The sequence below is a fragment of the Somniosus microcephalus genome, chromosome 3, assembly GCF_052327205.1.
Source record: "Somniosus microcephalus isolate GS21.2 chromosome 3, FLI_Smic_1.0, whole genome shotgun sequence".
Lineage (NCBI taxonomy): Eukaryota > Metazoa > Chordata > Chondrichthyes > Squaliformes > Somniosidae > Somniosus > Somniosus microcephalus.
Genome location: NC_140989.1, coordinates 225,533,195 through 225,673,325, shown reverse-complemented (window position 1 = coordinate 225,673,325; position 140,131 = coordinate 225,533,195). Strand labels below are relative to the sequence as shown.

General features: G+C 50.3%; 1 protein-coding gene across 1 annotated transcript; it reads right to left on the bottom strand.

The window, feature by feature from the left end:
• Positions 1-20,897: 20,897 nt before the first annotated feature.
• LOC147121739 (von Willebrand factor A domain-containing protein 5A-like) lies at positions 20,898-115,274 on the bottom strand. Its single transcript, XM_085977994.1, is given in 19 exon segments — positions 20,898-21,237; positions 24,860-24,986; positions 40,359-40,483; positions 41,540-41,671; positions 42,454-42,570; positions 44,298-44,509; positions 72,374-72,477; positions 73,412-73,570; positions 80,156-80,270; positions 86,936-87,015; positions 87,504-87,577; positions 87,580-87,647; positions 88,225-88,313; positions 89,382-89,551; positions 99,322-99,436; positions 106,851-107,017; positions 110,410-110,668; positions 110,915-111,117; positions 115,232-115,274. Coding segments are annotated over 19 exon segments (2,439 nt in total). The 3' UTR covers positions 20,898-21,157.
• Positions 115,275-140,131: the final 24,857 nt, after the last annotated feature.

The following is a 140,131-nucleotide window of genomic DNA, read 5'->3' as shown; positions in this document are numbered from 1 at the left end:
GGCCCTAAGCTCTGGAATTCCCTCCCTAAACCTCTCCACCTCTCTCTCCCCCTTTAAGACGCTTCTTAAAACCTACCTCACCTGTCCTAAACCACCACTAAACATCCGTAAGACAAAGGTCCTCTACCAACCTGCCCCTGCCACATAGTACTGCCCCCGATTATCAAAATCCATGAAAAGGCCTTGCACAACGTGGACCACTTTCCATACCTCGGGGGCCTACTGTCAACAAGGGCAGACATCGATGACGAAGTCCAACACCGTATTCAGTGTGCCAGTGCAGCCTTCGGTCGCCTGAGGAAGAGAGGAACCCGGCACTAAGCTCATGGTCTACAGAGCAGCAGTGATACCCGCCCTGCTGTATGCCTCAGAGACATGGACCTCAGAGACATGGCACCTCAAAGCACTGGAGAGGTACCACCAACGCTGCCTCCGCAAGATCCTGCAAATCCATTGGCAGGCTAGGCGCACCAACGTCAGTGTTCTTGCTCAGGCCAACATCCCCAGCATCGAAGCTTTGCCCACGCTCGATCAGCTCCGATGGACGGGTCACATTGTCCGCATGCCCGATACGAGACTCCCAAAACAAGCGCTCTACTCGGAGCTCCGACACGGCAAGAGAGCCTCTGGTGGGCAGAGGAAACGCTTCAAGGACACCCTCAAAGCCACCTTGAAAAAGTGTAACATCCCCCACCGACACCTGGGAATCCCTGGCCCAAGACCACACAAAGTGGAGGAGAAGCATCCGGGAAGGCGCCGAACACCTCGAGTCTCTTCGCCGGGAGAAAGAGGAAGCCAAGTGCAAGGAGTGCACGTCAACCCAAGCACCCCACCCTCCCGCCCCTTCAACCACCGTCTTCCCCACCTGTGACAGAGACTGTAGGTGCCGCATTGGCCTCATCAGTCACCTGAGAACTCATTGTTAATGTGGAAGCAAGTCATCCTCGGTTCCCAGGGACTGCCTAAGAAGAAGAGAAGAACGTCTCCTTAGGTGGCTGGGTGGTAATCTTTGTTACACTCCTGTGAAGCGCCTTGGGATGTTTTACTATGGTAAAGGCACTATATATATGTAGCCTGTTGTTGTTTCTCTTGTATTTGGCACTATCGGAGGTTAATTGGGGACTGGCCATTCATCCAGCACTGTGGCTGGAGCTGATCTCCCGCCCTCTTTGGTGGTATTGTGAATCTCACATCCTTGCATGTCCAATGCTGCCTTTGTACAGAATGATCAACACGCTCCCTGGCTCGCCCCCCGAATCAAAGGGGCACCAAGCACTCTATCCCAGGCCAGGAATTCCTGCTTGTAAAACAGGGGGGCCAAGCGAGGGGGGCTTCCGAGCTCATCCAAAATCACAGGGCTGCTCCCTCCTAAACTGCAGACAAACTTTAAAAGCAGAGTTGGGTGGAATCCAGAATCACAACAGGCCCAGTCCCTTCCCACTGTAACAGCACTGTGGGAGTACCTTCATCACACGGACTGCAGCGGTTCAAGAAGGTGGCTCACCACCACCTTCTCAAGGGGCAATTAAGGATGGGCAATAAATGCTGGCCTTGCCAGCGACGCTCTGATCCCATAAACGAATGAAAAAAAACTGCAGCCAAACCCATGGTTGTATAGAAAGTTAAGGGGTGGTCTAAGCGAGGTGTTTTAAGATGATTAAAGAAGTCAATAGGGTAGACAGAGAGAAATTATTTCCTCTGGTGTGGGAGTCCAGAGCAAGGGTTAATGATCTTAATATCAGAGCCAGGCCGTTCAGGGGTGATGTCGGGAAGCACTTCTTCACACAAAGGGTAGTGGAAATCTGGAAAACTCTTCCCCAAGAAAGTTGTTGAGGCTGGGGGAGGTCGATTGAAAATTTCGATTGATAGATTTTTGTTAGGCAGGGTTACGGATCCAAGGCTGGTAGATGCAGTTCAGATACAATGATCTAAATGAATGGCGGAACAGGCTCGAGGGGCTGAATGGCCTCCTCCTGTTCCTATGTAACAGGCCCGAGGGGCTGAATGGCCTCCTCCTGTTCCTATGTGACAGGTTCGAGGGGCTGAATGGCCTCCTCCTGTTCCTATGTAACAGGTTTGAGGGGCTGGCCTCCTCCTGTTAGTTGAGGGATAAATATTAGCCCAGGACACAGGGGAAAACTCCCCCGCTCTACTTCCAATAGTAGCCATGGGAGAGCAGAAGGGGGCATAGATTTAACGTGGCATCCGAATCACGGAACCTCCAACAGTACAGTGCACAGGAGGGCATCCAGAGTCCGTGGAACACATACCATAGAAACATAGAAACATAGAAACATAGAAAAATAGAAAAATAGGAGCAGGAGTAGGCCATTCAGCCCCTCGAGCCTGCTCCGCCATTCAATATGATCATGGCTGATCATCTATCTCAATACCATATTCCCGCTCTCTCCCCATACCCCTTGATGCCTTTTGTGTCTAGAAATCTATCTATCTCCTTCTTAAATATATTCAGTGACTTGACCTCCACAGCCTTCTGTGGTAGAGAATTCCACAGGTTCACCACCCTCTGAGTGAAGACATTTCTCCTCATCTCAGTCCTAAATGTCCTACCCTGTATCCTGAGACTGTGACCCCTCGTTCTAGACACCCCCAGCCAGGGGAAACATCCTCCCAGCATCCAGTCTGTCTAGCCCTGTCAGAATTTTATACGTTTCAATGAGGTCCCCTCTCATTCTTTTAAACTCTAGTGAATACAGGCCTAGTCGACCCAATCTCTTCTCATACGACAGTCCTGCCATCCCAGGAATCAGTCTGGTGAACCTTTGCTGCACTCCCTCCATGGCAAGTATATCCTTTCTTAGGTAAGGAGACCAAAACTGCACACAGTACTCCAGGTGTGGTCTCACCAAGGCCCTGTACAACTGTAGTAAGACATCCTTGCTCCTGTACTCAAATCCTCTTGCAATGAAGGCCAACATACCATTTGCCTTCCTAACTGTTTGCTGCACCTGCATGTTTGCTTTCAGTGACTGATGTACAAGGACACCCAGGTCCCTCTGTACATCAGCATTTCCCAATCTAGCCCCATTTAAATAATACTCTACCTTTCTGTTTTTCCTATTGAAGTGGATAACTTCAGATTTATCCACATTATACTGCATCTGCCATGTATTTGCCCACTCACTCAACTTGTCTAAATCGCCTTGAAGCCACTTTGCATCCTCCTCACAACTCACAATCCCACCTAACATAAGAACATAAGAACATAAGAAACAGGAGCAGGAGTAGGCCAATCGGCCCCTCGAGCCTGCTCCTCCATTCAATAAGATCATGGCTGATCTGATCCTAACCGCCAATCTACTATCACAGAACCATCTCCTGAATCTAACAGAATTAGACACACGAAATAGGAGCAGGATCAGGCTGCACGGCCCCTGGGCCCGCTCCGCTACCCACAGGGCCATGTCCGATCCGAACCTAGACTCATGTCCAAATTCCTGCCCGCTCCCCGTAACCCTTAATTCCTTTTACTTCTAGGAAACTGTCTATTTCTGTTTTAAATTTATGTAATGATGTAGCTTCTACAGCTTTTTGGGGCAGCATATTCCATGGACCTACCACCCTCTGAGTGAAGTAGTTCCTCCTCATCTCAGTTTTGAAAGAGCAGCCCCTTATTCTAAGGCTATGCCCCCTAGTTCCAGTTTCACCCATCATCGGGAACATCCTCCCCGCATCCACCCGATCCAACCCCTTCACAACCTTATGGCCTAGAAATTCATTGACGCCACTTTTGGGGCGCTAAAGTGGGGCGTCCGCTAAAGTTTGCGGCCGCCGCCAAATCTAGGCCACTTCTCCGATATTCATTAGCTTCGCCCTACTAGTTCGGGCGAGCGCTAAAACTGCTGTTGGACGCCTCTCTTTGGGCGCTAAGCCGGAGGTGGTGATCGATAGCGCCAAGGCCGGGCGCAGCGCAGGTGCGGCCATCTCGTGACTGACAGCAGACACCCTGGCGCCGGCCAGCTCTTAAGGGGGAAGGGTCGACTGTGTCTGCTGCCACGCCCTGGATAGTGGAGCCCTCCAGCTAGGCCTGAACACTGCTGCTGGACCCAAATAGCGCCTGACGACATGGAGAAGGCCCGTGAACGTGCGCAGCGCTTCTCAGAGCGTGATCTGAGTGTGCTGCTTGCTGCTGTGGAGAAGAGGCGCCATGTTTTGTACCCGGACAATGGCAAGAAGGCGACGGTCCGCGTCTACAGGAGAGCCTGGAGGCATGTCGCCAGCAAGCTGTCAGCCAACAGCGACGGCCCCAGGACCAGTGCCCAATGCCGCAAAAAGTTAAATTACCTCACACGCATTGTCAGGGTGAGTACCCTTTCCAATGACCTCCTCATCCTTGCATGTGCACCTCACATTATGGGCAAAGGGACCTGAAAGCTCTAATGGCCAGCCTTCATCCAGCAGCTATGGCACAGGCATGAGCATCAATTGCACATTCTGCACTGAACACACTGGCCAAGCTATTCCACCATGGGAGGCAGTGCACACCAGATCATGGCGACACACTGGCCAGGCTATTCCATCATGGGAGGCAGTGCACACAAGATCATGGCGACACACTGGCCAGGCTATTCCACCATGGGAGGCAGTGCACACCAGATCATGGCGACACACTGGCCAGGCTATTCCACCATGGGAGGCAGTGCACACCAGATCATGGCGACACACTGGCCAGGCTATTCCACCATGGGAGGCAGTGCACACCAGATCATGGCGACACACTGGCCAGGCTATTCCACCATGGGAGGCAGTGCACACAAGATCACGGTGACACACTGTACTTAGAGGCCGTCCTTTCTCTTGCAGGCCAAGCTGGCAAATAATCGCAAGAGCCGGACTGCGACCGGGAGAGGACGACCCCATATCCAGCCACTCACCGACCTGCAACATCGCGTGGAGCGCCTCATGGGTCGCCGGGTGATTGGGCCCGTTGCATGTGGAGATGCCGACCCTGTTCTGGGAAGCAATGGTAAGGACATCACCTTTTGCACCTCTCTCGTCCCACTTGCGCATCAGATCTACATCCTTTGCCACTGTCCGACCAATGCGCTGAATGCCACCATTCATGCATCCCGCACTGACGCCCTCTCCTCACTCTAAAGCTACTCTTGTGCCTTCCTGCTTTCAGATGGTCAAGAGGAGGTCCCTCAACTTGCCAGTGACAGACCCTCCGAGGAGGAGCAGGAGGAGGAGCAAGAGGAAGGCGGCCCATCAGGGGAACCCTCAGCCGCGGCCACCCAGGCCAATGTAGGGGACACGTCTTCCCTGGAGGGCAGCGTGGCGGAAGTGTCGAAGGGGACGGGAGTTCCTGGGACCTGCGTGCTGCAGAAAGGCGGGAGGGGGGTGGAAGCTCGGCGGCCTTCTCCCCAGAGGGGGGATGCGTCGGAGGGGAGTCCAATTGCTGGGCCCAGCGGCCTCCAGCAACGCAGGAAGGGTCGGCCAGCTCGGCGGCCTTCTCCCCAGAGGGAGAGTCCGGCCTCCAGTCAGGAGATGCTCTTCGCCGAGGAGATGGAACGCCTCGAAGACTTGTCTGCGGACTCGGAGCGCCGGCACACGGAGCTCATGGCGGCAGTGGCACGGTTGCCTGAGTCCATCGATTCCCTCTCTCGGAGTGTGGCCGAGTTCGGGCCCTTAGAGGCCACCAGTTGGGCGGAATACCGGGCAGATCTTTCAGCGACTGGCCAGGTGATTAGTGGTGCCGTCCAGTCACTGGCTGCTCTGCTGCGGTCAGTGAACAGGTCAACACGGGCACTCACTGCTGCCACACTCGCTGTGTCAGCCAGGCATCGCCAGGGCACCCGGCGCGCTGCAGCAGCACATCGGTCTGTCCCTCGGCAGATTGGTGCGCATGCTGCAGTGCTGGCCCAGGCGAGTGCCAGTGTCTCAGGCGACCAGCGAGCGCCTGCCATCCGCCAGCTTGCCGCCATTCCTCCAGCCGCCACTGCCACTCCCCCAGTGGAGCTGCCAGGAGCTGCTGCAGCGACTGATGCTGGCCAGCCACAGCTGCAGCAATCAACAGCCGGCCGCTCGACGCCCAGACCTCGACTAGGCCGACCCCCAAGGGCATCTGCCGTCACGACATGTGCCCCTCAGGAGCCTGCCCCCAGCCTTGCAGCAGCCAATGGCCTTACTTTGAGGCGGAGCAGCAGGGCGGGCAGGGGCCACCCAAAGATGGCCAAGGCATCGCCCTAGCGGGCCAAATAGTCGAATGTGTGGCCATTTGTGTTTGTTTCTTGAGGCCGAGAATTGGATGTTTGTTTTTTGAAGGCCGATGATGTGATGTTTGTTTTGGACGAAGGCCGAGAATGACGGCCATTTTAGTTGCCCTATTTTGTTAATCCTCCCCAGGTTGTGGGAGCGAGTAATGTGTTTGAGTGTTTTTTGGGGGTTTCCTCTGTTTTTGGTTTTCATGTGGGAAGGGCCCAGAGTTTGTACAATAAAGCATTTTATTTATTCACATTGTCCATGTTTGATCTTTGAAGTGTTTGTTGCCTTAACCGGCTGAGGGCTTGCGGAGCAGCTGCAATCATGTTCTATCATTGGCACAAGCCATTCCCTGACAGGGGGCCTAGAAGTGACGTTCAATAAGCCGACGACGGGCGGCCCTTGGACCTTGTGCGTCCCTCCTGGGCTGGTACTCCTCGTCCTCGTCATCCTCATGCTCCTCCTGAGGTGGTGGTCCAACGTGAGGTGGCAGTGCCTGAGTCCTGCGGATAGCCAGGTTGTGCAGCATGCAGCAAACGACGACGAATTGGGAGACTCGATCCTGCGAATACTGGAGGGCTCCCCCAGAGCGGTCGAGACAGTGGAACCGTTGCTTGAGCACGTCGATTGTTTGTTCTATGAGGTTCCTCGTCGCTTGATGGCTCTCGTTGTATGCCTCTTCAGCAGGGGTCGTGGGCGCGCGGAGCGGGGTCATGAGCCAGGTACACAAAGAATAGCCTTTGTCCCCGATAAGCCATCCTCTTGGGGGAGGCTGTGCCTGGAACATGTCAGCCACAGTTGTCTGTCGCAGGATAAAGGCATCGTGGCTGCTGCCTGGAAAGCGGGCATTGACAGCTAGGATGCGCTGCCTGTGGTCACACACCAGCTGTACATTGAGGGAATGGTAGCCCTTCCGGTTGCGGTAATCCTCGGCATGCTCAAGAGGTGCCCGCAAAGCCACATGCGTGCAGTCAATGGCGCCCTGCACCATGGGGAAGCCCGCTATTCTTGCAAACCCCACTGCACGCTGCTGCTGCTTGTCCAGGGTCATGGGGAAGGAGATGAATTGATGTCTCCTTCTGAAAAGGGCTTCGGTCACCTGGCGGATGCAGCAATGCACGGCGAACTGGGAGATGTTAGCGATGTCCCCAGTAGCGGATTGGAAGGAGCCGGAGGCATAGAAGTTGAGAGCCACCGTCACCTTCACTGCCACCGACAGAGACGTCCTGCGCATCAGCTGTGGCTGCAGATCTCTCTGAAGCAGCCGGCAGATGTCTGTAACCACCTCCCTTCGGAATCGCAGCCTCCTAACACACATCGCGGCAGACATGGTCAGATAGGAGGTCTGCTGGCGGTATATCCTGCGTGGGTAAGGCCTCAGTTGGCGACGCCTGTTGGCCCCTCTGCGTCTAGCCAGGGCTGCCACTCTCTCACGGCGTCTGTAAGCCCTGCTGGCATAAGGCTGAAATTCAGCGTTGCCACCCAATGCAGCCCCCATTATATGCTGGCAAACACTGAGCTCTGAATGAAGGCTAAGATAATTGGTAAGCTCTGGCCTGAGCCAAAAATACCTGTCCAAGTGTTGTTCCAAACCAGTAAACTCTCCTCCTTGGTCTCTGTCCAAAAAACCGTTGCACAAGAGTGAATGCTGCAAAATGGCTGGCCTTTATACTGCTGGGTAAGTGCCCTTTAATTAGCGCTCCCCCCGGCCCGGCTGGCCTGTGTACCGTTCCACTTCACAGTCGCTCGGGACACCCGGCGCACAATGGGCCGGCGCGAGTGAAGTTCCGGTTTGGGACGCACAAAGGGCGTTGCACTATTAAATGACGTCATGATCTGCGCGCGCAGCAGGGCGCGCGCTAAGACTTTGCGCCGGCGCTAAATGTGTCCTGAAGTTGGGGAGAGGCGCAGATCGCGCTGCGCCCGGGCGATAAGCGCCTAGCGCTCGAGATCTACTCCCCCTAAGGCGCTAACGGCTGGCGCGCCCAACTGAATTTCTAGGCCTATATGTTTCAATAAGATCGCCTCTCATTCTTCTGAACTCCAATGAGTAGAGTCCCAATCTACTCAACCTCTCCTCATATGTCCATCCCCTCATCCCCGGGATTAACCGAGTGAACCTTCTTTGTACCGACTCGAGAGCAAGTATGTCTTTTCTTAAGTATGGACACCAAAACTGTATGCAGTATTCCAGGTGCGGTCTCACCAATACCTTGTACAACTGAAGCAATACCTCCCTATTTTTATATTCTATCCCCCTAGCAATGAAAGCCAACATTCCATTGGCCTTCTTAATCACTTGCTGCACCTGCATACTAACCTTTTGAGTTTCGTGCACCAGGACCCCCCAGATCCCTTTATATTTCAGTACTTTCCAGTTTCTTGCCATTAAGATAATAACTTGCTCTACGATTTTTCCTGCCAAAGTGCATAACCTCACACTTTCCAGTATTGTATTCCATCTGCCAAATCTCTGCCCACTTACTTAGCCTGTCTATGTCCCCTTGCAGGTTTTTTATGTCCTCCTCACTCACTACTTTCCCTCCCATCTTAGTATCATCTGCAAACTTTGATATGTTACACTCGGTCCCCTCCTCCAAATCGTTAATATAGATTGTAAAGAGTTGGGGACCCAGCACTGACCCCTGCGGAACACCACTAGTTACTGATTGCCAGTCTGAGAATGAACCATTTATCCCAACTCTCTGCCTTCTGTTAGATAGCCAATCCTCTATCCATGCCAGAATATTACCCCCAATCCCGTGATTTTTTATCTTAAGCAATAATCTTTTGTGTGGCACCTTGTCAAATGCCTTTTGGAAGTCTAAATACACTACGTCCACTGGTTCCCCTTTATCCACCCTATATGTTACTTCCTCAAAGAACTCCAGCAAATTTGTCAAACATGACTTCCCCTTCATAAAACCATGCTGACTTTGTCCTATTAAATTATGATTATCCAAATGTCCTGTTACTGTCTCCTTAATAATGGACTCCAAAATTTTACCTACCACAGATGTTAGGCTATAGTTTCCAGCCTTCTGTCTACTGCCCTTTTTAAATAAGGTTTCGTGTTGTCAGCAAAATTGGAAATATTACATTTGGTTCCCTCATCCAAACCATTGATATATATTGTGAATAGCTGGGGCCCAAGCACTGATCCCTGCGGTACCCCACTAGTCACCGCCTGCCACCCTGAAAAGACCCATTTATTCCTACTCTCTGTTTCCTGTCTGTTAATCAATTTTCAATCCATGCCAGTATATTACCCCCAATCCCATGTGCTTTAATTTTGCACACTAACCTCTTATGTGGGACTTTATCAAAGGCCTTCTGAAAATCCAAATACACCACATCCACTGGTTCTCCCTTATCTATTGTATCAGTTACATCCTCAAAAATTTCCAGTAGGTTTGTCAAACACGATTTCCCTTTCATAAATCCATGTTGACTTTGTCTAATCCCGTTGATATTTTCTAAATGCCCTGTTATCACATCCTTTATAATAGACTCTAGCATTTTCCCTACTACTGATGTTAGGCTAACTGGCCTGTAGTTCCCTGTTTTCTCTCTCCTTCCTTTTTAAATAGTGGGGTTACATTTGCCACCCTCCAATCTGCAGGAACTGTTCCATAATCTATAGAATTTTGGAAGATGACAACCAATGCATCCACTATTTCCATGGCTACCTCTTTTAGTACTCTGGGATACAGATTATCAGGCCCTGGGGATTTATCAGCTTTCAGTCGCATTAATTTTTCCAGCACTATTTTTTTACTAATACTAATTTCCTTTAATTTCTCCTTCTCACGAGACCCTTGGTTCCCTAGCATTTCTGGGAAGTTATTTGTGTCCTTTTCCGTGAAGACAGAACCAAAGTATTTGTTTAATTGTTTTCCATTTCCTTGTTCCCCATTATAAATTCTCCTGTAAGGGACCTACATTTGTCTTCACTAATCTTTTTCTTTTTACATACTTGTAGAAGCTTTTACAATCCGCTTTTATGTTCCTTGCAAGTTTACGCTCATACTCTATTTTCCCCCTCCTAATCAATCACTTGGTCCTTTTTTGCTGAACTTTAAACTGCTCCCAAGCCTCAAGCTTGCTACTTTTTCTGGCAACTTTATATGACTCCTCTTTGGATCTAATACTATCCTTAATTTCTTTTGTTAGCCATTGTTGGGCTGCTTTTCCTTTTGTGTTTTTGCGCCAGAAAGGAATATATAACTGTTGCAATTCATGCATTCGTTCCTTAAATGTTAGCCATTGCCTATCCACCGTCATGCCTTTTAATGAAGCTCCCCAATCTATCATAGCCAACTCACTCCTCATACCATCGTAGTTTCTTTGTTTAGATTTAGGACTCTAGTTTCGGATTGGACTTCTTCACTTTCCATTTTAATGAAGAATTCTATCATGTTATGGTCACTCTTTCCTAAAGGACCCCGCACAACAAGATTATTAATTAACCCCTTCTCATTGCACAATACCCAATCTAGGATAGCCTGTTCCCTAGTTGGCTCCTCAATGTACTGGTACCCAAGTGAGGAGTCATCTTCCACAGGGAGGTTTAAAACATTTTTTTTTTGTAATTTATGTTAAACCTTTTGGGAAAAGGGCAATTCTCATCTGTTCATTTTACCAGGAGAGTGCCTGTCTGTGGGATAGGGGGAGTGTGGGGGCGGGGGTGGGGGGGGGAGCGGTGGGAGGGGAGTGAGGGGTGAGGAGCCTGTAAACAACGGTCTGTGGGATTACTATTCATCTCTCGATCTATCTGTATCTACCCATCTCTCTATGTCTCCATCTCTATCTCTCAGTCTCTATCTCTCCATCTCTTTCTATCTCTCCGTCTCTATCTCCCAGTCTCTCTCTATCTCTCTGTCTCTCTCTATCACTCCGTCTCTCCATATCTCTCTGCCTGTCTATAGTTCTCCATCTCTCTATATCTCTCCATCTCTCTAGGCCGTTTCTCTATACCTCTCCATATCTCTATATCTTCGTTTCTCTATATTTCTCTGTTTCTCTCCATATCTTTCCATCTCTCTCTATATAGCTCTCCATCTCTCTCTCGCTATATCTCCCCATCTCTCTCTCTATATCTCTGTCTCTCTCTCTCTCTCTCTCTCTCTCTATCTACCGTCGTTCTGTATCTATCCATCTTTCTCTCTCTCACAAATGGAACTGTTAATATTGATGGAGCAGCACCATCTACTGATGCCAACACAGGACAACAGGAAGTGAAATGATCCCTGTCCTACCTGCACATTCCGGCCCTGACTGCCTGGTGAGCAGGTCACGTGAGCAGCTCACGTACGGTCATTCCGTGCACTTTAACTAAACAACAAAACAGTGCCTTAAAAATGGCCGAAGAAGAAATTCCTCACAGATTCAGGGGACTGGGTAGGGGGCAGTGGGTCAGACACTGACCTTTCACCCTCTGGGATCTGGGGTCAAATCCAGCCCCAGACAGAGGGGTGTGAAGGTCTCCTCTCTCACAGATGGAGGACTGGGTAGGGGGCAGTGGGTCAGACACTGACCTTTCACCCTCTGGGATCTGGGGTCAAATCCAGCCCCAGACAGAGGGGTGTGAAGGTCACCTCTCTCACAGATGGAGGACTGGGTAGGGGGCAGTGGGTCAGACACTGACCTTTCACCCTCTGGGATCTGGGGTCAAATCCAGCCCCAGACAGAGGGGTGTGAAGGTCACCTCTCTCACAGATGGAGGACTGGGTAGGGGGCAGTGGGTCAGACACTGACCTTTCACCCTCTGGGATCTGGGGTCAAATCCAGCCCCAGACAGAGGGGTGTGAAGGTCACCTCTCTCACAGATGGAGGACTGGGTAGGGGGCAGTGGGTCAGACACTCACCTTTCACCCTCTGCTGGTAGTGAGCTGAGGTTCCAAATTCTAAGGGACAGAGTCCCACAGAAGGAGGCTGCCCCTAAAATGAGTGAAGGCTGAACAGGAGGGGCTGGAGCCTCTCCTGAGGTACAGGCCGAGGCCTGTGTTTGGGGGCAGTGCAGCTTGCGACCATCTTGGGTCCTTTAAGAGAGCGCGATAAGCAGATGCTGCTTCCTACGATGTGTTAATGGACCTCCTGCTTGGTTCGTCTTACCTTGCCTGACCTGACCAGGTCACTAAGCTTCTTCCTCACACTGGCAGTGAGGGATGTCCAACCTTCTCACCTACCTCTCCATGAGCTGCTTGCCATCGGTGAGTGGGGGGGGGGGGTTGGGGGCGGGTGGGTGCTTGTGTCTCTGATACGCTTATCAATTACTTCATAAAAGGTGATGAGTCGAAGAAGAGATGATGAGTCGAAAGAAGAGATGAATAAGGCTTTTATTAGCTAAGAAGAGACCATGCTTCTTCGTGAGTGACTGAACAAGTCTGAACGAAACCCACACAGTGGTGGGTGGAGTCAGCTGAGGCATGCCTCCATACACAGCGCCACCCAGAGGTGGCAATATACAATACAGTGGTTTACCACATTCACCCCTTGTTTAATGTGAAGTCCGGCAGGGTGAAGGGTACTACAAGTTAAGTCTATCAGGAGGCCTTGTCTGACGTCCTGATCGTCGTGGTGGCAGCGGTGGTGTTGCAGCATCCGACGTCGGGTCTGGTGTCTGGGTGGTTGGCGAAGATTCCTGGGGCTTTGGCATGCCGTCTGCAGGGGTTGGGTTGGGAGGGGTGGTGGGGGATAACAGTGGTAAGGGGGATAACGGTGGTAAGGGGGATAACGGTGGTAATTCAGGGGTACCCGAGGGTGCGAGATCTCGTATGGAGACTGTGTCCTCCCGCCCGTCTGGGTATGTCACCCAGGCATACTGGGGGTTGGCGTGTAGGAGGTGCACCCGCTCGACCAGGGGGTCCGTTTTATGCGTCCTCACGTGCCTCCGCAGTAGGACGGGCCCAGGAGAAGTCAACCATGCCGGTAGCGAGGTTCCCGATGTAGACTTCCGGGGGAAAACGAACATTTTCTCATGAGGGGTCGCATTAGTGGCAGTACAAAGCAGTGACCGAATGGAGTGGAGTGCTGCAGGGAGGACCTCCTGCCAGCGGGAGGTCGGAAGGCCCTTAGATTTTAGTGCTAAGAGGACTGCCTTCCAAACCGTCGCGTTCTCCCTTTCCACCTGGCCGTTCCCCCGGGGGTTGTAACTGGTGGTCCTGCTCGTGGCGATACCTCTTGTTAGCAGGTACTGCCGAAGTTCGTCGCTCATGAACGATGAGCCCCTGTCGCTATGTATATAGCTGGGGAACCCGAACAGAGCGAAGATGTCATTCAGACACTTGATGACCGTGGTACTGGTCATGTCTGGGCAAGGGATGGCAAAGGGGAAACGGGAGTACTCATCAACTATGTTGAGGAAGTACACATTGCGGTCAGCGGAGGGGAGGGGCCCTTTAAAATCGACGCTCAGGCGTTCGAAGGGGCGGGTGGCCTTGATCAGGCTTGCTCTGTCCGGCCTATAGAAGTGCGGTTTGCACTCGGCGCAGATTTGGCAGCTCTTGGTCATGGTCCTGACCTCCTCGATGGAGTAGGGCAGGTTATGGGATTTGATAAAATGGAAAAACCTGGTGACCCCCGGGTGGCAGAGGTCATTGTGGAGGGACTGCAGCCTATCACTCTGCGCGTTGGCGCATGTACCACGTGATAGGGCATCTGGGGGCTCATTGAGTTTCCCTGGCCGATACAAGATATCATAATTGTAGGTGGAGAGTTCGATTCTCCACCTCAAGATCTTGTCGTTCTTGATTTTACCCCTCTGCTTATTATTAAACATAAAAGCTACTGAACGCTGGTCAGTGAGCAGGGTAAATCGTTTCCCGGCCAGGTAATGCCTCCAGTGACGCACCGCTTCTACAATAGCCTGGGCCTCCTTTTCGACGGAGGAGTGTCTCGTCTCGGGGCCCTGGAGGGTCCTTGAGAAAAAGGCCACGGGTCTGCCCGCCTGGTTAAGGGTCGCGGCTAGGGCGAAGTCGGAGGCATCGCTCTCCACTTGGAAGGGGATGGACTCATCCACCGCGTGCATTGCGGCCTTCGCGATATCGTTCTTGATAAGAGTGAAGGCTGCACACGCCTCTGGTGTCAGGGGGAAGGAGGTGGCTTTGATGAGGGGCCTGGCTTTGTCTGCATAGAGGGGCACCCACTGGGCGTAGTAGGAGAAAAACCCCAGGCATCTCTTCAGTGCTTTTTGGCAGTGGGGAAGGGGTAGCTCCATTAGGGGGCGCATTCTGTCGGGGTCGGGCCCGATGACTCCGTTCTCCACCACGCAGCCGAGGATGGCCAGGCGCTTGGTGTGAAACATACATTTTTCCTTATTGTACGTTAGGTTCAGCCGTTGGGCCGTACGGAGGAAATTTGCTAGATTAACGTCGTGGTCCTGCTGGTCGTGGCCGCAGATGGTGACGTTATCCAAATAGGGGAAGGTTGCCCGCAGCGCGTTCTGGTCAACCATTCGGTCCATCTCCCTTTGGAAGACCGAAACCCCGTTGGTGACGCCGAAGGGGACCCTAAGGAAGTGGTAGAGGCGGCCGTTTGCCTCGAAGGCAGTATACTGGCGGTCCTCATGGCGGATGGGCAGCTGGTGGTACGCTGACTTAAGGTCGATGGTGGAGAATACTTTGTATTGCGCAATCTGATTGACCATATCAGATATGCGAGGGAGGGGGTACGCGTCCAGCTGGGTGTACCGGTTTATGGTTTGGCTGTAGTCGATTACCATGCGGCGTTTTGCAGTGGTTTTAACGACTACAACCTGGGCTCGCCAGGGGCTAGTGCTACCTTCGATAATGCCCTCCTTCAAGAGCCGCTCCACCTCAGAGCTGATAAAAGCTCTGTCCCCGGCACTGTACCGCCTGCTTTTGGTAGCGATGGGTTTACAGTCGCGGGTGAGGTTAGCGAACAGGGGAGGGGGGGGGACTTTTAATGTGGAAAGGCTGCAGGTGGTTTGCAGCGGGCGATTTAAAAGTTGTTGGTTGCAGACTGTGAGTGGGGGGAGGGGTCCACCGTATGCTAGTGTGACACTCTTAAGGTGGCACTGAAAATCCAACCCTAGCAGGACGGCAGCGCAAAGACGGGGCAGGACTAGCAGTTTAAATTTTTTATATTCAGTGCCCCCTACTGACAGGGTCACCACACAGTAGCCGCTGATGTCCATTGACTGGGACTTGGACGCCATAGAAATGCGATGGTGCGTTGGCAGAATCGTGAGGGAGTGGCTACGTACCGTGTCGGGGTGGACGAAACTCTCTGTGCTCCCGCTGTCGATCAGGCAACTGGTGGCGCGGCCGTTTACCGCGATATCCATCATGGAGCTGGATAGATGGTGAGGGAGGGCTTGATCCAGCGTCACGGAGGCCAGTATGTGGCTTAGTGAGTCACTATAGTCATCCGCCGAGACGGTGGTCGGTTCCGGTGACGAAATGGCGGTTGAGTGCGTTGGATACGATGGCGGCGGATGCCATGCGGCCGGGGGTACACAAAATGGCGGATAAGATGGCTGCTCCCACGGCCCGCACGCTGCGCTGCTGGCTGGCTTCCCCTTGCAGGCGTTAGCGTAATGGCCTTTCTTCCCGCAGCCCGAGCAGGTAGCTGTCTTAGCTGGGCAGTGCGCTCTGGGATGTTTTAACTGGCCACAGAAATAGCATTTTTGGGCCTGGTTACTGGGCATCGCAGCAGTTCTTACCGGAGGCTGCTGTCTCGGTTGGGTCGCTGCAGCGGTTGGTGCCGGGGGCGGCGGTCCCGTGTCCCACGGTTTCGATTGCCATGTCTCGGCGCCGTTACGGGGGTATGCCTCGAGGTTTCGGTGGGCCTCCTCTAACGAGAGCGCAAGGGCAATGGCCGTCTTCAGGTCGGGTTCCTTGCTTTCTAGCAGTCTCTGCCGGGTGTGGTCTGACTGGAGGCCCCTGACGAAGGCATCACAGGCGAGTCCCTGCGCGTGCTCCACAGCCGTTACCGCTTTACAATCGCAGTCTCTGCAGAGTGCCAGTAGCGCCCGTGCAAATGCCCCTACCGATTCTCCCGGTTGCTGCCTGCGGGATCCCAAGAGGTGTCGGGCGTAAATTGTGTTCACTGGGCGCGTATATTGCCCTTTTAGTAGCTCGAGGGCCGCCACGTACGTATTAGAGTCCCGGATTAGCATATATACTTGATGGCTCACCTGGGCGGTCAAAATTTTCAGTTTGTGATCCTCCTCTGTAACCTGTGAGATTGCGAGGAAGGATTCAAAGCAGCTCAGCCAATGTTCAAACTTGGCTGATGCACCCACATCTTGAGGGTCGAGGTCCAGGCGTGGTGGTCTGAGGGCTCTCAGCAATGTCTGCTGTATCCGTTGCTGTTGTTGCTCCTCAGGTGTCGCCATTTAACTTTTAGCTAATAAAATTGATACGCTTATCAATTACTTCATAAAAGGTGATGAGTCGAAGAAGAGATGATGAGTCGAAAGAAGAGATGAATAAGGCTTTTATTAGCTAAGAAGAGACCATGCTTCTTCGTGAGTGACTGAACAAGTCTGAACGAAACCCACACAGTGGTGGGTGGAGTCAGCTGAGGCATGCCTCCATACACAGCGCCACCCAGAGGTGGCAATATACAATACAGTGGTTTACCACAGTCTCTCTCGCTAAAGAGACCCTCCCCCTTTCCCTCCCTTCTAACTGCACATTACACGGCAACACCGAGTCCTCCAAGGCCTGCTCTACCCTCCCCTCCCCTCCCCCACTCCAGGTGGTGTGGGGGGCGGGGGATGGGAGTGGGGGGGAGGGGGGTGGAAGTGCCGCGGGAGCCTGTAAAGGACCCTGAGGCTGGAAATGGGTTGGATGGTGGGGGGAGGGGCTTCTGTGTGACGGGGTTGCCCAATCCCGAACGCGGACTCCGCCAGGTGGGGTAACCTGGCCGATTTCCCCACGGGGTCGTGGGCCGGGAAATCACAGGCCCCGATTCGTTGTAACTGGGGAGGGGAGGCGGAAAGATTCGCCAAGCCACGCCCCCAAACCCTGCCAATCCTGGCCGAGAGACCCAGGGCCCCCAAGTCTGATTTCTGTTGTGAATATACAACAGTGAGGGGGAACTGAGTACAAAGAAGTAAAGGAGAACTTCTACAAGACTCAGCATCCAAGCCGGGGGCGGGCGGCGGTTGCGGGGGGGAGGCTGCAATTGGTACTGAGCCCCACACAGCACAGGAAGGGCCTAGATTCCACCCCCTACCCCGTCTGTGCTCTGTGATTGATCCCAGCCGGAGGGGGCAGGCGGTAGCGGGTGTGCAGTTTGAGATTGATCTAGCAAAGAGCCAGCACTGCAGTAACTCTCCAAGGCTTCTTCGGCAGCACCTCCCAAACCTGCGACCTCTTCCACCTAGAAGGACAAGGGCAGCAGGCGCATGGGAACACCACCACCTCAAAGTTCCCCTCTATGTCACACACCATCTGGACTTGGAAATATATCACCAATCCTTCATCGTCGCTAGGTCAAAATCCTGGAACTCCCTCCCTAACAGCACTGTGGGAGTACCTTCACCACACGGACTGCAGCGGTTCAAGAAGGCGGCTCACCACCACCTTCTCAAGGGCAATCAGGGATGGGCAGTAAATGCTGGCCTTGCCAGCGACGCCCACATCCCATAAACGAATTTAAAAAAAAAGACACAATGGGCCAAATGGCCGCCTTCGGCATTGCCGGAATCCTCTGTGGCTCAAACCCAGATCTTGAGGTGACGGAAAGTGGTGCAATAAGTTTGAAGTGGGTCAGTTCTGGTTTGGTTGCAGCAGAGAGTGTGGGTTTCAGTGTGACAGTCACACAGGCAGGACAGCGAAAGGCCCCTTTGATTTCCACTCCCACCAGTCGATGCGACCTGTGTTCTCTCACTCAGCGATCTCATCGAGAAACTGCAGTTGACCACCTGCCCTCCCCGCCCCACCCCCCCCCCACCCCCGAAAAATAGTTTCACCCACTCCCACGGTTTATATTCCACACATCTTCCCGCGTCGGACGAACGTAAGCGAGAAAACTGAGGTCGCGTCTACTAATGTGAATGAAAATCAAAGGGCCGTTCACTGTGTGTGTGTGAGAAACAGACTGACAAGGGAGCGTCAGTTTCCACATGTACGCTGACGACACCCAGCTCTACCTCACCACCACCTCTCGCGACCCCTCCACTCTCTAAATTGTCAGACTGCTTGTCCGACATCCGGTACTGGATGAGCAGAAATTTCCTCCAACTAAATATTGGGAGGACTGAAGCCAGCGTTTTCGGTCCCTGCCACAAACTCCGTTCCCTAGCCACCGACTCCATCCCTCTCCCTGGCAACTGAGGCTGAACCAGATTGTTCGCAACCTTGGTGTCATATTTGACCCTGAAATGAGCTTCCGCCCACATATCCACGCCACAACTAAGACCGCCTATTTCCACCTCCATAACATCGCCCGTCTCCGCCCTTGCCTCAGCTCATCCACTGCTGAAACCCTCATCCATGTCTTTGTTCCCTCCAGACTTGACAATTCCAACGCACTCCTGGCTAGCTTCCCTCATTCTACCCTATGTAAACTCGAGGTCATCCAAAACTCGGCTGCCCGTGTCCTAACTCGCACCAAGTCCCGTTCACCCATCACCCCTGTGCTCGCTGACCTACATTGGCTCCCGTTTAAGCAACGCCTCGATTTCAAAATTCTCATCCTTGTTTTCAAACCCCTGTAATCTCTGAAATCTCCTCCCGCCCTACAAACCCCCCCCAAGATATCTGCGTTCCTTTAATTCTGGCCTATTGAGCATCCCTGATTATAATCACTCAACGATTGGTGGCCGTGCCTTCTGTTGCCTAGGCCCCAAGCTCTGGAATTCCCTGCCTAAACCTCTCCACCTCGCTACCTCTCTTTCCTCCTTTAAGATGCTCTTTAAAATCTACCTCTTTGACCAAGCTTTTGGTCACCTGTCCTAATTTCTCCTTATGTGACTCGGTGTCAAATTATGGCACTCCTGCGAAGTGCCTTGGGACGTTTTACTATGTTAAAGACGCTATATAAATACAGGTTGTTGTTGTTGGAGAATTATCTTAAAATCAGAGCCAGGCCGTTCAGGGGGGATGTCAGGAAGCACTTCTTCACACAAAGGACAGTGGAAATCTGGAACACTCTGCCCCAAAAAGCTGTTGAGGCTGAAGTTCAATTGAAAATTTTCAAACTGAGATTGATAGGTTTTGGTTAGGCCAGGGTATTAAAGGTTACGGAACCGAGGAGGGTAGATGGAGTTAAGATACAGATCAACCATTGAATGGCCGAACAGACTCGAGGGGCTGAATGGCCTCCGCCTGATCCTACATTCTCCAGACCAGCAAAAGGGTCGGTCTTTATCCCACTTACTTCCCATCGCAGGCCTGGAGTCACTGACCAGATTCTCCAGACAGGGAATGCCCGAGATGCCACGGAACAAATGGGAAGAGGAATGTCAGAAGCGCTTCTAGTCTGCGCGATCGTTCAGAGGGGCAGTCACATGACCCAGCCACCATCTTTCTCTTCCCCAATAGAAAGGACTTTGGTGGGTGACTTGGAGGGGAAAGAAAGTCTTGCATTTATAGAGCGCTTTTCTCTATCTCAGGGCATCCCTAAGTGTTTTACAGGCAGTGAAGTACTTTTTGGAAGTGTAGTCACTGTTGTAATGTAGGAAATCCGGCAATCAATTAGCACACAGCAAGATCCCACAAAAAGCAAAGTGATAAATGACCAGATCATCTGTTTTCAGGTGTTGTAGAGGGGTAAATATTCGTCCCAAGGGAGAACTACCCCACTCTTCTTAAAAATAGTGGCAGTGGTATCTTTGATGTCCACCTAAGCGGGCAGAGGGTGGACATCAAAGTCTGTTTTAAAGTCACATCTGAAAGACGGCACCTCCGACAGTGCAGCGGCCGTACTGGCACCGGGAGTGTCGGCCCCGGACTATGGGACTCGAGTCTCTGGACCTTCTGACTCAGAGGCGAGAGTGAGACTGACTGAGCCATGGCTGATACCTAAATGTAGTGCAGGGAATTCCTCCAGGATAGGTAGACCAACAAAACTTTTCCCATCAATCCCGGTCAGCAGAAAAACACTGGGATAAAATATACCGACCCGGCTCAGGACGGGAGAGTATATCAGGAAATTCCCTCTGTCTGCCCCCGCCTTCGAACTTCCACCAACTTCCTTTACTGTCACAAAATTATGGGATGGGGGTGGGGGAGTGGTGGGGGGGGTAATGAATTTCCTGATTTGTCCTTGGGGCTCAAGGCAAGAGCAGGGAAATGGAAGATCCCAGTCCAAGTCTCCAACAAGCCGACACCCGGGATCTAGGTGTATGGAGCTATTAACCATTCCCAACACTTGAGTAGATAGCGAGCGGACCTTTGGCTTGTCTTGTGCACAGTTTATTTACGACATCTGACTGCGTTAGCAATGATATCTTGCCCATGGGAAGCCTCAGTATTCAACCGTTAACGTTCATGAATTTCATCTACTTTCTTCAGCCTGCAAGCCTGAGTACGTCGACACTTCAAAGACAAGAGCCCTCAGCGAGATGCCGCCCCCCATAATTAACCAACTTAACAACTTTTATTACGCGAGAGCACACCTGCCGCCCACTGCAGCCTGGTCGACTCTGAATGCTGACAACTACCACAGTCAGACCCGAAAACATTCAGGTTAAAAATCGAGCAGTCAAATTTATTTGAAAGTGAGATGATTACACAAAGCGACGAAATAGCAATGCATTTCTTCAATTTACAAAACATATCAAATGTTCCAAGAAACAAATTCTTTAGCAGCACTCGTGTATATTTAGACCAAGATCCCTGGAGAGAGAAAGCGAGAGACAGTGAGCACGAATCCATGCTTATACACCAACGACAACCTACAGTTACCAAATCAACACAAGTATTAATTTGGTCCTCCTTCTTGTTCGTACAAAGATCTTTCACAGTCCGAACACATGTGGATCGACCGAGGTTTTCAGCAGGTCATTTCCAGCTTTCACGCATCCCCCAAGGTCAGGACCTGGAGTAGGACACAAGATTTAAAATGACTGTTAATCTAGGCTAGAGAGACACCAGTCAGTGTACAGATATCTCCCTGAGGGAGAGGGACTGAGAGACACCAGTCAGTGTACAGATATCTCCCTGATGGAAAGGGACTGAGTGACACCAGTCAGTGTACAGATATCTCCCTGAGGGAGAGGGACTGAGAGATACCAGTCAGTGTACAGATATCTCCCTGAGGGAGAGGGACTGAGAGACACCAGTCAGTGTACAGATATCTCCCTGAGGGAGAGGGGACTGAGAGACACCAGTCAGTGTACAGATATCTCCCTGAGGGAGAGGGACTGAGAGACACCAGTCAGTGTACAGATATCTCCCTGATGGAAAGGGACTGAGTGACACCAGTCAGTGTACAGATATCTCCCTGAGGGAGAGGGACTGAGAGATACCAGTCAGTGTACAGATATCTCCCTGAGGGAGAGGGACTGAGAGACACCAGTCAGTGTACAGATATCTCCCTGATGGAAAGGGACTGAGAGACACCAGTCAGTGTACAGATATCTCCATGAGGGAGAGGGACTGAGAGATACCAGTCAGTGTACAGATATCTCCCTGAGGGAGAGGGACTGAGAGATACCAGTCAGTGTACAGATATCTCCCTGAGGGAGAGGGACTGAGAGACACCAGTCAGTGTACAGATATCTCCATGAGGGAGAGGGACTGAGAGATACCAGTCAGTGTACAGATATCTCCCTGAGGGAGAGGGACTGAGAGACACCAGTCAGTGTACAGGTATCTCCCTGAGAGAGAGGGACTGAGAGATACCAGTCAGTGTACAGATATCTCCCCAAGGGAGAGGGACTGAGAGACACCAGTCAGTGTACAGATATCTCCATGAGGGAGAGGGACTGAGAGATACCAGTCAGTGTACAGATATCACCCTGAGGGAGAGGGGACTGAGAGACACCAGTCAGTGTACAGATATCTCCCTGAGAGAGAGGGACTGAGAGATACCAGTCAGTGTACAGATATCTCCCTGAGGGAGAGGGACTGAGAGACACCAGTCAGTGTACAGATATCTCCCTGATGGAAAGGGACTGAGAGACATCAGTCAGTGTACAGATATCTCCCTGATGGAAAGGGACTGAGAGACACCAGTCAGTGTACAGATATCTCCATGAGGGAGAGGGACTGAGAGATACCAGTCAGTGTACAGATATCTCCCTGAGGGAGAGGAACTGAGAGACACCAGTCAGTGTACAGATATCTCCCTGATGGAAAGGGACTGAGAGACACCAGTCAGTGTACAGATATCTCCCTGAGGGAGAGGGACTGAGAGATACCAGTCAGTGTACAGATATCTCCATGAGGGAGAGGAACTGAGAGACATCAGTCAGTGTACAGATATCTCCCTGATGGAAAGGGACTGAGAGACACCAGTCAGTGTACAGATATCTCCATGAGGGAGAGGGACTGAGAGATACCAGTCAGTGTACAGATATCTCCCTGAGGGAGAGGAACTGAGAGACACCAGTCAGTGTACAGATATCTCCCTGATGGAAAGGGACTGAGAGACACCAGTCAGTGTACAGATATCTCCCTGAGGGAGAGGGACTGAGAGACACCAGTCAGTGTACAGATATCTCCCTGATGGAAAGGGACTGAGAGACATCAGTCAGTGTACAGATATCTCCCTGATGGAAAGGGACTGAGAGACACCAGTCAGTGTACAGATATCTCCATGAGGGAGAGGGACTGAGAGATACCAGTCAGTGTACAGATATCTCCCTGAGGGAGAGGAACTGAGAGACACCAGTCAGTGTACAGATATCTCCCTGATGGAAAGGGACTGAGAGACACCAGTCAGTGTACAGATATCTCCCTGAGGGAGAGGGACTGAGAGATACCAGTCAGTGTACAGATATCTCCCTGAGGGAGAGAGGACTGAGAGATACCAGTCAGTGTACAGGTATCTCCCCAAGGGAGAGGGACTGAGAGACACCAGTCAGTGTACAGATATCTCCATGAGGGAGAGGAACTGAGAGACACCAGTCAGTGTACAGATATCTCCCTGAGGGAGAGGGACTGAGAGATACCAGTCAGTGTACAGATATCTCCCTGAGGGAAAGGGACTGAGAGACACCAGTCAGTGTACAGATATCTCCCTGATGGAAAGGGACTGAGAGACACCAGTCAGTGTACAGATATCTCCATGAGGGAGAGGGACTGAGAGATACCAGTCAGTGTACAGATATCTCCCTGAGGGAGAGGGACTGAGAGACACCAGTCAGTGTACAGATATCTCCCTGAGGGAGAGGAACTGAGAGACACCAGTCAGTGTACAGATATCTCCCTGAGGGAGAGGGACTGAGAGATACCAGTCAGTGTACAGATATCTCCCTGAGGGAGAGAGGACTGAGAGATACCAGTCAGTGTACAGGTATCTCCCCAAGGGAGAGGGACTGAGAGACACCAGTCAGTGTACAGATATCTCCATGAGGGAGAGGAACTGAGAGACACCAGTCAGTGTACAGATATCTCCCTGAGGGAGAGGGACTGAGAGATACCAGTCAGTGTACAGATATCTCCCTGAGGGAAAGGGACTGAGAGACACCAGTCAGTGTACAGATATCTCCCTGATGGAAAGGGACTGAGAGACACCAGTCAGTGTACAGATATCTCCATGAGGGAGAGGAACTGAGAGACACCAGTCAGTGTACAGATATCTCCCTGAGGGAGAGGGACTGAGAGATACCAGTCAGTGTACAGATATCTCCCTGAGGGAAAGGGACTGAGAGACACCAGTCAGTGTACAGATATCTCCCTGATGGAAAGGGACTGAGAGACACCAGTCAGTGTACAGATATCTCCATGAGGGAGAGGGACTGAGAGATACCAGTCAGTGTACAGATATCTCCCTGAGGGAGAGGGACTGAGAGACACCAGTCAGTGTATGGATACCTCCCTGAGGGAGAGGGACTGAGAGATACCAGTCAGTGTACAGGTATCTCCCCAAGGGAGAGGGACTGAGAGACACCAGTCAGTGTACAGATATCTCCATGAGGGAGAGAGACTGAGAGACACCAATCAGTGTACAGATATCTCCCTGATGGAAAGGGACTGAGAGACACCAGTCAGTGTACAGATATCTCCCCAAGGGAGAGAGACTGAGAGACACCAGTCAGTGTACAGATATCTCCCTGAGGGAGAGGGACTGAGAGATACCAGTCAGTGTACAGATATCTCCCTGAGGGAGAGGGACTGAGAGATACCAGTCAGTGTACAGGTATCTCCCCAAGGGAGAGGGACTGAGAGACACCAGTCAGTGTACAGATATCTCCCTGAGGGAGAGGGACTGAGAGATACCAGTCAGTGTACAGATATCTCCATGAGGGAGAGGGACTGAGAGATACCAGTCAGTGTACAGATATCTCCCTGAGGGAGAGGGACTGAGAGATACCAGTCAGTGTACAGGTATCTCCCTGAGGGAGAGAGACTGAGAGACACCAATCAGTGTACAGATATCTCCCTGAGGGAGAGGAACAGAGAAGACTTTGCGCTGAGTGTTGACTGAGATCAATACAATGGCCTCCTTGAGTTGGCCTCGGCCTCCTGACCTCCGATCTGACCTTCGCCCTCACCTGCGTTGGCCTTGATCCAGGACACCGACTTGTCCACCAGAATCTCCCACTCATCTTTTGTGTCGGCACCAAATGTGTGCAGCCAAATCACCGCCAGGACCGTGACCCACAGAGTCTGGTCAATATCCTGAAAGGGACAGAGAGAAGCATCAGTGAGAGGGACAAAGCAACTGTGTACTTAGAGCAGAGTCAGGTGTTGTACGATTAAGATGGGCACGGCAGGGGATGGTAAAACACTCCCAAGGCAGGTACAGCACAGGTTAGATACAGAGTAAAACTCGGTCTACACTGTCCCATCAAACACTCCCAGGGCAGGTACAGCACGGGTTAGATACAGAGTAAAGCTCCCTCTACACTGTCCCATCAAACACTCCCAGGGCAGGTACAGCACGGGTTAGATACAGAGTAAAGCTCCCTCTACACTATCCCATCAAACACTCTCAGGGCAGGTACAGCACGGGTTAGATACAGAGTAAAACTCCGTCTACACTGTCCCATCAAACACTCCCAGGGCAGGTACAGCACGGGTTAGATACAGAGTAAAACTCCGTCTACACTGTCCCATCAAACACTGCCAGGGCAGGTACAGCACGGGTTAGATATAGATTAAAGCTCCCTCTACACTGTCCCATCAAACACTCCCAGGGCCAGTACAGCACGGGTTAGATATAGATTAAAGCTCCCTCTACACTGTCCCGTCAAACACCGAGGGCAGGTACAGCACAGCTTAGATACAGAGTAAAGCTCCCTCTACACTGTCCCATCAAACACTCCGAGGGCAGGTACAGCACGGGTCAAATACAGAGTAAAGCTCCCTCTACACTGTCCCATCAAACACTCCCAGGGCAGGTACAGCATGGGTTAGATACAGAGTAAAGCTCCCTCTACACTGTCCCATCAAACACTCCCAGGGCAGGAACAGCACGGGTTAGATACAGAGTAAAGCTCCCTCTACACTGTCCCATCAAACACTCCCAGGGCAGGTACAGCACGTTGTAAGCTTCGCAATTTTCAGCAAAAATCACGCAAGAAAACTGGATAAAATAAGACTGTTTATTGACCAAAGTAAGCTTGCACAGAAAAACCTTTGATAAAAGGGCATACAAAATGGCCGCCAGGCCCCGTGATCAGTTTCTGAACCATTTTATTTCTGTTACTGCAAGCCAGACAGGCTTGTGGATTGAAGACAGTGAGCCCGCGAAAGCCAGTATCTGGGAACCGAAACTCAGAGGAACAGCATACATATTCAATGGATTACAAGTACAGGATGGGGCCCATCAAGATATGGGCGGACAATGCAAAATCACTCATACCCATTTATTGTACAAAGGAAAAACCGTTTAGCAGCCATCAAGGAAAATCTCCGGACCGATCAATATGCGAACCGAGCCGCGGTGACAATGCAAAAGACATTAAAAGACATTATCGGCCAGGAAGGCCAGTTTAAGTTATCACCGGCTCCGTTACAAGACAAAGCGCCCCTGCAGAGATTTCTGCCCGCCAAAATTAATACAAAGACAGGACTATGATTTGGCGGGAGATAAGACTGTTCCAAAAGAGTATAACTATGGATTGAAAGTCCATATACGTTACTTCGACTTCTTCGAACTACTTCGGCTTCGACTGGAACAACTTCAAACTTGACTTCACGGCTGCTTCTTCTTGGACGACTTCAGACTTCTACTTCAAGGACTTCTTCTACAAGGAACGAACGAAGGACGGACGGTGCCAGGATCGGCACCTCTTCCACTTCGGCAGATGCAGAATCGATGAAAACGCTTTCGTCTTTTTAAAGACGGACGGTTTCGGTAAAAAGACAACGTGGTCGGTGTTCAGCCAAACAAGGCTCGGCCACGACGAGAAGACGACGAGGGTGGCCCGGGTACTGGGGTCGGGAGATCATCGACGACCCAGGCCGACGGAGAAGAAACCCTCTGGAGAACCGACCAGGCCGGAGACAAAAAGACAGTCCGGGCCTGACACTCCCGTGTCTCAACATCCCATCTGGTTGTTGGTCTGCTCCATGAACCAAAATCGACAACAGCTTGTAGCTGATCTTCAACCTTGACGAGCGCTCATCGAGGCTGTGTCTACCCCATCGCCTCGAGAGAGAGAGAGAGAGAGAGAGAGAATATCGACTGCGCCAGAAGTTTCCAAATCCACGCGACGACGGAAAGCGGTGCCAAAAAGGCTGCGAACCCCCTTTTCTCGCGATTTCGAGAGTGGTGAGCATGATCCCAGGTTCCCCAGGTCGAAACTTAGTTTAGGTATAGGGGAGGGAGTTAAGGGAAATCGTAATGTGTTTCCCCTTTTACGATGTGCCGTGTGTTCCCCATTTTCCATTGAGTCAAGTTCATAAATTTGTGCATGATTGTAGTTACTTTAATCTGTGCCTATGACATGTATTTTGTAATGCTTCAAACTGTTTAAAAATAAAAGCATCCATTTCGTGCTATTCAGCCTGGTCTATTGAGTCCTTTCTCTGCACTACTGTTCTCTGCATCTAAGTCCAAGGTCTAGAACCGTAGGGGGAGTGGGTCGAACCACTCAAGAGTAATTCTTGCACGAAGCCTGGCAGGAGGCCAGAACGGGCAAGAGAGCAGGAAAAAAAACCCTACAGAAATGGCGACCACGGCAGGACCTTGGCAGCAGGAAAGTAGTGTGTTAGATCAAGATCTGAATAAACGAAATGTGATGGATGAAAGAATAGCAGATTATGTTTTCGGAAAAGTCAACCTCACAAAACAATGGATATCCGATCTATTAAGGGATAGGCGCCCGCTAGACGCAGCCATCAAGTGGACAGCGGGTAGAGAGCATAAGAAATCTGTAGAAAAGGCGATCTGGCTGATGTGCTACAAGAAGCAAGTCCAGCTTTTGGACCAGGTAGTTGCAGCACAGACAGTCCAGATCAACGGCTTGCTTAAAGACGTAGAGGAAAAGGTTGCGGGTGGTCAAAAGCTGATTGAATCACTTGACGCGCTGAATCAGGAACGCCGCTCCGTAATTCGCTGCCACGAAATCCGAGTAGAATATTTAAAATGTCAGGTCATTGAAGCCAAGGCCAGTGAAGGTAGAATGAGAGAGAGGTGTTTCCGTCTAGCCAAACAAGTAGATGCCCAAGAGGAAAAGCTCCTGGGAGCCAGGGCAGCATATAAGATGGCCATGGAGGATAGATCTGAGAACACCGACCACAGCGCTTGCCGCCGGGAGCTAGAGGACCTGAGAAAGGCCCTAGCGAAGGCAAACGGGTTGGTGTGTCTCATAAATCCACCAGCGAGTCAGCTGTTGCTAGCCAAGGAATCCAAAAGACCGATTCCACAAGAGGCAGTTGGGGTACCAACCCCCGAACCCTCTGCGCCTCCTGCTTATGAGGAGTCTTGGAAGAGAGCCCTGAGGTAGAGCAACCCCAGATAGTAGAGTCGGGGCCAGCGCCGTTGTGTCCAACGAGGCACCGGAAGCTCGGTCCAAATGAAGAAAATGGCAATGACGGACCCCTTGAGAGTCAGATCATAATGCCTCATAGCGCACGACAGCTAAGAGAGATGATAAGTCACATCCCAAAACTCTCCGAGTCAGGAGATCCCTCCGTGCATTTCAGGGACGTGGAGCAGACCGCAGCAGTCAATGACTGCAACGGGGTTGAACAGTCTAAAATGCTGCTGTTCTCCCTGGACAGTTCGCTCCTCCAGTGTCTCCCTGACGAGAGCAAGAGAGGGCACAGGGACTGAGTTGCTACGGGATGAGATTCTGGAGATCATGGGAGAGGGGGACGGAACTCCGTTCCTCCGTTTAGAAAAGACAGTGCAGCTAGAGGGAGAACCCCCACGGGTTTTTGCCGACAGGTTGTGGCCAGTGTATCGGCGCAGCTGCCCGGGCAGGCCGGCCCGGGCCGGGCTGGATGGCGAACAAAGGGCTCACTGGCTTCGGTGCCTGGTAGCAGGTTGCCTGCCAGTAGTGAAGGAACAGGCCAAAGCATGGTTTGACCCCACCAACGCCCGCTCCACGGAGGATCTAGTGCTAGATCAGCTCACGATCAGTTATAGGAATAACAAGGGCAAGAAAACGCCTGTTGTAAAAGGAAAGGTGCATGAGGTGAGGCCCGCAGCCTCTGCTAAAAGGGAATGGCGTCAGGAGGGAAATCGCCCTCCTCAAGCCAATAGCAGTTGTTACGGGTGTGGGAAGGAGGGTCATTGGCGCAAGGACTGTAGGAATCCTTGGAAGGATAAGAGGGAGAGAGCGTTCGCCGCAGCCCAAGATCAAGCCCAAGCCCGAGTCGCCAACGGCCCGAGAGTTTACCCAACACCAGCACAACCACAAGTGCAGGCCGCTGCCCCAACACCAGTCCAGAACCCAACCGTAGCCTCTGCCCCGACTAAAGGGGGTGGTGCGGTTGTGGACCCCGCTGCGATCGAGTCAGTCTTGGAGACTATGCGGTCTCTGATGACCTGGCAGGGGAAGGTAGCGGTTGCTAACAGCCCTATCGCCCCCGAGACCCCAGCCGAAACACCTAAATGACTGACGCCCGCGCAGCCCGTCTACTTGTGTCCGCTCCGCTATGACGCTTGGAGAAGACCTGTGGTGGAGATGGAGGTGGAGAAACAAAGGGGTAGTTACCTGTTGGATACGGGAGCTTCGTGTACCGTGATTCACACGGATAAACCTTTTGCCTCACCTCTGTCCGCCCAGGCTCCATATTTAGTAGCGGGTTTCACAGGTAGAGAACAGGCTGGCGCGTACTCCCTCCTGCTCTCCATTCAGTTGGGAGCACTCCACACCACATGGACGTGCATCCTATTGAAGTGGAATGAGGGGGGGGGTAAAGGCATCCTCGGGGCTGATTTCTTGGTGGAACACGGGATCCTCGTGGACCTGAGAAATCACTGTCTCTGGGGAGCCGAGGGCGGTTTAGGTAAGGTAGTCGTAATCCCGGGAAAGGAAGAAAAGGGGACCCTGTGCACTATGAAGCCGTCAGGAGGTTACGATCTCGAGCTCATGGTAACAAATGTCCCAACGGACTTGCAGGTGTGTGTGTCAGAAAATCTGACCGCGTTCGCCACCCACAAGCACGACTGCGGGAGAGTCACTGGGTTCGAAGTCAGCGTAGACGGGGACCCCATGATCCGACCCCAAAAGCAGTATAATTTCCCCAAGGAGGCAGAACCCGACATGGAGACAGCAATATCTTCATTGGTACAGCAGGGCGTGTTGAGGACAATAGCCACCCACGTAAACTCCCCATTATGGCCGGTAAAGAAACCGGACAATTCGTGGAGAGCCACGGTGGACTACAGAGTCCTCAATAGTAATATCCCGGCCTGCGCGCCCACGGTAGCAGCAGTTGCAGACTTAATAGGGAGTATTCCAGCATCGGCGACCACATTCACGGTGCTGGACATCTCGAACGGTTTTTGGTCCATTCCGTTGCGGCGGGAGGACCAGTACAAGTTTGCCTTTACATTCAAAGGGCAACAGTACACTTGGAACTGCTTACCACAGGGTTTTCACAACAGCCCCAGCATTTTCCATCAGTGCATGGCGGGGAGTTTGAAAGAGTTCAGCCAGCCCAACCAGATAGTGCAGTATGTGGACGACTTACTCCTGTTCACAGATACAAGGGAGCAGCACGGCCCACTGTTAGCTGAATTGTTGGAACTGTTAGAAAGGAAGAGTTTCAAAGTAAACCCAAAGAAAGCCCAGATCGGCCAGCAGGAAGTCAAATTCCTGGGTCTGGCCATCCGCGAGGGAGAAAGAGCCATAGATAAGGCCAGGCGGGAATCTATACAAGATCTGCCGATTCCCAACACAGTAACGGGTGTAAGGTCCTTTTTGGGAGTGACCGGGTACTGCAGAGATTTCATCGAGGACTATGCTGCCACAGCGGCCCCGCTACTTCGACTCTTACACAAGGGAGTCGAGTGGTCTTGGGACGAGGGGTGCCAGGCAGCGTCCGAGAAGTTGAAAAGAGATCTGCAGACCGCGCCAGCCCTAGGGGCCATAGATGGGGGAGAGGAGTTCTTTCTGGAGGTAGCCGCTAGTGGGGACAGCCTGAGCGCAGTGCTGCTCCAAGAGCGGCACGGCAAGCTAAGACCAGTAGTTTATTCCTCCAGGGTGCTCACGGATGTGGAGAGGAGTTTCTCCAATTGCGAACGGCATCTCCTGGCCACGCATTGGGCTGTGAACAGATCAGTGATCTTCACAGGGACCTCTCCCATTACGTTCCTCACCCATCACACCCCCACGAAGATGCTTCTGGATGGGAGGATTAAGGATGGGACCGTAAGCAGCGCTCGGATTGCGCGCTGGACCCTCCTCCTTTCCCAGATGGATCTCAAAGTTAAAGGCCTCTGCGCGCCAAGGCTCGCAGCCAATATGGCATATCCCGGGACAGCCCATCAATGTTCCGTAGAAGGGGTATGGGAAGTGAACATAGGTTTACGGGCCGGGATACATCCCACAGGCCGCGAGATCTACGTAGACGGTTCTAGCACTGTATCTGACGGCAAGCGACTCACAGGGTGTGGAGTTTATGACCCTGCGGCAAACATTGCCCTGGCAATTAAGCTCCCCAGCACTATGAGCGCGCAGCAGGCTGAACTGTCCGCGGTGGCGTACGTGGTTACCCACCCCGAGATTTTCCCAACCCCATACACGATTTGCTCAGACAGCATGTTCACGTGCAATTCGTGTACAGAGTACCTCGCCATCTGGTCCCGACGCGGGTACACCTCCGCGGACGGGCGGCCTTTAACAGTTAAGCCCTTGCTGGAAAAGATCCTAGCAGCTGTGGGGGAGAAAGGAGAGGTGTTCATCCATAAGGTGAAGGCTCACTCCACCACAGAACCCCGCAGTCAGGGCAACCAGCAGGCGGATGCGCTAGCCAGGGAGGGTGCCCGCAACGGCATTCTCTGGGACCCATACGAACCCGGACCCGTGGCGGCGATCCAAGGCAGGGAGGGAATTCCCGGGAACACAGGGGTGACACCGCCCCCAGACCTAAAGACTGTCCAAACCCTGGATCCCGCCCTAAAAGCCATCACAGAAGGCAAACAGGTAGAAGGTCCGTACAGTACGGCAGCCCTCACAGTCAAAGAAGGTATGCTGTTCCGAGAGGAGCAGTGGGTTGTGCCGCAGCAGCACCGGAGGGAATTCCTGCAATTGGCCCACGAGGGTCCAGGAGCGGGACACCCCGGACCGGAGGTCACCTGGCAACGGGTAGAGCAGGCGGGATGGTGGCCGGGACTTCGGGACGATGTCCGCGAGTTCTGCGCAAGCTGTCTTGTGTGTGCTGCTAACAACCCAGACCCCCACAAAAGGAAGGTGCCCATGGGGCACATCAGGAGGGTAGAGGGACCATGGCAGTCGATTCAGGTCGACTACATAGGGCCCCTGCCCGCCGCCCAGGGAGGCTATAAGTACTGCCTTGTCCTGGTAGATGTGTTCACCAAATGGGTAGAAGCCTTCCCGTGCAGAACAGCTACGGCACTGGGTACTGCTAAGATCTTGATTCGGGAAGTGTTCTCACGGTGGGGACTCCCCCGTTTTGTAGAGTCCGACCAAGGGAGTCAGTTCACCGGTCAAGTAATGCAGAACGCCCTCATGTTCTTGGGCATTGAGGGAAAGTGGCACGTAGCATACAATCCCCAGTCATCCGGGATTGTTGAGCGTATGAATCGGACCCTCAAGGAAAAGCTGAGGAAAGAGACAATGGGCTCGCCCCAGAAATGGGCAGAGGTCCTGCCTTTAGTCCTCATGGGGATCCGAGCCAGCCAGTCCAAAAGCACGGGGTATTCCCCGCACGAGTTAATGACTGGAAAGATCATGCGAACACCCACCCATGTGCTAGCCCCGGTGCTCACTGAGGGCCAGCTCTGAGAGGTGAAACGGGACAAATTCGCCCAAACCCTCTTGGAGCGCCTGAGACAGATTTATGGGCAGGCGGCTGGGAACATGGGAAGACAGCACCAGGGAAATAAACTGTTGTTGGAACCTCGGAAACAACAAGAGTGGATAGTCGGAGACCAGGTCATGGTCCGAAACTACGCCAGGGTAGGGAGTTTTGAACCACTGTACATGGGGCCCTACAGCATTGTGGACAAGGCCAGCCCCATGGTTTATGCAGTGAAAACGCCCCGACGTACCAAATGGTTTCACATCAACCAGTGTAAACTATTTAAATCGGGTGCACAAGGGCCATCAAAGGGGACCAGGTCGGAGAACAAAGATCCTCAGCCTGTAACAGAGTCACAGACCACACAGGCTGGAACCGTAGCCTGCGTAACGGGAGAGGCCATCCCATTGGAGTGGGAGGTCTCATCTTTTGAATGGGATTTAGGCAGGAGAGAGCACGAACCGCTCGACCCCGCCTTAGACCCAGTCATGGAGGAGGAAGAGTCAGAGGGCGACGATCCCGCCCTCGACTCAAGCTTGGGGGAGGTAGGGAATGGGGGCGGAGACCCACTACCTGTAGGGACAGGTGAGGTGGAGTCAGAAGCCACAGATCCCGACCCCGGGGGGGCGGAGCCTGAGGAAGGGGAGCTGGAGCCAGCAGCTGTGGAGAAACCACAGGCTGTGACGGTAACAGTCCCAACCCCCGGTCCATCGGCCCCGGGAGCCCGACCCAAAGCAGCCCCTCGTAGGTCGGCTCGAGCGCCACAGCCCAGAAAATTTTGGCCAGAGTCTCCCCATCCTTCCCAACCACGGTTTAGAGCAGCCCCAAGAAGGCATGATCCCCGTTCAGCAGCGACAGGCTGCGGGGGATCAAAGCCAAAGATCAATGCAGCCCCACCGCAGGGTGTGGCACACGACAGGCCTCACAGGGATTCGGAAAGCCGCCCCACGGAGGGCGGCGCTGTACATAAGTTAAGTTAGGTAATTATGGTCATAGTTTTAAGGAATGTAAAGTATATGGTGTTAAGAGTACAATTTTGAGGTCTGCCCGGTATGTGTGTTTGTTAGGGAGCGGGGTCCAGGAACCCGCGCGTCCAATTAATTTAGGCCAGCACCTATCGGGAGCCCGGCTACATCATTTTGTTGGTTACAGAAACCTGGGATATGATGGAAAGGATTTTCATCGTATTCATGGCGATCGGGTGCGGGTGGGCCTACCGAGGCCGCACGAAGGACGTCATCATTTTCGGATGCTCTGGGGACACGGCCCCCATCGCAACGGATGGGACAGGGAAGCGAGAGGTTGAGGAAACCGCCACCTACTTCCACCAAGGGAGATGGCCAGGTTGGTTGGGAACAAATTCCACAGAATATTCCAGCAATTTCGGTTTTGCCTACCAAGAGACTTCGTTAACGTGCCCTCGAGTGAGGATCCTTGCGCCCAGAGTCAGCGTCACCGTGGGAAAGAGGGTTTGTCTGGTGTGCAATGGGAACGTACCACTAAGGCGATGGTGGTGGCTACGAAAGCTGGGAAAGGACATGAGAAACTCTACGGTCGAGTGGGAGCGACTGGGTAATAATACCCATCGGACTATTACGGGAACTCACGGACAATTACGTGTGTGTTGGGACAAATGGTGGGAACCAGATGAGGGAATATATGTCTGTATGTGGGGTTCGAGACACGTCTGCCCCAAGGGCGTATCCATCTTCTTCCAGAGGCAGTGGCAGGATGAAGGGAAGGGGATGAGATGGGATGTTAGCACTCGAGCGTGCAGAGCCCCATACTCCCCTATTCCGGTGAACGCCACTGAACTCATCACCCGCCCACGCAAGCCCCTGCCCACGCTTCCGGTAGCACTAGCCCAGAAAGGAGGGTGCCCAACCACCACCAAGGGACCCGGGAACGGTTTAGTATTGGTACCCACCGGTCAGGTGCTGTACCAAGGGGTACACTACGCGGTGGCCTCAGTGATTTTAAATCTCACTGAGGTAAGATTGCCGGAGTGGTGTCCCAAAGAAACGGAACAATTATACCAGGTCCTGTTAACCCGTATGTTTAGACAATTTTACGAATTTGACTTTGCCGACATCGACAGAAACAAATTATACACCACACCGCCAGAAGTTTTGGATCGAGTCGGGAGGCAAAGAAGGGGTACTGTAAATGACATATTCACTGCTTTTAATACCGGGACATCTGTTGTCAACGCTCTAGATAACGTGGAGCTGCAGAGACAGATCAACGGTTTAAAAGCCCAGTTAAGGAACATATTGACAGACGAAAACAAGGTAGTGGGTTCTGAGTTGCATGAGGACCAGGCCATGACACTGCACTTTAAGGACATAATTGCTGAGCTGGAGAAACACGCGAGAACGGTAAATGCACTCATTAAGGAGGATCGGAATGCGTCCGATCAAGCTGCGCAAAACGAGGCCTGTGTGCTGTACGGGGCGTGGTTACTGGGCGAGGGTCGCAGTAATCTTGAGGATTTAAAACAGGGTTTGGTCCCGTCCTGGATCAGCAACAAGCACTTGCAAGCGCTCCACCCTTTTGAGAATGCATTAAGCCCATGCCAGCTCAGACTAGCCGCAGAAGCATACCCAGTCCCAGTGGACTGCGGACATTCAAATCACACTATTATGGGAATAGTAGTAAGAATGCCGGTGTTGGGTCCCGCAGCAAAGCCCGCCCCGGTGTACAGAGTAGAGAACATTGGAGTCATTCGGGGGGGCGCACACATTCGTTACGCAGCGGTCCCGCCTTACGTCATCAGATGGGAGCGTACGATGACAGGCACCGACCTCTCGGGATGTCGGAGCCGGGGAGCACACATCATCCTGTGTCCCCAGCACTTGAACGCCTTTCTGAAACCACAGTGCGGGTTCAGGACTGCTAGCGCAAAGCCGGTGAATTGCACCATGGAGGCAATCGCAGAGGACCATGTGCCCCCACAGGTAGCATATATCGGGGGTGGGACATACTGTGTCACCACTGCAGTGCCTCAGTACCGATATGGACAACACGAGTGGTGTTCGGTCGGTGATAGCAGTTTTTGTTTCAAACCCAGGGCCGAGGTTCAAGTGGCACAACAACGAATTGTCCCCATTCCTGCGCCCTCCACCGTTCACATCACTATCAAAGAGAATTTCACAGACTTACAACGATTTGTCGCGCATTTTGGTTATGTCATTCCCCCTCTTCCCAAACACCTCACCAAGATCTTAAAAGCCGTTATAGTTTCACAGAAACATTTCTACACACTGGAGCAGAAGACTTTAGAGATAGGAAAAGACATATTGGACATAACCATCCCACCATGGTGGGACTTGTTCACCAACATAGAGGTCCCTGCCTGGATTAGAATAGCATCCCATGTCCTAGTAGTATGTCAGGTTTTGATTGTGATATTTTTGCTCTTCGTGCATTGCAAAAGAGGCAAACGCCTCCAGAGGCACGAGAACACAGGAGAATGGAGAGAACGCTATGTGCGAATGGGGGAAGCAGATACCCCACTCTAAGCTGCTAGTATAAGATTAAGCGTCCCTCCATTTTAAATTGTTTTTGTGATTGTTTTGGGTTATAAGGAAATAAGTATTGTTATGTTATTAGTCGTTCTTAAGTTTTTTTTGGATTAATAAAAGATGCATGCAGATGGTGCCAGGGGGTATCAACCCCCGCACATCTGACAAGTGAATGTGTTATAGTTTAAAATACGCTGTCTATGATTGTCCCAATGTACAAAAGGTAATTTTCGTTTTCTGCGGAAATGGGAACTGCATGTGTCGTGAGGGTCATAGATAGCTAAGTGCCAGGAATGTTTGGATGTGGGGAATCAGGGAAAATTTGCTCATCAAGGATTATTGATACTTTAAGCAAGCTATCAGTATCACAGGGGGGCCTGTAAGATTCGCAATTTTCAGCAAAAATCACGCAAGAAAATTGGATAAAATAAGACTGTTTATTGACCAAAGTAAGCTTGCACAGAAAAACCTTTGATAAAAGGGCATACAAAATGGCCGCCAGGCCCCGTGATCAGTTTCTGAACCATTTTATTTCTGTTACTGCAAGCCAGACAGGCTTGTGGATTGAAGACAGTGAGCCCGCGAAAGCCAGTATCTGGGAACCGAAACTCAGAGGAACAGCATACATATTCAATGGATTACAAGTACAGGATGGGGCCCATCAAGATATGGGCGGACAATGCAAAATCACTCATACCCATTTATTGTACAAAGGAAAAACCGTTTAGCAGCCATCAAGGAAAATCTCCGGACCGATCAATATGCGAACCGAACCGCGGTGACAATGCAAAAGACATTAAAAGACATTATCGGCCAGGAAGGCCAGTTTAAGTTATCACCGGCTCCGTTACAAGACAAAGCGCCCCTGCAGAGACTTCTGCCCGCCAAAATTAATACAAAGACAGGACTATGATTTGGCGGGAGATAAGACTGTTCCAAAAGAGTATAACTATGGATTGAAAGTCCATATACGTTACTTCGACTTCTTCGAACTACTTCGGCTTCGACTGGAACAACTTCAAACTTGACTTCACGGCTGCTTCTTCTTGGACGACTTCAGACTTCTACTTCTTCAAGGACTTCTTCTACAAGGAACGAACGAAGGACGGACGGTGCCAGGATCGGCACCTCTTCCACTTCGGCAGATGCAGAATCGATGAAAACGCTTTCGTCTTTTTAAAGACGGGCGGTTTCGGTAAAAAGACAACGTGGTCGGTGTTCAGCCAAACAAGGCTCGGCCACGACGAGAAGACGACGAGGGTGGCCCGGGTACTGGGGTCGGGAGATCATCGACGACCCAGGCCGACGGAGAAGAAACCCTCTGGAGAACCGACCAGGCCGGAGACAAAAAGACAGTCCGGGCCTGACACTCCCGTGTCTCAACATCCCATCTGGTTGTTGGTCTGCTCCATGAACCAAAATCGACAACAGCTTGTAGCTGATCTTCAACCTTGACGAGCGCTCATCGAGGCTGTGTCTACCCCATCGCCTCGAGAGAGAGAGAGAGAGAGAGAGAGAAAATATCGACTGCGCCAGAAGTTTCCAAATCCACGTGACGACGGAAAGCGGTGCCAAAAAGGCTGCGAACCCCCTTTTCTCGCGATTTCGAGAGTGGTGAGCATGATCCCAGGTTCCCCAGGTCGAAACTTAGTTTAGGTATAGGGGAGGGAGTTAAGGGAAATCGTAATGTGTTTCCCCTTTTACGATGTGCCGTGTGTTCCCCATTTTCCATAGAGTCAAGTTCATAAATTTGTGCATGATTGTAGTTACTTTAATCTGTGCCTATGACATGTATTTTGTAATGCTTCAAACTGTTTAAAAATAAAAGCATCCATTTCGTGCTATTCAGCCTGGTCTATTGAGTCCTTTCTCTGCACTACTGTTCTCTGCATCTAAGTCCAAGGTCTAGAACCGTAGGGGGAGTGGGTCGAACCACTCAAGAGTAATTCTTGCACGAAGCCTGGCAGGAGGCCAGAACGGGCAAGAGAGCAGGAAAAAAAACCCTACAACGTGTTAGATACAGAGTAAAGCTCCCTCTACACTGTCCCATCAAACACTCCCAGGGCAGGTACAGCACGGGTTAGATACAGAGTAAAGCTCCCTCTACACTATCCCATCAAACACCCACAGGGCAGGTACAGCACGGGTTAGATACAGAGTAAAGCTCCCTCTACACTATCCCATCAAACACTCCCAGGGCAGGTACAGCACGGGTTAGATACAGAGTAAAGCTCCCTCTACACTATCCCATCAAACACTCCCAGGGCAGGTACAGCACGGGTTAGATACAGAGTAAAGCTCCCTCTACACTATCCCATCAAACACTCCCAGGGCAGGTACAGCACGGGTTAGATACAGAGTAAAGCTCCCTCTACACTATCCCATCAAACACCCACAGGGCAGGTACAGCACGGGTTAGATACAGAGTAAAGCTCCCTCTACAATGTTCCATCGATTCGTTTTGTGGCACGGGTAGAAACATAGCATAGAAGATAGGAGCAGGATTCGGCCATTCGGCCCTTCGAGCCTGCTCCGCCATTCAATGAGATCATGGCTGATCATCCAAATTCAGTACCCTGTCCCTGCCTTCTCCTCATATACCTTGATCCCTTTAGCCTTAAGAAATATATCCAACTCTTTCTTGAATATATTTAATGAACTGGCCTCCACCGCCCTCTGTGGCAGAGAATTCCACAGGTTCACCACTCTCTGGGTGAAGAAATTCCTCCTCATTTCAGTCCTAAATGTCCTACCCCTTATCCTTAGACTATGACCCCTGGTTCTGGACTCTCCAACCATCGGGAACATCCTTCCAGCATCTAGTCTGTCTAGGCCTGACAGAATTTTATAGGTTTCGATGAGATCCCCTCTCAATCTTCTAAACTCCAGTGAGTATAAGCCCAATCGACACAATCTCTCCTCATACGTCATTCCTGCCATCCCAGGTATCAGCCTGGTGAATCTTCGCTGCACTCCTTCCATGGCAAGAACATCCTTCCTCAGATAAGGCGACCAATACTGCACACAATACTCAAGGTGCGGTCTCACCAAGGCCCTGTACAACTGTAGCAAGACATCCTTGTTCCTGTACTCGATCCCTCTTGCTACGAAGGCCAACATACCATAGTGACTGCCGGGTGGGGATGACCGGGTGTTCTTGGTCGTACCAGGGAGGGGATGATGCGGAGGGGGAAGGGTTGCTGTTGGGACTAACTGACAGTTCACCGAGCTGACCTCTGACCTGCTGCTACAGGTTGGGAAAACTTAGAAACTGAGGGACAGATGAGAAATGTCCCTTGCAGTGTTGCCGTGGCTCAGTGGGTCTCATGGAAGGTCGTGGATTCCAGCCCCCACTCCAGAGACTCAAGCCCGATAATCCAGAGCCGACACTCCTGGTGCCAGGACCGAGGGAGTGCTGCAGTGTTGGACGTGTCGTCTTTGTGATACGACGCTAGAACCAGGGCCCCGTCTGCCCTCTCAGGTGGATTTAAAGATCCCATGGCCACTATTGGAAGAAGAGCAGGGGAGTTCTACTCGGTGTCCCGGGGCCAATATTTACCCCTCAACCAATACCTAAAAACAGATGATCTGGTCATTTATCTCACTGCTGTGCGCAAATCGACTGCCCTGTTTCCTACATTAGAACAATGACTAGACTTCAAAAAAGCAACTCTTTGGCTGTAAAGCACTTTGGGACGTCCTGCGGTGATGAAAGGTGCTCTAAAAAAGCAAGATCTTTCTTTTACAACCTCAGCACAGCCAAATCAACAAAGTACTTTTGAAGTGTAGTCAGTGTTGTAGCAAACAGAGCGGCCAATTTGCGCACAGCAAGATCCCACAAATAGCTATTCGATAAATAAACAGATCCTCAGTTTGTTAGTGATGTTGATTGAGGGATAAATATTGGGCCAGGACACAGGGGAGAACTCCCCCTGCTCTTCTTTCAATAGTAGCTGTGGGATCTTTTGCGTCCACCTGAGAGCGCAGACGGGCCCTCGGTTCTAACGTCTGTGAATGCTTTGGTTCTTTTCCATCCCCTTCCCTTGAAATGAAACGATAAGCACGGTTCTCGCTGAGGCCTTACCTGGCGGGGGATCGTCTGTCCGATCTCTTTAGGCTTCAGGCCCAGCAGCGTCTCCAGAACGCCGTCTAGACGCCAAGATCCGTCCGCGCTCTGCAGCGAAATCAGCTTCATCACCGGAGACTCTGCTGGGAGGGGAGTGAAGAAAAAGGGAGACGGGAAGAGGCCATCATGAGTCGGAGCGACAGAACTGGCCTCTGTCCAGCCCCTTGAATGCACCGTTCACAGCGCTAGCAGGAAAGGCCTCTTTACTAAAGACTCCACTTCGTGGGTAAACAAATCTCGTAACCTCTCCCGAGCCAGCGACTCCATCTCTCTCCCTTGGCCACTGTTTGAGGCTGAACCCGACCGTTCTCAATCTCAGCATCCCATTTGACTCCAAGCTTAACTTCCGACCCCTTATCCTCTCCATCACCAAGACAGCCTACTTCCACCTCCTTAAACATTCAATCCCTCCACCACCGGCGCGCCATGACTGCAGCGTGTACCATCTACAGGACGCACCACAGCAACTCGCCAAGGCTCCTTCAACATCACCTCCCAAACCCGCGACCTCTTCCACCTAAAAGAAGAAGGGTAGCAGGCGCATGGGAACACCACCACCTCCAAGTTCCCCCTCTATGTCACACACCATCCCAACTTGGACATATATCGGCCATTCCTTCATCGTCGCTGCGTCCAAATTCTGGAACTCCTTACGTAACAGCACCGTGGGAGCACCTTCACCTCATGGACTGCAGCGGTTCAAGAAGGCCCACCAACACCTTCTCAAGGGGCAACTAGGGGATGGGTAATAAATGCCCGGGGCCTTGCCAGCGACGCCCACAACCCGAGAATACACCTCAATAAGACAGTCAAATCTGTAAGACTTGCACCACCGAGGGTCCCGGCTGCCCTCTCAGGAGGGCGTAATAACTCCCACGGCCACTATTGGAAGAAGAGCAGGGGATTTCTCCCGCTGTCCTGGGCTGATATTTATGCCTTAACTAACATCACTCCAAACAGATGATCTGGTCATTCATCCCTCCTGCAGTGCAGTTTGTGGGATCTTGCTGTGCACAAATTGGTTGCCCGTGTTTCCCACATTACAACAGTGACTGCAATTCCACAAAGTACTTCATTGGCCGTGGAGTGCTTTGGGACGTCCCGAGGAGATGAAAGGTGCTGTGTAAATCTTTCTTTACCTGCCTGCAGGGCCGCCCCGTACACTTCGCCGTATGCCATCGAGTTGGGAGATGCTAAGGTGAGCTTGGGTGTCGAGCGTTTCCCCCTCTTCTTCGCTGTTGCGCCAATTCTCAGTGAAATATCATTCCTGACTGCCGAGAGACGATCGGGACAGCGTTAGGCAAGTCTTTCCCCCGCTCCCCCTCCCCTTCCTTCTGTCTCCGCGGCGACGCCACCCACCCACTTGAAGACTCGGAATGCTGTGCCTTCAGGCCGAGGCCTACCGAGCGGCCTAGTGGACGGCAGAGCCTGTCGTCGTCGTCGCCACGGAGACGGAAAGGGGAAGCAGGAAGGATCCCCGGCTGAGTGCGGCCAGAGGATAGGAAAGCCGAAACCGCTCGCTCACGCTGTCAGCCGTGGCCCAGTCGGTCTCGCTGTCACACAGAGGGTCGCGGGTTCAAGCTCCCTCCCTACTCCAGAGACTCGAGCCTCATAATTCAGGGCCGACACTCCCGGTGCCAGTGCTGAGGGAATGCTGCACTGTCGGAGGGGCGTCTTTCGCAAGAGGCATTAAAGCAAGGGCCCTGTCTGCCCTCCCAGTTGGATGTAAAAGATCCCAGGACCACGATTTCAAAGAAAAGTGGGGGAGTTTTCCCCGGTGTCCTGAGCCCCATATTAATCCCTCAACCAGCATCACTCAAAACAGATCATCTGGTCATTACCGCATGACGGTGTGGGATCTTATCGTGTGCAAATTGGCTGCCACGTTTCCTTCATTTCAACAGTGACTACACTTCTACAATTCTTCATTGGCTGTAACGCGCTTTGGGATGTCCTGAGGTGGTGAAAGGCGCGGTAGAAATGAGAATTCTTTCTTTCTTTTTCCAGAGAGAATGGGGGTGGGGCTGGGCAACATGTCATGGGCAAACGTTACCTTTCTGCAGAAGGGACTTAGAACCCATAAAGTCATCCTGAGATGGAGCTCCTTTCAAGTAGGATAAGCAACATTCCATGGCTGGAGCGATTGAGTTGCACATCATGGACTGATACGCTATAAGAGAATGGAAACAGCCATTAGGAAAATCACCGTTACCCGCGCCCCTTCCCAGGAACAGGAGGAGGCCCTTCCGCCCCTCGAGCCTGTTCCGCCATTCAACTTAGATCGGTACCTCAACTCCATTTACCCGCTTTTGCTCCATATCCCTCCACACCCTTAACCAACAACCATAAAAATCTTTCTCATCCCAGTCTATCAAAGGCGAGATGTCGGGCATTTCCCAGAGAGATCACCCCTCAGCCTTCTCTTTTCTGGAGAAAAGAGCCCCAGCCTGTTCAGTCTTTCCCGACACATCTAACCTTTCCATTCAGGGGTCATCCTTGTGAATCTTGTTTTGCACCTTCCCCATTGTGCGGGGGTGGGGTGGTTGGAGGCAGGCAGTCATGTGATGGAACCTCCAGGAACACGTACAGAGTTGGCGAGCCTAGGACCACAGCCGGGACCCCTCCACTGGATGTACGGCCCAGTATCTGCAGGACCCATTGTGCGGGCGGTGCTGTCTAAAGCCGTGCGGTGACCAGGGCCCAGCCATCGTATTGGAGCCAAGGTGTCGCGACCCTTGAACCAGGCTTCTTCAGCCAACCTTCATTAGCCCAGCTCCTCAGATCCCTCCACCACCAGAACAGCACGTCTCCCCGCCCCGCCCCCACCCGGGCCTTTACCTGTCCCACTTCCTTAGCTTTGATACTCGAAGGGGCTCTTCTGGGAGGTCAGGTGACCCTTCCAGTGAAGGATTTTTCTCCGAGTCCCGCCCCACCCCCCGTCTCACTAGGCCTCGTGCCATCTGCACACCGAGGTATTAATTGGATCCGAGGCCCCAGATCCAGGAGTGAAGCAGGATTGGATTCAGCTGGGACCAGGGGTGAAGGTGCCTCTTGACTGAGAGACTGGAGTATTTGTGAAGGGCGTCAGTTTCGTCCTAGAGAGAGACATAAACCAGACCAGAATAACAACAGAAAATGCTGGAAAAACTCAGCAGGCCAGCAACATCCGTGGAGAGAAAATAGAGTCAACGTTTCAGGTCAAAACCCTTTGTCAAGACTAAAGAAGCACAGGAAATGAAATAGATTAAAAGGCCAGTATGGGGGCTGGGAGAGAACAAAAGAGAAGTGAAGAGACATTAAGAGGTATTCAAAACGAGACGAGATGGTGATAGGACTGGTGGAGGCAAAAGACGGCTCTAGATTAGGTGTGAAATGCGCTGGCAGAATGGGAGACAGCTGCCATGTGGGAAAGAAAAAAAAGGGGGGGGGAAAGGCCAAAACAAAGGTGTGGATAAAAAATATAAGTAAAAATGTAATAGGGGCCGAGGTTATGATCTGAAATTGTTGAACTCGATATTGAGTCCAGAGGGCTGTAAAGTGCCTAATCGGAAGCTGAGGTGCTGTTCCTCGAGCTTACGCTGAGCTACCATGGAACAATGCAAGAGCCCAAGTACAGTGAGGTCTGAGTGGGAATGGGGCGGTGAATTAAAATGACAGGCGACCGGAAGCTCGGGGTCCCCCGTACGGACTGAACGGAGGTGTTCCGCAAAGCGGTCACCCAAACCCAGGCCTGGTCTGGTCTGAACCACGCCCAGCCCCCTCATCAGAGAGAGGAGACCATCATCCCCATCTGTCCGGGGCTGGATTGGACCCCAGGCCCCAGAGGGTGAAAGGTCAGGCATTCATTCGACTTAAAGGATTAGATCCTTAATCCCAGTAAAATGCAGGACCACGGACCTACAAAATGCAGGATGTTACGCCTGGTCATGGGCCCTTGCAGGGGTTGGTTGAGGTCTTTGTTGATGGCAATGAAGGCTGTGTGGGAGGAGATGACATTGGCCTGGGTGCTGATCCCAATGATGCGATTTTTCACATCCTCCGTTTGTGGATTGGTGCCCGACTCCAGGACCCCAATCATCGTCTTTGCTGCCAGGTGGTGGATGGTGGACCTGAAAAAACAACAGAAAAAAGGTTTGGAAAAGAGCGCGGTGTCATCAAGATCCTCAGAATTGGGGTATCACACCGACAGGATAGCCAGTACTGGGGTATCACACCGACAGGGCCCCCAGTATTGGGGAATGACACCGACAGGACCCCCAGTATTGCGGTATCACACCGACAGGGCCCCCAGTATTGGGGAATCACACCGACAGGAACCCCAGTATTCAGTATTGGGGTATCACAGCGACAGGACAGCCAGTACTAGGGTATCACACTGACAGGACCCTCAGTATTGGGGTATCAGAGCGACAGGACAGCCAGTATTGGGGAATGACACCGACAGGGCCTCCAGTATTGGGGTATCACACCGACAGGACCCTCAGTATAGGGGAATCTCACCAACAGGGCCCCCAGTATTGGGGTATCACACCGACAGGACCCCCAGTATTGGGGAATCACACCGACGGGGCCCCCAGTATTGGGGTATCACACCGACAGGACCCCCAGTATTCGGGAATCACACCGACAGGACCCCCAGTATTGGGGAATCACACCGACAGGGCCCCCAGTATTGGGGTATCACACCGACAGGACCCCCAGTATAGGGGAATCTCACCGACAGGGCCCCCAGTATTGGGGAATCACACCGACAGGACCCCCAGTATTGGGGAATCACACCGACAGGGCCCCCAGTACTGGGGTATCACACCGACAGGACCCCCAATATTGGGGAATCACACCGACAGGACCCACAGTATTGGGGAATCACACCGAAAGGAACCCCAGTATTGGGGTATCACACCGACAGGACCCCCAGTATTGGGGTATCACGCCGACAGGAACCCCAGTATTGGGGTATCACACCGACAGGACAGCCAGTATTGGGGTGTCACACCATCAGGACAGCCAGTGTTGGGGTATCACTCCGACAGGACAGCCAGTATTGGGGTATCACACTGACAGGACAGCCTGTATTGGGGTATCACAACGACAGGACCCTCAGTATTGGGGTATCACACCGACAGGACAGCCTGTATTGGGGTAGCACACCGACAGGACCCCCAGTATTGGGGTATCGCACCGACAGGACCCCCAGTATTGGGGTATCACACCGACAGGACCCTCAGTATTGGGGAATCACACCGACAGGGCCCCCAGTATTGGGGTATCACACCGACAGGACCCCCAGTATTGGGGTATCACACCGACAGGACCCCCAGTATAGGGGAATCTCACCGACAGGGCCCCCAGTATTGGGGAATCACACCGACAGGACCCCCAGTATTGGGGAATCACACAGACAGGGCCCCCAGTACTGGGGTATCACACCGACAGGACCCCAGTATTGGGGAATCACACCGACAGCACCCCCAGTATTGGGGTATCACACCGACAGGACCCCCAGTATTGGGGTATCACACCGACAGGACCCCCAGTATTGGGGTATCACAGCGACAGGACCCCCAGTATTGGGGTATCACACCGACAGGACCCCCAGTATTGGGGTATCACACCGACAGGACCCCCAGTATTGGGGTATCACACTGACAGGACCCCCAGTATTGGGGTATCACACTGACAGGATCCCCAGTATTGGGGTATCACACCGACAGGACCCCCAGTATTGGGGTATCGCACCGACAGGACCCCCAGTATTGGGGTATCACACCGACAGGACCACCAGTATTGGGGTATCACACCGACAAGACTCCCAGTATTAGGGTATCACACCGACAGGGCCCACAGTATTGGGGTATCACACCGACAGGAGCCCCAGTATTGGGGTATCACACCGACAGGACCCCCAGTATTGGGGTATCACATCGACAGGGCCCCAGTATTGGGGTACCACACCGACAGGACCCCCAGTATTGGGGTATCACAGCGACAGGACCCCCAGTATAGGGGAATCACACCGACAGGGCCCCAGTATTGGGGTATCACACCGACAGGACCCCCAGTATTGGGGTATCACACCGACAGGACCCCCAGTATTGGGGAATCACACCGACAGGGCCCCCAGTATTGGGGTATCACACCGACAGGAGCCCCAGTATTGGGGAATCACACCGACAGGACCCCCAGTATTAGGGAATCACACCGACAGGGCCCCCAGTACTGGGGTATCACACCGACAGGGCCCCCAGTATTGGGGTATGACACCGACAGGACCCCCAGTATTGGGGAATCACACCGACAGGACCCCACAGTATTGGGGAATCACACCGACAGGATCCTCAGTATTGGGGAATCACACCGACAGGACCTCCAGCATTGGGGAATCACACCGACAGGGCCCCCAGTATTGGGGAATCACAGCGACAGGACCCCCAGTATTGGGGTATCACACCGACAGGAGCCCCAGTATTGGGGTATCACACCGACAGGACCCTCAGTATTTGGGTATCACCCCGACAGGACCCCCAGTATTTGGGTATCGCACCGACAGGAACCCCAGTATTGGGGTATCAGACCGACAGGACCCCCAGTATTGGGGTATCACATCGACAGGACCCCCAGTATTGGGGTATCACACCGACAGGACCCCCAGTACTGGGGTATCACACCGACAGGAACCCCAGTATTGAGGTATCACACCGACAGGACAGCCAGTATTGGGGTGTCACACCATCAGGACAGCCAGTGTTGGGGTATCACACCGACAGGACAGCCAGTATTGGGGTATCACACCGACAGGACAGCCTGTATTGGAGTATCACACCGACAGGACCCTCAGTATTGGGGTATCACGCCGACAGGACAGCCTTTATTGGGGTATCACAGCGACAGGACAGCCAGTATTGGGGTATCACACCGACAGGACCCCCAGTATTGGGGTATCACACCGACAGGACCCCCAGTATTGCGGTATCACAGCGACAGGACAGCCAGTATTGGGGTATCACACCGACAGGACCCCCAGTATTGGGGTATCACACCGACAGGACCCCCAGTATTGGGGTATCACACCGACAGGATCCTCAGTATTGGGGAATCACACCGACAGGACCTCCAGCATTGGGGAATCACACCGACAGGGCCCCCAGTATTGGGGTATCACACCGACAGGATAGCCAGTATTGGGGTACCGCACCGACAGGATCTCCAGTATTGGGGTATCACACCGACAGGACCCCCAGTATTGGGGAATCACACAGACAGGGCCCCCAGTATTGGGGTATCACAATGACATGACCCCCAGTATTGGGGTATCACACCGACAGGACCCCCAGTATTGGGGTATCACACCGACAGGACCCCCAGTATTGGGGTATCACACCGACAGGACCCCCAGTATTGGGGACTCACACCGACAGGACTCCCAGTATTGGGGTATCACACCGACACGACCCCCTGTATTGGGGAATCACACAGACAGGGCCCTCAGTATCGAGGTATCACACCGACCGGACCCGCAGTATTGGGGTATCACACCGACAGGACCCCCAGTATTGGGGTATCACAGCGACAGGACCCCCAGTATTGGGGTATCACACCGACAGGACCCCCAGTATTGGGGTATCACACCGACAGGACCCCCAGTATTGGGGTATCACACTGACAGGACCCCCAGTATTGGGGTATCACACTGACAGGATCCCCAGTATTGGGGTATCACACCGACAGGACCCCCAGTATTGGGGTATCGCACCGACAGGGCCCACAGTATTGGGGTATCACACCGACAGGAGCCCCAGTATTGGGGTATCACACCGACAGGACCCCCAGTATTGGGGTATCACATCGACAGGGCCCCAGTATTGGGGTACCACACCAACAGGACCCCAAGTATTGGGGTATCACAGCGACAGGACCCCCAGTATAGGGGAATCACACCGACAGGGCCCCAGTATTGGGGTATCACACCGACAGGACCTCCAGCATTGGGGAATCACACCGACAGGGCCCCCAGTATTGGGGTATCACACCGACAGGATAGCCAGTATTGGGGTACCGCACCGACAGGATCTCCAGTATTGGGGTATCACACCGACAGGACCCCCAGTATTGGGGAATCACACAGACAGGGCCCCCAGTATTGGGGTATCACAATGACATGACCCCCAGTATTGGGGTATCACACCGACAGGACCCCCAGTATTGGGGTATCACACCGACAGGACCCCCAGTATTGGGGTATCACACCGACAGGACCCCCAGTATTGGGGACTCACACCGACAGGACTCCCAGTATTGGGGTATCACACCGACACGACCCCCTGTATTGGGGAATCACACAGACAGGGCCCTCAGTATTGAGGTATCACACCGACCGGACCCGCAGTATTGGGGTATCACACCGACAGGACCCCCAGTATTGGGGTATCACAGCGACAGGACCCCCAGTATTGGGGTATCACACCGAAAGGACCCCCAGTATTGGGGTATCACACCGACAGGACCCCCAGTATTGGGGTATCACACTGACAGGACCCCCAGTATTGGGGTATCACACTGACAGGATCCCCAGTATTGGGGTATCACACCGACAGGACCCCCAGTATTGGGGTATCGCACCGACACGACCCCCAGTATTGGGGTATCACACCGACAGGACCACCAGTATTGGGGTATCACACCGACAAGACTCCCAGTATTAGGGTATCACACTGACAGGGCCCACAGTATTGGGGTATCACACCGACAGGAGCCCCAGTATTGGGGTACCACACCGACAGGACCCCAAGTATTGGGGTATCACAGCGACAGGACCCCCAGTATAGGGGAATCACACCGACAGGGCCCCAGTATTGGGGTATCACACCGACAGGACCCCCAGTATTGGGGTATCACACCGACAGGACCCCCAGTATTGGGGAATCACACCGACAGGGCCCCCAGTATTGGGGTATCACACCGACAGGACCCCCAGTATTGGGGAATCACACAATCAGGACAGCCAGTGTTGGGGTATCACACCGACAGGACAGCCAGTATTGGGGTATCACACCGACAGGACAGCCTGTATTGGAGTATCACACAGACAGGGCCCCCAGTATTGAGGTATCACACCGACCGGACCTGCAGTATTGGGGTATCACACCGACAGGACCCCAGGTATTGGGGTATCACAGCGACAGGACCCCCAGTATTGGGGTATCACACCGACAGGACCCCCAGTATTGGGGTATCACACCGACAGGACCCCCAGTATTGGGGTATCACACCGACAGGACCCCCAGTATTGGGGTATCACACTGACAGGATCCCCAGTATTGGGGTATCACACCGACAGGACCCCCAGTATTGGGGTATCGCACCGACAGGACCCCCAGTATTGGGGTATCACACCGACAGGACCACCAGTATTGGGGTATCACACCGACAAGACTCCCAGTATTAGGGTATCACACTGACAGGGCCCACATTATTGGGGTATCACACCGACAGGAGCCCCAGTATTGGGGTATCAGACCGACAGAACCCCCGGTATTGGGGTATCACAGCGACAGGACCCCCAGTATAGGGGAATCACACCGACAGGGCCCCAGTATTGGGGTATCACACCGACAGGACCCCCAGTATTGGGGTATCACACCGACAGGACCCCCAGTATTGGGGAATCACACCGACAGGACCCCCAGTATTAGGGAATCACACCGACAGGGCCCCCAGTATTGGGGTATCACACCGACAGGGCCCCCAGTATTGGGGTATCACACCGACAGGACCCCCAGTATTGGGGAATCACACCGACAGGGCCCCCAGTATTGGGGTATCACACCGACAGGACCCCCAGTATAGGGGAATCTCACCGACAGGGCCCCCAGTATTGGGGTATCACACCGACAGGACCCCCAGTATTGGGGTATCACACTGACAGGACCCCCCAGTATTGGGGTATGACACCGACAGGACCCCCAGTATTGGGGAATCACACCGACAGGACCCCACAGTATTGGGGAATCACACCGACAGGTTCCTCAGTATTGGGGAATCACAGCGACAGGACCCCCAGTATTGGGGTATCACACCGACAGGACCCCACAGCATTGGGGAATCACACCGACAGGGCCCCCAGTATTGGGGAATCACAGCGACAGGACCCCCAGTATTGGGGTATCACATCGACAGGACCCCCAGTACTGGGGTATCACACCGACAGGAACCCCAGTATTGAGGTATCACTCCGACAGGACAGCCAGTATTGGGGTATCACACCATCAGGACAGCCAGTGTTGGGGTATCACACCGACAGGACAGCCAGTATTGGGGTATCACACCGACAGGGCAGCCTGTATTGGAGTATCACACCGACAGGACCCTCAGTATTGGGGTATCACACCGACAGGACCCCCTGTATTGGGGAATCACACCGACAGGGCCCCCAGTATTGGGGTATCACACCGACAGGACCCCCAGTATTGGGGAATCACACCGACAGGGCCCCCAGTATTGGGGTATCACACCGACTGGACCCCCACTATAGGGGAATCTCACCGACAGGGCCCCCAGTATTGGGGTATCACACCGACAGGACCCCCAGTATTGGGGTATCACACCGACAGGACCCCCAGTATTGGGGTATGACACCGACAGGACCCCCAGTATTGGGGAATCACACCGACAGGACCCCACAGTATTGGGGAATCACACCGACAGGATCCTCAGTATTGGGGAATCACACCGACAGGACCTCCAGCATTGGGGAATCACACCGACAGGGCCCCCAGTATTGGGGAATCACAGCGACAGGACCCCCAGTATTGGGGTATCACACCGACAGGAGCCCCAGTATTGGGGTATCACACCGACAGGACCCTCAGTATTTGGGTATCACCCCGACAGGACCCCCAGTATTTGGGTATCGCACCGACAGGAACCCCAGTATTGGGGTATCAGACCGACAGGACCCCCAGTATTGGGGTATCACATCGACAGGACCCCCAGTATTGGGGTATCACACCGACAGGACCCCCAGTACTGGGGTATCACACCGACAGGACCCCCAGTATTGGGGTATCACACCGACAGGACAGCCTGTATTGGAGTATCACACCGACAGGACCCTCAGTATTGGGGTATCACGCCGACAGGACAGCCTTTATTGGGGTATCACAGCGACAGGACAGCCAGTATTGGGGTATCACACCGACAGGACCCCCAGTATTGGGGTATCACACCGACAGGACCCCCAGTATTGCGGTATCACAGCGACAGGACAGCCAGTATTGGGGTATCACACCGACAGGACCCCCAGTATTGGGGTATCACACCGACAGGACCCCCAGTATTGGGGTATCACACCGACAGGATCCTCAGTATTGGGGAATCACACCGACAGGACCTCCAGCATTGGGGAATCACACCGACAGGGCCCCCAGTATTGGGGTATCACACCGACAGGATAGCCAGTATTGGGGTACCGCACCGACAGGATCTCCAGTATTGGGGTATCACACCGACAGGACCCCCAGTATTGGGGAATCACACAGACAGGGCCCCCAGTATTGGGGTATCACAATGACATGACCCCCAGTATTGGGGTATCACACCGACAGGACCCCCAGTATTGGGGTATCACACCGACAGGACCCCCAGTATTGGGGTATCACACCGACAGGACCCCCAGTATTGGGGACTCACACCGACAGGACTCCCAGTATTGGGGTATCACACCGACACGACCCCCTGTATTGGGGAATCACACAGACAGGGCCCTCAGTATCGAGGTATCACACCGACCGGACCCGCAGTATTGGGGTATCACACCGACAGGACCCCCAGTATTGGGGTATCACAGCGACAGGACCCCCAGTATTGGGGTATCACACCGACAGGACCCCCAGTATTGGGGTATCACACCGACAGGACCCCCAGTATTGGGGTATCACACTGACAGGACCCCCAGTATTGGGGTATCACACTGACAGGATCCCCAGTATTGGGGTATCACACCGACAGGACCCCCAGTATTGGGGTATCGCACCGACAGGGCCCACAGTATTGGGGTATCACACCGACAGGAGCCCCAGTATTGGGGTATCACACCGACAGGACCCCCAGTATTGGGGTATCACATCGACAGGGCCCCAGTATTGGGGTACCACACCAACAGGACCCCAAGTATTGGGGTATCACAGCGACAGGACCCCCAGTATAGGGGAATCACACCGACAGGGCCCCAGTATTGGGGTATCACACCGACAGGACCTCCAGCATTGGGGAATCACACCGACAGGGCCCCCAGTATTGGGGTATCACACCGACAGGATAGCCAGTATTGGGGTACCGCACCGACAGGATCTCCAGTATTGGGGTATCACACCGACAGGACCCCCAGTATTGGGGAATCACACAGACAGGGCCCCCAGTATTGGGGTATCACAATGACATGACCCCCAGTATTGGGGTATCACACCGACAGGACCCCCAGTATTGGGGTATCACACCGACAGGACCCCCAGTATTGGGGTATCACACCGACAGGACCCCCAGTATTGGGGACTCACACCGACAGGACTCCCAGTATTGGGGTATCACACCGACACGACCCCCTGTATTGGGGAATCACACAGACAGGGCCCTCAGTATTGAGGTATCACACCGACCGGACCCGCAGTATTGGGGTATCACACCGACAGGACCCCCAGTATTGGGGTATCACAGCGACAGGACCCCCAGTATTGGGGTATCACACCGAAAGGACCCCCAGTATTGGGGTATCACACCGACAGGACCCCCAGTATTGGGGTATCACACTGACAGGACCCCCAGTATTGGGGTATCACACTGACAGGATCCCCAGTATTGGGGTATCACACCGACAGGACCCCCAGTATTGGGGTATCGCACCGACACGACCCCCAGTATTGGGGTATCACACCGACAGGACCACCAGTATTGGGGTATCACACCGACAAGACTCCCAGTATTAGGGTATCACATTGACAGGGCCCACAGTATTGGGGTATCACACCGACAGGAGCCCCAGTATTGGGGTACCACACCGACAGGACCCCAAGTATTGGGGTATCACAGCGACAGGACCCCCAGTATAGGGGAATCACACCGACAGGGCCCCAGTATTGGGGTATCACACCGACAGGACCCCCAGTATTGGGGTATCACACCGACAGGACCCCCAGTATTGGGGAATCACACCGACAGGGCCCCCAGTATTGGGGTATCACACCGACAGGACCCCCAGTATTGGGGAATCACACAATCAGGACAGCCAGTGTTGGGGTATCACACCGACAGGACAGCCAGTATTGGGGTATCACACCGACAGGACAGCCTGTATTGGAGTATCACACAGACAGGGCCCCCAGTATTGAGGTATCACACCGACCGGACCTGCAGTATTGGGGTATCACACCGACAGGACCCCAGGTATTGGGGTATCACAGCGACAGGACCCCCAGTATTGGGGTATCACACCGACAGGACCCCCAGTATTGGGGTATCACACCGACAGGACCCCCAGTATTGGGGTACCACACCGACAGGACCCCCAGTATTGGGGTATCACACTGACAGGATCCCCAGTATTGGGGTATCACACCGACAGGACCCCCAGTATTGGGGTATCGCACCGACAGGACCCCCAGTATTGGGGTATCACACCGACAGGACCACCAGTATTGGGGTATCACACCGACAAGACTCCCAGTATTAGGGTATCACACTGACAGGGCCCACATTATTGGGGTATCACACCGACAGGAGCCCCAGTATTGGGGTATCAGACCGACAGAACCCCCGGTATTGGGGTATCACAGCGACAGGACCCCCAGTATAGGGGAATCACACCGACAGGGCCCCAGTATTGGGGTATCACACCGACAGGACCCCCAGTATTGGGGTATCACACCGACAGGACCCCCAGTATTGGGGAATCACACCGACAGGACCCCCAGTATTAGGGAATCACACCGACAGGGCCCCCAGTATTGGGGTATCACACCGACAGGGCCCCCAGTATTGGGGTATCACACCGACAGGACCCCCAGTATTGGGGAATCACACCGACAGGGCCCCCAGTATTGGGGTATCACACCGACAGGACCCCCAGTATAGGGGAATCTCACCGACAGGGCCCCCAGTATTGGGGTATCACACCGACAGGACCCCCAGTATTGGGGTATCACACTGACAGGACCCCCCAGTATTGGGGTATGACACCGACAGGACCCCCAGTATTGGGGAATCACACCGACAGGTTCCTCAGTATTGGGGAATCACACTGACAGGACCTCCAGCATTGGGGAATCACACCGACAGGGCCCCCAGTATTGGGGAATCACAGCGACAGGACCCCCAGTATTGGGGTATCACAATGACAGGACCCCCAGTATTGGGGTATCATACCGACAGGAACCCCAGTATTGGGGTATCACATCGACAGGACCCCCAGTACTGGGGTATCACACCGACAGGAACCCCAGTATTGAGGTATCACTCCGACAGGACAGCCAGTATTGGGGTATCACACCATCAGGACAGCCAGTGTTGGGGTATCACACCGACAGGACAGCCAGTATTAGGGTATCACACCGACAGGACAGCCTGTATTGGAGTATCACACCGACAGGACCCTCAGTATTGAGGTATCACACCGACAGGACCCCCTGTATTGGGGAATCACACCGACAGGACCCCCATTATTGGGGTATCACACCGACAGGACCCTCAGTATTGGTGTATCACACCGACAGGGCCGCCAGTATTGGGGTATCACACCGACAGGACCCCCATTATTGGGGTATCACACCGACAGGACCACCAGTATTGGGGTATCACACCGACAGGACCACCAGTATTGGGGTATCACACCGACAAGACTCCCAGTATTGGGGTATCACACCGACAGGAGCCCCAGTATTGGGGTATCACACCGACAGGACCCCCAGTATTGGGGTATCACAGCGACAGGACCCCCAGTATACGGGAATCACACCGACAGGGCCCCAGTATTGGGGTACCACACCGACAGGACACCCAGTATTGGGGTATCACACTGACAGGACCCCCAGTATTGGGGTATCATACCGACAGGAACCCCAGTATTGGGGTATCACATCGACAGGACCCCCAGTATTGGAGTATCACACCGACAGGACCCCCAGTACTGGGGTATCACACCGAAAGGAACCCCAGTATTGGGGTATCACACCGACAGGAACGCCAGTATTGGGGTATCACACCGACAGGAACGCCAGTATTGGGGTATCACACCGACAGGACCCCCAGTATTGGGGTATCACACCGACAGGACAGCCAGTATTGGGGTATCACACCATCAGGACAGCCAGTGTTGGGGTATCACACCGACAGAACAGCCAGTATTGGGGTATCACACCGACAGGACAGCCTGTATTGGAGTTTCACACCGACAGGACCCCCAGTATTGGGGTATCACACCAACAGGACCCCCAGTATTGGGGTATCACACTGACAGGACCCCCTGTATTGGGGTATCACACCAACAGGACCCCCAGTATTGGGGTATCACACCGACAGGACCCCCAGTATTGGGGTATCACACCGACAGGACCCCCAGTATTGGGGTATCACATCGACAGGGCCCCAGTATTGGGGTACCACACCGACAGAACCCCCAGTATTGGGGTATCACAGCGACAGGACCCCCAGTATAGGGGAATCACACCGACAGGGCCCCAGTATTGGGGTACCACACCGACAGGACCCCCAGTATTTGGGTATCACACTGACAGGACCCCCAGTATTGGGGTATCACACCGACAGGACCCCCAGTATTGGGGAATCACACCGACAGGACCCCCAGTATAGGGGAATCTCACCGACAGGGCCCCCAGTATTGGGGTATGACACCGACAGGACCCCCAGTATTGGGGAATCACACCGACAGGACCCCCAGTATTGGGGAATCACACCGACAGGGACCCCAGTATTGGGGTATCACACCGACAGGACCCCCAGTATAGGGGAATCTCACCGACAGGGCCCCCAGTATTGGGGTATCACACCGACAGGACCCCCAGTATTGGGGTATCACACCGACAGGACCCCCAGTATTGGGGTTTCACACCGACAGGACCCCCAGTATTGGGGTATCACACCGACAGGACCCCCAGTATTGGGGTATCACACCGACAGGACCCCCAGTATTGCGGTATCACAGCGACAGGACAGCCAGTATTGGGGTATCACACCGACAGGACAGCCAGTATTGGGGTATCAGACCGACAGGACCCCCAGTATTGGGGTATCACACCGACAGGACCCCCAGTATTGGGGTATCACACCGACAGGACCTCCAGCATTGGGGTATCACACCGACAGGATAGCCAGTATTGGGGTATCACACCGACAGGATAGCCAGTATTGGGGTACCACACCGACAGGATCTCCAGTATTGGGGTATCACACCGACAGGACCCCCAGTATTGTGGAATCACAGCGACAGGACCCCCAGTATTGGGGAATCACACCGACAGGACCCCCAGTATCGGGGTATCACAGCGCCAGGACCCCCAGTATCGGGGTATCACACCGACAGGACCTCCAGTATTAGTGTATCACACCGAAAGGACCCCCAGTATTGGAGTATCACACCGACAGAACCGCCAGCATTGGGGTATCACACCGACAGGACCGCCAGTATTGGGGTATCACACCGACAGGGCAGCCAGTATTGGGGTATCAGACCGACAGGACCCCCAGTATTGGGGTATCACACCGACAGGGCAGCCAGTATTGGTGTATCACACCGACAGGGCCCCCAGTATCGGGGTATCACACCAAGAAGACCCCAGTATCGGGGTATCGCACCGACAGGGCCCCCAGTATCGGGGTATCAGAGCGACAGAACCCCCAGTATCGGGGTATCACACCGACAGGACCCCCAGTATTGGGGTATCACAACGACAGGACCGCCAGTATTGGGGTATCACACCGACAGGACCTCCAGTATTGGGGTATCACACCGACAGGACCCCCAGTATCGGGGTATCACACCGAGAAGACCCCCAGTATCGGGGTATCACACCGACAGGGCCCCCAGTATCGGGGTATCACAGCGACAGAACCCCCAGTATCGGGTTATCACACCGACAGGACCTCCAGTATTGGGGAATCACACCGGCAGGACCCCCAGTATTGGGGTATCACACCGACAGGACCCCCAGTATTGGGGACTCACACCGACAGGACTCCCAGTATTGGGGTATCACACCGACACGACCCGCAGTATTGGGGTATCACACCGACAGGACCCCCAGTATTGGGGTTTCACACCGACAGGACCCCCAGTATTGGGGTGTCACAGCGACAGGACCCCCAATATTGGAGTATCACACCGACAGGACCCCCAGTATCGGGGTATCACACTGACAGGACACCCAGTATCGGGGTATCACACCGACAAGACCCCCGGTATCGGGGTATCACAGCGACAGAACCCCCAGTATCGGGGTATGACACCGACAGGACCTCCAGTATTGGGGTATCACACTGACAGGGCCCCCAGTATTGGGGAATCACACCGACAGGACCCCCAGTATCGGGGTATCACACCGACAGGACCCCCATTATTGGGGAATCACACCGACAGGGCCCCCAGTATTGGAGAATCACACCGACAGGACCCCCAGTATTGGGGAATCAGACCGACAGGACCCCCAGTATTGGGGAATCACACCGACAGGCCCCCAGTATTGTGGTGTCACACCGACAGGACCCCCAGTATTGGGGTATCACACCGACAGGACCCCCAGTATTGGGGAGTCACACCGACAAGTCCCCCAGCATTGGGGTATCACACCGACAGGGCCCACAGTATTGGGGTATCACACCGACAGGGCCCCCAGTATTGGGAAGTGACACCAACAGGACCCCCGGTATTGGGGTATCACACCGACAGGACATGGGCAATGTGCCATGGGTATCCCCAGGGTAGTGTAGGCCCTGAATTGGGGTCTGCTACCCGCGTAGTGTGGGCCTGAATTGGGGTCTGGTACCCGGGTAGAGTGGGCCTGAATTGGGGTCTGGTACCTGTAATGTATATACCTTTAAGAGGGGAACTATCTTTTACAGCTCATGTATACTGCAGTACTGGCAGTGCCCACACCTGTATATAGCACTGAGTAGTAATCTGTACAGATCAGTTCCACCGTGAGCCACGTTGAGTAAACACCTGTTGTACCGTTTCTCCTGCAGGCTGTGTCTTATTATACCCGGACACAACATTGGCGACAAGGCAAGTTCGAACCTACCTGCAACTCTGCATCACCTCCCGGGGATTCGTTCCTGGAGATCAGTGGATTGGAGGTCAAGGCCAGAGACTCGGGCGTCGACCACGGGCAACCGCCCAGTCATCCAGCAGAGACTCGAGAATTGCGGGGAGGCTGTCGAGAGCCAGGCTTGGCTTTCCAGTCGAGGCGGTCCAGCGAAACGGGCTGGCAACAGGTAGTGCGCGGACCCTTCCCGGACAGCAGCGGGCTAGAGCCCGACCGAGCGGCACAGCAAAGGGCCGAGCAGCGTCGACGGGGGAGAGAGAGAGAGAGGGCAGAGCGCACAGGGCACAGCCGGTGTTCAGGGGCCGAGCAGCGTCGAAGAGAGGGAGAGAGAGAGAGAGAGGGCAGAGTGCACAGGGCGCAGCCGGTGTTCAGGGGCCGAGCAGCATCGGAGAGAGGGAGAGAGAGACGCACAGAAACCCGCGAGGCGCCGCCATTGCCACGAGGACCACCGAGAGCGGCGTTGGCAGCAGCGCAGGAGAAGCGCGCGAAACCTACAGGGCGCCGCCATTGCCACGAGAACCGCCGGGAGCGGCGTTGGCAGCAGCGGGGGAGGAAGGAAAGCTCGGGAGACGCCATTTTAAGTCATTGGGAGACGCCATTTTAAACCACACCCAAAATGCCGAAGAGTGGCAGTATCACCGCATTTGACAATGAAGTCGAAGATTGGACTACATATGTCGAACGAATAGAGGTGTACTGCAAGGCAAATGAGGTGTCAGATGACAAGAAAGCGTCGGTATTGTTAAATTTAATGGGTGCAAAGACGTATGGTTTATTACGAAATCTAGTAACCCAAACGAAGCCAATGGAAAAGAGTTTTGAAGACATAGTAACGATACTACAGGAACATTTAAACCCCGCACCGCTGCCGATAGCAGAAAGATTCAAGTTTCACAAACGGAACCAGCATAAGGATGAAAGCAATGCTGATTATTTAACAGAACTGCGCAAACTATGGAAACACTGCCAGTTTGGAGCGGGACTGGCAGATACCTTAAGGGACAAGTTTGTGTGTGGGCTTCAAAGTGAAGGAACCCAGAAACGGCTTTTATCTGAAAAGGACCTTACGCTGGAAAAGGCTTTCAGCATTGCGCTATCATATGAAGCAGCAGCACGGGGCGCTGCAGAGATACAACAGAGACCGCAAGAATATGGCACAAACGAAATGTCATATGGAACAGAGAAGTGCTATCGCTGCGGCAGAACAACACACGACCAGAATGATTGCTGGTTCAAAGACAAAGTGTGCAGACAGTGTGGAAAAGTAGGACACATAGCACGAGTCTACAGGTCGGGAAAGAAAACCAGCAATAAGAAACCTACCAAAGGAAAGTACAAGAAGGTACATAAGATGACGGAGAATAGTTCAGATGAACAAAAGAGTGATAACGACTCCGAAAGCAGGGAACTGAGATGTCTGAAACTACATAATGTGATCACAACAGGGGATCACTGAACCATTTGGGTCACTCTCAAGATAGCAGGAGTCCAGGTAAAGATGGAATTGGACACAGGATCAGCCCTAACAGTCATAAACCGACGGGACTACGAGCAGCTATTCTCACACATACCCTTGAGAGACACAAAAATTATTTTGAAGACGTACACAGGGCAAAAAGTCTACCCCAAAGGAAAAAGAAGGGTGACCGTTATATATAACGGTAAGGAAACACCAAAACTAGACCTGTATGTATTGCAAGATGGAGGACCACCATTACTGGGACGTGAATGGATTCGGAAAATACAACTGGATTGGCATTCCATACAGGCACTGACTGTGGCTGACAAAAAGGATGACGACGTCACACCTGGGCGACTGTCAAAGATCCTAACTGACGCGAAAGCAGTGTTCCAGCAAGGACTCGGAACACGAAAAGGCACGACAGTGACGATTAAAATTGAAGAAAACGCAAGCCCAAAATTTTTTACGGCCAGACCGGTACCTTATGCGATCTGCCCAGCCGTCGAAGCAGAGCTGGAGAGTCTGGAACGTTCAGGTATACTGTCCAAGGTAGACTGGAATGAGTGGGCTACACCCATCGTCCCTGTGATGAAAAAGTCGTTGAGCAGCACGCCTGGGGAACCAAGGAAGGTTCGCATCTGTGGGGACTTTAAGGTAACAGTGAACCCGGTCCTTCACACCATACAACATCCACTTCCGCAGATTGAAGATATTTTTGCCTCGCTATCTGGAGGGAAACGCTTCACTAAGATTGATCTGGCCCAGGCGTATCTGCAAATGGAGGTAGAAGAAGCATCAAAAAAATACCTCACAATCAACACCCATAAAGGTCTCTACCAATACAACCGGCTGGTATTCGGGGTAGCATCAGCTCCGGCTATTTGGCAGAGGGCAATGGAACAAGTCCTGCAAGGGATCCCAGGGACCCAGTGTTATTTGGACGACATCCTGGTCACGGGCGAAAATGACAGTGATCACCTTGCCAACCTGGAGCAGGTGCTCACGAGATTGCAGGAATATGGGCTCCGAGCTAACCGCCCCAAATGCGAGTTTTTTAGAAAACAGATCTCGTATTGTGGCCACGTTATCGATAAAGAGGGGTTACATAAGTCCCCAGAGAAGATTGAGGCAGTAGTCAAGGCTCCAGCACCGGAAAATGTGTCACAACTGAGGTCGTTCTTCGGGCTGGTAAACTACTACCATAAGTTCTTGCCAAATTTGTCTACAATACTACACCCACTGAACACCCTACTGCAAACTGGGGTGCCATGGAAGTGGTGTGACGAATGTAGACGAGCTTTCCAGAAGAACAAAACACTAATCACATCGAAAGAGGTATTGGCCCATTACAACCCGGCATTACCAATTCGGTTGGCATGTGACGCGTCACCCTACGGCATTGGAGCGGTGCTGTCGCACAAATTCTCGGACGGCTCAGAGGCCAATAGCCTTTGCAGCACGATCACTAACCTCAGCCGAGCATAACTACGCCCAGATTGACAGGGAGGCCCTCAGCCTAGTGTGGGGAGTGAAAAAGTTCAATCACTATCTGCACGGGCAGAAATTCACCTTGCTGACTGATCACCAGCCTCTTGTCTCCATTTTTAATCCGAAGAAGGGCATTCCGGTGATGACTGAGCAACGACTACAAAGATGGTCACTTTTTCTAGGGGCGCACCACTACGAGATTGAATATAAGGGCATGAAACAGCATGGAAATGCTGATGGGCTATCATGCCTGCCACTGCCTACTGCGGAGGAAGCACCAGCAGTGGATCATGTCGAAATATTCCATTCGACTATAGTTGAATACCTACCGGTAACTAACGCTTGTATCGAAAAGGAAACCCGAAATGACCCGACACTGTCTCGGGTATATGATTTGACGGTGAAGGATGGCCAGCACATGGCGACTCACTGTTGCCAGCATTCTCGACAAGGAGAGAACAGCTGTCAGTGTGCCGGGGGACCTTGATGTGTGGATCCCGAGTGGTAATTCCACCCAAGTTAAGGGATAGAGTGCTCAATGAGCTTCATGAGGGTCATCTGGGAGGGGTAAAAATGAAAAGCCTTGCCAGGGCTTATGTGTGGTGGCCGGGAATCGATAAACAAATCGAGGACCTGACCAAGAGCTGCTCAGGATGCCAGAAAGTCCAAAATGCACCACCACAGGCCCCTCTACACCCATGGGAGTGGCCCTCATCTCCATGGCAACGGGTGCATATTGATTTTGCTGGTCCATTCATGGACTCAATGTTTTTAATAGCCGTGGATGCGCACTCGAAATGGCCTGAGGTCATCAAAATGTCCTCCACCACCACGGAGAAAACTATTGCAGTCCTATGGACCATTTTTGCCAGGAATGGCTTGCCAGAACAGATTTGCTCCGACAACGGACCACAGTTTGTGTCCGAAGAGTTCCGGAGGTTTATGAAAAAGAATGGGGTAAGGCATTACACATCCGCCCCGTATCATCCAGCCACAAATGGATTGGCTGAGAGGTTCGCACAAACCTTTAAGAAGGCAATAAAGGCTATGTACAATGACAACATTCCGCTGCAGCACAAGGTGGACAATTTCCTGTCCGTCTACCGGAATGCGACACATGCAGTCACCAACCAGGCCCCGGCCATGATGTTCTTTAACCGAAGGTTAAGATCTCGCCTGGATTTGCTCAGACCAAACATACGAAGAGATGTTGAGTGTAAGCAATTCCAGCACATCCATGAGAAGCCAACAAGGAGCTTCAATGTAGGGCAACCAGTCTTGGCCCGCGACTACCGAACAGATAAATGGCAGCCAGGAATGATATGCACACGGCAGGGCCCACCAATGTACACAGTGGACGTTGGGAGAGCATCGTGAGACGCCATGCTGACCAGATCCTAGAGTCACAGGAACAAGTCAACCCCATGCCTCGCCCATACATACCTGGTGATGAACCCGACATACAGGTCGCATCTACCCCAGAAACAGTAGCATCGGAAGCTGATGAACCAATCGTCGACAGGGGGCCAGAATCGCCTCCGCACCAAGAGCAAGACACTCGGGAAAGGCGCTATCCAGAAAGGATCAGGAAGCCTCCCCAAAGACTGAATATATATATATATAGACTATTTTCAGCTGATGTTGCATGTTAAAAGTGTTAATTGTAATTAGTTTGATATTTAATTGTTAAATGAGTGTTATGGTACTGTTAATCTAAAAGGGGAGGAATTGTAATGGATATACCTTGAAGAGGGGAACTGTGGCGGTACCACCGGTTTAACTTACCTGTTGGGGCCGTTGCCCCTTTAACTTACCTGTTGGGGCCGTTGCCCCTTTAAGATGCACCCTAACGTGTTGACGTCACATCACGTACGACGTGACGTGCGTGCGGTGGCCGCCAGCCCGACTCAGCCTTCCATGACGGCCGCCAGCACAGCCCGGCCTACCGCGACTTCGGCCTCAACGGCCAGCCTCTATGCCAGGGAGATGCACTGACGTCACGACACGATCACGTGACGCCCAAAGCGCGGGAACACACAGCAGAGCGTGATGACATCATCACGCTCCCCACAGGACTGCGAACTCAGTCCTCGTGGAGTCCCTGCTGGGACAAGACCTATACCACGGTGCTCCTAGTCAGCCATCTTACCTGCCATCTTACCTGATGTAATTAGTCTGTTCCTGTAATTAAACAACTTGTTAATAGTTCGTCGAAGTCAAACTCTCTTATTTAGTGGCGATCTACACGAACCGCTACAGAACTATCTTTTACAGCTCATGTATACCGGCAGTGACCACACCTGTATATAGCACTGAGTAGTAATCTGTACAGATCAGTTCCACTGTGAGCCACGTTGAGTAAACACCTGTTGTACCGTTTCTCCTGCAGTCTGTGTCTTATTATACCCGGACACAACAGTACCTGGGTGGAGTGGGCCCTGAATTGGGTCTGGTACCTGGGTAGAGTGGGCCCTGAATTGGGGCCTGGTACCTGTAATGTATGTACCTTTAAGGGGAGAACTACTTTTTACAGCTCCTGTATACTGTAGTACCGGCAGTGACCACACCTGTATATAAACCCTGAGTAGGGATCTGTACAGTTAGTTTCTAGAGTAACCCTCATTCAGTAAACACCTGTTGAATAGTTCCCTGCAGTCTCGTGTCTAGTTATTGAAGGACACACCACATCAAGATACACGGATCTAACATTGGCGACGAGAAGATTCAAACCTACCTGCAACTCTGCATCACCTCCCAGGGATTCGCTCCTGGAGAACAGTGAAAGAAGAAGGCCGAGTCCAGAAGCATGGGCGTCGACCATGGGAAACCCCCCAGTCATCCAGCGGAGATTTGAGCATCGCAGGGGAGGCTGTTGAGAGCCAGGCTTGGTTCTCCGGTCACGGTGGTCCAGCGAAACGGGCTGGCAACAGGTACTGCGCAGACCCTTCCCGGACAGCGGCGGCTAGAGCCGACCGATGGCACAGGAAAAGGCCGAGCAGCGTCGACGGGGGAAAGAGAGAGGGTAGAGCGCACAGGGCGCAGCCGGCGTTCAGGACCGAGCGGCGTCAACGAGAGGGAGCAGAGCGCAGCCGGTGTTCAAGGGCTGAGCAGCGTCAACGGGAGAGAGAGGCGCGCAGGAAAATGCGCAGAGCGCAGCCGGTGTTCAAGGGCCGAGCAGCGTCAACGGGAGAGAGAGGCGTGCAGGAAAATGCGCAGAGAGCAGCCGGTGTTCAAGGGCCGAGCAGCGTCAGCGGGGAAGAAAGGAAAGCGCGGGAGATGCCATTTTAAGCCGCAGCGGGGAAGAAGGGAGAGCGCGGGAGATGCCATTTTGAGCCAGTCTAACCACACCCAGGGATGCCGAAGAGTGGCAGTGTCACAGCGTTCAACAATGAAGTTGAAGATTGGACGACATATGTCGAACGCATAGAAGTGTACTGCAAGGCGAATGAAGTGCCAGATGACAGGAAAGCGCTGGTATTGTTGAATTCAATGGGTGCAAAAATGTATGGCTTACTGCGAAACCTAGTAACCCCAGAGAAGCCAGTGGAAAAGGATTTTGAAAACATAGTGTCAATCCTACAGGACCACTTAAACCCCACACCGCTGCTGATAGCAGAAAGATTTAAGTTTCACAAAAGGAACCAGCATAAAGATGAAAGTAATGCTGAGTATTTAACGGAACTGCGCAAGCTATCGAAACACTGCCAGTTTGGAACGGGACTAGCAGATACTTTAAGGGACAAGTTTGTGTGTGGGCTTCAAAGTGAAGGAACCCAGAAACGGCTTCTATCAGAAAAGGATCTTACGCTGGACAAGGCTTTCAGCATGGCAGTATCACACGAAGCAGCAGCACGGGGCGCGGCAGAGATACAACGGAGACCGCAAGAATATGGCACAAATGAAATGTCATACGGAACAGTGAAGTGCTTTCACTGCGGCAGAACAACACACGACCATAAGGATTGCTGGTTCAAGGACAAAGTGTGCAGACAGTGTGGAAAAGTAGGACACATAGCAAGAGTCTGCAGGTCGGGAAAGAAAACCAGCAGCAAGAAATCTCCACAGGAGAAGTACAAGAAGGTACATAAGGTGACGGAGAGTAGCTCAGATGAACAGAAAAGTGATACAGACTCTGGAAGCAAGGAGCTGGGTTGTCTGAAACTACATAATGTGATCAAAACGGAGAATCACCAAACTATCTGGGTCATGCTCAAGATAGCAGGAGTCCAAGTGAAAATGGAATTGGACACAGGATCAGCCCTAACAGTCATAAACCGAAGGGACTACAAGCGGCTATTCTCACATATACCCGAGAGATACAGAGATTGTCTTGAAGACGTACATGGGGCAAAAAGTCTACCCCAAAGGAAAAATAAGGGTGAACGTTATATATAACGGCAAGGAAACACCAAAAATGGACCTATATGTATTGCCAGATGGAGGACCACCACTACTAAGACGTGAATGGATCCGGAAGATACAGCTAGATTTGCATTCCATACAAGCACTGACTGTAGATGCCAAAAAGGATGACGACGTCACACCTGACGACTGTCAAAAATGCTAACTGGCGCACAAGAAGTGTTCCAGGAGGGACTCGGAACACTGAAAGGCATAACAGCGATGATCAAAATAGAGGAAAATGCAAGCTCAAAGTTTTTTTTAAGGCCAGACCTTATGCGATCTGCCCAGCCGTCGAAGCAGAGCTGGAAAGTTTGGAACGTTCAGGAGTACTGTCCAAAGTGGACTGGAGCGAGTGGGCTACACCCATCGTTCTTGTAATGAAGAGGTCGTTGAGTAATATGCCTGGGGAACCAAAGAAGGTTCGCATCTGTGGGGACTTTAAGGTGACAGTGAACCCGGTCCTTCACACTGTACAATATCCGCTTCGGCGGATTGAAGATATTTTTGCCTCGCTATCTGGAGGGAAACGCTTCACTAAGATTGATCTGGCCCAGGCGTACCTGCAAATTGAGGTAGAAGAAGCCTCGAAACAGTACCTCACGATCAACACTCATAAAGGTCTCTACCAATACAACCGGCTGGTGTTCGGGGTAGCATCAGCTCCGGCTATTTGGCAAAGGGCAATGGATCAAGTCCTGCAAGGGATTCCAGGGACCCAGTGTTATTTGGACGACATCCTGGTCACGGGCGAAAATGACAGTGATCACCTCGCCAACCTGGAGCAGGTGCTCACTAGATTGAAGGAATATGGGCTCCGAGCTAATCGCCACAAATGCGAGTTTTTCCAGAAGCAGATCTCGTATTGTGGCCACGTTATTGATAAAGAGGGGTTACATAAGTCACCTGAAAAGATTGAGGCAGTAGTCAAGGCTCCAGCACCGGAAAATGTGTCACAACTGAGGTCGTTCCTCGGGCTGGTGAACTACTACCATAAGTTCTTGCCAAATTTGTCTACAGTACTACACCCACTGAACACCCTACTGCAAACGGGGGTACCATGAAAGTGGAATGACGAATCTAAACGAGCTTTCCAGAAGTGCAAAGAATTGATCACATCAAAAGAGGTGTTGGCTCATTTCAACCCAGCACCACCAATTCGGTTGGCGTGTGATGCATCACCCTATGGCATTGGAGCGGTGCTGTCGCACAAATTCCCGGACAGCTCGGAGAGGCCAGTACCCTTTGCGTCTCGGTCACTAACCTCAGCCGAGCGTAACTACGCCCAGAGTGAAAAAGTTCAACCATTATCTGCACGGGCAGAAGTTCACCTTGCTGACTGACCACCAACCACTTGTCTCCATCTTTAATCCAAAGAAGGGCGTTCCAGTGATGACTGCGCAACGGCTACAAAGATGGTCCCTTTTTCTAGGGGCGCACCAATATGAAATCGAGTATAAGGGCACGAAACAGCATGGAAACGCTGATGGGCTATCACGCCTGCCATTGCCTACTGCGGAGGAAGCACCAGCAGTGGACCCTGTCGAAATATTTCATTCGACTATAATTGAACGCTTGCCAGTAACTAACGCTGGTATAGAGAAGGAGACCCGAAATGACCCGACACTGTCTCGGGTATATGACTTGACGGTGAAGGGATGGCCAACACATGGCGACTCACTGTTGCCAGCATTCTCATCCAGAAGAGAACAGCTGTCAGTATGCCAGGGGACCTTGATGTGTGGATCCCGAGTGGTAATTCCACCCAAGTTAAGGGAGAGAGTGCTCAATGAGCTTCACGAAGGTCATCTGGGAGGGGTGAAAATGAAAAGCCTTGCTAGGGCTTATGTGTGGTGGCCGGGGATCGATCAGCAAATCGAGGACCTGACAAAGAGCTGCTCAGGATGCCAGAAGGTCCAAAATGCACCACCACAGGCCCCTCTACACCCATGGGAGTGGCCCTCATCTCCATGGCAATGGGTGCATATTGATTTTGCTGGTCCATTCATGGACTCAATGTTTTTAATAGCCATGGATGCGCACTCGAAATGGCCTGAGGTGATCAAAATGTCCTCCACCACCACGGAGAAAACTATTGCAGTCCTACGGACCATATTTGCCAGGAACGGCTTGCCAGAGCAGATTTGCTCTGATAACGGACCACAGTTTGTGTCCGAAGAGTTTCGAAGATTTATGAAAAGGAATGGGGTAAGGCATTGCACATCCGCCCCGTGTAATGATATCAGCAAATAGAGATGGTATTTGCCTGTTCGATTATGATGCCTTAATTGCATGTATTGATTGCTTGTGCCTTACCAGCAGAGGTCATGTGACCGAGACAAGTAAGGCAGTTTAGTTTAGTTTCGGTTTCGTTCTAGATGCATCACAGCATCGTGTCTCCTGTAAAAGCTGTATAAAAGAGTTGAACAGACTTTAGATTAAAACTCATTCTCTTTCATAAATGTCTCATCATTGAACCCACAAAGAAATCAATACATGGTGTCAGAAGTGGGATTGAAAGAGATGAAGAGAAAACATCTGAAGTTAAATCAGCTCTCCACAAATTAGCAAGCCAAAAGAGAACATCGTTGCTTACCATTGGAGAATAGCTAATGAAGTGAAAAAATGGAAGGTTTACACCCACCGGCGACGCTTCAGTTGACAGGTAATGGGGCTGAAAATTGGAGAAGGTTCAAACAACGTGTGGGGTTGTATTTATCAGCAATCGGAGCTGACGAGAAAAGTAATAAAAGGAAATCGTCACTGTTCTTACATGTCGTGGGTGATGAAGCGCTGGAGGTGTATAATAACTTCACATTCGCTGCTAATGGAGACAAAATGAAGCTAGATAAAAAAAATGGAACAGTTGGAGGCCTACTGCATACCTAAACGTAACGTGACCTTTGAGAGGCACAGATTTTTCACATGTGTACAGAAAACGGGTGAGACTATTGATCAGTATGTGACTGAACTGAGAAACAGAAGCAAATCGTGTGAATTTGGGGGACTGACAGACTCGCTGATAAAAGACAGACTGGTGTGTGGTATTCCAGATAATAGTCTAAGGGAAAGACTGCTAAGAGAGCAAGATCTAGACCTGGGAAAAGCCATAGCACTGTGTAGGGCTACAGAGACTGTGAAGTTGCAGGCAAAGGAGCTGTTCAGTGACAATAGCTGCAACGTGGATGCAGTGAGAAAGAACGGATACAAACCGTTTAACAAAACGAGCGCCAATGTGAAAAAAGAGGCGTGGCCAGCGAACGAAAATGAAAGGGACAATCGAAAGTCATGTAGTCGATGCGGCACACAGCATCCACCAAAAAAGTGTCCAGCATATGGTAAAAAATGCAATAGTTGCAACAAAAACAACCATTATGCCCGTTGCTGCAAGAACCAAGCGCAACAAAGCAAGGTCGATACAGTAGATGAGAGCGAGATAGAGGAGTTCTATGTAGATGTTGTGTCTGAAAACAAAAAAGAAGAGACTGGATGTTGACACTAAAAGTGAATGACATACACATTCCATTTAAATTGGATACTGGAGCACAAGTTAATGTGATATCAGAGACTGATTTTAAGAAAATTAGACCCTGACCAAAGATACATGGAATAAAAGTGAAAGTGACAGGATACACAGGTACTGATATACCAGTGAAAGGAAGATGCATTGTCAAAGTAACACACAAGGACAGAGAGCACACGCTAGCATTAATCGTGGTGCCAAAGGATGTGCAAGCCATACTAGGTTTAAAAGCCTGTGAGAGACTGAACCTGGTAAAGAGAGTCCTCGTTGTGGAAAGCGAAGGAGAGACAGTCTATGATGAACTGAATGTTGCGTACACACCGGGTAAGCTGATGTATACAGCAGACACGTTGTCCAGAGCTGTTGACCCAGGAGAGCCCGCAAACACAGTGAAAAGACTGAAGTACAAGGCAAAAGACAGTGGAACTGACTTCTACCAAAGCATGCTTGTATACCGCACAACGCCGCTCGAGTGTGGTATGTCACCAGCCCAACTCCTTATGGAACGTATGCTAAGGTCAAACCTAACCATCCCGGAGAACCTCCTGAAAACAAAAGAGGGGGAGAAAGTGAGGAAGTTCAAAGAACAACAGAAAGAAAAGCAAAAGTACTACTATGACAGAGGAACACAAAACCTACCTGAACTCCACACTGGTGACCAAGTAAGGTTGAAAGACAAAACAAACATGGACTCAGAAGGGAACTGTCCTGAGTGAAGTTCAACCAAGATCATACACCATTCAGACAGATGAGGGTATTGTTCTGAGAAGAAATCGTCGAGATCTTCTCATGGGACCAGCCACAGCAGGTCAAGAGACTGATACTGTTGAACAACCTGATCACACAGCTGAGAACACATCATCTGAGGCAACAACTCAGATTCAAGGACAATCAATCAGAAAATCCTCAAGACACGTGAAGCCTCCTGAGAGACTCATTGAGCACATTTAAGGACTATTGTTATAGAAGGAAGTAATGTTATCTTATTCTTTCTTCAAGTTCTAGTGTATTGACATATTTCATGTGAACACACAAAGCAAGGTTAAAAAACCTTGATCATGATAATGTAAGTTCATTAAGTGTTACAGTTAAAATGCAGATTAATACAAAGAAAACATGTTGTTAGTTAAAAGTAAAATACTTTTGTTTTAAGAAAAGGAGATGTAATGATATCAGCAAATAGAGATGGTATTTGCCTGTTCGATTATGATGCCTTAATTGCATGTATTGATTGCTTGTGCCTTACCAGCAGAGGTCATGTGACCGAGACAAGCAAGGCAGTTTAGTTTAGTTTCGGTTTCGTTCTAGATGCATCACAGCATCGTGTCTCCTGTAAAAGCTGTATAAAAGAGTTGAACAGACTTTAGATTAAAACTCATTCTCTTTCATAAATGTCTCATCATTGAACCCACAAAGAAATCAATACACCCCGTATTAGCCAGCCACAAATGGATTGGCTGAGAGGTTCGTACAAACCTTTAAAAAAGCAGTAAGGGCCATGTGTGATGACGACATTCCACTGCAGCATAAGGTGGACAATTTCCTGTTAGCCTACAGAAATGCGACACATGCAGTCACCAACCAGACCCTGGCCATGATGTTCTTTAACTGAAGGTTGAGATCTCGTCTGGATTTGCTCAGACCAAATGTACGAAGAGATGTTGAGAATAAGCAATTCCAGCACATCAATGAGAAGCCGACAAGGAGCTTCAATGTAGGGCAACCAGTTTTGGCCCGCGACTACCGAACAGAGAAATGGCAACCAGGAACGATATGCACACGGCAGGGGCCACTAATGTACACAGCGGATGTTGGGGAGAACATTGTGAGACGCCATGTTGACCAGATCCTAGAGTCACAGGAACGAGTCAACCCCATGTCTCGCCCATACGTACCTGGTGATGAACCTGATGTACAGGTAGCATCTACCCCAGAAACAGTAGCATCGGAAGCGGATGAACCAACCGACGACAGGGGGCCAGAATCGCCTCCGCACCAAGAGCAAGACACTCAGGAAAGGCGCTATCCAGAAAGGATCAGGAAGCCTCCCCAAAGACTGAATTTATAAATAGACTATTTTCAGTTAATGTTGCATGTTAAAAGTGTTAATTGTAATTAGTTGATATTTAATTGTTAAATGAATGTTATGGTACTGTTAATCTAAAAGGGGAGGAATTGTAATGTATGTACCTTTAAGGGGAGAACTACTTTTTACAGCTCCTGTATACTGTAGTACCAGCAGTGACCACACCTGTATATAAACCCTGAGTAGGGATCTGTAAAGTTAGTTTCTAGAGTAACCCTCATTCAGTAAACACCTGTTGAATCGTTCCCTGCAGTCTTATTGTCTAATTATTGAAAGACACAACATCAAGATACACGGATCTAACAGTACCCGTGTAGAGTGGGCCTGAATTGGGGTCTGGTACCCAGGAAGAGTGGGCCCTGAATTGGGGCCTGGTACCTGGGTAGAGTGGCCTGAATTGGGGTCTGGTACCCGGGTGGACTGGGCCCTGAATTGGGGTCTGGTACCCAGGAAGAGTGGGCCTGAATTGGGGTCTGGTACCCAGTTAGAGTGGGTCTGAATTGGGGTTCGGTACCCGTGTATAGTGGGCCCTGAATTGGGGTCTGGTACCTGGGTAGAGTGGGCCTGAATTGGGGTTCGGTACCCGGGTAGAGTGGGCCTGAATTGGGGTCTGGTTCCCGGGTAGAGTGGGCCTGAACTGGGGCCAGGGGCTTGGGTACAGCAGGTGCAGAGTTGGGGCCCAGTTACCTCCCAGTCCTGTCGGCCTGAAGGCTGAACTTCGCGCTGTTTTGGACGAGCTGTTCTCCCAGTGAATATTTCAGGGACGTCTCGACCTCCAGACTGGGATCAACCTGAGGGAAGTAAATGAACACAGATTACATCATCGGGCAAAGTGCATCACACTTTACTTCAGCCCCTGTATTCCCAGCCCAGGAACCCCCACAGCCCCTGCATTCCCAGCCCAGGAAACCCCCGCAGCCCATGCAATCCCAGCCCAGGAACCCCCGCAGCTCCTGCATTCCCGGCCCAGGAACCCCCGCAGCCCCTGTATTCCCAGCCCAGGAGCCCCCACAGCCCCTGCATTCCCAGCCCAGGAACCCCCGCAGCCCCTGCATTCCCAGCCCAGGAATCCCCACAGCCCCTGCATTCCCAGCCCAGGAACCCCCGCAGCCCATGCAATCCCAGCCCAGGAACCCCCGCAGCCCATGCAATCCCAGCCCAGGAACCCCCGCAGCTCCTGCATTCCCGGCCCAGGAACCCCCGCAGCCCCTGCATTCCCAGCCCAGGAACCCCCACAGCCCCTGCATTCCCAGCCCAGGAATCCCCACAGCCCCTGCATTCCCAGCCAAGGAACCCCCCTCAGCCCCTGCATTCCCAGCCCAGGAACCCCCGCAGCTCCTGCATTCCCAGCCCAGGAGCTCTGTCCCCCTCTATGAAAGGGGTCCCGGTGGAGGGACTCCCTCTTTAAAAGGGGTCCTGATGGAGAGACTCCCTCTTTAAAAGGGGTCCCTGATGGAAAGACTCCCTCTTTAAAAGGGGTCCTGATGGAGAGACTCTCTCTTTACTAGGGGTCCCTGATGGAGAGTCTCCCTCTTTAAAAAGGGGTCTTTGAGGGCAAGGCCCACCTCCAGGATACTTTGGGGCTTCTTTCCTGCTTCAAGGACATTTTACTGCCCCCACCCCACCCAGCCGCACACCCGCTCCCCCCGGGTGTCCCCTGGATCTGAATACCCTGACGTTCTGGGAGAAGCCGGGCCAGACCCCCCGACCCACCCCGTTACTCACCTTCCCCTTCAGCTGTGCGTAGACGATGGATCTCTGCCCGTTGAAGACCACAGTGGGGGGCTGGGATAAGAGCACGGCCTCCAGGCCAGGGGGCAGGTCCCAGCTGATGGTCAGGCCTGTCACGGCCGGTTGGAGAGCAAACTTCAAACTCTGCAGCACCTGCAAGAAAGAAAGACTTTCATTTATACAGTGCCCTTCGCCTCAGGACGTCCCAAAGCACTTTATGGCCAATGAGGTACTTCCTTTGAAGTGTGGTCACTGTTGTAATGTAGGAAACGCAGAAGCCCATTTACGCACAGCACGGGAACGGTAGCATGGTGGTAATGTCACTGGGCTAGTAACCCAGTGGCCTAGACTAATAATCCAAAGACGTGAGTTCAAATCCAGCCACGGCAGCTGGGGAATTTAAATTCAGTTAATTAAATAAATCTGGAATTCAAAAGCTAGTATCAGTAATGGTAACCATGAAACTATCGGATTGTCGTAAAACCCCACCTGGTTCACTAAGTCCTCCTCACCAACATCTGGGGACTTGTGCCAACATTGGGAGCGCTGTCCCACAGACCAGTCAAGCAGCAGCCTGACAGTCATACTCACAGAATCATACCTTTCAGCCAATGTCCCAGACTCCTCCATCACCATCCCTGGGTATGTCCTGTCCCACCGGCAGGACAGGCCCACCAGCACAGTGGTATACAGTCAGTAAGGAGTGGCCCTGGGAGTCCTCAACATTGACTCCGGACCCCACGAAGTCACATGGCTTCAGGCCAAGCATGGGCAAGGAAACTTCCTGCTGACTACCACCTACCGCCCTCCCTCAGCTGATGAATCAGTGCTCCTCCATGTTGAACACCACTTGGAAGAAGCACTGAGAGTAGCAAGGGCACAGAATGTACTCTGAGTGGGGGACTTCAATGTCCATCACCAAGAGTGGCTCGGTGGCACCACTACTGACCGAGCTGGCCGAGTTCTGAAGGACACAGCTGCCAGTCTGGGCCTGCGACAGGTGTTGAAAACACCAACACGAGGGGAATAACCTACTTAACCTCGTCCTCACCAATCTACCTGTTGCAGATGCATCTATCTATGACAGCATTGGTAGCAGTGACCACCGCAGAGTCATCGGGGAGGTGAATGACACCCTCCATCGTGTTGTGTGGCACTATCACAGTGTTAAATGGGATAGATCTAGCAGCTCAAAACTGGGCATCCATGAGGCACTGTGGGGCATCAGCACAATTGTATTCCATCACAATCTGTAACCTCATGGCCCGGTATATCCCTCACACTACCATTAACATAAAGCCAGGGGACCAACCCTGGCTCAACAAGTCACTGTATGGGCTCGGGTTCCGCCAGTCAATGTACAGGCTCGGGTTCCCCCCAGTCACTGTACGGGCTCAGGTTCCCCCCAGTCACTGTCCGGGCTCGGGTTCCCCCCAGTCACTGGACGGGCTCGGGTTCCCCCCCAGTCACTGGACGGGCTCGGGTTCCCCCCAGTCACTTGACGGGCTCAGGTTCCCCCAGTCACTGGACGGGCTCGGGTTCCCCCCAGTCACTGTACGGGCTCTGGTTCCCCCAGTCACTGTGCGGGCTCGGGTTCCTCCAGTCACTGGACGGGCTCGGGTTCCCCCCCAGTCACTGGACGGGCTTGGGTTCCCCCAGTCACTGTACGGACTCGGGTTCCCCCCAGTCACTGTACGGGCTCGGGTTCCCCCAGTCACTTTCCCAATGTTGCACTGGAGAGGTTGCAGAGGAGCTTCATCAGGATGTTACCTGGGCTGGAGCGTTTCAGCTATGAAGAGAGACTGGACAGGCTGGGGTTGTTTTCCTTGGAGCAGAGAAGGCTGAGGGGGGACCTGATTGAGGTGTACAAAATTATGAGGGGCATAGATAGGGTAGATAGAAAGGAACTTTTTCCCTTAGTAGAGGGGTCAATAACCAGGGGGCGTAGATTCAAGGTAAGGGGCAGGAGGTTTAGAGGGGATTTGAGGAAGAACTTTTTCACCCAGGGGGTGGTTGGAATCTGGAACTCACTGCCTGAAAGGGTGGTAGAGGCAGGAACCCTCAAAACATTCAAGAAGCATTTAGATGAGCACTTGAAACACCACAGCATACAAGGCTACGGACCAAGTGCTGGAAAATGGGATTAGATTAGACAGGGCTCGATGGCCGGCGCGGACACGATGGGCCGAAGAGCCTCTTTCTGTGCTGTATAACTCTATGGCCTAGAAATTCAGTATCGCCACGTTTGAGGCGCTACAGCTGGGCGTTTGCTAAATTTAGCGCCGGGCTTAACTTAGTGCCACCTTCGCCGAAATTGAGTTGCATCGCCCCAAGAGGTTGCTGCTGCGCTAAAGCAGGCGGTGCACGACTATCATAAGGCGCGAAGCCGGCGAGCCGGGGCGCTACCAGCGAGGGCGGGCGCAGCACAGGTGTGGCGAGTTATAGATTACAGGCAGACACGCTGGCGCCGGTCAGCTCTTAAAGGGGGAGGGTCGATTTGTTTGGCTGCCACGCCCTGCACACTGCAGCCCTGAATCTAGGCCTAGACAGACCGGCTTCAACAACTCAACGCCCACAACCATGGAGAAGGCCAGGGAGTGAGCGCAGCGCTTCAGTGAGGGTGCCCTGAAGGTTCTGGTTGGCGCAGTGGAGCGCCGGCGATCTACCCTATTCCCTGACAGTGGCAAGAGGCCGCTTCCCAGCGAATACAGGAAAGCTTGGAGGGAGGTGGCAAACAGAGTGACCTCCAGCAGCATGGTCCCCAGGACACCCACGCAGTGCACAAAGAAGTTCAACGACCTCACTCGGGTTGTCAGGGTGAGTACCCTTTCCAGTATCCTCCTCATCCCTGCATGTGCACCTCACTTTATGGCCAAAGGGTCCTGAAAGCCCCAATACCCAGCCCTCATCCAACACCTATGGGACTCTCATGAAAATCACATGCACATTCACCACTTTACACACAGTCAGGGCTATTCCACCATGGGAGGCAGTGCAGGCAAGATGAGGGCTTGACACTGTCAGGGCTATTCCACCATGGGAGGCAGTGCAGGCAAGATCAGGACTTGACACTGTCAGGGCTATTCTACCATGGGAGGCAGTGCAGGCAAGATCAGGGCTTGACACTGTACTCAGAGCCCGTCCTTTCTCTTGCAGGGCAAGCTGGCCCAGAATCGCAGGCAGCAGGTTCGGACCGGGGGAGGCCGTCCTGAACTTAAAGACCTCAGCGACCTGGAGCAGTGAGTGGAGCGGATTATGGGAGGCTGGCTGATTGGCCCCGTTGCCACTGGAGATGCCGACCCCGTTCTGGACAGCAATGGTAAGGTCATCACCTTTTTGACCTCTCTCTTTCCACTTGTGCCTCACACCAGCATCCTTTGCCACTCTCGAACCAATGCAATGCATTGCAGCACTCATGCCTCCCTCGCTGCCGCCCTGTCCTCACTCTAAAGCAACTCTTGTGCCTCCCTGCTTTCAGATGCTGAATCGCCAGGTGAGGAGGCGGGCCCTCAAGCTGGCACAGTGAGTGAATCAGAAGGCGAGGAGGAGGAAGAGAAAGCCGGACCATCAGTGCCACCCTCAGCCGAGGCAGCCCATGGCCATGATGGGGACACGTCTTCCCTGGAGGGGAGCAGGGGGGGGGAAGGGTCTGATGACGGTGAAGCTCCGGGGCCCAGCGGGCTGCAGCAACGCAGGAGGGGTAGGGAAGTTCGGCGGCAAGCTTCTCCCCAGAGGGTGAGTGCGGCCTCCAGTCCTGCTACAGTGAGCGCGGAGGAGGTGCGGCTCCTTGGTGAAATGGGCGCCCAGGCTGAGCGCAGGCACATTGAGCTCATGGCTGCAGTGGCAAGGATGCCTGACTGCATAGAGTCACTGGCAAGGAGTGTGCAGGAATTCAGGGCAGCACAGACCAGGAGTGTGCAGGAATTCAGGGCAGCACAGGCCAGGAGTCTGCAGGAGGTCGCTGCATCACAGGCCAGGAGTCAGCAGGACGTCGCTGCATCACATGCGGCTTCCAGCCAAGTGCTTAGTCGTGCCATGCATTCACTGGTTGGTCTGATGCAGACACAGATCAGGGCCACACGGGCACTAACTGCTGCCACCCTCGCTGGATCGGCCAGGAATCGCCGGGGCCCTCGCCGCGCCGCAGCAGCCCAGCAGCCTCTGCTTCAGCAGATTGCTGCGCATGCTTCAGTGCTGGCCCGTGCGAGTGCCAGTGTCTCAGCCAACCAGGGAGTGCCTGTGCTCTGTCAGGTTGGCAGCATTCCTGTCACTCCTCCACTGCAGCTGCCACCACCCGTAGGACAGACTGCTGCCGCCCAAGCAGAGTTGGAGCAGTCAGCAGCCAGCCCCTCCAGGCCCAGAGCTGGTCCAGGCCGTCCCCCAAGGGCATCTGCCGTCTCACTATCTGACCCTCAGCAGCCTTCCCCCAGCCTTGCTGCAGCCACTGGGGTCCCATTGAGGAGGAGCTGCAGGGCGGGAAGGGGCTAATCGCGCAAGCAAGGCAGATCACCCTCGCAGGCCAAAAAGTAGGAGGTGTGGCAAAATGTTGAGTTTTTTATGAAGGCCGAGAATGTTGTGTTACTTTTTTATGAAGGCCGAGGATGTTGTGATAGTTTTTTATGAAGGCCGAGAATGTTGTGTTTGTTTTTTTATGAAGGCCGAGGATGTTGTGATAGTTTTTTATGAAGGCCGAGAATGTTGTGTTACTTTTTTATGAAGGCCGAGGATGTTGTGATAGTTTTTTATGAAGGCCGAGAATGTTGTGTTTGTTTTTTTATGAAGGCCGAGGATGTTGTGATAGTTTTTTATGAAGGCCGAGGATCATGGTCATTTTTGTTTCACTGTTTTGTTCATTTTCTCCAGGTTGTGAGAGCCAGTTATGTGTCTGACTGTTTTTTGGGGGGTTTCTCTGTATTTGTTTGTCATGCGGGAAGGGCACAGAGTTTGTTAAATAAAGAATTGTCTTTATTCAGATTGTCCATGTTTGCACTTTGAACTATTTGTTGCCTTGACCGCCTCAGGGTTTGCGGAGCGGCTCCATTCATATTCTTTCAATGGCACAAGCCATTCCCTGAGAGGGGGCCTAGAACCGACTTGCAATAAGCTGCTGACGGACGGCCCTTGCACTTTGTGCCTCCCTCCCGTCTTGGTGCTCCTCCTCCTCCTCTTCCTCCTCCTCCTCTGGTGGTCCTCCAATGTCTGCTGGCAGTGGCTGAGTCCTGAGGATAGCCAGGTTGTGCAGCATACTACAACGAAATGGGAGACTTGCTCAGGCGAGTACTGTAGGGCTCCCCCGGAATGGTCCAGACAGCGGAACCGTTGCTTCAGCACGCCGATTGTGTGCTCAATGATGTTCCTGGTCGCTTGATGGCTGTCATTGTATCGTTCTTCAGCAAGGGTGGTGGGCACACGGAGTGGGGTCATCAGCCAGGTGCACAAAGGATAGCCCTTGTCCCCGAGAAGCCAGCCTTCTGGGTGAGCCAGGACTTCGAAAATGTCTGCCACAGAAGTCTGGCGCAGGATGAAGGCGTCGTGGCTGCTGCCTGGAAAGCGGGCATTCACAGCTAGTATGAGCTGCCTGTGGTCACAAACCAACTGCACGTTTAGCGAATGGTAGCCCTTCCGGTTGCGGTAATCCTCGGCATTCTCTAGAGGCGCCCGCAAAGCCACATGCATGCAGTCAATGGCGCCCTGGACCATGGGGAAGCCCGCTATTCTTGCAAATCCCATTGCACGCTCTTGCTGCTTGTCCGGGGTCATGGGGAAGGAAATGTACTGACGTCTCCTTCTGAAGAGGGCATTCGTGACCTGGCGGATGCAGCAATGCACCGCGAACTGGGAGATATTGGCAATGTCCCCAGTAGCGGATTGGAAGGAGCCGGTGGCATAGAAGTTGAGAGCCACTGTCACCTTCACCGCCACCGACAGAGACGTCCTGCTCCTCAGCTGAGGCTGCAGATCTCTCTGAAGCAGGTGGCAGATCTCCGTGACCACCTCCCTTCTGAATCGAAGCCTCCGAATGCACTGCTCCTCAGACATGTTGAGGAAGGAGAAGTGCTGTCGGTATACCCTGGGAGGGTAAGGCCTCCTGTGCAGACGCCTGTTGGCCTTTCTCCGTCTGGCCATGATTGGTACTCTCTCTCGGCGTCTGAGCCCTTTCAATGCAATGCAGAAACCCAACGTTTCCACCCATTGCAGCCCCCAGTATATGTGGCCACTCAAGGTTATGGCACTGAGAAATAAATCCAACTGCAAAGCTCTGGCCTGAAGCCAGAAGTACCTGTGCGAGCGCTGAGTCAAAGCAGAAAGCTCTCTCCCTTTGTCTCTCTCCAAATCTCTCTCTTTCACACAGAAGGAGTGGAACAAAATGGCTGCCACAAAGAATGCAGGAAGAGTCCCCTTTAAATCGCGCCCCCCCAGCCCCACAGCGACTGAGAACCGTTCCACTCAACCAGTCGCTGGGAGCGCCAGGCGCAAAGAAGGGGGGCGCCACTGAAGTTCCGGTTCGGGGCGCACCAAGGGTGTTGCACCATGAAATGACATCAGGATCTGCGCGCGCAGCTGAGCGGGCGCTGCGGTTTTGCGCCGCCGCTAGTTCTTGACTCAAGTTCGCGAGAGGCGCAGATCGCGCCGCGCCCGGGCGCTAGCCGCTTTGCGCCCCACTTCTCGCCCTCTTAAAGCGCTAGCGGCTGGCGCTAACAACTGAATTTCTAGGCCTATGACTCTAGGTCTCAATACCTTTGCCTGCATCCTCTCCTTCTCGGTGATGAACTCATAGCTCCCCGAGGCGGCAATGGCGATGCCTTTGATGAGCGCTGTGGAGGCCCCCTGACCGATCCCGAAAGAAAAGCACCTGGAGAACAGGAGGAGAGTGTTTGGTTAGTTAGAGGATAACGGCTGGGACTGTGAGCAGAGGCTAGGGCACTCGATGGGCCAAATGGTCATAGTCATAGAGTCATAGAGTTTTACAGCACAGAAAGAGGCCCTTCGGCCCATCGTGTCTGCGCCGCCCATCCATCCCTGTCCAGTCTAATCCCATTTTCCAGCATTTGGTCCATAGCCTTGTATGCAATGGCATTTCAAGTGCTCATCCAAATGCTTCTTGAATGTTGTGAGGGTTCCTGCCTCCACCACCCTTTCAGGCATTGAGTTCCACATTCCAACCACCCTCTGGGTGAAAAAGTTCCTCCTCAAATCCCCTCTAAATCTCCTGCCCCTTACCCTGAATCTATGCCCCCTTGTTATTGACCCCCCCACTAAGGGGAAAAGTTCCTCTTTATCTACCCTATCTATGCCCCTCATTATTTTGTACATCACAATCAGGTCCCCCCTCAGCCTTCTTTGCTCCAAGGAAAACAACCCCAGCCTGTTTAGTCTTTCTTCATAGCTGAGGCGCTCCATCCCAGGTAACATCCTGGTGAATCTTCTCTGCACCCTCTCCAAAGCAATCACATCCTTCCTATAGTGAGGCGACCAGAACTGCACACAGTACTCCAGCTGTGGCCTCACCAGCGTTTTGTACAGCTCCATCATAACCTCCCTGCTCTTATATTCTATGCCTCGGCTAATGAAGGCAAGTATCCCATATGCCTTTTTAACCACCTTATCTACCTGTTCCGCTGCCTTCAGGGATCTATGTACATGTACACCAAGGTCCCTCTGACCCTCTGTACTTCCTAGGGTCCTACCACTCATTGTGTATTCCCTTGCCTTATTTGTCCGTCCAAAATGCATCACCTCGCACTTTTCAGGGTTAAATTCCATTTGCCACTTTTCCGCCCATCTGACCAACCCGTTTATATCGTCCTGTAGCCGGAGGCTTTCCTCCTCGCAATTTACCACCCCACCAATTTTCGTGTCATCTGCGAACTTACTGATCATACCTTTCACATTCTCATCCAAATCATTTATGTAGATCACAAACAACAAGGGACCCAGCACCGCTCCCTGAGGTACCCCACTGGACACAGGCTTCCAGTCACAAAAGCAACCTTCGACCATCACCCTCTGCCTCCTGCCACTCAGCCAGTTTAGGATCCAACGCGCCAAGGCACCCTGGATCCCATGGGCTCTTACCTTCTTGACCAGTCTCCTATGCGGGACTTTGTCAAAAGCTTTACTGAAGTCCATGTAAACCACATCCACAGCATTTCCCTCATCCACCCCACTAGTCACCCCCTCGAAAAATTCGATCTCTATGTTGGAATCTTCTACGGTTCAATTGTTTTAATAGAGGAGTTTCACTACTGCAGTGCATGCTGGGATTGATCCCCTCCATTGCTCTTTCCTCTTAGCACTTTTTTTGAAAATGGAAATAAAGAAAGATCTTGAATTTACACAGTGCCTTTCACCACCTCAGCACGTCCCAATGAACTTTACAGCCAATAAACTACTTTTTTTTTTTTTTTTTTTTTTTTTTTTAAGTGTAGTCACTATTGTAATGTAATAAATGCGGCAACAAATTGCGCACAGCAAGATCCCATAAACAGCAATGTGATAACATAAGAACATAAGAAACAGGAGCAGGAGTCGGCCAATTGGCCCCTTGAGCCTGCTCCGCCATTCAATAAGATCATGGCTGATCTGATCTTGGCCTCAGCACCACTTTCCCGCTCTCTCCCCAAACCCCTTGACTCTCCTGTAGTTCAAATGTCTGTCGATCTCCGCCTTGAATATATTCAGTGACTCCGCCTCCACAGCTCTCTGGGGTAGAGAATTCCAAAGATTCACGACCCTTTGAGAGAAGAAATTCCTCCTCATCTCCGTCTTAAATGGACGACCCCTTATTCTGAAACTATGCCCCCTAGTTCTAGATTCCCCCACGAGGGGAAACATCCTCTCAGCATCCACCCTGTCAATCCCCCTCAGAATCTTATATGTTTCAATAAGATCACCTCTCATTCTTCTAAACTCCAATGAGGATAGGCCCAACCTGCTCAACCTTTCTTCATACGTCAACCCCTTCAATCCAGGAATCAACCTCGTGAACCTTCTCTGCACTGCCTCCAATGTAAGTGTATCCTTCCTTAAATATGGAGACCACAACTGTACGCAGTACTCCAGGTGTGGTCTCACCAGCACCCTGTAAAGTTGCATCAAAACTTCCCTACTTTTATACTCCACCCCCTTGCAATAAAGGCCAAAATTCCATTAGCCTTCCTAATTACTTGCTGTACCTGCATGCTAACTTTTTGTGTTTCATGTACGAGGACCCCCAGATCCCTCTGTATCACAACATTTTGTAGTCTCACTCCATTTAAATAATAATTTGCTTTTTCATTCTTCCTTCCAAAGTGGATAACCTCACATTTTCCCACATTATACTCCATCTGCCAAATTTTTGCCCACTCACTTAACCTATCTGTATCCCTTTGCAGACTCTGTGTCCTCCTCACAACTTGCTAACCCACCTATCTTTGAATCATCAGCAAATTTGGCTACAGTACACTCGGTCCCTTCATCCAAGTCATTAATATAGATTGTACATAGCTGAGGCCCCAGCACTGATCCCTGCGGCACCCCACTAGTTACTGATTGCCAACCAGAAAATGACCCATTTATCTCGACTCTCTGTTTTCTGTTAGTTAGCCAATCCCCTATCCATGCCAAAATATTACCCCCAACCCTGTGTGCTTTTATCTTGTGCAGTAACCTTATCGAATGCCTTCTGGAAATCCAAATACACCACATCCACTGGCTCCCCTTTATCCACCCTGTTTGTTACATCCTCAAAGAACTCTAGCAAATTTGTCAAACACGATTTCCCTTTCATAAAACCATGTTAACTCTGCTTGATTGTTTTACGATTTTCTAAATGTCCTGCTATTACCTCCTTAATAATGGATTCCAGCATTTTCCCAATGACAGATGTTAGACTAACTGGCCTATAGTTTCCTGCTTTCTGTCTCCCTCCTTTCTTGTATAGTGGTGTTACATTTGAGGTTTTCCAATTTGCTGGGACCTCTCCAGAATCCAGGGAATTTTGGTAGATTACAACCAACGCATCCACTATCTCTGCAGCCATTTCTTTTAAGACCATAGGATGCAGGCCATCAGGTCCAGGGGACTTGTCGACCTTTAGCCCCATTAGTTTGCCTGGTACTTTTTTTCTAGTGATAGAGATTGTTTTAAGTTCCTCCCTCCCTATAGCCCCTTGATTATCTATTATTATTGGGGTGTTTTTAGTGTCTTCTACCGTGAAGACCGAGCCAAAATAATTGTTTAGAGTCTCTGCCATTTCTCTATTCCCCATTATTAATTCCCCAGTCTCATCCTCTAAGGGACCAACGTTTACTTTAGCTACTCTCTTCCTTTTTATACACCTGTAGAAGCTCTTACTGTCTGATATATTATTTGCTACTTTACTCTCATACTCTATCTCCTCTCTCTTTATAATTTTTTTAGTCATCCTTTGCTGGTTTCTAAAAATTCCCCAATCCTCTGGCCTACCACTAATCTTCACAACATTGTATGCCTTTTCTTTCAATTTGATACCATCCTTAACTTCCTTAGTTAGCCACGGATGGTGCATCCTTCTCATAGAGCCTTTCTTTCTCACTGGAATATACCTTTGCTGAGATTTATGAAATATCTCCTTAAATGTCTGCCACTGCTGATCTACCATCTTACCCTATAATCTATTTTCCCAGTCCACTTTAGCCAACTCTGTCCTCATACCCTTGTAATTGCCTTTATTTAAGTTTAGGACACTAGTTTCAGACCCAAGTTTCTCGCCCTCAAACTGAATTTGAAATTCTACCATGCTATGATCACTCTTTCCGAGGGGATCCTTTACTAGATCATTAATTAATCCTGTCTCATTACACATTACCAGATCTAAAATAATAGGGTAATAATAGTGGGGGATTTCAACTTCCCCAATATAAATTGGGATTTTCAGAGTGTGAAAGGCTTAGAGGGTGCAGAATTCTTAAAGTGCATCCAGGAGAGCTTTTTGAGCCAACATGTAGAAAGTCCTACAAGAGAGGGGGCGGTACTGGACCTAATTCTGGGGAATGTAGCCGGGCAAGTGGTGGAAGTATCAGTAGGAGAGCATTTTGGCGACAGTGACCATAATTCGGTGAGATTTAAGGTGGTCATGGAAAAGGACAAAGACGGCCCGGAAATAAGGGTTCTAAATTGGGGGAAGGCCGATTTTAATATGATAAGGCAGGATCTGGCCAAAGTGGACTGGGAGCAGCTACTTATAGGAAAATCCACATCAAAACAGTGGGAGACTTTCAGAAGGGAAATAGAGAGAGTACAACGTCAACATGTTCCTGTAAAGGTCAAGGGTGGGACCAACAAGCAAAGGGAACCTTGGATGACAAGGGATATACAAAAATGCATTAGAAATAAAAGGGGGGCTTTTGGAAGTTACAAAAGACTAAAGACGGAAGAAGCCCTAGAGGAGTATAAAAAGTGCAGGGGCATACTTAAAAAAGAAATTAGGAGGGCGAGGAGGGGCCATGAAATAACACTGGCGAGCAAAATAAAGGAAAATCCTAAGATGTTTTATAAGTATATTAAGGGCAAGAGGATAACCAGGGAAAGGGTAGGGCCCAAAGTGGCAATCTGTGTGTAGAGCCAGATGATGTAGGCGGGGTTTTAAATGAATTTTTTGCATCTGTGTTCACTATGGAGAAAGACGATGTAGACATAGAAATCGCGCAAGGGGACTGTGATATACTTGAACATATTAGCATCGAGAGGGAGGAGGTGCTAGCGGTTTTAGCAGGCCAAAAAGTGGATAAATCCCCAGGCCCGGACGAGATGTATCCCAGGCTGCTGTGGGAGGCAAAGGAGGAGATTGCAGGGGCTCTGACAGAAATTTTCAGAACCTCTCTGGCCACAGGGGATGTACCAGAGGACTGGAGAACAGCTAATGTAGTACCATTATACAAGAAGGGTAGCAGGGATAAACCAGGGAATTACAGGCCAGTGAGCCTAACATCTGTGGTAAGGAAATTATTGGAAAAAATTCTGAGGGACAAAATTAGTCTACACTTGGAGAGGCAAGGATTAATCGGGGATAGTCAGCATGGCTTTGTCAAGGGCAAATCATGTCTGACAAATCTGATTGAATTTTTCGAGGGGGTGATTAGTGGGATGGATGAGGGAAATGCTGTGGATGTGGTTTACATGGACTTCAGTAAAGCTTTTGACAAAGTCCCGCATAGGAGACTGGTCAAGAAGGTAAGAGCCCATGGGATCCAGGGTGCCTTGGCGAGTTGGATCCTAAACTGGCTGAGTGGCAGGAGGCAGAGGGTGATGGTCGAAGGTTGCTTTTGTGACTGGAAGCCTGTGTCCAGTGGGGTACCTCAGGGAGCGGTGCTGGGTCCCTTGTTGTTTGTGATCTACATAAATGATTTGGATGAGAATGTGAAAGGTATGATCAGTAAGTTCGCAGATGACACGAAAATTGGTGGGGTGGTAAATTGCGAGGAGGAAAGCCTCCGGCTACAGGACGATATAAACGGGTTGGTCAGATGGGCGGAAAAGTGGCAAATGGAATTTAACCCTGAAAAGTGCGAGGTGATGCATTTTGGACGGACAAATAAGGCAAGGGAATACACAATGAGTGGTAAGACCCTAGGAAGTACAGAGGGTCAGAGGGACCTTGGTGTACATGTACATAGATCCCTGAAGGCAGCAGAACAGGTAGATAAGGTGGTTAAAAAGGCATATGGGATACTTGCCTTCATTAGCCGAGGCATAGAATATAAGAGCAGGGAGGTTATGATGGAGCTGTACAAAACGCTGGTGAGGCCACAGCTGGAGTACTGTGTGCAGTTCTGGTCGCCTCACTATAGGAAGGATGTGATTGCCTTGGAGAGGGTGCAGAGAAGATTCACCAGGATGTTACCTGGGATGGAGCGCCTCAGCTATGAAGAAAGACTAAACAGGCTGGGGTTGTTTTCCTTGGAGCAAAGGAGGCTGAGGGGGGACCTGATTGAGGTGTACAAAATGATGAGGGGCATAGATAGGGTAGACAAAGAGGAACTTTTCCCCTTAGTAGGGGGCTCAATAACAAGGGGGCATAGATTCAGGGTAAGGGGCAGGAGATTTAGAGGGGATTTGAGGAGGAACTTTTTCACCCAGAGGGTGGTTGGAATGTGGAACTCAATGCCTAAAAGGGTGGTAGAGGCAGGAAGCCTCACAACATTCAAGAAGCATTTGGATGAGCACTTGAAATGCCATTGCATACAAGGCTATGGACCAAATGCTGGAAAATGGGATTAGACTGGACAGGGATGGATGGGCGGCGCAGACACGATGGGCCGAAGGGCCTCTTTCTGTGCTGTAAAACTCTATGGCTCTATGACTCTAAAATAGCCTGCTCCGACCAGGTCATCTGCATTTTGATGTTAGTTGAGGTCGGAAGGCGGGGGGGTGGAGGAGAGGTGGGGGGGAGGGAAGGAGAGGTTGGGGGGGGGGGGAAGCAGTGGTCAGGGGGCAAGGGGGCAGGGAGGAGGGGTCCACCGGGACAGAGCGCTGCCCCACACCGGCTCCTGTTACCTGTGACTGGGGGCGTTCTTTTGAACCTCGGCGAGGACCATTTTCGTGTTCGACACCTCGCCGTCTGTGAAAACAAAGAGCTGGGAGAGCAGAGGAAGAGTTACTGGGGGGAGTGGTGGGCAGGGACCCGAGAAATATCCACTCGCTTCGCCCTTTACTCACTCGAACTTTCTCCACCGCTTTTCTGAAGGTGCTGCCCATTCGTGGAGTCCAGCTCCATGGTCGTCAGTCACCCCACCCCCGCCCCCAGACAGAGGGCGGCAGCACAGTATTAGACTGTGGATGGCATCACCGCTGAACACCGTACTGTCCTCACCCAAAGCATGCGTACACACACACACACACGTTACTCGACCAAGCCACAGCGGACACGGAAAGGTCGCACGAGGCAGCGTCGTAACAAAGGGACCCAGACTCGACCTTTACTCAAACAAGGGTGAGCATGGAGCCACTCCCTTCCTGCGTCACTCTGAGGTTGTCCCTCCGGCTCTGTGGCCAGGGCTTGGCACTTTTCAAATGAACAAACTTCTCGGTGAATCTCCCCGCACTGGCCATTCAGAGCCATTACCTGCCGCGGGTGCCCTGGTTTACAGGGCTTGTTGTAAATGGCGGTGAGGGGCTGGAGGATCTCGGTCCCGCCATGTCTGCCTCAATGCCTTGCGGTTTCTCCAGCGCACTCTGCATCGACTCCTGACTGTACTCGATGCTCTCACTGCACGAGAGAGAGTAAGAGAAAGAGAGAGAAAGCATGCGTTAGAGGTTTGGAGCGGGCGGTGACACATGGGGCCACTCGACGTGGTGTAACCGGGACGATACGGTTCAGATTTTGTCAGCCTGGCTTACCAGGCCCTCCCGCCATCCACCGCCCCGACAAATACTTCTTCCTGCCTGACCCCCTCCCTCAGCCGAAGGACTTGGGGATTCCCCGGTGTCGATGAGCACTTTACACTCTGTCAGGAAAGGTCAGTGTCTGACCCACTGCCCCACCCAATCCCCCTTCAAAGAGAGAGAGAAACGAGACCTTCATGCCCCTCTGTCTGGGGCTGGATTTGACCCAGGTCCCAGAGGGTGAAAGGTCAGTGTCTGACCCACTGCCCCACCCAATCCCCCTTCAAAGAGAGAAACGAGACCTTCACACCCCTCTGTCTGGGGCTGGATTTGACCCCAGGTCCCAGAGGGTGAAAGGTCAGTGTCTGGACGTGCTCCGTGGAGGCGACCTCTCGTCCTGTGTTAACTTCTCCTTTGGCGCCCATCCTGGCTTCCATCACACGACGAAAATTCCCACTTACGGGAAGAAGGAGTCAAATTCGCTTCCGAATCCGTAAATGTTGAAGAAGCATCCCATGGGCAGGCTCTTCAGGAGCAGGAGCAGCGTGTCCTGTCGGAACAAACTCCCGGTTAGTCTCGGCATCAGCTTCCAGCTCTAATGTTCCTAACTTCCCACTCTTCCGGGGGATCCCCCCATTACCCATTGCTTCACCCCCAGGCTGTGACTCAGGCCAGGGGCACACACAGACACATTGGTTACACAGTCAGTGATCCTTACCCTGCTGAATGAACAGTGACTCTGTACAGTTACACCGTGAGCGACCCTTACCCTGCTGAATGAACAGGGACTCTGTACAGTTACAGTCAGTAATCCTTACCCTGCTGAATGAACAGTGACTCTGTGCAGTTACACAATCAGTGATCCTTACCCTGCTGAATGAACAGTGACTCTGTACAGTTACAGTCAGTAATCCTTACCCTGCTGAATAAACAGTGACTCTGTGCAGTTACACAGTCAGTGATCCTTACCCTGCTGAATGAACAGTGACTCTGTACAGTTACACAATCAGTGATCCTTACCCTGCCGAATGATCAGTGACTCTGTACAGTTACACAGTGAGTGATCCTTACCCTGCTGAATGAACAGTGACTCTGTACAGTTACACAGTCAGTGATCCTTACCCTGCTGAATGATCAGTGACTCTGTACAGTTACACAGTCAGTAACCCTTACCCTGCTGAATGAACAGTGACTCTGTACAGTTACAGTCAGTGATCCTTACCCTGCCAGATGAACAGCAACTGCACATATCTTCCAAATGTTCTGGTTGGAGGGGCACTACATTGGCGCTCTGGTCTGCACACCGGTCACAGGAGACTCCTGGCTGTGCTTTCCCAGTGTGGCCATTTGCCATCTACAGTCCATGCCGATGGAAGCACACCACCGTAGGAACACTCTCGCACGTACTCAGGGCACTTGGTTATGGAGCCACTCGGCCATTGGTGTCACCTATGCCTGCCGCCATATCTTAAACCATCAGAGTCTAGCGATGTCAATTCCCATCTGGGGTAAAAATCTAATTTCCCAGTCAACCCCTCTGCCAATTTCTCACAATGTTGCTTCAGGCTGTCACAATTACCCCTCCCCAGATTATGCCCCCCACCTCTCCCCAGGTTACCTTCGCGCTTTGGATACGACTGGGCCCATCAAAGTCATTGGACATTGCGCAATCCATGCTTCCGGAACGATCCACGAGGAAGATGAACTCCCCGGGCGCAACCTGGGAGGATTTCTCAGGAAAACTGGGATAGAAGTTGACCATGACCGTGGGGTCCCCCATCAGGGTCCCTGAATAAAGACAAAACAGGAGCAGAATCGGAGATCATCAAAATGCGGGCTCCCTCTCTCCAGCCCACCCAACCCCAGCATGACCCCTAACCCAGGCCATTACTCAAGCCCATCCATAACCCAGCTTGTCCCTCCACCCTATCTCTACCCCAACTCATCCCCTAACTCGGCCCACACCAACCTAACCTGCTCATAACCCATTCTTCCCTCCAGCCCACCCCAACCCAACCCGCCGCTAACCCAGGCTTTCCTACACCTACTCCAGCCCACCCCTAACCCAACCTGTCCCTGACCCAGCCTCTCCCTCCAGCCCACCCCTAACACAACCTGTCCCTGACCCAGCCTCTCCCTCCAGCCCACCCCTAACCCAGCCTGTCCCTGACCCAGCCTCTCCCTACAGCCCACCCCTAACCCAACCTGTCCCTGACCCAGCCTCTCCCTCCAGCCCACCCCTAACCCAACCTGTCCCTGACCCAGCCTCTCCCTCCAGCCCACCCCTAACCCAACCTGTCCCTGACCCAGCCTCTCCCTCCAGCCCACCCCTAACTCAACCTGTCCCTGACCCAGCCTCTCCCTCCAGCTCACCCCTAACCCAACCTGTCCCTGACCCAGCCTCTCCCTCCAGCCCACCCCTAACCCAACCTGCAGTGTATGTAACCGTTCCACCTTTAAGAGAACTATTTTAAGGGTTGCACTACTTTATTTTGGCTGCTGTATACTGTAGTACCGGTGGTGACCACACCAGTATATAAGTGCTGTGTAATGATTTATTGGGCAGTTCCGCCCTGACCTTCGACTAGTAAAGACCTGTTAAATTTTACTCCTGTGGTCTGTGTAGTAATTCTCAATATAATACACAGACTTAACAGTGGCGACGAGGATGGGATCTTACCCTGCGGCAGAGATATATCCAAGGCAGTTTAACGGGCGTCGAGAAGAGGCATCCGCCCTCATCATTCTGCTGAGAAAAGACTCGGGTCTGCAGAGCAAAGGAAGAATTCTGACACGAAGCCTTCCATCAGCAACAGGCAGTGATCATCCCTTCTATCACGGTGGTGGGTAAGCCGATCAGAGACGAGCAGCAAGTCGGCCACGTTGGCTGTGACGTAGGGGAGGGAAAAACGGAGGATATAAGGGCGGAGAACTCGACCACGGCCGGGGAAAAGAGCCGGACAGAAGTCGGGGCCAGAGGCGCTGAGACTGGGGCAGCGTAGGGCACGGGAGCCGCAGTGAATGCAAACACAGCCGGTGTAAAAGACCGGGCTGCAAGACGCAACAGCGTCGAGAGAGAGCTCGACCGCGACCGGTGAAAAAGGCCGGGCAGCTACCGAGGCTGCGAAGCGCAGCGATCGGGACAGCGTAAGAAAATTTTAAAAAACCGCGGAGAACTCAGCCGCGGGAAAGGACCGGACTGCAAGAGGGGCTGGGAGGCACGATTTGAGAACCGCTGGGGAGGGCGAACGCAGCAATACGGCAATCGCCATTACAGCCAGCGGGGGAGAAAGGCAAACGCGGGAAGCCGCCATTTTCGTAGGCGGGGAAGAAGACAAGCGCGGGAAACCGCCATTTTAAAAAAAAGTTAAAGAAAAATTTCTTTGTTTCTCAAGAAGATTGCGAGGATGCCTAAGCGTGGTAACATCAACGATTTCGATCCCGATGTTGAAGATTGGGCCACGTATGTAGAACGCATAGAGATTTATCGTAAGGCAAATAAAATATCAAATAATGATAAAGCACTAACCTTGCTAAACTCAATGGGTGCGAAGACATACGGGCTATTGAAGCATCTTCTATCACCAGCTAAACCGGCGGATCAGACTTTTGCTAAAATTGTTGCTGTCCTGAAAAATCATTTGAACCCCACACCGCTGATGTTAGCGGAACGATTTAAATTTTATGCGAGAACGCAACGGAAAGAGGAAAGCAACGCGGAGTTTTTCATTGAACTGCGTAAGTTAGCGAAATACTGTCAGTTTGGGAAAAGACTGACAGAGGCACTGAGAGACAAATTCGTGTGTGGATTGTCGAAAGAAGGAACACAAAAGCGGTTGCTTGAAGAGAATGATCTTACACTTGATAAGGCTGTCACTATTGCAGCATCGCACGAAGCCGCAGCGAGAGGCACTGCGGAAATGCAGCTGAAGGCAGCGGTACTCAGCATAGATCAAATGGCTTTGGGTACAACGAAATGTTATCGTTGTGGAAAGACAACACACGATCAGAACCAATGCTGGTTTAAAAACCAGGAATGTAGAAAATGTGGCAAGCTTGGCCACATAGCTAAAGTATGCCGGTCAGGAAAGAAGACCAGCAACAAAAAGTCACCGCAGGAAAAGTGCAGAAAGGTACATAAGGTGGCTGAGAAGAGTTTGGATGAACAGAATTCGGATTCAGACTCCAACAGCAAGGAACTGGGTAGTCTGAGAATTCACAATGTGAGTAAGGAAGCTGACCGACAAACTATCTGGGTCACACTGCAGATAGCAGGAGTCCACGTGAAGATGGAATTGGACACCGGATCGGCGTTGACGGTCATGAATAAGCAAGATTACAAAAAGTTATTCACACATATTCCCCTACGGGATACAGAGATAGTATTGCAGACATACACGGGGCAAAGAGTATACCCCACCGGAAAGATAAAAGTCAAGGTGGTACACAAGGGCAAAGCACACCAAGGAATGGACATATATGTACTACCTGAGGGAGGTCCACCACTTCTGGGACGGGAGTGGATCAGGAAAATAAATATGGACTGGCACTCCCTAAAAGCAATAACGGTAGATTCCGGGAAAAAGAAAGATGTCAAACCTGAACGATTGTCCAGAATATTGGATGAGGGCATATGTAGCAGTGGCAGTGACAAAGCAGAGAGTGAGAACTCAGTGAAGACAATCAGCTCAGACTCTGGAACTGATGATGGTAAGACCAGCCCATGTGCAAAAGACAAGTCTAAAATGGACTTGCAGACGAATGAGGGAAAAACGAAGGAGTGCATAAATGCTTCAGAAGAGAACAAAGTATCAGAACAGAATTCCACTGAACAACAACAACAACATAGTTTGACAGAGAATTCTGAGTCTGTCCAGTCTACAGACATGTACATTTCTGAGGAACACCGGGCTCGAACTCAACTCAATTTCAAACTACAACAGCAATTAGAACAAATGATTCGCCGTTTTGAGCAAGAGATGAATGCAAAGAAAAAGTTCTTTGACAGAGTGGGAGAATCTGGAAAGACAGCAGAAGCAGCTGATTGAGAAAATGGAACAGGAACACACAAACCGTCTGCGCAATGAGGCCAAACGAATCAAAGCTGAGCAAGAAAGGGAATATGTCAAATTCATCGATCAGTTGAAAGCTAAGAAGAAAGAGCACCCTTTTGTGAGCAGTGTCAGCAGTAATAAGCCACTCAGGGAATTGGTGGCAGAGGCAAAAGCTGAAGTGATGGAGGAAATAGAAGACAATAGAGAAGAAGCAGAAGATGATGACTCATCTGAACCATTATCACCCCTACCAGGTCACGCACGTGGTCCCTCCGAACTGAGCCAAATCAGTCTGGAAGTAGAAAAACTTCCCAAGGTACTCGAGCCTTTAGAAGTCAGCAATGCTGGTTCTGAAGTTACGAAAGTGCAAGCTGTTAAGTCCAGTGAAGGACTATTAGATGAGTCACCCCAGCAACAAGAACCTACTACACCACCGAAAACTACTACACCACCGAGGCGTTATACGGACCGAGCCAGGAGGCCTCCTCCGAGACTGAATCTGTGAACTGTTTTTACATGAAGTTGTGTATATATGTTATGATGTTATGTTTAATGGGGAATATATACTGTTAAGCTAAAAAGGGAGGATTGCAGTGTATGTAACCGTTCCACCTTTAAGAGAACTATTTTAAGGGTTGCACTACTTTATTTTGGCTGCTGTATACTGTAATACCGGTGGTGACCACACCAGTATATAAGTGCTGTGTAATGATTTATTGGGCAGTTCCGACCTGACCTTCGACTAGTAAAGACCTGTTAAATTTTACTCTTGTGGTCTGTGTAGTAATTCTCAATATAATACACAGACTTAACACAACCTGTCCCTGACCCAGCCGCTCCCTCCAGCTCACCCCTAACACAACCTGTCCCTGACTGAAATAAAGAATCGATTTGCCTTCCAAAGTTAGGCTTTATTAACTTTAAAATTAGCAGCATATCTTTCTACATCCAGTCCCAACTAAAGCTAGAAAAGGACTGAATTTAAGGTAGCCACAACACATCATGTGATCATCAACTACCAATGAGATTACAACACATATCCCAAGGCAGTTAACAAACAACGAATCATAATACTTTTACTAATCAAGGAATAATCACCACACTGACCCAGCCTCTCACTCCAGCTCACCCCTAACCCAACCTGTCCCTGACCCAGCCTCTCCCTCCAGCCCACCCCTAACCCAACCTGTCCCTGACCCAGTCTCTCCCTCCAGCCCACCCCTAACACAACCTGTCCCTGACCCAGCCTCTCCCTCCAGCCCACCCCTAACACAACCTGTCCCTGACCCAGCCTCTCCCTCCAGCCCACCCCTAACACAACCTGTCCCTGACCCAGCCTCTCCCTCCAGCCCACCCCTAACCCAACCTGTCCCTGACCCAGCCTCTCCCTCCAGCCCACCCCAACCTGTCCCTGACTGAAATAAAGAATCGATTTGCCTTCCAAAGTTAGGCTTTATTAACTTTAAAATTAGCAGCATATCTTTCTACATCCAGTCCCAACTAAAGCTAGAAAAGGACTGAATTTAAGGTAGCCACAACACATCATGTGATCATCAACTACCAATGAGATTACAACACATATCCCAAGGCAGTTAACAAACAACGAATCATAATACTTTTACTAATCAAGGAATAATCACCACATTCACCCCTCCTTTTAAAATATACTCCAACCTAATAACTTTTACAATTTACAATTAATTATTTACAACTAAACTATGCACGAGAATAAAACTATTTACATAACACAATACTAAATGAACAACAACAAATAATAACATTACGCATAAGTATTAAGTGTCTCTCAATTAAAACAATATACTATAATATTTCAACAATTTTTAAAACATTATCAATTTAAAAGTCCATTTTCAATCGGTCGACCGGATATCTTGTTCGTGTCGACCTTCTTAACCTTGGTGAAATTCCTTGCCCTCCCACGCCAGAAGGCACAGAAGTATCTTCAACAGGAAAGCTATCCATATCCCGATTCTCAACGGTTTCCGGATTAGAAATCCCATCAGAAGATGAACTGGGACGGTCATAAACATCTATCAAAGGCTGACTAATAGAAGTATGATTATCTGCAATCGGATTGGAAATATTCGTAGTATCTGTAACAGCATCCACCTTATCCGAATCATGACCATTATTAATATCCTCAGAAGAGGGCTGGCCCCCACAAGGAGCCAAGTCTTTAATTGAAACAGTACTTTCTTTCCCATCTTGGAATCGAATATGAACATATTGGGAATTTGCCTCCAACAGCTCCACCTCCTCCACCAAGGGGTCATATTTTGACAATCTAACTTGGCGTCGAAGCAACACAGGTCCCTGCATAGTAAGCCATGAAGGTACCGAATATCCCGTAGTAGATCTCCGCGGATAGTTAAAGAGCCTTTCATGGGGGGTCACATTAGTAGCCGTTGAAAGCAATTGATCTAATGGAATGCAGGGCATCAGGCAGCACCATTTCCCACTGTGTATTCTTAAGATTCCGGGATGTCAACGCCAACATAACTGCCTTCCAGATCACCCCATTGTATCGTTCGCACTGTCCATTACCCTGGGGATTATACGGGGTAGTTCTACTAGTAGAAATTCCCCGACTCTGAAGGTATTCCTTCAACTGGGAAGACATAAAAGAACTTCCCTGATCCGAATGGATATACGCAGGCATCCCAAAGATGACAAAAAGTTGAGTCAAACATTTAATAACTGTAGCAGCTGATACATCTGCACAAGGAAAAGCAAAAGGGAACCTTGAAAACTCGTCCACAACAGTAAATATATATCGGTTTTGGAGTAGTTGAAGGAAGAGGTCCCTTAAAATCAACACTCAAACGTTCAAAAGGAGAAGTAGCCTTTATAAGATGAGCTCGTTGAGGCTTAAAGAAATTCAGTTTACACCGAGCGCAGATAGAACATGAAGAAGTCATCCGCTTGACGTCTTCAACTGAAAAAGGCAAGTTCTTACTGCGTACAAAAAGTGTATCATCCTCGTAATCCCAGGATGACATAAGGCATTGTGACGATTAATAAGCGTATCTCCGTGAATCACCGAACAATAAGCCCTTGACAGTGCATCAGCAGCAACATTATCCTTCCCCGGACGATAAACTATGTCAAAATGGTAACATGCCAACTCAATCCTCCATCTCATTATTTTATCATTTTTAATCTTTCCAAAATGTTTAACATCAAACATAAAGGACACAGATTTTTGGTCAGTTACCAACGTGAAATGTCGCCCCGATAAATAATGTCTCCATTTACGCAATGCTTCTACTATTGCATATGCCTCTTTTTCAATTGAGGAATGTCTTTTTTCACTATTATTCAAAGTACGTGAGAAAAAGGCCACAGGTCTTCCATTTTGGTTCAAAGTAGCCCCAATTGCAAAATCCGAAGCATCCGTCTCAATCACAAAGGGAACCTGCTCATCAATGGAATGCACAACTGCTCCTAAAATATCCTTTTTAAAATTCTCAAAACATGTCCTGGCCTCCCATGATAGAGGATATGTCGTAACCCGAATAAGAGGCCGGATCTTCCGTGAAAAATTTGCAATCCAATTAGAATAATAAGAAAACAGTCCAACAACTCGTTGCAAAGCCTTAGAATTAGTAGGACAAGGTAAATCGATCAATGGTCGCAGACGTTCTGGATCTGGTTTAATCTTATTTCCCGAAATAATATACCCCAATAGATTTACCTCAGTAGTCGAAAAGACACATTTCTCTTTGTTAAAAGTTAAACCAACTTTTTCCGCAGCTTGAAGGAATCTTTTTAAATTAGAATCATGCTCCACCCTTGATTTGCCACACACTGTGATGTCATCTAAGTATGAAAAGGTGTCAGAGAGGGAGTTATCACTTATAAAAGCATCCATTGCCCGTTGAAAGCAAGCAACACCATTAGTAACACCAAATGGTATTCGGCAAAACTGATACAGCTTTCCACCAGCCTCAAAGGCCGTATATGGTTGATCCTTCTTAACAATAGGAATCTGATGATAAGCACTCTTTAGATCAATAGTGCTAAAAACTTTATACTGAGATACTTTATTGATAAGCTCATCAATCTTAGGCAAAGGGTACACGTCTAATTGAGTATACCTATTAATAGTTTGGGAATAGTCTATCACCATTCGTTTCTTGTGTCTCTCATTAGTCGTGACAACTACCTGTGCTCGCCAAGGCGAACAACTAGGTTCAATGATTCCTTCCAATAAGAGACGTTGAACTTCAGAATTAATAAATTCTCTATCCTGACTACTATATCTTTTTGACTTGGTAGCAATTGGCTTACAATCCGACATCAAATTGGAAAAAAGTGATAATGGAGGAATAGATAAAGAGGTTAATCCACAAATAGATAAAGGTGGCTTAGTCCCTCCAAATGAAAGACTAAGAGACTCGTGTAACTGAAGCACATCATGTCCAATCAAAATATCCGTACAGAGATTAGGCAAAACAGATAGGCGTATATCAGTATACGTATTACCTAGAAGAACCATTTTCACAAAGCAACAACCAGCTATTTGTGAAATAAGGGTCGTCTGAGCCATACACACCTGATACGTAACAGGCGAAATTTTCAAATGCTTCTCCTTCACAAACTGAAGACTTATAAAACTCTCAGTACTGCCCGTATCTATAAGGGCCTTCACTTCCAACCCATTAACTTGAGCCGTAACTATAGCTTTGTTTAGGCCATGAGCAAATGCAGCAGAAATTGATGCAATAAACGCCCTATCTAAAGGCTGAATAGTCACAGAAGAGGTAGTGGAGGAAGACCCTCCCACACCAGAAGAAGGGAAGGTAATTGAACCTGATGATTTGCACACACGTGCATAATGACCTCTCTTGCCGCATTTACTACACACAGCCTCCCGAGCAGAACACTTCAGACGAGGGTGCCGGATATTCCCACAAAAATAACACTTCTGAATCCTAGAGGCAACGGCCGCCGAAGTAGAAACTGTTTCAAAATCTAGTAAACCACTCCCATTAAGTCCACATAATTCCTTTTCATCCGAAACTGCCGAAACCATAGTCGCAGGCCGATTAAAAAGAGCATAAGAATCCGAACTTCTCTGAGCCACATCCAATGTAGAAGCTTGCTCAAAAGCACTTTTAAGATCCAGAGTCTTATTTTCTAACAACCGCTGACGAATTGATCTAGACAGTAATCCATTAATAAAAGCATCCCGTACCGATTCGTCCTTATGTTCTTCAGCCGTCACAGCCTTATAATTACAGTCAACACTAAGGCACCGAAGTGCTTGTAAATAAGTATCCAAAGATTCTCCCACCTCCTGCCTACGGGCAGATAAAAGATGACGTACAAATACCTCATTCTTTGGTTTAACAAAAATCTTTTCCAATGTAGAAATAGCCTCTTCATAAGTTTTACAGTGCAAAATATATTTATATACATCCAGGTCAATGTAGTTGATCAGCATATTCAGCTTATTTAGAGCCTCTTGATCCAACACGCCCAAAAAGTTTTTAAATGTACAATACCAATGTTTCCATTTATCATCCACTCCAGCAGAATTGGGGTCAGCCTTGAATCGTTCTGGTTGAAGATATCGCTCCATTCTAACACAAAGTTAATAAATTGAAATAAAGAATCAATTTGCCTTCCAAAGTTAGGCTTTATTAACTTTAAAATTAGCAGCATATCTTTCTACATCCAGTCCCAACTAAAGCTAGAAAAGGACTGAATTTAAGGTAGCCACAACACATCATGTGATCATCAACTACCAATGAGATTACAACACATATCCCAAGGCAGTTAACAAACAACGAATCATAATACTTTTACTAATCAAGGAATAATCACCACACTGACCCAGCCTCTCCCTCCAGCTCACCCCTAACCCAACCTGTCCCTGACCCAGCCTCTCCCTCCAGCCCACCCCTAACCCAACCTGTCCCTGACCCAGCCTCTCCCTCCAGCCCACCCCTAACACAACCTGTCCCTGACCCAGCCTCTCCCTCCAGCCGACCCCTAACTCAACCTGTCCCTGACCCAGCCTCTCCCTCCAGCCCACCCCTAACTCAACCTGTCCCTGACCCAGCCTCTCCCTCCAGCCCACCCCTAACCCAACCTGTCCCTGACCCAGCCTCTCCCTCCAGCCCACCCCTAACTCAACCTGTCCCTGACCCAGCCTCTCTCTCCAGCCCACCCCTAACCCAACCTGTCCCTGACCCAGCCTCTCCCTCCAGCTCACCCCTAACCCAACCTGTCCCTGACCCAGCCTCTCCCTCCAGCCCACCCCTAACTCAACCTGTCCCTGACCCAGCCTCTCCCTCCAGCCCACCCCTAACCCAACCTGTCCCTGACCCAGCCTCTCCCTCCAGCCCACCCCTAACCCAAACTGTCCCTGACCCAGCCGCTCCATCCAGCTTACCACCACCCCAAGCAGCGCCCACACCCGCCCATTCTGCCTCCCTCCGTCCAGTGTGCCCATCGGGCAAACCATCACCCAATTACCTGGTGCCGCAGACTCCACTCCGGCCTCGACGATGGCGCTCGGTTTGTGAACATTTTCGTAGTAGATCAGCAGCACAACATCCTTATCAAATTTGTGTCCATCCGTCAGAGACAGCTGGGGGTGAGGATCAGAAACCGGTAATCAGACACAGAATGAGAGACACCAGTCAGTGTGCAGATATCTCCCTGAGGGAGAGAGGGACTGAGAGACACCCGTCAGTGTGCAGATATCTCCCTGAGGGAGAGGGACTGAGACACACCAGTCAGTGTACAGATATCACCCTGAGGGAGAGGGGACTGAGACACCAGTCAGTGTACAGATACCTCCCTGAGGGAGAGGGACTGAGAGACACCAGTCAGTGTACAGATACCTCCCTGAGGGAGAGGGACTGAGTGACACCAGTCAGTGTACAGATATCTCTGAGGGAGAGGGACTGAGAGACATCAGTCAGTGTACAGATATCTCCCGGAGAGAGAGAGGACTGAGAGACACCAGTCAGTGCACAGATATCTCCCTGAGGGAGAGGGACTGAGAGACACCAGTCGGTGTATAGATATCTCCCTGAGGGAGAGGGACTGAGAGACACCAGTCAGTGTACAGATATCTCCCTGAGAGAGAGGGACTGAAAGACACCAGTCAGTGTACAGATATCTCCCTGAGGGAGAGAGGACTGAGTGACACCAGTCAGTGTACAGATATCTCCCTGAGAGAGAGGGACTGAGAGACACCAGTCAGTGTACAGATATCTCCCTGAGGGAGAGGGACTGAGAGACACCAGTCAGTGTACAGATATCTCCCTGAGGGAGAGAGGACTGAGTGACACCAGTCAGTGTACAGATATCTCCCTGAGGGAGAGGGACTGAGAGACACCAGTCGGTGTACAGATATCTCACTGAGGGAGAGGGACTGAGAGACACCAGTCAGTGTACAGATATCTCCCTGAGGGAGAGAGGACTGAGTGACACCAGTCAGTGTACAGCTATCTCCCTGACAGAGAGGGACTGAGAGACACCAGTCAGTGTACAGATATCTCCCTGAGGGAGAGAGGACTGAGTGACACCAGTCAGTGTACAGATATCTCCCTGAGGGAGAGGGACTGAGAGACACCAGTCAGTGTACAGATATCTCCCTGAGGGAGAGGGACTGAGAGACACCAGTCAGTGTACAGATATCTCCCTGAGGGGGAGGGACTGAGAGACACCAGTCAGTGTACAGATATCTCCCTGAGGGAGAGGGACTGAGTGACACCAGTCAGTGTACAGATACCTCCCTGAGGGAGAGGGACTGAGACACACCAGTCAGTGTACAGATATCTCCCTGAGGGAGAGGGACTAAGACACACCAGTCAGTGTACAGATATCTCCCTGAGGGAGAGGGACTGAGAGACACCAGTCAGTGTACAGATACCTCCCTGAGGGAGAGGGACTGAGAGACACCAGTCAGTGTACAGATATCTCCCTGAAGGTGAGGGGACTGAGAGATACCAGTCAGTGTACAGATCTCTCCCTGACGGAGAGGGGACTGAGAGACACCAGTCAGTGTACAGATATCTCCCTGAGAGAGAGGGACTGAGAGACACCAGTCAGTGTACAGATATCTCCCTGAGGGAGAGGGACTGAGAGACACCAGTCAGTGTACAGATACCTCCCTGAGGGAGAGGGACTGAGAGACACCAGTCAGTGTACAGATATCTCCCTGAGGGAGAGAGGAGTGAGAGACACCAGGCAGTGTACAGATATCACCCTGAGGGAGAGGGACTGAGAGACACCAGTCAGTGTACAGATATCTCCCTGAGGGAGAGGGACTGAGAGACACCAGTCAGTGTACAGATATCTCCCTGAGGGAGAGGGACTGAGAGACACCAGTCAGTGTACAGATATCTCCCTGAGGGAGAGGGACTGAGAGACACCAGTCAGTGTACAGATATCTCCCTGAGGGAGAGGGACTGAGAGACACCAGTCAGTGTATGGATATCACCCTGAGGGAGCGGGAGCGAGAGACATCAGTCAGTGTACAGATATCTCCCTGAGGGAGAGGGAGCGAGAGACAGTCAGTGTACAGATATCTCCCTGAGGGAGAGGGACTGAGAGACACCAGTCAGTGTACAGATATCTCCCTGAGAGAGTGGGACTGAGAGACACCAGTCAGTGTATCGATATCTCCCTGAGAGAGTGGGACTGAGAGACACCAGTCAGTGTACAGATATCACCCTGAGAGAGAGGGACTGAGAGACACCAGTCAGTGTACAGATATCACCCTGAGAGAGAGGGACTGAGAGACACCAGTCAGTGTACAGATATCTCCCTGAGGGAGAGGGACTGAGAGACACCAGTCAGTGTACAGATATCTCCCTGAGAGAGTGGGACTGAGAGACACCAGTCAGTGTACAGATATCTCCCTGAGAGAGTGGGACTGAGCGACACCAGTCAGTGTATAGATATCTCCCTGAGAGAGTGGGACTGAGAGACACCAGTCAGTGTACAGATATCACCCTGAGAGAGAGGGACTGAGAGACACCAGTCAGTGTACAGATATCACCCTGAGAGAGAGGGACTGAGAGACACCAGTCAGTGTACAGATATCTCCCTGAGGGAGAGGGACTGAGAGACACCAGTCAGTGTATGGATATCACCCTGAGGGAGCGGGAGCGAGAGACATCAGTCAGTGTACAGATATCTCCCTGAGGGAGAGGGAGCGAGAGACATCAGTCAGTGTACAGATATCTCCCTGAGGGAGAGGGACTGAGAGACACCAGTCAGTGTACAGATATCTCCCTGAGGGAGAGGGACTGAGAGACACCAGTCAGTGTACAGATATCTCCCTGAGGGAGAGGGACTGGGAGACACCAGTCAGTGTACAGATATCTCCCTGAGGGAGAGGGACTGAGAGACACCAGTCAGTGTACAGATATCTCCCTGAGGGTGAGGGGACTGAGAGATACCAGTCAGTGTACAGATATCTCCCTGAGGGAGAGGGACTGAGAAACACCAGTCAGTGTACAGATATCTCCCTGAGGGAGAGGGACTGAGTGACACCAGTCAGTGTACAGATACCTCCCTGAGGGAGAGGGACTGAGACACACCAGTCAGTGTACAGATATCTCCCTGAGGGAGAGGGACTAAGACACACCAGTCAGTGTACAGATATCTCCCTGAGGGAGAGGGACTGAGAGACACCAGTCAGTGTACAGATACCTCCCTGAGGGAGAGGGACTGAGAGACACCAGTCAGTGTACAGATATCTCCCTGAAGGTGAGGGGACTGAGAGATACCAGTCAGTGTACAGATCTCTCCCTGACGGAGAGGGGACTGAGAGACACCAGTCAGTGTACAGATATCTCCCTGAGAGAGAGGGACTGAGAGACACCAGTCAGTGTACAGATATCTCCCTGAGGGAGAGGGACTGAGAGACACCAGTCAGTGTACAGATACCTCCCTGAGGGAGAGGGACTGAGAGACACCAGTCAGTGTACAGATATCTCCCTGAGGGAGAGAGGAGTGAGAGACACCAGGCAGTGTACAGATATCACCCTGAGGGAGAGGGACTGAGAGACACCAGTCAGTGTACAGATATCTCCCTGAGGGAGAGGGACTGAGAGACACCAGTCAGTGTACAGATATCTCCCTGAGGGAGAGGGACTGAGAGACACCAGTCAGTGTACAGATATCTCCCTGAGGGAGAGGGACTGAGAGACACCAGTCAGTGTACAGATATCTCCCTGAGGGAGAGGGACTGAGAGACACCAGTCAGTGTATGGATATCACCCTGAGGGAGCGGGAGCGAGAGACATCAGTCAGTGTACAGATATCTCCCTGAGGGAGAGGGAGCGAGAGACAGTCAGTGTACAGATATCTCCCTGAGGGAGAGGGACTGAGAGACACCAGTCAGTGTACAGATATCTCCCTGAGAGAGTGGGACTGAGAGACACCAGTCAGTGTATCGATATCTCCCTGAGAGAGTGGGACTGAGAGACACCAGTCAGTGTACAGATATCACCCTGAGAGAGAGGGACTGAGAGACACCAGTCAGTGTACAGATATCACCCTGAGAGAGAGGGACTGAGAGACACCAGTCAGTGTACAGATATCTCCCTGAGGGAGAGGGACTGAGAGACACCAGTCAGTGTACAGATATCTCCCTGAGAGAGTGGGACTGAGAGACACCAGTCAGTGTACAGATATCTCCCTGAGAGAGTGGGACTGAGCGACACCAGTCAGTGTATAGATATCTCCCTGAGAGAGTGGGACTGAGAGACACCAGTCAGTGTACAGATATCACCCTGAGAGAGAGGGACTGAGAGACACCAGTCAGTGTACAGATATCACCCTGAGAGAGAGGGACTGAGAGACACCAGTCAGTGTACAGATATCTCCCTGAGGGAGAGGGACTGAGAGACACCAGTCAGTGTATGGATATCACCCTGAGGGAGCGGGAGCGAGAGACATCAGTCAGTGTACAGATATCTCCCTGAGGGAGAGGGAGCGAGAGACATCAGTCAGTGTACAGATATCTCCCTGAGGGAGAGGGACTGAGAGACACCAGTCAGTGTACAGATATCTCCCTGAGGGAGAGGGACTGAGAGACACCAGTCAGTGTACAGATATCTCCCTGAGGGAGAGGGACTGGGAGACACCAGTCAGTGTACAGATATCTCCCTGAGGGAGAGGGACTGAGAGACACCAGTCAGTGTACAGATATCTCCCTGAGGGTGAGGGGACTGAGAGATACCAGTCAGTGTACAGATATCTCCCTGAGGGAGAGGGACTGAGAAACACCAGTCAGTGTACAGATATCTCCCTGAGGGAGAGGGGACTGAGAGACACCAGTCAGTGTACAGATCTCTCCCTGAGGGAGAGAGGACTGAGACACCAGTCAGTGTACAGATATCTCCCTGAGGGAGAGGGACTGAGAGACACCAGTCAGTGTACAGATATCTCCCTGAGGGAGAGGGACTGGGAGACACCAGTCAGTGTACAGATATCTCCCTGAGGGAGAGGGACTGAGAGACACCAGTCAGTGTACAGATATCTCCCTGAGGGTGAGGGGACTGAGAGATACCAGTCAGTGTACAGATATCTCCCTGAGGGAGAGGGACTGAGAAACACCAGTCAGTGTACAGATATCTCCCTGAGGGAGAGGGGACTGAGAGACACCAGTCAGTGTACAGATATCGCCCTGAGAGAGAGGGGACTGAGAGATACCAGTCAGTGTACAGATATCTCCCTGAGGGAGAGGGACTGAGAAACACCAGTCAGTGTACAGATATCTCCCTGAGGGAGAGGGGACTGAGAGACACCAGTCAGTGTACAGATATCTCCCTGAGGGAGAGGGACTGAGAGACACCAGTCAGTGCACAGATATCTCCCTGAGGGAGAGGGGACTGAGAGACACCAGTCAGTGTACAGATATCTCCCTGAGGGAGAGGGGACTGAGCGACACCAGTCAGTGTATGGATATCTCCCTGAGAGAGAGGGACTGAGACACCAGTCAGTGCACAGATATCTCCCTGAGGGAGACGGACTGAGAGACACCAGTCAGTGCACAGATATCTCCCTGAGGGAGAGGGGACTGAGAGACACCAGTCAGTGTACAGATATCTCCCTGAGGGAGAGGGGACTGAGCGACACCAGTCAGTGTATGGATATCTCCCTGAGAGAGAGGGACTGAGACACCAGTCAGTGCACAGATATCTCCCTGAGGGAGACGGACTGAGAGACACCAGTCAGTGCACAGATATCTCCCTGAGGGAGAGGGGACTGAGAGATACCAGTCAGTGTACAGATATCTCCCCGAGGGAGAGGGACTGAGAGACACCAGTCAGTGTACAGATATCTCCCTGAGGGAGAGGGACTGAGAGACACCAGTCAGTGTACAGATATCTCCCTGAGGGAGAGAGGACTGAGACACCAGTCAGTGTACAGACATCTCCCTGAGGGAGAGGGACTGGGAGACACCAGCCAGTGTACAGATATCTCCCTGAGGGAGAGGGACTGAGAGACACCAGTCAGTGTACAGATATCTCCCTGAGGGTGAGGGGACTGAGAGATACCAGTCAGTGTACAGATATCTCCCTGAGGGAGAGGGACTGAGAAACACCAGTCAGTGTACAGATATCTCCCTGAGGGAGTGGGGACTGAGAGACACCAGTCAGTGTACAGATATCGCCCTGAGAGAGAGGGGACTGAGAGATACCAGTCAGTGTACAGATATCTCCCTGAGGGAGAGGGACTGAGAGATACCAGTCAGTGTACAGATATCTCCCCGAGGGAGAGGGACTGAGAGACACCAGTCAGTGTACAGATATCTCCCTGAGGGAGAGGGACTGAGAGGCACCAGTCAGTGTACAGATATCTCCCTGAGGGAGAGAGGACTGAGACACCAGTCAGTGTACAGACATCTCCCTGAGGGAGAGGGACTGGGAGGCACCAGTCAGTGTACAGATATCTCCCTGAGGGAGAGGGACTGGGAGGCACCAGTCAGTGTACAGATATCTCCCTGAGGGAGAGGGACTGAGAGACACCAGTCAGTGTACAGATATCTCCCTGAGGGAGAGGGACTGAGAGACACCAGTCAGTGTACAGATATCTCCCTGAGGGAGAGGGACTGAGAGACACCAGTCAGTGTACAGATATCTCCCTGAGGGAGAGGGACTGGGAGGCACCAGTCAGTGTACAGATATCTCCCTGAGGGAGAGGGACTGAGAGACACCAGTCAGTGTACAGATATCTCCCTGAGGGAGAGGGACTGAGAGACACCAGTCAGTGTACAGATATCTCCCTGAGGGAGAGGGACTGGGAGGCACCAGTCAGTGTACAGATATCTCCCTGAGGGAGAGGGACTGAGAGACACCAGTCAGTGTACAGATATCTCCCTGAGGGTGAGGGGACTGAGAGATACCAGTCAGTGTACAGATATCTCCCTGAGGGAGAGGGACTGAGAAACACCAGTCAGTGTACAGATATCTCCCTGAGGGAGAGGGGACTGAGAGACACCAGTCAGTGTACAGATATCGCCCTGAGAGAGAGGGGACTGAGAGATACCAGTCAGTGTACAGATATCTCCCTGAGGGAGAGGGACTGAGAAACACCAGTCAGTGTACAGATATCTCCCTGAGGGAGAGGGGACTGAGAGACACCAGTCAGTGTACAGATATCTCCCTGAGGGAGAGGGACTGAGAGACACCAGTCAGTGCACAGATATCTCCCTGAGGGAGAGGGGACTGAGAGACACCAGTCAGTGTACAGATATCTCCCTGAGGGAGAGGGGACTGAGCGACACCAGTCAGTGTATGGATATCTCCCTGAGAGAGAGGGACTGAGACACCAGTCAGTCTACAGATATCTCCCTGAGGGTCGAGTCTGAGGCACTGACAATCCATCCCCTTCTGTTAGTTTCCTGGTTAGTGAATCAGCACGGTCTCCTACTCGGGCTCATACATTAGCTGCTTGAATTTGTGTTGCTCTTTCTGCCATCTCCCGCCCCACAGCCCATCTCCCATCCACTGGGCCACTGCATTGAGCCCCCTCACCTTGGCCGACGTCTTGTCCTGGGTCAGATACTCCAGGGCGGTCAGCCCGCAGTTGGACTGGATGCGGGAGATCCCATGCGGGCAGTGGAACTGGGCCTTGAGACCCAAAGTGTAGGGCGGGTCGGCTACCCGCGGAATGCCTTGGGTCACGCTGGGGGTCTGGCCACCTGGGAGGGTCAAAGGTGGCATGGTTAGATTCCAGTCCCAGTCTCGCCGTCTCCTCCCTGCGCTCACACCGTTCCTCAACATGAAACCTGCCGTTCCATGTTCCTTGGGCTCTGCTTCCACCAACAATCAGGATATTTAAAATCCAAGCTTGACATCACCGAATCATTACTGCATTAACCCCCATCTTCCCTCAGCTCATTAAGATGAGGCACCTTTGGCCCGGATTCCCAATACCGGGGCTAAAAGGGTTAAATTACGAGGACAAGTTGCATAGACTAGGCTTGTATTCCCTCGAATATAGAAGATTAAAGGGTGAACCATTCGAGGTGTTTAAGATGATTAAAGACTTCGATAGGGTAGAGAGAGAGAAACTATTTCTTCTGGTGGGGGGGGGAGTCTGGAACAAGAGGGCATGACCTTAATATCAGAGCCAGGCCGTTCAGGGGTGGTGTCAGGAAGCACTTCTTCACACAAAGGGTAGTGGAAATCTGGAACTCTCCTCCCCAAAAAAAGTTGGATGAGGCTGGGGGCCAATCGAAGACGTCAAAACTGAGATTGATAGATTTTCATTAGGCAAGGGCGTTAAAGGTTAGGGAGCCAAGGCGGGTAGATGGAGTTAACATTAATTTCAACCATGATCTGATTGAATTGCAGAACAGGCTCGAGAGGCTGAATGGCCACCTCCTGCTTCTATGTAACAGGCCCGAGGGGCTGAATGGCCTCCTCCTGCTTCTATGTAACAGGCTCGAGGGGCTGAATGGCCTCCTCCTGTTCCTATGTAACAGGCTCGAGGGGCTGAATGGCCTCCTCCTGTTCCTGTGTAACAGGCTCGAGGGGCTGAATGGCCTCCTCCTGTTCCTATGTAACAGGCTCGAGGGGCTGAATGGCCTCCTCCTGTTCCTATGTAACAGGCTCGAGGGGCTGAATGGCCTCCTCCTGCTTCTATGTAACAGGCTCGAGGGGCTGAATGGCCTCCTCCTGTTCCTATGTAACAGGCTCGAGGGGCTGAATGGCCTCCTCCTGTTCCTGTGTAACAGGCTCGAGAGGCTGAATGGACTCCTCCTGCTTCTATGTAACAGGCTCGAGGGGCTGAATGGCCTCCTCCTGTTCCTATGTAACAGGCTCGAGGGGCTGAATGGACTCCTCCTGTTCCTTGTAACAGGCTCGAGGGGCTGAATGGCCTCCTCCTGTTCCTGTGTAACAGGCTCGAGAGGCTGAATGGCCACCTCCTGCTTCTATGTAACAGGCTCGAGGGGCTGAATGGCCTCCTCCTGTTCCTATGTAACAGGCTCGAGGGGCTGAATGGACTCCTCCTGTTCCTTGTAACAGGCTCGAGGGGCTGAATGGCCTCCTCCTGTTCCTATGTAACAGGCTCGAGGGGCTGAATGGACTCCTCCTGCTTCTATGTAACAGGCTCGAGGGGCTTAATGGCCTCCTCCTGTTCCTATGTAACAGGCTCGAGGGGCTGAATGGCCTCCTCCTGCTTCTATGTAACAGGCTCGAGGGGCTGAATGGCCTCCTCCTGTTCCTGTGTAACAGGCTCGAGGGGCTGAATGGCCTCCTCCTGCTTCTATTTAACAGGCTCGAGGGGCTGAATGGCCTCCTCCTGTTCTTGTGTAACAGGCCCGAGGGGCTGAATGGCCTCCTCCTGTTCCTGTGTAACAGGCCCGAGTGGCTGAATGGCCTGCTCCTGTTCGTATGCTAGAGGCACAACTGGCCTCCTGCTCCAATATTATAGGCTCAAAAGGCTGAATGGCCTGATCTTATTCCTATGTTGTAGGCTCAAGGGGCTGAATGTCCTCCTCTTACTCTGATGTAACAGGCCCGAGGGGATGAATGGCCTCCTCCTGTTCCTATTTGGAGTGGAATGGACTCCAGAGATAAGAAGCGTCCGACACATCGCACTGCGTCAGTATAGAGCGCAGGTCCCAGTGAGCGCTGGATGCAGTGAGTCCACTATCTGGACCGCTTTTAATGAGGGAGCTTCTTCATTTAAAGAAGGTACAGATACCTGGGGGATAGATGGGGCAATGGGTCACATCTTGATCTTTCACACTCTGGGACCTGGGATCAAATCCAGAACCAGACAGAAAGGATGCTGTATGCGCCCTGGGAGTGTATGATGGGACAGTGTAGAGGGAGCTTTACTCTGTATCTAACCCGTGCTGTACCTGCCCTGGGAGTGTTTGATGGGACAGTGTAGAGGGAGCTTTACTCTGTATCTAACCCGTGCTGTAGCTGCCCTGGGAGTGTTTGATGGGACAGTGTAGAGGGAGCTTTACTCTGTATCTAACCCGTGCTGTACCTGCCCTGGGAGTGTTTGATGGGACAGTGTAGAGGGAGCTTTACTCTGTATCTAACCCGTGCTGTAGCTGCCCTGGGAGTGTTTAATGGGACAGTGTAGAGGGAGCTTTACTCTGTATCTAACCCATGCTGTACCTGCCCTGGGAGTGTTTGATGGGACATTGTAGAGGGAGCTTTACTCTGTATCTACCCCGTGCTGTGCCTGCCCCGGGAGTGTTTGATGGGACAGTGTAGAGGGAGCTTTACTCTGTATCTATTACATGCTGTACCTGCCCTGAGAGTGTTTGATTGGACAGTGTAGAGGGAGCTTTACTCTGTATCTAACCCGTGCTGTACCTGCCCTGGGAGTGTTTGATGGGACAGTGTAGAGGGAGCTTTACTCTGTATCTAACCCGTGCTGTACCTGCCCTGGGAGTGTTTGATGGGACAGTGTAGAGGGAGCTTTACTCTGTATCTAACCCGTGCTGTAGCTGCCCTGGGAGTGTTTGATGGGACAGTGTAGAGGGAGCTTTACTCTGTATCTAACCCGTGCTGTACCTGCCCTGGGAGTGTTTGATGGGACAGTGTAGAGGGAGCTTTACTCTGTATCTAACCCGTGCTGTAGCTGCCCTGGGGGTGTTTGATGGGACAGTGTAGAGGGAGCTTTACTCTGTATCTAACCCGTGCTGTACCTGCCCTGGGAGTGTTTAATGGGACAGTGTAGAGGGAGCTTTACTCTGTATCTAACCCATGCTGTACCTGCCCTGGGAGTGTTTGATGGGACATTGTAGAGGGAGCTTTACTCTGTATCTACCCCGTGCTGTACCTGCCCCGGGAGTGTTTGATGGGACAGTGTAGAGGGAGCTTTACTCTGTATCTATTACATGCTGTACCTGCCCTGAGAGTGTTTGAATGGACAGTGTAGAGGGAGCTTTACTCTGTATCTAACCCGTGCTGTACCTGCCCTGGGAGTGTTTGATGGGACAGTGTAGATGGAGCTTTACTCTGTATCTAACCCGTGCTGTATCTGCCCTGGGTGAGTTCGATGCTGACCCGTTGAGTCTGACCCCCGATCGTTGCCGGTATAACTCGTGGACCCGAGCCTCACCTGCCGGCGTGTAGCGGGGGTTGAGAACGGCGGGCAGGACGAAGCGCAGTGCACCATCGGCCTCGAGTGCCAGCTCCTGGATGAAGGAGAAGGAGACGCTGGCGCTCTGACCGGGCGGCAGGTTCCCCACGGTGCAGGTGAAGATGTCGCTGCTGCTGCTGTCCTCCTCCAGCAGAAAGCCCTGATGGCCAGAGGAGATCGCGTCGTCATACTCGTCCTTGGCCTGTGTGGTGGGCGGGGCCGGCAGAGGGGAAAGAGGAGAAGGAATTGTTGGTTAGAAAAGAGGCAATCACAGACTAGGGTCAGCAACCCTCCAGCATTGTCCTGGAGTCTCCCGGAATCCTAACTCGCACCCCGTCCTCAAGAACCCCTGGCTCAGCCACCCCCAGCCTCAGGTACCTCGGCCTTAGGACCCCGACTCAGGAACACGAGCCTCGGGAAGCCCTGCCTCCACCTCAGGGGGCCATTTGACCTCAGCCTCCGCCCCCCCCAATCAATCTCCCACCTTCTGTTTCTCCTTAATCTCGGCCACAATCTTCTTCCCATCCACCGTGGCCTGGAAGTTGTAGATTGCGGCATCACTGTCCATGGGGAAGACGAAGACGGCCTCCACGGGATTGGTCTCCTCATTCCAGTACTCCAGGCTTGCAGAGACATCAGCCACAAAGCCCGTCACCTGCACCTCCACCGAGATACTCCTCAGGGGGACTGCAACCGGGAAGAGAACAGCACGGTGAGGGGAGTCAGCACTGGGGGCCAATGGGCCCAACACCTTCTCATACACTCCCATTGTACACAATCCCAATGGACCCAACCCCTTCCCATTCACTCCCATTGTACACAATCCCAATGGACCCAACCCCTTCCCATTCACTCCCATTGTACACAATCCCAATGGACCCAACCCCTTCCCATTCACTCCCATTGTACACAATCCCAATGGACCCAACCCCTTCCCATTCACTCCCATTGTACACAATCCCAATGGACCCAACACCTTCCCATACACTCCCATTGTACACAATCCCAATGGACCCAACCCCTTCCCATTCACTCCCATTGTACACAATCCCAATGGACCCAACCCCTTCCCATTCACTCCCATTGTACACAATCCAAATGGACCCAACCCCTTCCCATTCACTCCCATTGTACACAATCCCAACAGACCCAACACCTTCTCATACACTCCCATTGTACACAATCCCAATGGACCCAACCCCTTCTCATTCACTCCCATTGTACACAATCCCAATGGACCCAACCCCTTCCCATACACTCCCATTGTACACAATCCAAATGGACCCAACCTCTTCCCATTCACTGCATTTGTACACAATCCCACTAGATCTTAACCCTTCCACATTTCATTGCCTGGAACAAACAGAATAAGCGACAGGTGGCTGTGAGCAACAATTCATGCCTACATAACAAGTCCACTAAGAATCGTGCTTTAAACGGCTTAGATGTAGAGAGCTCCAGGACGTGGCCCCATGTGGTTACTTCTCTCTCCCGCAGGAAGAACGGGTTAATTTTGTTTCTTTCCTTGTTATACTGTTGCTCGAGCATTGTGTAAACAATACTTATGTTAATTGTCACACAGTAAACCGACAAATTGCAGCTGAAATGCTGCCAGATACACATTCTATTTACTCCCATTACCTACAATCCCAGTGGACCCAAACCCTATCCCAGTCACTCCCGCTGTGCACATAGGAGCATAGGAACAGAAGGAAGCCATTCAGCCCATCAAGCCTGTTCCAGCATTCAATGAGATCATAGAATCATAGACTGATACAGCACAGGAGGAGGCCATTTGGCCCAACATGCCTGTGCCGGCTCTTTGGTAGAGCTACCTAACTAGCTCCACTCCATGACTCTTTCCCCATAGCCCTGCAATTTTTTCCCCCCTACAAGTATTTATACAATTCACTTTTGAAAGTTACTATTGAATCTGCTTCCACCACCCTTTCAGGCAGTGCATTGCAGATCACAACAACCCGCCATTCAATGAGATCACGGCTGATCTGTATTCTAACTCCATCCACCCACCCACCTTTGCTCCATATCCCTTAATACCCTTGGCTAGCAAAAGTCTATCGCTCTCCGGTTTAAAATTATTAATTCAGCTAGCATCTACTGCTTTTTGGGGGAAAGAGAGTTCCAGATTTCCACTACCCTGTGCGTGAAGAAGTGTTTCCTAACTTCTCTCTGAACGGCCTGGCTCTGATTTGAAGCATTGGTTCTGACGAAAGGTCATCGACCTGAAACGTTAACCCTGTTTCTCACTCCACAGATGCTGCCTGACCTGCTGAGTATTTCCAGCATTCTCTGTTTTTATTTCTGATTTGAAGGTTATGTCCCCTTGTCCTAGACTCCTCCACCTGTGAAGGAGCTGATTGGTAAGTAGGACCTGGTGAGTATTTCTACAGTCCAGTCATTAAAGTCAAAGTAAGGTCTCTAGTTTAGAGTAAGTAGTGTTTAAAGGGAAGTAAGGTTCCTAGTGTATTTAATATTCTTTAATTTAAAGGAAGTAAAGGGAATAAATTAAGGGTAGGACATGGCAGGGTAGCTCGGCAGCATGGAGTGCTCCTCCCGTGCTATATGGGAAGTCAGGGACACTTTCAGTGTCCAGGGCAAGCACATGTGCAGGAAGTGTCTCCAGCTGCAGCTACTTGAAATCCGCGTTTCAAAACTGGAGCTGCGGCTGGAGTCACTGTGGAGCATCCGCGAAGCTGAGATCTTCGTGGATAGAACGTTTAGTGAGGTGGTCACACCGTAGGTAAAAGTGCACAGGTAGACAGGAAATGGGTGACCGCCAGACAGAGTAAAAGAACTAGGAAGGTAGTGCAGGAGTCCCCTGGGTTCATCTCCCTCTCCAACAGATTTTGCGTTTTGGATAGTGATGAGGGAGATGGTTTCTCAGGGGAATGCAGCAAGAGCCAAGTCCGTGGCACCACGAGTGGCTCAGCTGCACAGGAGGGGAGGAAAAAGAGTGGGAGAGCAATAGTGATAGGGGATTCTATCATAAGGGGAACAGATAGATGTTTCTGTAGCCACAGACGTGACTCAAGGATGGTATGTTGCCTCCCTGGTGCCAGGGTCAAGGATGTCACTGAACGGCTGCAGGGCATTCTGAAGGGGGAGGGCGAACAGTGGTTCACATTGGTAAAAACAAGTCAGCCTGGAAGGCAGAGCAAATATGTAATGGCACAAGGGAGTATGACAAGGCTGGATGGCATTTATTTTAATGCAAGGAGTCTTGCGAGTAAGGCAGATGAATTGAAGGTGTTGATGAACACATGGGAGTATGGTATTGTTGCTATCACAGAGACATGGTTGAGGGAGGGGCAGGACTGGCAGCTCAATACTCCGGGGTATAGAATCTTCAGGCGAGACAGAGGGGGGTGTAAAAGAGGTGGGGGTGTCGCAATATTAATCAAGGAGTCAATTACTGCTGTACGGAGGGATGATATCTTAGCAAGTTCCTCTAATGAGGCCGTATGGGTAGAACTTAAAAACAAAAAGGGGCAAGCACTTTGCTGGGAGTGTACTACAGGCCCCCAAACAGTCAGGGGGAGATAGAGGAACAGATATGTCGGCAAATCTCAGCGAAGTGTAGAAATAATAGGGTAATAATAGTAGGCGATTTCAACTTCCCCAATATTAACTGGGATAGTCAGAGTGTGAAAGGCTTAGAGGGTGCAGAATTCTTAAAGTGCATTCAGGAGAGCTTTTTGAGCCAGCATGTAGAAAGTCCTACAAGAGAGGGGGTGTTACTGGACCTAATTCTAGGGAATGTACCCAGGCAAGTGGTAGAAGTGTCAGTAGGAGAGCATTTTGGTGACAGTGACCATAATTCGGTGAGTTTTAAGGTAGTCGTGGAAAAGGACAAAGATGGACCGGAAATAAAGGTTCTAAATTGGGGGAAGGACGATTTTAATATGATAAGGCAGCATCTGGCCAAAGTGGACTGGGATCAGCTACTTGTAGGAAAATCCACATCAGAGCAGTGGGAGTCTTTCAGAACGGAAATAGAGAGAGTACAGCGCCAACATGTTCCCGTAAAGGTCAAGGGTGGGACCAACAAGTCCAGGGAACCCTGGATGTCAAGGGATATACAAGAATGAATTAGGAAAAAAAGGGAGGCTTTTGGCAGATACAAAGGACTAAAAACAGTGGAAGCCCTAGAGGAGTATAGAAAGTGCAGGGGGGTAGTTAAAAAAGAAATTAGGAGAGCGAAGAGGGGGCACGAAAAAACACTGGCGGGCAAAATAAAGGAAAATCCCAAGGTGTTTTATAAGTATATTAAGGGCAAGAAGATAACCAGGGAAAGAGTAGGGACCATTAGGGACTAAAGTGGCAATCTGTGTGTAGAGCCGGAAGATGTGGGTGAGGTTTTAAATGGATATTTTGCATCTGTGTTCAGTATGGAGAAGGACGATGCAGGCATAGAAATCAGGCAGGGGGATTGTGATATACTTGAACAAATTAGTATTGAGAGGGATGAGGTTCTAGCGGTTTTAGCAGGCTTAAAAGTGGATAAATTACTCTATGGCTGGCGCGGACACGATGTCCGAAGGGCCTCTTTCTGTGCTGTATAACTCTATGACTCTCTAGGACTCTATGACCAGCAGAAAAAAGGTTTCTCTCCATCTATCAATTCCTTTCAAAATCCTAAAAACCTCAATCAATCAACCCCACAACCTTCAATATTCCAGGGAATACAAGCTTTGTTTGTGTAATCTCTCCTCATAACCCCAGTGGACCCAGCCTGTTCCCAACCTGGCACCCTGTGACCAGTTTCTGGGAGATCCTTTACCTGGGGTGTTCTTCACAGTCACGAGTCCGCAGGGTCTTTCCATGGTGTAGCTGGAATGTGAAAAAGACATGAATAGCGTGGGCATTGAATCTGGACCCGCCCCATCAGTCTCCCCATTTGTAACTCACCTTTGCAAGCCACAAAGCTCAGGCCCCACTGACTCATTCAGAGGCTTGCGACACCAGGAGCAAGGTTGTGTTGTTGAGATATCAGCCACGAGTGCTTAATGACAAAGACCATGTTTAGAGGCTGCAGAGGGTCGCTGAATGTCCCCTCAGGCCTCAGGTAGCAGGCCTCAAATATCTGGCCCTAGGTAGCAGGCACAAGGCATCAGGCGCCAAATAACAGGGCCCAGGCATCAGGCTCCAGATGACAAACCCAGGCATCAGGGCCCAAATAACAAACCCAGACATCAGGGCCCAAATAACAGGGCCCAGGCATCAGGCTCCAAAAAACAGAGCCCAGGCATCAGGGCCCAAATAACAGGGCCCAGGCATCAGGCTCCAAATAACAGGGCCCAGGCATCAGGGCCCAAATAACAGGGCCCAGGCATCAGGGCCCTAATAACAGGGCCCAGGCATCAGGACCCAAATAACAGGGCCCAGGCATCAGGCTCCAAATAACAGGGCCCAGGCATCAGGCTCCAAATAACAGGGCCCAGGCATCAGGGCCCAAATAACAGGGCCCAGGCATCAGGACCCAAATAACAGGGCCCAGGCATCAGGGCCCAGGCATCAGGCTCCAAATAACAGGGCCCAGGCGTCAGGGCCCAAATAAGAGAGCCCAGGCATCAGGCTCCAAATAACAGGGCCCAGGCACCAGTGCCCAAATAACAGGGCCCAGGCATCAGGCTCCAAAATAACAGGGCCTAGGCATCAGGGCCCTAATAAGAGAGCCCAGGCATCAGTGCCCAAATAACAGGGCCCAGGCATCAGGCTCCAAATAACAAGCCCAGGCATCAGGGCCCAAATAACAGGGCCCAGGCATCAAGCTCCAAATAACAGAGCCGAGGCATCAGGCTTCAAATAACAGGGACCAGGCATCAGGCTCCAAGTAACAGGGCCCAGGCATCAGGCTCCAAATAACAGGGCCCAGGCATCAGGCTCCAAATAACAGGGCCCAGGCATCAGGCTCCAATTAACAGGGCCCAGGCATCATGCTCCAAATAAGAGGGCCTAGGCATCAGGGCCCTAATAACAGAGCCCAGGCATCAGGGCCCAAATAACAGGGCCCAGGCATCAGGCTCCAAATAACAGGGCCCAGGCATCAGGCTCCAAATAACAGAGCCCAGGCATCAAGCTCCAAATAATAGGGCCTAGGCATCAGGGCCCTAATAACAGAGCCCAGGCACCAGGGCCCAAATAACAGGGCCCAGGCACCAGTGCCCAAATAACAGAGCCCAGGCATCAGGCTCCAAAATAACAGAGCCCAGGCATCAGGGCCCAAATAACAGGCCCAGGCATCAGGCTCCAAATAACAGGGCCCAGGCATCAGGGCCCAAATAACAGGGCCCAGGCATCAGGCTCCAAATAACAGAGCCCAGGCATCAGGCTCCAAATAACAGGGCCCAGGCACCAGTGCCCAAATAACAGAGCCCAGGCATCAGGGCTCAAATAACAGGGCCCAGGCATCAGGCTCCAAATAACAGGGCCCAGGCATCAAGCTCCAAATAACAGGGCCTAGGCATCAGGGCCCTAATAACAGAGCCCAGGCATCAGGGCCCAAATAACAGGGCCCAGGCATCAGGCTCCAAAATAACAGAGCCCAGGCATCAGGGCTCAAATAACAGGGCCCAGGCATCAGGCTCCAAATAACAGGGCCCAGGCATCAGGGCCCAAATAACAGAGCCCAGGCATCAGGCTCCAAATAACAGGGCCCAGGCACCAGTGACCAAATAACAGAGCCCAGGCATCAGGGCCCAAATAACAGGGCCCAGGCATCAGGCTCCAAATAACAGGGCCCAGGCACCAGTGCCCAAATAACAGGGCCCAGGCATCAGGCTCCAAATAACAGAGCCCAGGCACCAGGGCCCAAATAACAGGGCCCAGGCATCAGGCTCCAAATAACAGGGCCCAGGCATCAGGCATCAGGCTCCAAATAACAGGGCCCAGGCATCAGGCTCCAAATAACAGGGCCCAGGCATCAGGCTCCAAATAACAGGGCCCAGGCATCAGGCTCCAAAAATAGTGCCCAGGCATCAGGGCCCAAATAACAGGGCCCAGGCATCAGGCATCAGGCTCCAAATAACAGGGCCCAGGCATCAGGCTCCAAATAACAGGGCCCAGGCATCAGGCTCCAAATGACAGGGCCCAGGCATCAGGCTCCAAAGAACAGGGCCCAGGCATCAGGCTCCAAATAACAGGGCCCAGGCATCAGGCTCCAAATAACAGGGCCCAGGCATCAGGGCCCAAATATCAGGCATCAGTCTCCAAATAACAGGGCCCAGGCACCAGGGCCCAGGCAGCAGGCCCCAGGCCACCTGTACCTGGGCTCTTCCTGCTCTGTGTGGAGCTCAGTACCAATTGAAGCCCCCTACTGCCACCCCCGGCTGGAATCAGCTCACTCAGCACAGATCAGGAGGGATGGGGTGTAGTACCTGGGCTCTTCTTGCTCTGTGGGGCTCAGTACCACACCAGCCAGGGCTCTCGGTCACTGAGTTGTTGGGGCGAGGAGACAGGTGTACAAGTTCGGGATAGCAGCAGCCTCTGTGCATGTTACCAAAAAAAGGACACAACGACAGCTGTGTGGGGCCCACTGGGGTTTGTGATGCAGGAACGAACATGTGTTGAGTAAGTTCAAACCTCTCCATCGTTGCAATTCTGGAAATTCCCTAAAATCTCACAGCAGAATAAAGAACAATTGCGTCACGGTTGACAGCATCAGCCTTCCATGGTACAGGTGTGTCCTTGTGCCCCGAGGCATCAACCTTCCAAGTTAAAGGCGTGTCCTTGTGGCCCGGGGCAAACATGGTTGGTGCAGAGCCTGGACTCGTACACAGTTGGCCATGGTTCAGTCGGTCACAATCACTCTCGCCTCGAGTCCGAAGGTTGTGGATTCGAGCCCCACTCCAGAGGCTCGAGCCCCATAATCCAGAGCTGGCTCCCCAGTGCGGTACTGAAGGAGCCTCCTCTGCACCGTCGGAGGTGCCGACTTTCGGATGAGGCATTAAAACCGAGGTCCTGTCTGCTCTCTCTCAGGTGGACTTAAAAGATCCCATGACACTATTTCTAAGAAGAGCAGGGGAGTTATCCCTGGTGTCCTGGCCAATATTTATCCCTCAATCAACATCACTAAAACAGATAATCTGGTGATTATCACATTGCTGTTTGTGGGAACTTGCTGTGTGCAAATTGGCTGCTGCGTTTCCCACATTACAACAGTGACTATACTTTAAAAAAAAGTACTTCATTGGCTGTAAAGCGCTTTGAGACGTCCGGTGGTGGTGAAAAGCTTTTTATTTTTCTTTATATCACATGGCCCAGAAACTCGGGTCGGGGGCTTCCCGCGGGTGCAAGCCCCCGACCTGCACTTACCTAGCGCGCCGGCCGTTGAGCTTTGGGCCCCTGTGGAATTCCGATCCTGGGCCTCCTCCAACTGCCGGCGCACAGTGCTTGCGTATCCTTCATCATCGCTGGGTCAAAATCCTGGAACTCCCTCCCTCACAGCACTGTGGGAGTACCTTCACCACAAGGACTGCAGCGGTTTAAGGCGGCGGCTCACCACCACCTGCTCAAGGGCAACTAGGGATGGGCAATAAATGCTGTCATTGCCAGCGACGCCCACATCCCATAAATGAATTTTTTTTAAAGTTTTTTTTAAAAGGTTGGACATCACTGTCCCAATCTGGTCTTGACTAACCTGATTCCACTCCTAGACTGGCTCACGGTGTTGTGTTTTATCCTCAGAACAAGAAAAATGGCAGATTTACAATAATGTTGGCTGAAAACCTTGTGAGGATAAATCAAAAGTTAGTAATTAGGAACTTTTCTCAGGCTCCCCAGTGAATTTATCCAGTGCGTAGCTGAGCTGTACAGACTACAAAAGTTCAATCTTCAAATTATGCTGAGAAGGCAGTAGTCTAGTACAATTGGCCTTGGAACCTCTGGATTCGGGACAGGGGTGGGAGGGGAATTCCAACTCCTGAACATGATCCAGTTTTCCTCAGTGGATATTCTGTCAAGGTTCACAAAGTGAATAATGGTCACTCGGTTGAGGGATGGGTCAATCAACACAGCTATGGAGCCATACCCCAGCCAAGAAGGTGATGCCTTCAGGAGAAGGGGAGAAAATTGGCAAGAAAATTGCAGAAAGTGTCTCTCCTACAATATTGAGATGCAGAGAAGAAATCAAACATTACGTCTTCTGATCGCAAAGAAGAGCATGTAGAATAGTGTAACTAGTCCAGCTGTGGTTATTCTGGCAGAAAGTTATACATAATATTTGAAGTAGAAAATATGGTATGTATTTGAACTAAGAAAGAGAATGGTGTCCATTTCATAATACTTTGTCAAACAGGCTGACATTAATAAAACCTTTAATTAAATCTGGATTTCCCCAAAACTAGAAAAGTTGCATAATATTATCTTGGCTGTCTTACCTTTCCTGCCTACACAATCGAATTTTTTTTCCAACTTAATTTGAATCCCTTTTTCTTCTCCTTGTATACTTCCAGTCCACATACACTTGGGGCTGGATTTTCATTCCGAAGTCGGGAAGGAGGCGGGACTACAACTTTTGGGTTGTAGTCCCGCCTCCATCGAGATGCGGCCAATCCACGCGATTTTCACTTGATTGACCTTGTTGAGCCCGCCCAGCGGGCTCAGCAGGCCAATTAAGGGCCACCCGGCAACAGATGATGTCACAGACTGAAATTTTATCTGTCAAGACGTGTTGACAGATTAAATATCAGTGTTTCACAGCTGCTTGAAGCTGTCAAACACTGACAGTCTTACTTCTAACCCGAGTCCTTCTACGCAGACTCAGTTAGAAATCTCACCGGCACTGAAAGCTGCAGGCTGTCACTTTTGACAGATCGCAGCCATTCTGCTTTCTGTGCCGGCTGAATGATGGACTCCCGAAGCCTAGAGGAAGGAAGGCTGTAAAGGTAAGTACAGGTAATTTAAACTTCTTTACACACACCAAACACATTTACCTTTGCACTCAGCCACCCATCACTCACCTGAACACCGACATCTCGACCCCTCTAAGTCTTTCAACCCGACGGCCCGACTCCTCTAACCTGGCGTGGTTTGGAGCCGTCGGGAATCCCACACGACACCCTTCAAAATAGGGATTAGGCTAAAAACTGCCTGTTAACTACCTGTTAACAGGCAGTTAATTGGCACTAATCCCTTCCCGCCTCGGGTCGGCGGGTCCCAGTGCGGGGCAGGCACCCGCCCCCTTTGAAACTTACATGGAAGCGGGTTTTGGGCGGGATGGTGTCGGGACCCCCGAATTCAGGATTTTAGCCCACCTCACGGCACACTGAAAATCGACCCCCTGGACTCTGACTGAGATTATTGGTTCAGGAGTGACCATGTGGCCGCCACCAATGCTATTCCAGCTGTTATTATTTAGGGGGGGAGGGGGTGAAAAGCGGGAGTAGATGGACGAAAGGCGTATAATCCAACAAGAGGCAATTCTACCTCCCTTTTGCTAGTAAGGCACCTTGGTGCTGTACTTAAAGGCGTAGCTGGGATCTGCAACTTACCATCTTGGTATTGATAGAGGATTCACTCACATTTCCTACAATTAGTGGGAATCGGAATGGTTCCTCCTGAATCTGTGCAATAACGTGCAGGCTACTGGGGTCATTCACCCATCAAAAAATTCTGACATCCTGGTTTACTCTTGATTGGTCACAAACTGTAGCAGATCATGCATCTGCTCCATAATTCAGCACTGGGATAACAAGACAGTTGTATCATCTTAGTTGCTCATTGGATTCTTGGCTTCCACACATTCTTATCAAGAGATCGCATGACACCTCAAATGGTACTAAAATATTTCAGCAGTATGCTTAAGTATGCTACTCTTGGTTTTTCTGAAACATTTAAGCTGTTTGGTATTTTTTAAGGTAAACATCTGGAGTATTTTCTTTTATGAAAATATTATTTTTGATACAGGACCACTTCAAAATTGGCTAACGTTAATACGCAGTGTATTCTGGAGGGAGTCATTGGCAGCCATACTGTGCTGTGAGCTTACTGCTTCATACTGAAGAATTCTGGAATAAAAATTGACTCCACAATATCAATTATCATTGCCATTTTGGGAATATTGATGATTAGTTTGCCAATCAGAACTGTAAATTAACTTCAGTGGCGAGTATGAAAAATTTTGAACCAATTTCATATTTTTGTGCATTTAGAGGAATTTAACAGTTGGAGAGAGTTCTGATTTTCGGGAATTTCCTTGGGGTGGGGTGGGGGGTTTCCCAACTGGCTGCCGTAACTTCGGCGGAAACTCCGGATGCGTGTGTAAATGGTGTTTCCGCCAAAGTTAGAATGGCCAATTGGGAGAAATTCTCCCCACCGACCCCGGTGACAGTTTCAGAAGTTTAACTTCAATATCAGTCTTTGTTTAATCTCTCGCTGGCTGTTGCAGTGCTTGTGGAACGACGACCCATTATTGTAGGCAAAATGTGGAAAATAACCAAACTCCAGCAAGGTCTGCTACTGTTTGTGGCAAAGTCAATTCTTGCATGTGTTTCCAGTTTTGGATCTTGTTGTGTTTTTCTTTTAGGGCAGGTTTTCCTGGCCCAGGTGCAGTCTCAGTGTAGGCTCACGCCCCTGAAAGGACCGAGCGTCAGTGGAAGGGGCGGGAAAGTGAAGTGCAGCCGCAGGCTTCTCGGGCCAGCAACCGCAGGTCAGGCCTCAGCGAGCAAGTCTGTCTGACTGCTAATGGTGTTCGGCAGTCAGAAGGTCCTGATTATACTGGACATCCTGGCTGAGGGGTGTGGTGGTGGGTGCAGTTCCAACTACATTAAGAAGGCCTACCTGAAGGTAAGTGTTGATCTGAGGAAATGAGACTGGAGGCTGGAAAACACTCCTGCTGCCTGATCAGTATAGCACTGATCGATTTGCACTTACTGCAGATGTGGGCAAGCTCCCCCTGTCATTCACCACCATCCCCCCTCCAATGAAGACCCCAGAAATCCAGGAGGGCCAACATAAAAGGAAGCATTCTCCAGGTCAAAGGTCAGGAAAATCGACTCTTTGAACTTGTATTATTTCTGTACTGCTACCATCAGCATATAAGGGGTTAAAGCAGTGTCACCCAAGGTTGTGGTGACTTGCAACAGTACAGCTCCATATGTTCTGATATTGCCATTGCTTGCACAAGCAGACTGAAGCTGGGAGCAATAGAAACCTCAGGGGTCAAGTATCTGGAGTGGTCACATTCACTGATAAAGCATCTTTGGCTGTTACTAAAGATTGCTTCTATTCACTAATGATCAATATCTATTCTGGTGTAGTTAAATCGTGAGAGGAATATTATTTAACCACAGTTCAAAAAGCAGGCCCCAGTCTGGGGTAGCAACTTTGACAGCGGTTTCTGTGCAGTTTAAAAGTGTGAGCTCTTGATTGGGTGGAGCTCTCTGGGAATGTCAGCTTTCTGAGTTGAGATGTCATTTCACAGTCTTAAGGGGGGAATTTCTCAGAGTGTGTGTGTGGATTTTCCAACCAGCAGCCAAAGGCTGTCTGTACTTAACACCTGGGCCAGCTTAGCATCAAAGCCTGTGTCTTGTCTTAGTAGAGTGCTTATTCAGTCGGTCTGCCGTAAAGAGAAGAGAATTCATGTGGCATAACGTAATATATTCAGGTTAGCTGGTGTACGGAACAAAGGTTCTATGTTAAAATCTCTGCATCATGCTATTGTTTAATTAGATATTTGACAGAAAAGAGTGCACGCCAGATCACGGGGGATGCAAGTCCACTTACTGGAGTAATCAGTGACCATAAAGCTAAGGGAATATCTAAGGTTAATACCCCCAAATTGTGACACTGCGACATTACCAAATTTGATACTGTTCTGTCTTGTGTCCCAGGATCTTTCCAGGGCATACTTTCAACAAAATAATCTTGCAAACGAGTAAATTTATGTTGTGGTTTTTCCAGAAAGAATGTGGTAGTACAGAGCATTCGGGCTTAAATTATTCTCTGCATTGATCTGCTCCAACTTCTGGCTGGCTGTGTACTCTTGATTGCTTTCTCCCTACTGCTGGCCTTTATAAATGTTGACAGTGTCTTCTTGCGATATATTTTTTCCATTCAATAACTTTAGTGAAAAATTAGAAGCGAGCCTTTACTTTATATTGACTTTTCACTAAATTAGCAAAACAAGAAAATGCAGTCCTCTTCAGTCACATCTATGCCATCAGGAAACTTCCAAATTGAGATACCATATTGATTAACAGCACATATTGTTCCTAAAATATGCACTCCCTTCACTGTAGATTAAAAAAGGAAAAACAATAATTTACCCTCAATGAAATTAGTATTTTTGAACAATCCTGGTCCTGGGTGGTTCATATCCTCCCAGATCCAAGATAAGTTTCTCAGAACAAACTCAAAATAGTTCCCATGATTCTGTTGCCTCTTTGTCTTCACAAAGTGCGTAGACCAGAAGCTTGTTTGAGATTCACTGTTATACACTATCACCATTTACGTTTTCCATTATCCATTTCCATGACATAATTCACTTAAAATTACAAAAGAGGGAGAGCTGATTAATTATCAGGACTGAATGGAAGACTCATAAAGCATCATGTCTGTCTTTGTTCATAGTCTTAATAAAATCAGGTTTTTGAATATTGAACCCTGTTCGGAAATGTCAGTTCAGAAACAATCCTTCAGAGTAACAGAATGTGAAGTGTTGCAATAAATGAACAGGAAATTTCAGAGCCGATATTGCAAGGAAATTTTTTTCTGCAATTTGGACTTTGTGGATTGCTTTACCAGCTGAACAAACCGCTCAGTGGAATCAGAATGATGTGTCGTGATTAAAGTATGCTTCATGCCATTCACACTGAGGAATGTTCCAAATGATGGAGATGTAAGCAGGCTATTTGACTTGGGCAGAGAACACAGCAATGGAGCTCACAAGTTCAAAAATAACAAGGCTTGAGCAAGACTAGAGATTGGATGATTCCCTCCGAACACAGTGGTGAATATTTTGGGTGGGTTGGTGGAAAAGGCCAGCAAAGGTAGTCAGTAATACTATGTTCCTTAACTTCTTCAAAAAAAGAACTGGATTAATATCTGGTTGGAAACAGACTTGATGTGATTGAATACACCACATAACACAATGGTTCCTGTGATATTGTGGGAAATGGTGATGGGAGGCTTGCTGTTTGTAGAAGGCAGTTTTCCATGGTTGAATAGCAGAGATGTGAGGATGGGTAGACAGTCTGGAGTTCTCTTGAATCACCATCCAGGATCAAAGGAGTATTTATGCAGAACTTTAACTTTCTCTAAAAAAGTGAAATGAGCGAGAGAGTGTCCAGGAGTGGATAAATTGTACTAGGGTGTGTGGAGGAGATTAAATGGATGGAATAGAGTCCATGATATGGTAGATTGTACATAGAATGGGGTAGCCCATGATCGGGTAGATTATACATTGGGTGGGGTAGAGTGTACATAGTGTGTAAAAGGAGATTAAATGGGTGGGGTACAATCAATGTCAGCCCTGGTTCAGTGGGTAACGCTCTCACCTCTGAGTCAGAAGGTTGTGGGTTCAAGTCCCACTCCAGAGACTTAAGCATCGAAATCCAGGCTTACACTCCAGTGCAGTGCTGAGGGGAGTGCTGCACTGTCGGAGGTGTCGTCTTTCAGTTGAGACGTTAAACCGAGGCCCCGTCTGCGCTCTCAGGTGGATGTAAAAGATCCCATGGCACTATTTTTAAGAAGAGCAGGGGAGTTGTCACCGGAGTCCTGGCTAATATTTATCCCTCAATCAATATTTAAAACAGATTATCTGGTCATTATCACATTGCTGTTTGTGGAAGCTTACTGTGTGCAAATTGGCTGCCGTGTTTCCTACATTACAACAGTGACTACACTTCAAAAGTACTTCATTGGCTGTAAAGCGCTTTGGGACGTCCAATGGTCGTGAAAGGCGCTATAGAAATGTGAGTCTTTCTTTCTTTCTATGATAGGATAGATTGTACATGATTTCTGGAAGGAGACTGAATGGGTGTGGTAGAATCCATGATTGGGTATATTGTATAAGCTAAGGTAAAACTAGATTTAATAGATGGGATAAAGTCTATGGTCGGGTAGATAGTATGCACTCTGTGGAAAGAATGGACATAATGGCCCAGATATTCCGATCCCTACGGGTGGGTACGCGCTGTGTAAGGGCGCAGATTTTTCGCCCGCGGGAGGCCTGCGATTGGAAAATACGGGCCAATGTTCCAAAAAATGATTTCTTACTCCATGCTTTCTCATGTTCCTTAGATATCAATTGAGGACCCATTAACTCTGACTGATTTTTCTCGTAGGCTGCAGGAAGTAAACATGGTTTCAATACATTCATACTTTTTGTAGTAGAAGTTAAGGAACCTTCTGGCCATCTGAAATAAGAATCAATAGTAAAAACAAAATGCATCTTTCTGCCTTTCTTTCCAAATTTAATTGTCTATAATAGATAAAGTGCGCATTTCTAAGGATGGAGCAAAACAACAGCAGATGCATATCCGATTGAGTGACACATTATGAAGCCATTTAATAGGTTTCCTTATCCTCCTCTAGATGAAGCTACATAACTACCTTCTAGCTCAGCTTATTATTTCTTCTGTACCTGAATGTTCCTTGGCTTGCTTACAGAATTTAGGAATTATCACATGTAATCTCCATAGGATACAATCCACTACAACAGGCAATTCTTATCATCCCTTAAGGTCAGCCAGGCATAGTGTATTCTGCCACTTTTAAACATTGGGCCTTTTTTAGTTGCAGCAGCAACAGCTTTTCTGTTGCTGGATGTTTAGCAGATAAATTCTCTGATTTCTATTGTGGTTTGGGTTATCTTGTGTAAATGGCTTGACATCAGTTTCTGTAAACAAACTGTATCTTCTCAGAACTGAAACTTGTATCACTTGTTCTTTACCACAAAGAGTTAGTGTACACCAGTGTTAAAATTATAAAAACAAAATAAATACTCAGCAGGTCAGGCAGCATCTGTGGAGAGAGAAACAGAGTTTACGTTTCAGGTCGATGACCCTTCGTCAGAACTGGAAAAAGCGTTAGTTATCCTTGATTACGGTAGAATGATTATTGGAGACGAGGTAGGGGGCTCGATATATCTGCTGTCAATTAGGAAGATGGAAGAAAATTACAACACTAGATCACATTGTACAGGCCAAATTACTGGCCAATTTCATTTATAATAAAAATGATTCACTGAAGCAAAAATAATACAGCCAAAATATTAAATAGCACAATACTTGAATAAGAGAACTGGAAACAGTCCACAAGAGGTTAATCTACCCTTTTCAGAATGCTGCTATTGGCATCTCTTGGACTTCAGTGATTTCTTTGAATCAGAAGAGCCTTCTCTGCTACCCGTGGAATACCCCGAATGGCTGTAGAGTTTGACGCACATCCACGTTAGACCTAACAACTGGCAGCTAAACCTGAGCCCTGTTTCACTCTGAACTTTGTGAGGATGTCAAGCAGACAAAATGTTGTTAGTCTTCACATCTTGCTGGACCAGCAGAAAATGGCCCAGAACAGTTCAATTTCCTTTCCTACCTTCGAACCTGGTTGTATCAGCACATGGCAACAATGAAGAAGTACAGATGAGCCTACCACAGCTGAATATATTAACATTTTAATCACACTCCTCTTCCCATCAAAATGAACCCTTCATTTGCTAATTCAAGGTCAACAACTCTCCTTGGTTCTCAAAGATGGAGCATATTCATTCCACCATTATGTATTTAGGAAGCAAAGCCTCTAACTTAAACCCTAATTATTTAAAATATATTTAGATATGAGCCGAACAAGTCATCTAAGTTTTTTTTTATCCCATCTGAGTTGGGTACTGGTTCACATCCAAGTATCAATAATGTTCACTGTATAGTCATTGTAAATCCTCAGGACCGTTGAAGGTATAGATGGGTTCAGAAGCATGCTATATACAGGAAACTCTTTTTTATCCGGCACCGACGGGACCGGCGTGGTGCCGGTTGATCAAAAAGTCCGGATTACAGAGAGGTATACTTACTAAGGTTACACGGCACTAGTGCAGGAGTCCCAGTTACACGGCCACAGATCCAGGAACCCCGGTTACACGGCCACAGTACCAGGAACCCCGGTTACTCAGCCACTAATATAAAGTAAAACTTACCTGAACCTACTCCTGAATTTTGCCGGTTAAAAGAGAGTTTCCTGCAATGAATGCTGTCACTCTGGCTCAGTGTTTTAATGTACCAATATATTACATTACTGCAGCTCCATCAAGGTGCATTTGACATATTGGGCTATATTTTCCGATCGGCGGCTTCCTGCATGCGGAGGCCTCCGATCCTGAAAAATCTACGAACTTACCCGAGGGCTCCCGAGGTGCGTATACTTCCATTCCTGGGCCTCTGCAAACTCGAAATGCGCAGGGCCCACGTATCCCAGAGGCGCAAGCGGTTCGCAAGCGTCCCTGGGATCACGTGGGCCATGGGCAGCCAATAGGAGAAGGGAATCTCCCTTCATACACTTGACAGCTAGACCTGTCAAATATATGAAGAGATCACCCCAAAAACACAATAAAACATTAAATAATTTTTTTTAAATCACTTTTTTAAAAATGAGTTCAAATAACAATAAATGAAATATTTTAAACAAAAATAAAAAATTTTGAAAAAAAATAGTTAAAGTTTTTTACAGGACTAAAAATAAACTTACCTTTTTTAAAAGCATTTTTAAATGATAAATGAGTGAAAAAAAATTTTTTTCACTTTTTTCAACTGTTATGCTGGTAAAAGTAGGCCTTATGCCTGCTTTTACCAGGCGTAAGATTTCTAAAGGTTTTCAGCGGGCGGCGGTTCTGCAGAAAACGGAACTATCCACCCGCAGAGGCCCTTCTCTGGGCAGGCGTCCGATCTGCCAAAAGGATTCTTGACAGATCAGAAATGCTAGTTTTCAGTGCATGCGCTGTGCATGCCTGAAACCGGCATTTCTGATGTCCCTACAGATGTGTACACAGCGCGTAAACACCCATAGGTACCGGAATATACGGCCCATTGTGAATTGGGTGGACAATTTTAAAGGGAGAGAGGGAATCTCTGAGATTATGCCTCAACTGTCGTATGAGGAGAGATTGGGTCGACTAGGCCTGTGTTCACTAGAGTTCAGAAGAATGAGAGGGGATCTCATTGAAACGTCTAAAATTCTGACAGGGCTAGACAGACTGGATGCAGGGAGAATGTTTCCCCTGGCTGGGGGGTCTAGAATGAGGGGTCACAGTCTCAGGATACGGGGTAGGACATTTAGGACCGAGATGAGGAGAAATTTCTTCACTCAGAGAGTGGTGAACCTGTGGAATTCTGTGGAGGTCAAGTCACTGAATATATTTAAGAAGGAGATAGATTTCTAGACACAAAAGGCATCAAGGGGTATGGGGAGAAAGCGGGAATATGGTATCAGCCATGATCATATTGAATGGCGGAGCAGGCTCGAAGGGCCGAATGGCCTACTGCAGCTCCTATTTTTCTATGTTTCTAATACATGAAATTATCCCTGATTACGATAGACTACTTATTGGACACTATGTAGGAGGCTCTATATATCTGCTGTCAATTAGGAAAATGGAACAAAATCACAATACTAGAACACATTGTACAGGCCAAATTACTGATCACATTCATTTGTACTTAAAATGATTCACAGAAGCAAAAACAATACAGCCAATATATTAAATAGCACAATACTTGCATGAGAGAACTGGAAAGAGTCCACAGGAGGTTAATCTACTCTTTTCAGAATGCTGCTATTGGCTTCTCTTGGAATTCAATAATTTCTTTAAATCAGATGAACCTTGTTCTGTTCCTCGGTACCGTATGCATTGACTGTTTGTATATTGCACGTGGAATATCTGGTGACCAATGTTCCCTGTAAGCTGTGCTTTGTTCTGCGCGGCCTGTTTCTTTTAACGTGCGGTCCCTTTAAATTCCTGCGCTTGCGCAGTATTTACAATGTAAAAGCCAGTGAGCGGCCTGCGCGGGATCTTGCACATTACTGCCGTGCGCACCTTAGCGGCAATATTGCTGGTGACACTAATAAATCATTTTCAAACACTTTTAAATCAGGTTTGATTGATTCAAAATCAAGTTCAAGTTTATAAAACAGGAAACTGGGATTGCATCTGACTGGAGACAAGACATCAGGGCTGAAGTAAAGAAGTCAAATTTAGTCGAGAAGAATGATTTTAAAAGATATACGCAAGGAAGCAAAAAGCAGTAAGCACTGGCAGCCATGTGTAGAAAAGAGTGGAAAGTAAATGATATGATGACTAGAAGGGGTAAGAGGGAAATAGGAAGGTAGCTTAAACAGAAAAGCAGATGCAAAGATTCATTTTTAGCTAATCAATTCAAGAAGTAGACAGCGTGTTACACATCAGATACGTCCTTCAACTGATCAGATGGAGATCAGGAATAGGCAGATGCGTTAAATGAATGCTTCAAATTAGTTTATGAATGAAGACTATGGACAACTTCAAGACGCCGTCTGATTGGCTCTGGAAACTATAATGTCAATAAAGATCAGTGTAACGTGTTCCCACTTGATTCTGAGGGGACATTTCAATAAGTGAAATGCAAGTTTCTGCAAGGTGCTTGCACTGAAACAGGTGGGATTCGATGTCGCCTTCGTTGAATGGATAACCTCCTTTACTGTAGCTCTAGATCCTCATTTGTCATGCTGCAGGAAGGCATTCATTTATCACTGCTGTTTGCAGTTGTCATAGACCCCTGGTTGCTCAGTTATGTGTTCACCCAGCTTCTAATCTGCTGGTATGGAGTATAAAATCTCGCTTTATGCAGAAAATGTGCTCCTCTAATTTACTAATCCAGCTGCCATTGGTGAAGCCTTAGTGGTGGTCAAGGTGGAAAAAACAGAGAACATGGCCTTGGGCCTCCCAATTCCCTCTGACTTTCGAAGGGTTTCATATACTTAGGGTACAGCTTGTTGGCACCTGACCTCCTTGTATAGGACAGGTTATGACCCAGATTTGTGAATAATTCACAATGAAGTAGCTCATAGGGACATTGTTATAAATTTAGGATTTTGCCTTCAATATTCTTTTAGGTACAGTAATGCTTATCACTCTCGTAAGTCGTCCGAGTGCCTTATATTTAGGGTATGCCAGTCCTGCCCAATATCCAACCATACAATAGCATAACTCAGGGGCGTAACAATAGTACTCCCTTGTGACCTGCTGGATATTTCTGTCTTTTCGAAAGGGGACCAAGAAAGCAGCTGATAAAACGAAGCCAGATACAAATTGTTAAGCTGCTTTATTTCACAGCAAGTGAACATACAGAGCAATGGTTATGATTTGATCTGCTGAATTTAATCAGAACAATTTTGCTTCATGCAATAATACAAAATAATGAACACATTACGATCGCCCATATTAGTGGGTTTAATTGCTTGACTTAAAACAAAATAATTTCTAACAATCTTCCTGCTAATTTTCTGAGCCTGACAAAAGCTTTCCCTCACAACTTTCTGTTTTAAAAAAACCTGACTGTGTGTATCTCTGTTACTATTTATTTATCTCACTGTTACCAATCTGAGGGCAATGCTTTTTGAGACAACTCTTGCTGAGGGCCCAGGACCAGGGGGCCTCCCACAGCCATTAGTGTGAGGTGTTTATGACTATTGTGACAGGCTAACAAATTGCTTTTAGTTTACAGTCTTTGGGGAAACAATTCCAAAGGTTAGCTCATTAGCATTTTAACCACCTTTCAACCCTTAAATGTAACTTTTTTTCCCCCCCCAAATCCGTTATGTGGAAAAATTAATCCAATAAAAGTCACAGTGCTGCTTTTGTCACTTGTCAGTCTTTGTCACTTCTAGTTTATGCCTAAAGATACAACTACCCAGGCTTCTGAGAGGTTTCTGTTTGCATGGTTACACACACAGCTCTTTGGTAAAATATCAACATCCTGAAGATCACTCCTGGTTGGATTAAATGGAGATACTGGTTTCTGATCTGTTGGAACAGGGGGGGAGCTCAACTTCCCAACTGCCCTTCTTTTTCCCCAACAGCTCCAATTATGGATTTTCCCTGGCCTAGATAGTCAACAGGTGAAGACGGTCAGGAACATTGATGTCTTTTTGCCATCTCTACTCTCCTTTTCTTATGGAGTAGCAACGTCCTTGGTAATTTGCGAAGCCTCTGGGCAACTTTGAGGATTTAGAAGGATGTCTAGTGTTTCTTTCAGATTTCCCTGAAGCTATTATCCCAACTTGCTGATATGTAATAATCTTAATATCTTTCTGAAGGTGGTTTCCTCAGCTGGTGAGATAAGGGCTTCAAGCGTTTGCTCAGCTGTTTGATTGATTAATTGGAGCCTGGGTCCTATTAAGCTTTGCAGAATAACCTTGAAGGTGGTGATTGTTACAGTCACCTTTAGTAAGAATGACAACCTTCGATATGCTGGAGAATTCCTTTTTTTAAAGCAATGGAAAAGAAACCAGTATCTCTCTTTAATTCAACCAGGGGCAATCTTCAGATTATAAATACCAAAGAGCTGTGTAACCGTGCAAATACAATCCTCTCAGATGCCTGGGTCTTTGTCACCTCTAACTTTACAGTCTGTTTGTGCCTAAAGAAATCCCTGTTGGACAGAGAGCAAGTTGGTGATGCGATTTAAGAGCATTGATATACTATAGCCCAGTGATGTCCAATAGAAATCGCTGACTTGCCACGGCTGTGGCTATGGCAACACCATTTTAGCCATGTACACTAATTCTAGTGGAAAAAGCCTTACACACTCTCACACAATACAGGTAAATGTACTTCACATGTATATTTATTTAACAAACAGTTACCATCACTCCGTAACCAAGGAAGTAAAGCACTCAACGATGAAAAAATACTCGCACTCTTCTTTTTGTCTTACCATTTTACCAACAAATGCACAAAATGGTTGATGTTCACATCCACATGCATTAAGATCACATACCCAATGAGAGCATCTATTACTTAATTTTGATTTACTAATTAGAAAAGCATTAGCCACATCTGGATTCCCAATTAGCCACATGTGGCTCGTGTCCAATGTACTGGCCAACACAGCTATAGCCAGCAGTTTGAGACCAATACCTGCTAAGAATGTCCCAGTGCTGTCAAACCCAAGGTATACTGCTGACCACACATCGTTCGCCAGAGTAAACGGCTCTTCAGGCCAACATAACACTGCACAGTTTTCCCCCACAATAACTTGGCGTCAACACAAACCGTCCTCTACATGTTCTTTTAACAGTAAGTTGTTTGGAGATTTTTTTTTATGCAGTTGAAAATATCTATTCGCCACTCTCATCATCTCAACCTCTGGGACAAACCTTTTTTTTCAATAGCTGAGTCCATATACTGGCATCCTGCCACTGCTCTGCTGATAGTGATGTTTCAGAATAAATGCGGTTCTGTCTTGTAACTAGGGTCAGCAACTCTGGACGTCTTCCAGGAGATTTTGTCACATGACCTACAACTACCCCAGCACATCCACCTTTGCAGTTCCCTCCCTTCCCACACCAATTGGAAAGCAAACAGACTCTTTGTTATCCAATTGGCTGATTTTTGACTGTCAATCAAACAGCCTTCCCCCTCCCAATCACCAATTTTTTATTAATTAATAAACTAAAATGTTTAAAGAGGATGAAAAAACAATTTTTTTAAAGGTCCTATGATTTTCCTCCAGGATTGCTCGCAGCAATGTCCTGGAGAATTAATCTACAATTTCTGGAGACTCCAGAACAATCCTGGAAGTTTGGCAACCCTACTCATAACAGTAGGGGTAAGTCACCAGCAGGATCCAAAGGCCTCAAATCCAGAAAGCACAATACAGCCAAGAGTCCTTGTTCAAAAAAGGGTGTAAAGATAAACCCAGCAACTACAGGCCAGTCAGTTTAACCTTGGTAGTGGGGAAGCTTTTAGAAACTATAATTAGGGACAAAATTAACAGTCACTTGGACAAATTAAGGAAAGCCAGCACGGATTTGTTAAAGGCAAATCGTGTTTAACCAACTTGATCGAGTTTTTTGATGAGGTAACAGAGAGGGTTGATGAGGGTAATGCAGTTGACGTGTACATGGATTTCCAAAAGGCGTTCGACAAAGTGCCACATAATAGGCTCGCCAGCAAAGTTGAAGCCCATGGAATAAAAGGGACAGTGGCAGCATGGATACGAAATTGGCTAAGTGACAGGAAACAGAGAGTAGTGGTGAACGGTTGTTTTTCGGACTAGAGGAAGGTATACAGTGGTGTTCCCCAGGGGTTGGATCTAGGACCACTGCTTTTCTTGATATATATTAATGACTTGGATGTGGGTGTACAGGGCACAATTTCATAATTTGCAGATGATACACAACTTGGAAGTATAGTGAACAGTGAGGAGGATAATGATTAGCTTCAAGAGGGCATAGACAGGCTGGTGGAATGGGCGGACACGTGGTAGATGAAATTTAACGCAGAAAAGTGCGAAGTGATACATTTTGGTAGAAAGAATGAAGAGAGGAAATATAAACTAAAAGGTATAATCCTAAAGGGAGCGCATGAACAGAGATCTCTAGGGATATATGTGTACAAATCGTTGAAGGTGGTAGGGCAGGTTGAGAAAGCAGTTAAAAAAGCTTACAGGATTCTGGGCTTCATGAATAGAGGAATAGAGTACAAAAGCGTGGAAATTATGATGAACCTTTACAAAACACTGGTTCAGCCTCAACTGGAGTATTGTGTCCAATTCTGGGCACCGCACTTTAGGAAGGATGTGAAGGCCTTAGAGAGGGTGCAGAAAAGATTTACGAGAATGATTCCAGGGATGAGGGACTTCAGTTACGTGGATAGACTGGAGAAGCTGGGGTTGTTCTCCTTAGAACAGAGAAGAGTGAGGAGATTTGATAGAGGTGTTCAAAATCATGAGTGGTCTAAACAGAGTAGATAGAGAGAAACTGTTCCCATTAGCAGAAGGGTTGAGAACCAGAGGACACAGATTTAAGGTAATTGGCAAAAGAACCAAAGGCGACGTAAGAAAAAACTTTTTTACACAGCGAGTGGTTAAGATCTGGAATGCACTGCCTGAAAGGGTGGTTGAGGCAGACTCAATCATGGCTTTCAAAAGGGAGTTGGATAAATACCTGAAGGAAAAAAAATTGCAGGGCTATGTGGAAAGGCGGGGGAGTCGGACTAGCTGAAGCTCAACTTTTACAATTGATATAAATGACTTGGATGAAGGGACTGAAGGTATGGTTGCTAAATTTGCTGATGACACAAAGATAGGTAGGAAAATAAATTGTGAAGGGGACATAAGGAGACTACAAAGGGATATAGATAGGTTAAGTGAGTGGACAAAGATCTGGCAAATGGAGTACAATGTGGGAAAATGTGAAGTTGTCCATTTTAGCAGGAAGAATAAAAAAGAAGCATATTATCTAAATGGTGAGAGATTGCAGAGCTCTGCGATGCAGAGGGATCTGGGTGTGCTAGTGCATGAATCGCAAAAGGTTACTATGCAGGTACAGCAAGTAATTAGGAAAGCTAATACAGTAGAATGTTATAGTTTATTGCGAGGGGAACTGAATACAAAAGTAGGGAGGTTATGCTTCAGTTATACAGGGCATTGGTGAGACCACATCTGGAGTACTGTGTACCGTATCGGTCTTCTTATTTAAGGAAGGATGTAAATGCGTTGGAAGCAGTTCAGAGAAGGTTTACTAGACTAATACCTGGAATGGGCGGGTTGTCTTATGAGGAAAGGTTGGACAGGCTGGGCTTGTATCTGCTGGAAATTAGAAGAGTAAGAGGTGACTTGATTGAAACATACAAGATCCTGAGGGGTCTGGACAGGGTGGATGTGGAGATGTTTCCTCTTGTGGGAGAATCTAGAACTGGGGGTCACTGTTTAAAATAAGGGGTCACCCATTTGAGACAGAGATGAGGAGAATTTTTTCTCACAGAGGGTCGTGAGTCTTTGGAACTCTCTTCCTCAGAGGGCGGTAGAAGCAGAGTCTTTGAATATTTTTAAGGCGGAGGTAGATAGATTCTTGTTAAGCAAGGGGGTGAAAAGTTATCGGGGGTAGCCGAAATGTGGAGTAATTGGATCAGCCATGATCTTATTGAATGGCGGAGCAGGCTCGAAGGGCCGAGTGGCCTACTCCTACTCCTAATTTGTATGTTCGTATGTGTGCTTGCAGAGAGCCGGGGCGGGCCGAATGGCCGCCTTCCGTGCTGTAACCATTCTATGAATCTATGAAACAGTAATTAAAAATTGAGCTGATTGGGGAGACCGAAGACTGATTCTACTTGTAGACATTCGAACCCCGCCCCCATAACCTTAGCAATAGGCAAGACATTAATGAGCAGAGACAGCAGCCTTGACCTTTGTGTTACAGCGCTCCATTCCAGCTACCTTACCACTGTTTTCCAACCAGAAAAAAAATTCTGTCTGATTAGAGGCACTCGACCTGCCAAGTTTCAATCTCAAATCTGTTGTAGTTCAAACTATTATATTTTTTATTACACCTGACGAAATGTTTTTGAAACCTAACCTTAGCGGTTTTTCGCTTACCTTAAAACTCATTGAAGAATATAACACAATTAAACTGGACTCCATCTGGAAGTCACTAAAACACACTGGCAGGTAATCTGGAAAAAAAAACATGTTGCGCATTATCTCATTTCTCAAGTATTTAACCATTTTCTTCTACTTGATGTCTTGCAGACTGGTTTTAAACATGTGACTCCATCTCCATCTCCACTCTGCAACAGAACCAAAAACCACAGGCACCTGTATTTGTTTCCTTTGTAAACTACAAAGCTCGGACCACTGCCTAATAAATCGAGCGATTCAAATCCGAAGGTGGTTTTTAAAAGGTAGCAGCTGCCACAGTACTGTGTAGAAAAATAATGCAATATGTGCTTTATGTGCTCACATCCTAACAGGAAAATATTATTTGGCTAGTTTGGGATCATTTCTTTTAAATTACATTTTTTCAGGACTGTTCCCTTTTAACTGTTACTTTTAAAGTACTCTTTCCGTTCTAGGATGTATCCTTTATTAATGTCATCCTATCTTACATCATTAACGCACAGTTTTAAATTGTCACAACATTTCTCGTTATTTTTGGAGCATTTTTCCTGTTTTACACCCTGGTAGAGCTTGTTTCATACAGATCTCTAGACTGGAAAAGTATTGGCATTTGCAGAATGGTTTGTGAGACAATGTGATAGATTAACAAATAACACTGAGTTCATTTTGTGATCTCTGGCATGATGATGTCATTGCATCCTCCATGGATATCATTGCGTCCTCCATTGATATCATTATGACCTTTATAGAAACATAGAACATAGAAGATAGGAGCAGGAGCAGGCCATTCGGCCCTTCGAGCCTGCTCCGCCATTCAATGAGATCATGGCTGATCAACCAAATTCAGTACCCTGTCCCTGCCTTCTCCCCATATCCCTTGATCCCTTTAGACTTAAGAAATATATCCAACTCTTTCTTGAATATATTTAATGAACTGGCCTCCACCGCCCTCTGTGGCAGAGAATCCCACAGGTTCACCACTCTCTGGGTGAAGAAATTCCTCCTCATTTCAGTCCTAAATGGCTTACCCCTTATCCTTAGGCTATGACCCCTGGTTCTGGACGCCCCGGCCATCAGAAACATCCTTCCTGCATCTAGTCTGTCCAGGCCTGACAGAATTTTATAGGTTTCGATGAGATCTCCTCTCAATCTTCTAAACTCCAGTGAGTATAAGCCCAATCGACACAATCTCTCCTCATACGTCATTCCTGCCATCCCAGGTATCAGCCTGGTGAATCTTCGCTGCACTCCTTCCATGGCAAGAACGTCCTTCCTCAGGTAAGGCGACCAATACTGCACACAATACTCGAGGTGCGGTCTCACCAAGGCCCTGTACAACTGTAGCAAGACATCCTTGTTCCTGTACTCGAACCCTCTTGCTACGAAGGCCAACATACCAGTTGCCTTCTTAACCGCCTGCTGCACCTGTATGCTTACCTTCAGCGACTGGTGCACAAGAACACCCAGATCTCTTTGCACTTCCCCTTCTCCCAATCTATTGCCATTCAAATAATAATCTGCCTTCCTGTTTTTGCCACCAAAGTGGATAACCTCACATTTATCCACATTATAGTGCATTTGCCATGTTTCTGCCCAATCACCCAACCTGTCCAAATCGTACTGGAATTTCACGACATCCTCCTCACAGCTTACCCTCCCACCCAGCTTTGTGTCGTCTGCAAATTTGGAGATATTACATCCAATTCCCTCGTCCAGATCATTAATATATATTGTGAACAGCTGGGGTCCTAGGACCGATCCTTGCGGTACCCCACTAGTCACTGCCTGCCACTCGGAAAACGACCAGTTTATTCCAACTCTGCTTTCTGTCCGCCAACCAGTTCTCTATCCAAGTCAATACCTTGCCCCCAATCCCATGTGCCTTAATTTTGCACGCTAATCTCTTATGTGGGACCTTATCGAAAGCCTTCCGAAAGTCCAAATACACCGCATCCACTGGTTCTCCCTTATCTATTTTACCAGTTACATCCTCAAAAAATTCCAGTAGATTATTCAAGCATGATTTGCCTTTTGTAAATCCATGTTGACTTTGTCCGATCCTGTCACTGCTTTCCAAGTGCTCTGCTATTACATCTTTTATAATAGACTCTAGCATTTACCCCACTACCGATGTCAGGCTTACCGGTCTATAATTCCCCGCTTTTTCTCCACCACCTTTTTTGAATAGTGGGGTAACATTAGCTACCCTCCAATCCATGGGTACTGTTCCAGAGTCTATCGAGTTCTGGAAGATGACCAGCAATGCATCGGCGGGAATCGCGGGCTGAGCGGCTGTATAAAGGCTCCCGAGACGCAGGTAAGGCCTCAGTGCGAGAATCGGCGGGAATTGTGGGCTGAGCAGCTGTATAAAGTCTCCCGAGACCCAGGTAAGGACTCAGTGCGAGAATCGGCGGGAACTGCGGGCTGAGTGGCTGTATAAAGTCTCCCGAGACCCAGGTAAGGTTTACCAATCTCCAATCTTGGAACGTAGAGAGAAGGAGAGAGGTAAAAAGTAATCCAAGTGTGACATCACCAGAAAGCGGGTAAGTGATTGGTTGGTGAGTATTTCTCTCTTTTTTAAGCTTAAACTCTGTGGTTTATAGTTTCTAAGGTGCGATATTCATCATCTAGAATCGGGGCAGAGGGTATTTAAGAATAATATTAATAAATTTAATTAATTACATAGAATGGGAGATCAGGTGATGTGTTGCTGCTGCAATATGGTGGACACCATTGATGCTCACGGTGATCACATTTGCAGTAAGTTTTGGCTGCTCGAGGAATTCCGGCTCTGTGTTGAAGAGCTGGAGTCCGAGCTTCAAACACTGAGACACATCAGGGAGGGGGAGAGTTACCTGGACTCTGTGTATCAGGAGGTAGTCACACCAATTAGATTAATTAATTCAGATGTAGTCCGTGGCCAGGGTCAGGATGGTGTGACTAGAAGTGAGGCAGGTACGGGGATCCAGGAGGTAGTGTTGGAGGAGCCGCAGCCCTTGCTCTTGTCCAACAGGTTTGAGGCTCTTACTCCCTGTGAGGATGGGAACGGGGACTGCGGGGAGGATGAGCAACCCGGCCACAGCACCGTGGAGCGGGGGGCCATTCAAGTGGGGGGAGATAAAAGAAATGTTGTAGTGGTAGGGGATAGTATCGTTAGGGGGATAAATAGTGTTCTTTGCAGCCGAGAGCGAGAGTCCCGAAGGCTGTGTTGCCTGCCCGGTGCCAGGGTTAAGGACATCTCCTCTGGGCTGGAGAGAAACTTGGAGTGGGAGGGGGAGGATCCAGTTGTCGTGGTCCATGTTGGTACCAACGACATAGATAGGACAAGGAAGGAGGTTCTGCTGAGGGAGTTTGAGCAGCTAGGGGCCAAATTAAAAAGCAGAACCTCAAGGGTAATCACCTCTGGATTACTACCTGAGCCACGTGCAAATTTGGCTAGGGTAAATAAAATTAGAGAGTTAAATGCGTGGCTCAAAGACTGGTGTGGGAGAAATGGGTTTTGCTTCCTGGGACACTGGCATCAGTACTGGGACAGGAGGGAGCTGTTCCATTGGGACGGACTTCACTTGGCCAGTGCTGGGACCAGAGTCCTGGCGAATCGAATAACTAGGGCTGTAGAGAGGGCTTTAAACTAATTAGTGGGGGGGAGGTTTTAAGAGAGCGAAAAATAAAAATGACAGCGGAGAAGGCAATAGAGCAAGGTAGCAGTGGGGGAATTAAAAACCAGAGCGTGTCAGGAAGGGACAGAATGTATAATGATAAAGGTAAAGTAGTAAAAGGGGTAAAAGCAGGAATAAATTGTCAGAAAACATATTTGAAAGTTCTTTACCTGAATGCACGCAGCATTCGTAACAAAATTGACAAGTTGACGGTACAAATTACTACACATGGGTATGATCTGGTGGCCACTACGGAAACATGGCTGCAAGATAATCATGACTGGGAACTAAACAGACAAGGGTATTTGACAATTAGGAAGGACAGACAGGAAGGAAGGAAAGGGAGGTGGGGTTGCTATGTTAATCAAGGATGGAATCACTGCAATAGTCAGAAATGATATTGGGTCAAAGGATCAGGATCGTGAAACAGTT